This window comes from Oxyura jamaicensis, chromosome 21 (genome assembly GCF_011077185.1).
Source record: "Oxyura jamaicensis isolate SHBP4307 breed ruddy duck chromosome 21, BPBGC_Ojam_1.0, whole genome shotgun sequence".
Classification (NCBI taxonomy): Eukaryota; Metazoa; Chordata; class Aves; order Anseriformes; family Anatidae; genus Oxyura; species Oxyura jamaicensis.
The window spans coordinates 4,187,190-4,311,408 of NC_048913.1; the positions used below are offsets into that span (position 1 = coordinate 4,187,190).

The 124,219-nt window shown below is 47.7% G+C and overlaps 5 protein-coding genes and 2 long non-coding RNA genes across 16 annotated transcripts in view; 1 reads left to right on the plus strand and 6 right to left on the minus strand.

The window, feature by feature from the left end:
* Positions 1 to 12,452, minus strand: part of RERE (arginine-glutamic acid dipeptide repeats) — a 228,678-nt gene extending 216,226 nt beyond the window's left edge. For 3 of the 5 annotated variants that reach the window (XM_035344932.1, XM_035344929.1, XM_035344927.1), the window contains exon 1: positions 12,162 to 12,452. The gene's annotated coding sequence lies outside the window, so the exon portion shown is untranslated. The remainder of the gene's footprint in view (positions 1 to 12,161) is intronic. The other 2 variants (XM_035344930.1, XM_035344931.1) reach the window with 2 other exon arrangements.
* A 14,199-nt stretch (positions 12,453 to 26,651) lies between these two features.
* On the minus strand, positions 26,652 to 39,087 carry ENO1 (enolase 1). Of its 3 annotated transcripts, none has more exons than XM_035344602.1 (12): positions 38,971 to 39,087; positions 35,930 to 36,023; positions 34,841 to 34,936; positions 32,311 to 32,369; positions 31,377 to 31,446; positions 31,029 to 31,162; positions 30,651 to 30,873; positions 28,978 to 29,175; positions 28,591 to 28,792; positions 28,105 to 28,213; positions 27,625 to 27,683; positions 26,652 to 27,112 (listed from the first exon to the last, which is right to left on the minus strand). In XM_035344602.1, exons 2-12 carry the CDS (start codon positions 36,012 to 36,014, stop codon positions 27,043 to 27,045), a joined length of 1,305 nt encoding a protein of 434 aa, XP_035200493.1. In that variant the 5' UTR covers positions 36,015 to 36,023; positions 38,971 to 39,087; the 3' UTR covers positions 26,652 to 27,042. The 3 variants fall into 3 exon arrangements, with proteins under 3 accessions (XP_035200493.1, XP_035200492.1, XP_035200491.1); XM_035344601.1 differs by lacking the exon at positions 32,311 to 32,369 and adding an exon at positions 32,661 to 32,719 and having other exon boundaries at positions 38,978 to 39,002; XM_035344600.1 differs by having other exon boundaries at positions 38,978 to 39,001.
* A 7,115-nt stretch (positions 39,088 to 46,202) lies between these two features.
* On the plus strand, positions 46,203 to 54,495 carry CA6 (carbonic anhydrase 6). Its single transcript, XM_035344939.1, has 9 exons — positions 46,203 to 46,284; positions 47,648 to 47,830; positions 50,892 to 51,040; positions 51,165 to 51,260; positions 51,431 to 51,497; positions 51,752 to 51,975; positions 52,869 to 52,992; positions 53,245 to 53,343; positions 53,882 to 54,495. Exons 1-9 carry the CDS (start codon positions 46,203 to 46,205, stop codon positions 54,493 to 54,495), a joined length of 1,638 nt encoding a protein of 545 aa, XP_035200830.1.
* A 70-nt stretch (positions 54,496 to 54,565) lies between these two features.
* On the minus strand, positions 54,566 to 65,931 carry LOC118177032 (solute carrier family 2, facilitated glucose transporter member 5-like). The gene is made up of 12 exons (XM_035344386.1): positions 65,593 to 65,931; positions 63,951 to 64,049; positions 63,315 to 63,475; positions 62,703 to 62,827; positions 60,591 to 60,743; positions 60,378 to 60,503; positions 59,914 to 60,101; positions 59,424 to 59,534; positions 59,125 to 59,226; positions 58,638 to 58,713; positions 57,410 to 57,537; positions 54,566 to 56,789 (listed from the first exon to the last, which is right to left on the minus strand). Exons 1-12 carry the CDS (start codon positions 65,647 to 65,649, stop codon positions 56,553 to 56,555), a joined length of 1,563 nt encoding a protein of 520 aa, XP_035200277.1. The 5' UTR covers positions 65,650 to 65,931; the 3' UTR covers positions 54,566 to 56,552.
* Positions 65,932 to 68,698: 2,767 nt separating this feature from the next.
* On the minus strand, positions 68,699 to 85,003 carry GPR157 (G protein-coupled receptor 157). Its single transcript, XM_035344387.1, has 5 exons — positions 84,465 to 85,003; positions 78,616 to 78,829; positions 76,548 to 76,739; positions 75,813 to 76,076; positions 68,699 to 73,631 (listed from the first exon to the last, which is right to left on the minus strand). The coding sequence occupies exons 1-4, from the start codon at positions 84,839 to 84,841 to the stop codon at positions 75,855 to 75,857; spliced, it is 1,005 nt and encodes a 334-aa protein (XP_035200278.1). The 5' UTR covers positions 84,842 to 85,003; the 3' UTR covers positions 68,699 to 73,631; positions 75,813 to 75,854.
* A 1,452-nt stretch (positions 85,004 to 86,455) lies between these two features.
* On the minus strand, positions 86,456 to 100,314 carry LOC118177034. 4 transcript variants are annotated; one of them, XR_004755642.1, is made up of 7 exons: positions 97,353 to 100,314; positions 95,922 to 96,210; positions 93,987 to 94,226; positions 92,049 to 92,147; positions 91,259 to 91,464; positions 90,783 to 90,861; positions 86,456 to 89,850 (listed from the first exon to the last, which is right to left on the minus strand). It is a non-coding gene; the product is annotated as an uncharacterized LOC118177034 (long non-coding RNA). The 4 variants fall into 4 exon arrangements; XR_004755640.1 differs by lacking the exon at positions 91,259 to 91,464 and adding an exon at positions 91,157 to 91,222 and having other exon boundaries at positions 93,987 to 96,210; XR_004755639.1 differs by having other exon boundaries at positions 93,987 to 96,210.
* A 2,859-nt stretch (positions 100,315 to 103,173) lies between these two features.
* LOC118177035 lies at positions 103,174 to 117,044 on the minus strand. Its single transcript, XR_004755643.1, has 4 exons — positions 116,491 to 117,044; positions 116,146 to 116,301; positions 109,807 to 110,017; positions 103,174 to 104,381 (listed from the first exon to the last, which is right to left on the minus strand). It is a non-coding gene; the product is annotated as an uncharacterized LOC118177035 (long non-coding RNA).
* Positions 117,045 to 124,219: the final 7,175 nt, after the last annotated feature.

A 124,219-nucleotide genomic window follows, 5' to 3' on the forward strand; every position in this document is an offset into this window, starting at 1 on the left:
GCCCATCTCAGCTATCACTCCTCTTAAATGATTTGCTGCATTTCATTACCCAGTGCTACCCCCTGATGTCAGACATTTTGCACACCCTTATCTCTAAGCAGTTTCACACTAATGTGAAAACCTCCAATACAAGCTTCTGCAATGTTCAGTCCCCAGAGAAGCAGAGGTTTGTTTTGATACCAGTGGTTTTTTTTTAAAAAAGGAATATAATTGTACTGTGCTACAGAGACAGCACTTACAGCCCACCCTGACAGCCAATTTATCTACAGTCCAAATTCATAGGTAATCAAATCAGTAGAGCAAGCATATCAGCCACATGCCACGCTCCGCAAGCTCTTTCTGACAAACACTTTTAGCGTCTGCAGTCCTTTGAAACAGAAGACATTTTTCCCCGGCTCCAGGAATCAGACTGTGCTATGGATGACTGGCCCCTGAAGTCCTATTTTGGCAGGCAGGAACTGATGATCCTGAGAATTGTTAGCATCAAGGAACTGAGCGGGCAACAATCTCAAAGGGACGTGTAAGCGACACTACCCAGAGAGGTCTTCTCACAGAAACCCATTACTTTCTCAATTTCAAATACCTTTTATACGAAGGTGTTTGCCTGGGCACAGCTGCTGGAGGGGAGGAAGCAGTCCTTCCCCGAAGGCCTCTCGACAGCTGGTCCGTAAGATGTTCACGTGCCTCAGCTCGGTCCTGGGGCTCTTCCCAGCGCCATGTTTGTTGATCAACTCTCCTTGCCCTGCATAATTCTTACAGAGTAAAGCATTTCGGATGCAAAACACATGCAGGAGTCGGGGGTGTAGGACAAGGTTTTACTGGTACAGAGAGCCCCACGTGTCCAGACCCCACCACATGTTCAGGGTAAGTTCTGATGCTTTCAAGGAAACCTTTCTGTTAAAGCTTTTAAAAAGAAGTCCAGACCCAAAGCCTTCTACTGCTACATTTTCATCAGTAGAGAAGAAAGCAAAGAGCAGAATATCAAACATCAGGGGGCTCATGCAAGCTGATCAGTTAAATATTATTTTCCTCAATGACATAATTTGATATATTTAAGATTTTGTGATGATTTCTTAAGAGACAGATTTGAAATGGACCGCAGGGAGTAACAAAGGTACACAACGAGGACAAAGGCAACACACTGGCTTATCAATTATCTTCAACCCTTGCTGCCATTCAAATCCTTCCCTTTTTTTTTTTTTTTTTTAAAGCATGGCAAGAACGGAGCAGCTAAAAACAAGATTCCAAGGGAGATAATTTTAATGGGCAACTAGCCGTACTGAAATGCATCAACGAAGATGACTTTCAGTGGTCCTTCTCTCACTATTACACAACAAACTAGGAAGCTCTCAGAGCCTTCAGATCTTGTATGGGCGATACACAACGGCTGTAAAGCAACAATGCTAAATGGAATTGAAAGTTACAGGGAAAACCTAAAGTTTCATAAAGTCTTATGGAACAAACCAAACAGAGAGAAAGCAAATAAAAGCCAATAACCCCCCCCCCCCCCCAAAAAAATCACTGAAAGGTAAACACAGAAAAAAAATACAACTAAGACATAGCAGAAGCCAGGCACAGTAGAGTACAGAAAAAAATAAGCTTAAATGAAACCAAACAGCTCTTTAGTTACGGCATAAAGTTTAGACAGGAAAGCATCGGACCAAATACAAAAGGAAACTAAGGGCTCTGCTGCCACAGCCAAGTGGTACTTTTAAGGCATCTTTTCAAGTCTGGTGTCATTCCGTATTGTTGTAGTATGGAATGTGAACAGAACGAACATCATCTTCCTTTTCTTTCACTGGCTACAATCCCCACCTCTTCTCCTAGGCAGACTGGAAGGAAAGGCTACACGAGCTGAAAACCACACACCCTGCCACACAGAGAACAGGCCCGGCTGCACCTCAGACAGAAAGCTGCCCAGATCACAGAAGGATCTGTTTTCTGCAATGCAAGCATCTCGTCTTCTCCAGTCTCTTCTCTGGAGCCCTTCCCTCCGCTTCCCCTTGCCCAGGAAAAAGGGCTGGAGGATGAGAATTTCAGGCTTTTCCACACACCCACTGAACCACATACTGATTTTAAAGAACCACATTTAAATGAGATCGAGCTTGCCTTCCTACTAAACTCGTTTCGAAAAAACATTTTCATCAAAAGCAAACACGTAATAGGGAACAACCTCCTGGCTTTCCTTCGCTTACTAATGGGTGATTTCACCTCTTCCCATCTCAGCAAACTCATCCAACATTTATATCTCCACCTCTGTACACCTGAAAGCAAAATCCCAATTTCATTTGCTTGAAGGAGGTGGAGGGAATGTTACTCAAAACGTATTTCCAGTATTGATTCACAATGAGCAAAGAGTCAATTAGCAACAAGAGGGAGACTAAGGATAGGAGCTCCCCATTAGCAATACCTGAGAGACATCGTGCTCTTACAAAGCATCAAGGCCTGTATTTTCTGCTAAAAACCCAAATAAATAAGCCAGGGAGTAAGAAGTTACAGTAATCCATACAAAGCTTATTTTAAATGCCAACTGTATCAGGAGAAGATTTGTGGTATAAAACACTTCTGAGAGCCTCAGCTAGAAATTTTAAAACAATTAAAATCTGGCAGCTAGCAGAGCAGTCATTTATAAACCAGGGAGAATAACTTCCCTTCAAGAAGAGAGAACCAGGTGTTTTCTACAGCTGCTGTTATCAGGAGATCCTCCACTGCTTTGAAACAGACAAGTATCAGTAGGTAACAACAATGCACCACAATGCAACAAATGCAAGAAAATGTAACTCCCCACATATTTCATCATTTCAAAGCTTTCCAGTCCTAAAAAAACTACATACCATAAGCAGAAAGCTAAAGGTTTGCCACAGCACAGATTTGCTGGTTTCTGAAATATCAAGCCGAGCCTTTTTCTACAGCTCAGCATCTCTAAAACCTCCTGGTAACACTGACCGTGTATCAGCACACCTATTTCAGAAGCAGAAAATAAAAACAAGCGCTGTGAGTTGAGCTCAAGGTCATGCAACAAGTTAGTCGAAGCACCAGGAGCACAACCCAAATACTGCAACACCAACATCATCTCAATCCTTGCTGTGGATTAACAACGTGCAATCTTCCCAGCCTCTCTTGCTGTCTACTTGCCGCACGGTATATTTACCATCTCCAGGAATTAAATATGTGACCTTATTAAAATATCTGTGGAATTTAATACAGGAAACACATTAAATTTCCAACAGGATGTTACAAACAAGAGGCCTCATTCATTAACAAGCCCTCCCAGCCTTTCTTTCTCTTTCCAACACGTGTACTAGGGCCTCAGAAAAATCCCAGCATGGAAAAACGTGAATATAATTTATCAGGGCTCGGAAGGCTTCACTATACATACACAAAAGTAATTACCTTCCATATAATACTTCCTAAACTTGTACTTTGGGACAAAAAGCTATGCAATTAGTTATTTGATGAATAATTAGGAAAGCGAACAGGGCTCTCATGAATTGCAGTAAGCCTGCGTGGAGAGCAGCGACATACAATGCGAGTACAAGTGGAGCCAGTTCCATTTGTTTCGTATATTACAGACGTGGAAAGAGAGGCATGCCGTTAGACAATAAAATTCAACAATAAAAGACTAAAGTCTATTCAACACAAGGAGAAGCAGGAAATAAGAATCAAATGACTTTTTCCAAGCAGAAAAACGAGCAGATATGCCGCTCACAGAGCTGCACGTTACGACGCCAGACACTGAAGGTAGCAGTAGCAGCGTCTCAGACTCATGGAAGAGGAGTGTGTCCTCAAACACTCACACTAATGGCCAAAAAACACAAACAGCAGCTAAAATCCTGAAGTCCACAGCATGGAAAATGGCATAATTATGAAAGAATAAAAGCCATAAAAGCAAATATATCACAAACCATACCCATTTCTAACAGGCATTAGGCATCCAGCAAAACATCACCCCCTTCACCATGACACCTTACAAACAAAAGCTCCAAATCCATACTCCCTTTATTCAGACACAATGCTGTTTTATTTTCCCCTGTGGCTTAGGAGAACCACTTGCATTACCACCCTCCACCCACATTTCTTCCTTCAGTGGGTTATCCACATTGCGTCCTTTTCTCTCAATCCCTTTGATTTAGGGCTTAACCTCTGAACAATACCCTACTCCAGCTTTGGCCAGCCAACACGAGATCAGCCATAAACCGTCTCTGTCATCATCCGAAAGCCTTCCAGAGCTTCTGCACAGGGTTCAGTTGAATCAATCAGGGAATGTAAAATTTACCATGGAAACTGCTCTGAAGAACAAGAAGGGAGAAGATTACCTTGATTAACCACAGACACCAGGGTCAAATCACAGCAAGTTATCAAAAAAAAATTGGGTTTTACTTCACTAAACACTCGACCATTTGGATTTTGTTCCCAGTAACATCAAATAAACTTGTGTGTGATAATAAGTCTGTGGCTCGAGTCTTAAGAAAGAAAACATATCAGAAATTAAAAGCACAGCTCAAAACAGCCCTAAGGTAAGCTGTTTTATCCCCTGAAGGCACTTACTAGCCAGGCATTCGACTCTCAGAAATCTTTAGGAGTACAGGTATCTTTAAGTTCATCTTATTGGGTAAAGTTTTTCATCTTAAAGGTTCGTGTTAGAGGGCAAGCACCATAATTCAGTGGTCAAAGGCAGGTCTATTAAGCTTTGTGAAGTGAAAATGAATGACCTTGGAGACAAATTAGATTTCTGCATCTCGCTCCCAGTTTGTAAAAATGAGGATTAAGTGTTTAAGTTTCCTGCACCAACCTCATTAGAAGATCACTAATGGAGGCACTGCATCCATTTTTACGTAAGATGTATCATTCTGGCACAGAGATACGTACCAGAAGAGTTGGTTGATGGTATCTGAACTATTGTCAAGTGTGTTTTGTTCACCTTCAGAACCTGCCGTCTTCCCCCATTTTAAAATGAACTAATAATAAGGAGAGAGGCAAAGCCTTCTTTTGCAGAATCTTGTCAGATATTGAGCTTTAACCAGGTAAATTTTAAGCACCTTCACCCATCTAAGTTCTCCTATGAAGCAGGAGCTCATGCTAAAGTTCTGAATTACATTAAATTATGATCCCAGTGAAGCTGATGCACCAGAACAAGGAGTGAAGTACCTGCTTTAAAGCTACTGTAGACAGAAAATCAACAGAAGAATTATAAAGCAAAACAGGGAGAATTGCAAGAAACAGGTTAAGCCTTCGTTGTAGGTGAGAACCTTCCAAAGAACAGATGAGCACCATTATTTCAAACAAACAAGAAAACCCCACACACAGCAGAAAAGCTTAACAGAAAAGCAGTTCAGTTCAACTCCAAGTTCCCCAAGCTTTGAGCCACTCTTTAGTCAGCGGTGTGGGAAAGAGTCAACTGTGCATGTCTGTGCTGTCACCACAAAACATTTGCTCTGCAGAACCTTCCCACACGCCCACTGCTTTCACAACACCATGTATTCCAGTCCCTTGTGGTTGCTGGTGTTAGCAGGTTAATGTCACATATACATTGTTGTTTTTTTGAAGATTCAAAATTCCTAAATATTTAATAATTTTGACATCCTGCACAAATATTCTGATACATCAATATCCTATAACACATTGTTAATTAATTTGCCATCCCTCTTCAAACCAGGGAATAAACTGGTGGCCTAAAACACTGACCTGCTTACAGGGACCATCAGACTGGTTCAATTGCCTATTCCACCACACCAGTATTCCCAAGCCTAGCTCACCCTGTTTCATATTGCGACACAGCCACGTAGCTATCTGAAGTATTCAGGTTTAAAACAGGGTATATGGAGTCTTACAAGCTCCTGCTAGACCGCAGTGATTTCACAGGCAGCTCTGAAGTGACCGATCTCTGGCATCACAGGTCTGCCTCAATGCCTCCAGCAGCGACTCGAACACTACGAGGTTACCAGCCACAACACATCGCAGCTCTCCCGCAGCCTACGCACGTTTTGAACAGTTTCTCACTTAAAGGAACTTAAAATTTCTCCTCACTAGAGCTTCTATTGCCAAAACGACAATCATCTTTTGTTAGGATGCTACCCAAAACAAGATAATGTGGCAATTCACGCAGCACGTAGGTGGTTACGTGTGAGCAGTATGACACAGACTGCTGACTCAAGGCACAGACGAGGTCCCACGGGTCACAGCCACTCTGTGCTAAGTGCCCAGAGCCATTTACTGAAGGAAAGAAGTAAACAGGGCTGCCTGAAGTTACCTGTCCTTCAGAGGAAGATAAATGGCACCTCACAGATGCTGCCATTCGGAGCCAACACTTGCTGTAGAGCTGCTAACATTCATTAAGCTCCACTGCAACTTATTCTGTGCGAGCTCCTTAATGAGCCCTTACCGGGGTTTGGGCACAAATAGGTACAGGTTAAATGCAGGGTGCGAATGATCAGCTGTCCCCCAGGCAGAGATTCCCTCCACCCATTCCCCTACACACATTCGGACTGCCAGGACTCCCCGTACAGAAATCTGACTGTAAGGATCAAGAGCTCAATGCAGAATATCTGCTTAAGAATTTTATTAAATATCGCTTACAAGATATCCGAGATCAAACAGGATCTAGCAACTCTTCATTCTTCTGTCCCTTCAGTTGAATCAGGCTCACAATAAATCATTTGTTGGAGAGTTGGTGTAAAAACACACCCAGAGCCACATCAAACCAAACAAAAGCTTGCTTCTGAGATTTTAACAGTGATTTCTCACTAATAATTTCTGCTCCTTATCATTTCCATTATTTTTTAGCTTAATATAACATGAATGCTCCCCCATGTATCTCAATCAACATTTGTACAATGCCTGCTCCCAGACCAGCTGCTCACTAAGAACACTTCCATCTGCAGGAAAATGGGCCAAAGAGCCCAAGAACTCGGCTGTTTCCACCCCAAAATGTTTGACTATCAGGAAAGATGAGCATAAACGAGAAACTGCCATGGACAGAAATATTTATGAGCATGAGGTGACACAACTTCCTTGCTCTTTCTTTAACCTGGTCCCTTGGAGGAAAAAAAAAAAACTGCATAATCCCCTCATTTCCTCCCCCTCCTCAAGCCCTTGTCCTCTCATTCCGTGCAAGTAACTTTTGTACACGATGAATTTCAACCAAGCCTGCCATGACACTCATCCCAGCAATAACCAACATTCCATGTAGTTTTGTGCAAAGCAGCAAATTGATAGGGAAAAAAAATCCTCTATTTACATCCTCATTAAGGCATGGCCCAGACTGAACCTGGCATTTTAAGCTTCACTACTCAGCGCATGGCACATTGAGACCGTTTGTCCCTTCAGCCGTTACGAAGGACGGGGAGAGAGAAGAAGGAACTGGTGATGGAGGGGGCAAGCCTCAGGACTTACAAGCTCTGCCTCCTAAGAAGAATTGCTAGGACATCAGCATCATTAGTACAGCCGGTCAGGGAAATACGTTTACACTGCAACCTCGTTGCACACGCTAGAAAACACCACATCACAGCCCCAATTGTGAAAGAAATCTCACTACATAGTTGAAACAGGCCAAAACTGACTCAGTATTGGGGATAAATAACATCACAGTAACAGATTTTTTTAAATATATTCAAATACTTAAAGTAGCTAAAACCTCAGAATTAACAAGCCCTCATTTGCTTCCATTTACCTTGAATTTTCCAACAGTTAACTAACCTCTCATTCATGCTCTGTAGGAACAAAAACCACACACGTTCAAAGAATTACCTGGTTTTCAGTAACTCACTTGTAAAATTCACTTTTGAAACTAACAAATGCATGCACTACTTACATTGCTCTATATTCTCAGAGCTGCACTTTTATCAGAATTAAGGTGCCAGAAATCCATTATGCATACAATCCTTTACGCATACATTTCAGAGAAGCACCACCAGCTCTGATACGGTGCATTTCATGCACACATTTCTAAGAATCCCCCCCAAAAAGGGCCATCACTGTCCCCGTTAGGCACAGAGAGAAAACTGATGTTTGTACCCACGCTAGTTTCACTTTTCCCCAGGTCAGCCACTATTCTGGATGCTCAGTGAACTAACTACACAGACATTTGTATATAAAAAAAAAAAAACTATTGAAATGGGAATAGTCAGCTAATATTTCAATCTGTTTGTTTTTTCAGTCACTTACAGCAATTCTCTGCCTCAGTAGACTCTGAAATCAAAAGGAGCCAGCGCAGTATTCATATCTTGTTTGCTCCTTTGTTCATACATCAGGCCCTCTGAAAAGAGCAGTTGGGCACAGCTACCAGCGTTATAAAAGCTTGTGTAAAATGCTGCTGGCAGCCCAACATAAAGAGCACAATACTGCGTTGTGGCTCCTGCTCCCCAACGCCTCCCATCGCTCCACCAAGGGGCTAGATTTCCTTCCTAGCAACATCAGCTCCAAAGCTCGTGTAACCACAAGCAGATGAGCAGACCTCCTCGTGATGCCTTGTGCACCGGTGCCAGCCCCACAAACTTTCCTATTGCCCTGGTGCAACAGACCAACTCCACATTAGTGGGACACAAGGCTCGTTTCAAGCAGCTCTGAACACACACACACACTAAACAAACAGATCTCAGACCAACTCTTTGTGCTCTGTTTGAATTACAAGATAGTTTGGTGTTGATGTTTTGTTTTGATTTATACATGCCTTCTTTTAAGCCTATTGATTTAAATTTCAGCTGCCGTCAGATACCACTTACCCCTTTTAAGTCAAGAAAGATGATCTGTGTGGACTTCATGCAACTGAAACAATTACAATACATTTCCATAGCAAAACCAGAGTGAAAAATAGCTGAAACTTAAAAATAGCTAGCCTAACCAGGCCACCAGCCTAAGAAATAAATAAAGATGGACATCACAAAGTTAGGGAACTGTCTCTTTTTTAACATGTGTAGCTGCTCACTCATGTCAGTATAACATCCTAACTGTTTCCCAATCACACTTATTTCTTCTAAATTACAAGTTAACTACAAATCCAGCACCGCATTCACATGCCCACACCACGGAGCACAGCGTGTCACTGAAGCTTACAGTGTCCTTAAATATGGCAGGTAATGAAATCAAAGCTACCCTCAGGCAATCTTAATGTATGAACAGCTCTGCTGAGAAGATAACACAGGTTGTGCTGTGCTATTACACAGCCAGTAACACGGGCTTGCAAAATTCTGTATGCTCATGGCACAATTTTCCCCCTCCCGCTCCCAGAAGTAAAATAACTTCTTTATGGGCACACCAACCACCCAGCATGGCTAGGACAGAGAGACGCATTTTGTGGCTATGACAGTAAGCTTACAAATAGCTCGTTATTTAGAATACGAATTAGTAAAATAGCAACAGCAGAATATCATTTTTCTCACCTAAGCTGTAATCAGCATCAAGAATTACACAGAGCACAGCTCTTCACAACCGTGACTGTTGTTGATTATTAGCCCTGTGCTGCGGCAGCACAGAGCCTCTACCCACAACTCCGCCAGACAGACTTCTGCATGCATACAAAAAAACCACTACAGTAAAATGAACTCCCAGATTTACAGAAATCACCATTTTTTAACCCAGCTACATAATTACTGCTCAAGGCAGGTCTGTCTCTCCCAGCTCTACTCACCTTTTCTGCCCAAGAAACACATTCCATTTTGCATAGGGCTATCAAGGGCTTTGTCCAGACAGAGAGTTATCCCCCTCTCGGTCACTCCAGAGCATAAATCCACATGCCAAAGGAATCATAAAGCCAGAGAGGCAACACAAGTATGCCACCGGACCTCTCGGTGAGCTCCAGCCATAGCATCCACACAGACAATGACCTACAATCATGCTGAAGCCACAACCAAAGCTACGCGAGTGGTAGAACAATAAAAAAAAGTGCCCTCAATCCAGGGGCAATCAGCATGCTTTATTTGGGTAGGGAAGCAGAAGAAAGAAGCCGTTTACCCCAGCCAGACAGCAACACCTGATTAAGAGTCAGAAACAACTTAGAAGCTTCATGATTCAGTCAATGCTCCATTAAACTATGACAGTCACTGCTGCCTACTCTCAATACACTTTTTCCAAGGGATCTAACACACTGGCATCTATTCCTCATACCCACATGCTATTTCTTTCTGCATACCTCAATATCATCAGACAGCTGAAGTTACCAGGAAGCCAGGGGAGGCTTTACTGCACCTCAACAACACAATCTGTGGAGCGGCTCCAGCCCTCACGCAGCAGTCGCTTTTCACAGCTTCAGTACACACCGTAATTGGTTTTGTTTTTACAGATGCTGCTGTAAAAACAAAAACCATTAAACGATCATCAAGAAAGGAAACTATGTCTACATTGAAATCACCTTCCAGGCTCTGTATGCTTCCTTTTACTTTCATCATCCCAACACATTTCTCTAACGCCTTCTCCCTTGGCAGCAGTTTCCCTTTGCACGTGCCCCCAGACCAAACATCCCAGAGGCAACACACAAACCTCACAAGGAGGGATTTTTATCGCAGGCTAGCCGGGCTTTTCACTGGGGGTGGGGGGGGAAGGCAGAACATGAAATAAAGTTGAGAGGGGTTCAAAAGAGTGCGCTTCAGAGTCTCACCTCATGTGCTCCCTCTTTCTTTACACGTTCACTTACAGAGAAAGAAGCCGAGCCAGCGCTGGGAGGGGAGGAGGGAAGAACATACAGAATGTTTTGGCATCCTTTAGCTTCTAATTTACTATTTTGGCTTTCTGCGAGGTTACTGAAAGGCCACTCTGGAGAAGGAGGAAAGGTAGCAAATGCCTCCCATTCTCTGCCTTTCACTGCCCAAGGAAAAAGAAATCCTATTTGCGTGAGAGCAGAGTCCCAAACACGGCAGAGTATACGGCAAAGAACAATGAGCTCCCAAGCCTGGGCATTGTGTGCATCCACCTCCCTCTCTCCCCTCCAGACCTCATCAACCAACAAGCCAAATCTCCACAATCGCCACTCATCCAAACCAGGCCACCGAATCCAACCCCGGTTCCCAATTTTACAGGACAAGCTCAGGGAGGAATGCCCTAAGACGCATTTACCAGAAGTGCTTTTATTATCACAGAGACGCTGCCACCCCGCTCAGCCACCATGGATTTCTCAATTGTAAGGGAGCAGCGTACACAGAACAAATGTTTGCCTGGTAATACTAGAGCTACAAAAAAACATCATACACCACCCATTAATCTGGATATTTGGTGCACACCTTTCACAACACGCACTCCTTTTGACGCGGTGTTTGTTTTTATCTGGTTAAAAATTAGCATTTAAGAAGGGGCATACTACGGGAATTGTGTCACTTGAGGTTTGTTCCAAGAGAGCCATAATTCTTACTGAATTATAACATTAAGGACTGCTGGATGAGGCTTCTCGTTTCAGGTACACCCCTGCTCACGCAAAATAACACCTTTGATTTCAGTCACTGGTCAACAAAACTCAGGAGTAAACAGGCATCAGACCGTAGCCCGCTGACTGCATAAAAATATTCCGAGCTCCTCACCCCCAAGAACGTTGCCGCTTCCAGGAAAAACTCCGCATAAGAAGTCAGTAAATCAAAAATAACTGCAGCCAGCGTGCGAAAATAAGTCTGAGGGGAAAGCCGCTCCAACAATGAATCACATTGTTTTCTTCCCAGCGATTTCTTGAGCAGCCAGTTTCAGCGGCGAAACCTCGACCGCTGCCTGCCTCCCACCACTTCTCCGACCGCGAGCGTCTCCTTTCACACTTGAGAAATGAGAGAAATAAAGGGAAAACAGGCTTCCCAGGGCACCGAGGATGTCGTGACGGGGTCGGGGTGCGCGGTGCCCCCGCTCCGTGGCTCCGCACCTACCCCCCGAGGCAGTTTCCTTTGTGTACCCGGGCGGGCTCAGCGCTCCCTGCCCTCCTTCTGGAGCCAAAGCTCCCTCTCAGCGCCCTTCCTCCACTCGCTGGCAAACCAAAATACGGGCTCAGCGTACGGACGGAGAGCAATTAATAATTAAAATAAGGGCAAAAAGCGGCCGAGCGGAGCCTCTCCCCCTCACAGCCCCCGGCTTTACATCCCCACCATCCCCCCTCCCCGCTGCCCGGGGGCTCCCCTGTCGGCTTGTCGCGACATATCGCGGCCAAGCAGGGCGGGAAGGGCCTCGCCCCCCCTTCCCTCAGGCTCCCCCCGTACCTCGGCGGCGCTCACAGCATCCGCGGCGGCTCCGTTCTCGCAGCCGGGACAAAGCGGCGGCGGGGAGCGGCTCCCCTCAGGCTGCCTGGCGGCGGAGATCCCCTCGCGGTGCCTCAGCGGCGGCCCAGGGGCATGGCGGCGGCGGCGGGGAGGGGAAGGAGCGGGGCCGGGGGCTGTGGGGCGCAGCGGCCGGGCGCTGCCTCCTCCCTGCCCTCACACACACACACACACACGGAGCACGCAGCGAGCGGGCACCCAGCAACGCAGCCAGGCCGGAGCCGCCGCCTGCCAGTATCCGGCGCGCCGATTGGAGGAGGAGCCGCGCCCCGTGACCCGGCAGGAGGCCGGGACCAATGGGAGGAGCGGATGGAAGTGATTTAAAAGAAGAAGGGGAAGGCGGAGCTGGGGGGCCGGGCAGGGATGGGCAAGGCCCGTCACGCCTGAGGGGGGCACAAAAAGCGCCCGGCCTGGGGGTGCCCCGCTGCGACCCCCGGTCTTGGGGGGACACCCCCTGCCCATCTGGGGGCTGTGGGGCCCGGCCTCGCCGCAGCCACCCCCGGGGATGGCTCCAGATGATGCCACGGGGGAGCTGCCATTGGGTGTCCCCTCAGGGGGCAGCTGTGGGCAGAGGATTTGGGGGACCCCCCCTCCCCCCGTTCTGGAGCCCCCCAAGCCGTTCTGGAGCCCCCACCAGTTCTGAATTCCACCAAGCCGTTCTGGAGCCCCCCAGGCCACGGTGCCCTCCCACAGCCCCTCTGCCACATTTTGTTCTCATCAATATCAATAAATAAACATTTATCAGCATCACCACATAAACGCGTTTCGAGCCTTCTTCAGTAGGCACTAAAGCAACGTGGAGCAAAATTTTATGGCTCTGCCTTTGTCTGCGCTGAGGCTCCGGCACCTCAGAGCTCTCAGGCCACGGTGCTCACGTCGAGCCGCTGGGCTGGTGCAGAAAGTTGGGGTTTTGTGTAAGTGTAAGGCTAGATAAAAAGCTGAGGCTGCTGCTTATCGCTCGGTGTGGTGAGGATGTTGTCACAACAGCAGAATTCCCAATTACTGGGTGGCAATTAATAAAGCGCTAGGTCACTTAGGAGCTTTTCAAGCTCCTTCAGCTCTGAGCTATCACACTCAGTTACAAAAGATAGCGCGGAGGTACCTGTGCCATAAATAGAGCAAACTTGTTATTTAACCTTAACCTTAGCTTTCATCTGCAGAACGCGGGCCAGCAAAATAAATCACATGGCCGTAAAGAAAGTCACACATTCTTCCCGGGGATCTGAGAAATTTCGTGTGGAATTACATCTCCTTTTTGAAAAAGCACTAGGATCTGTCAGGACAGATTTTGCCCTCAATTACACTTGTGTAACCCCAACTGTTTGCTGTCTCTATAAACTGCCTTCATGGCTGATTCCAGCGGTATCACAGGAGATATGTTTGAGGCTGTTAACATTATTGCCTTTAGCAGAGGGAAGTGGGAACTGTTTTCACTGAAGGAAAGGCACACACAAGGAGATTTGAGGTCTGCACATCAGAGGAATTTAGTTCTTTACCCTGAGCATGCAGGACAAATTTATCCCTAGCATAACTTCGGGGACATTATCACCAGAGGTTGAGACACAGAGTTGATTGTGTTCTAATAACTAATTTAGATAAGCGTCTAAAAATGCACATCAGTTAAATGTCTGACACAGCCATTTTGGAGGCTATACTTTAGCCGTCCTTGATAGAGTCTGATTCCATCTCTCCTATTTTCTCTGCTAATTACAATTTCACGTTCCTCGGTCTCTGGATGTATGCCTTAAAAACTGTATAAATTGCCACAACACGGGCGTGCCTTCAGCTTTCTCCAGTCTCCATCTCTGTGATGGCAAAAATTCTCCACAGCAGCCCCCCTCTGTTTCTCCCTCGCCCCTTCCGCTAACCTCCGTGTCACCCCACAAGCATTAGAAGCGTTTACTCGCAACATTTTGATGCTATATTTTGTTGTTAACAAAAAATAAGTCAATTTGCAGGGGATTTCCTCTTACACCATGTAACTAGCATCTATGTACCTCCTGAAATCTGCACAGCCGGTTGAAGTGCAGAAGCAGGTGATTACTCACAGTCAGGGACAGCAGGCAGCCCCACATCCTCATACCACGCACAAGTGATCCAATTATAAGTTTGCTTCTTAACCATAGGATTGTTGCAGGAATAGCACTTGAAGCGTTTTCTTTGGCAGAGAGGCAGCCCTCCCTGCGGACAATAATAAACAAAGCCACAGACCTTGTCCTGTAATCTTCTACCAGCTAAAGTAGCACGAGGTTGAGTCAACACAGGCAAGATCAAGGAAGACCCAAAAGCTGCAGCGAGAGATTTATTGTCCCCCTATCTGGGGACTGCAGACTTTCATGGTTCACATCCTGCTGGAGGGAGATGGATGGTGAAATGACTGGGCATGTTCTACAAGTAAAATATTTTATATACATATGGATTGTCTACGTGAGATCCTAGCAGGTCTTTAGCAAGGCATTTTCTGACATCCTTGTGATGTTTTGCGTGTCTGTCCGACAGCCTTTCTGCGAGGTACAGGAGTGCTGATGCAGAGGAAGGCTAATTGGCTAAATCCACAAAGAGACTTAAATTCCAACGTGCTACAGAAGGTACCTACACAGAAAACGTTAATCCTCAAAATCCTGTTCCTTACCCGTGGACATTTCCAAAGATCTGATGCAGCAACATTTCTGCTGAGTACTCTGGATCCGAAACACTGCTTCTGCAGCCAACTGGAAACGTTTCTGTCTTGGCCGCAGGCAGGGTCACACCACAGCCCCATCACTATTCCCAAAATGATGGCAGGGCTGCATGTCCTCGCTGCACACACAGGGATCCATCCACGCAGCTGCCGCGTTGTGGAGGTCATTTAGCCAAAAGCACACTTCTAGGTGTGCCAGGAGAAGGCTGCAGTGTGCCTTGGGGTTGGCAGCAAACAAATAGTGTTGCTCCTGCCTCATCTGCTGCTTTCCCATCTTCCATGCTCCCACAGACCCGTCCCAGATCACTCTGCCAGCTCCCCTTGGGGCCTCTCAACGCAGAGTCCTGCTCCACCGGTCATGCCTTTGGCTTCCACTGAGGCAAAGGCATGGTAGAAACTACAGATGTTTAGCATTGTCATTCTTATGTTATGGAAAAAAAACATGCTGTGCTTTGTCTGTTACTTTTCCATGATCCTAAACAAACATCTTCTTCATTAGGAAAGAAAAATAAAAAAGAGCCAGTGGCAAAATACCTCTTCGCAAAGGGGCAGAAAGCAGGCACTGATTCAAAAGGAAAATCACTTTCAGACAAAATAGGTCATCAATGCGTGAAGAGTTAAAGTGTTTCATGACAACTTTGCTGCCAAATCCAGATAACATTCATGTGGGTGGAGAAAAGTATCTGTAGTGCAGCCAGCAAACCTTAGAAACACTCTGGAAGGGAATAAATACATTTACATAATAATGATGCGAAGCATTTCTGGATTTATTAGGGTGATGCAAGAGGAACTCTTGCTCTGGGTAAAGGAGGATTCCACAGACACTTTTGTCTCCTTTCAGATGCTGATCTGTTTCCTGCGTGTGCATAAAACTTTTCTGACACTTCCCTTTTGCTGTGAAGTTTACTGTCAGCGTATTACAGAGAGCCTGAACTTATCTGTTCAGCCAGTAGCCACTGAGGTTTATTACATGGATAATTGACTTCGTTCTGGCCCGGATTGTTTTTTCTTTGCAGTTTTAGATAACATTTCTTTCCTTCTCCCTGTGTTAGCCCTTACATCTGTTATATGTGGTATATTTAACTTTTTTCAAGTATCTCTTTACATGTGTGTTCTAACATGGCTCTTTTTTTTTTAATAACTATTACTTTGCCAACTGAATGAAACAAAGGTATATGAGAAAAAATCTCTGACTAGGAACAATCAAGTCAAAAAATACCAGTCCTGAGAAATCTGTCACCACCCTTTCAACCCAGCCAGTTAAAACAAGTGAGAGAGGAAGAGATTTTTTTTTTATTCCACAGTCATGAAATTACAAACCAGTCCTTGACCATGACAGATGAGTCAGGTTCTAACCTCAGCAATGCAGTAAAAACCCGGCTCTAATGAAACAGGCAAATGTCAATACAGCGATTAGCTTGGAAGATAATATTCTGAGAGGCTTTCACAGATGACCTAACTCCACTCGCAAAACAGGATTAGATTCTTTCTTTCCCTTTTGTAATATCTGAAAACCTGCCCTTTAAATGAAAACCATTTGCTTTGGGGCTTTTTCTGTTTTGTTTTGTTTACTGTAGAAATCTCAGGAATTTCTGATCCCATTTTCATTTATACTAGCAGAGAACTTTCAGGAAGCCTCGTAGTGCTCGAAGGGTGGATGGGTGGGAACCCCTTCCAAGCAGTCACCTCTACTTAAAGCTGCCTGCATGGGTTGCAATGAAAGCAGAAGCAACGTAAATGAGATTTAAATCAATCTGAGCACATTCCCACACATTTGAGCGCATATAAAATTCCAGGGGCTCAACAACATCTGTTAAAAAGAATCATTTTATTCATTAATCTGATAAAACTTTGTAGAAATGGGTTGTGACTGTCAGTGTTTGCAGTTGTTTCTGGGAGGGAGCGATACGTGCGCAGCCTGTGCCAGCTATCTTCTGTCCCCCGGGTACAAGCTCTTTGGGGCAGGAACTATAGCTCCGATTCAGAAAAAAAAAAAACCCGCTGAATATGGATGAACTGCTGAATCGGGGTCTGTGTCCTGCTCGGCCTTTGTTGGAGCACTTACTACTGTAACAACTGACAAAGTGTTTCCAAAATATTTGCCTGCTAGAAAAATAAAGAGCTGAAAACAAACCACTCAAATGCCGTGCTTCCCACTGAGCTCTCCTCGCGTGCCTTTGAAGCCGGCGCTCTGTACAGCGCCTTGCTGGCCAACCCAGGTCTGTTTCCTGAGGGTCTCTGCCCTCACTGATGCCCGAGCCAGAGGATGCGTTCGGAAAGGCTGGAGAAGCGAGTGGCCACACGCTGCTGGGGACCACAGGGAGGATGCTCTTGGTGCCTTCAGGGACACTGGAAGAGGAGGAAGCTGCTGGTCAGTTATCACAGGAGCAAATCCTTCCCCCGGCAGATCACAGCCTTGGTGGTGCACAGCACGTTCCCAGCCTGCACCCACCTTGGTGGCTTCTTTCTGATTCTTTACCGCCAGGCTCCTGAGCCTCCCCGAACACCTTTTCTATGATCGACAAAAAGCACTTTGTCAGTATCCCTGCACGTGGCTCAGTTGCTGTGTCTTTGCTGTGAAGTTTTGGAAGCGTTGATACCGCACACGACTCTGAAACGCCTGGTTTTAAATATTCTGAAACATCCCAGAAATGTTAAGTGTTATAAATTAGTTTCCTCGGGGAACAAAATATATATATATATTTCTTTTTATCTGTTAAAGCTTTTCCATTTCCCTGACTCAGACCATTTCCTGGTGGGTTCTGCATAATGAATATTAGCAGAGGTTGGCTTACCACAGTGTCTGGTGAGACTCATTTATCAAAGCCCAGGATGTGCGCCATGCAAAGGGGAAAAAATCCCATTGAAAACGAACAAAAAAAAATTCAGCCCTAACAATCTCTCCTCTCATTTTTGTATACTTGGGCATGTTCCAGTGCACGCAGCGAGAAGACAAAATGGCCATCTGCAGAACATGGGATGTATCTAACGAGAGATTTGTACACCTTGAAAGTCACCGGTGCCGGAGCTGCGGATGACTAATGGCAGCCTTTCCTCCGGAGCGGGATTAATCGCATCGCCCCTCGGGGCTTGTTGCTGTGTCCTCCTTACACCTGGGGACAGTTACAGGGCAATCTGTTCTGTGATTTACTGCTTTTACAAAACCTGGTAAATAAAGGAAATAAAACAAACGTACTCTTCACAACAAAAAGCTTTTAAAGAGCATCCTGCCCTGGAAGCGGTCCTTTCAAGCAGAATGCTGCAAAAAGGATCCTAAATAGGATCCACAAAAAGAAGAAAAAAAAAAAAAAAAAAAAAAAAAAGGATCCACAAATCAGGCCTGGGCATGTTTAGACCCACTTCTCCAGCCCTCTTCTTTCCACCAGGAAAGCTCCCGTTTGGCACAAGGTTAGCACAAGGGACCGCAAGCAAAGGGGGAACCCCGGGGAGCTGTGGTGCAGACACCTCTGTGCCTCTAAAAAACCGTCAGAGCCAGGGCAGGGAGGGAGAAAGGGCCCACAAAGCTGCTCGATGCCTTCACATCCCAAGGCTTTCTGTTTGTTCAAAGCTTTGCTCCGATATTTTTGAGCCATCCTCTCCCGCTGCTGTGGAACGCCTCATCCGTGCCCTCCCTGCATTTCCACTACCAATTCGCTGCCTCTCCTTCAGTGCAGAAAGTAGTAAATGGATTTACAAGCTTCTCTTCTTGTCCTCAGCCACTGACTTCACTTTAAACTGTTATAAATGGCCAAAGCGTGCGAGGCAGAGGGAGATGGATTGATTTCAGATTTGCATTTTCGCCCTTCCCTCTGCAGACACGCTCCTCCAGGAGGAGGCTCCGGCTCTCGCCTCCCCATTGTGGCTGCTCCTTCCCGGCGTTGCGGGGACGTTTGATGGCACATTTCAATGTGCTTTTCTAAAGGCAGAGAAAAAATACCGACGGAAACGGGAAGATTTCCATTTCAAGCACCATTCCCGCTTCCACCCCCTTTTTCCCCCTCAGCACTCGATGTCTTCAAAGCGCTGCACAAAATGGAGGAAGGAATCCTGCCCGGCTCACTGCACCGTGGTGCCCACCGGGACAGGCGAGCGGTGGAGAGGTGATAAACCCAAAATCCCAGCACAGGTCCACGAGGAACAGCACCCACATGGGACCGCAGCCCTGCCCTCCACACCCTCCTTTACCCTGTGCCACCGGACAAGAGGCTGCCACGTTTTGGTAATTAATAAAGAAATCACCTTCCTATGGCCACGCACCTCTCCTGCTCAGGCTGGAGATGGGTTCAGGCTGTAGGCACCTCGCACCACCTGCTCTCTGGGTTTTGATGTGACAGTGTACTTTTTAGCCCCTAATTCAGCTGTTCTCACTGCCAGTGGCTTTATAACCCAAAGAGAAGCTGCAACGTGCATCCTTCAGCCACTGCTTATTGCAGCAGACAGGAGCAAAACCTGACTACGGAGCACAAACCCCCCAGGCAAGGACTTATCTGAGGAACTGCAGCAAAAGGGACCGGGCTTTGCAGCCTCGGAGCTTTTCTTCCCCAGCTGGTGTTTGCAGAGCCGCTTCAATGAGACAAATAAAAGCTAAAATAGCGTGGCGGCAGGAGCACAGCCTGGAACCTGCCTCCACAGAGGCTCTGCTCAGTGAGCAGGATTCGTCACCTACCCACCAAGGCACTAGCTCAGGAGCTTCGGCATACACTGCTTTTTTTTTTTTTTTTCTTGGTATCTGTTTGGTGTTGCACAAACCTCACAATAATGCCAACCCTGCGCCATGTGCATTAGGCTCCTGACACAAAAATCCCCAGCACATTGTGCAGAGCCAAGGCAAGGCTGTGTTTGCACGTCCTCCAGGCACCTCCTCAGACACTGCCAGGTCACGGTGAGAAGGAAGGAAAAGGCAACACAAATCTCTCAACCCGCATTTTGGTTTAATACCCGCATAGCTAGCTGAAGAAGCAGTGTCAGTCCTCACTTTTCAGCACCTACTTAATGCGATATGTATTATTTAAGACCCTTCTGCAAAATTTCAGGGAGATAGGACAGGCACGTACCTTGAGGCACGGATGATGCCCACAGCCAGCAGCCGAGGCACGTCGGCACCTGGATGGAGGAAGCTCTCCGTGCCCTTTGCTTTGACCAATTCAGCTGCTGCAGGACCTTGGTGCCTTGCTGGGCAATGCTGCTCATGGGCACATTGCGAGCAGGAGTCAGCTGGGGGGGGTTGGATGACCTGTAGGCTTAAAACCCATCATAAAACACACACTAGGGAAAAGAGACCCAACAACGGGGGCGTGAGTGGGTTTTGTGGGCTGAGGGTGTCAGGCAACGCACACAAAATCCCCGTTCCCGTCTCCCTGCCCATGCACATCTTGTGCTGGGTCACCCTGAAACCGAGACATTCAGCAATGTGGAACATCAGCAAAGAAAATGTTTTGTCTGGCAGGAAGCGTTTGGTTTCCTTGTTAGTTTGTTTTGAAAGCTTTCTTCAGGAGTTTTCAAAAGCAACATGCCTTCAAAACAAACAAAGTTAGGGCAAGTGTTTTGGTCTCAAAAGGCTGAAACAAAACACACCAGCACGGAAATAATATTTTGAGCTCAAAGCGTTGATGCCAAGTTCGTAACCAGTTCCAGGTGGGCAGAGAGGAGCTCTGCCATCCGCCGCTGCCAGCAGGAGCTGAGCCACCCGCAGGGCAGCAGCGGGCAGGGAAGGAGCCCTTGCTCCCCAAAAGCCCCTCTCTGGGCCCTGTGGGGTGACACGGGGTGACACAGGGTGACACAGCCCTCGTGGGGCAAAGACACCACGCAGAGCCCTCGTCTGCTTGTGAAAGGCACCAGCCCAGGTGCTCCCGTGGGTGCTGTCATAGTGCCGGCTGCATCCCCATCACAGGACTCCTCGGCCTCTTTGGGTGGCGGGGATGTAACGAGGTGTGCCTCGTTTTCTCCCCCGTACCTTAAGCCTGTAAATGCCAACCCAGATGATTAAACGTGTTTCTAGACAGAGCTGAACCTGTGCAGTGGATTCGAGGCAGGAGATTTTCCCCACACGCACGCTACAAAAATGAGGCCGGCACGAGGAGGTGACCTGGGCCTGGTGCTTTCCTTCCTTGCGGTCCCCACGTGCTCAGAGCAGAGCACGGGCAGGACGACTCTTCGCATTTTGTTCTCACAGCCACCCCCAGCTCGCATCTACAAGGAAATCATTCTGCCCGGCGATACAAAGAGAGCAGTGACGAACGCTTCGGAGGGAGCGGTGGAACCGAGCCGGTGCCTGGCACGGTTCTGTAAACCCCGCTGTGAAAGGGAGCACGAGGCTGCAGCCCAAGCTGCCGCTGCAGGGCAGGCAGGGCTGGCCGGCTGCCCGCCGGGATCCTCTCCCCGCATCCACCACCCGCCCTGGGGAAGCCTGGCGGCGTGCAGGGTGAGCCGAACACCCTCCTGATGGGGAAAAAGTGGCTGCTGTGCTCCTGTCACCTGCTCCTGCTGCTCCTTCGTGCTGCGGCGGGGCTTCTCCCGAAGCCATCAGCTGGTGAGGATGCTGACACACGTCTCTGTGGCTGCAAGCTCCTGCATGTGGCCCAGAAAGATGTGGCAGGGCTGGCTGAGGTCCTTTAACAGGGACATCGGAGGGCACGGTGCAGGCAGCGCTTGCCACAGGCTCCCCCGGGATGCTCGGGCTGCAGCTGGACGTGTGGGACGAGACAGGGAGGGCATTGTGTGAGGGCCCGCCAGGTGCAAGCAGGAGGAAAAAAAAAGAAAAGAAAAAAGAAAAAAAACACATTCACCCATGCTAGAGGTGGTAAAATCACAGCGAGTCTCAGCATTTCACCGAGCCAAGCAGCTCCTGCGGGGAGCGAGATCGATGCACTGCTCAATTGCAGTTTTGTTTCTTTTTAAAATCAATTGTCTGGGAGGAAAATCTCCCTGACATTTTGGAACAGCTCAAAAAAGTGACTGGGATGAAGCAATCCAGAGCATCACCCCGGCCAGCACCATGTCCTTGGGCCCCGAGGAAATGCTTGAAGCTGTGACAGGGGAGGGTCAGGCTGGGTGTTAGGGAAAGGTTCCTCACCCAAGGGGTGGTCGGGCACCAGAACTGGATCCCCAGGGCAGCGGGCACAGCACCGAGCCTGCCACAGTTCAAGAATCCTTTGTACAACGCTCTCAGACACATGGTTTAATTTTTTGGCTGGTCAGTTGGGGATTTGGACTCAATGAGCCTTGTGGGGCCCTTCCGTATTCTGTGATTTTCTGTGCCATGGACATGCGTAAAGCCAGGTCTCTGCTGTCCCCACTGGGCAGGGGATCGGGCAGTCAGCACCCAGCAGCAGCTGCAGCAGAAGCGACGCCGTCATTTCTGGATGAATTTAGGTGCCGAGCAGGAGCAGGAAGGTCACAGCGCTGCTGGGCCTGACGCTGGTGCTGCGGCTGGCAGGTAGGGCCCTGCTCTGATGCTACAAAACTGGAAAATCAGTAACCAGAGGAGCAGAAACCATGCCTGGCTCTAACAGCTTCTATTTCTGAGTGTTGTGCTGGCTCCCCAGAGGGGCTAACGTCTAGGGAGAAAGCCAACCCTTAACGCATTTGGCCTCTCATCAATTAGAGCAGGATGGCTCCGTTCCCTCCTGTCCAAATGAGCTCTTTGAGATAGGGCCAGTACAGGAGCCAGAAGTCAAGATATTGGTGGGAGACGAACACTAAGAGCAGGCTGGGCTACAGGGCCAAGCAGCTACCTCCAGCAACCCAGAAATAGAGCCAGCAGGTAATGGGAGAGCTCTCCCTCTCCAGTCCTTTGCATCACTCCATTATGTATCCTGTTACCTGAATAGCTCCCCGAAGTGCCACCTGCCTCTCCTCTCTGCTCATCAGTCATCTCCTCTGCCTGCTTCTCGCTTCAGCTCTGCTTTTAAGGCTGCCTGCTATTCTCAGAATAGCCTCCCAATCCATGTTTGCTAAGCTGACACCTCCTTCTACTCCAAAGAGTGCCAGCCCTGCAAATTATTACAGTAATAAAGACACTGGCTGTGCTACATTTGCACTCCGGTATAAAGCACAGCCTTTCGAGCAGCAGCTCCGTGGGGACAGCGCAGAGAGGTGAGGAGCTGTGCAGCAGGACTCGAGCCCTGATTAAGGAGCAGACACAGCTCTCCGCCTCTCCAGCGCCGCGGGTTTAGGTTTTGATTTTCTGCAATCAAATCGTGTTCCCCGTTCGCTTATTCCCCTCACTCCAAACACACACAAAATTACTGATCGTTCCCGTTCCTCTAACGCACTTTACATTCTTATCTACAAGCCAGGGCCCCGCGTTTCAGCACTTACCTATTCCAGTCTCTTTTCTTCCTTTGCGAGGACCTCCTTTCAATGCTGCAGCCTCATTAGGTGGAGCCTGAATTGTCTGCAGCTGGCAGCACCTCGCTGATCTGGCCCAAATACTCTCTGTGATTTCACTTGAAAGCTTTATACAGCTCGGGTTTGATGGGACGGGGTGAGCACAGCCCCTGACACCACAGGACGGTGTCGCTGGTGCAGGCAGGCACGTACAACTCGACAGCATCTGACTGAACAGCTTCTGGCTTCAGAACCAGAGTGATTTTCTTCTAACCTTGCCATTTTACGTGCAATTTTTGTAAGACACACCATGTCTGTAACTGTACCATAGCAGCTCTCCATCACACACCGACAACAAGGTGTGAATGATAATGAATTATTACTACCTGGGCTTTGCTAACAGCATGGTTAACCAGCAGAAGGCTTCTTGTCAGAGCTGGGACCAACCAATTCACCTGAACAGAGGATTCCAGCTCAGCGAATTCCCTCTCCCCCCACCCCCCAATGTGTTACCGCACACCAGGACACCAGTCCCGCTGCCAGCCCCTACTGGTGCATGTCCCCGTGTCACAGCCAGGCAGGGCTTTGTCACCTTAGAGCAGCCGGTGAGCTGCTTTCCAGCTCCTTCCTGTCCTTCTGCTGCTTACTAAAAGAAAATCCCCAGGTGTGAACACAGACTTACCCGCCCAGGTATGGCAGGTTGAGAATTCAGCCTTCATTTTCTGAAGCACCAGGTGAAAACCAACCATGGCTCTTGCTTCCTGACACAATTCTGTTAAAAAAAAAAAAAAGCTTTCCAAACCATTTTGCATACATTACAGGCCTGCCTCTTTGACAGAAGAAAAATCCCTTGATAGGATTTGTGTGTAATTAGCTGGTTTATTCATTTAACAGGTCTAATTCAGAGATCAGCTATGTGTGAAAAGTGCACCAGGTTTCAAATCTGCACGGAGTGCAGCCAGCTTAGGCCAATGCCTCATGAAAGGACAAATTTGTGCAAGAGGAAGCATTTACCACGGGCTGAGCTGGGGCTGGTAAATTTGGTATTTATAGCAAAGCTCTTCTTAAGAAGGGCTTGACAGAGGAGATAAATCTCATAAGGAGTAGCAGTTGCCAGCTGCCCAACAAAGCAGGGATGTTTTCATTGCACCAGTTATTGTCTTTGCAGAGAGGTTTGTTCCAGCAGCCAGCTGTGCCTGCATTTGCTTTCAGACCCCATCTGCCGAGCTGGCTGCAGGGCCGGGGAGCCAAAGCCATGGCTGGGGGCTGAATTCACCTCACCCCAACGGGTGTTGGTCCATTTGGACGCTACAAAACACAGCGCTGGCTCGAAAGGAACACAGCCTGGGGCAGGGGAGTTCCACATAACTCCGGCATTGAACACCAGTGCACAAACAGAGCCAGGGGCCACCTTGCCCTGAGTCTGGATTTCACACAGAGGCTACTCCCATCAGAAACAGCCTGCAGCATAGATGACCTGTTCTTTTCCTCCCTCCATGGTTCCAGTTAGAGTACAGACACCAAGAACTCCCTGTCCCTGGGAGGGGTGTTTGGCAGTCTGGGTGATGCACTTTCCCCAGTCTTTTTATGAAATGAAGTTTTTTATGAGATGAAGTATTTTAGAAATGCCACCACAGCTGAGCCTTTCTAGTTCAAACACATCAATCAATGGAGACCACAGAAGCCAGACATCCCCGTGAACAGGGCCTTGTGTGCTGAAGCCTTTCACAGCTATTGCTCATGCTAGCATGAAGCAGCCCCAACACTTCCCAGCGGCTCACAGCCTCCATTCTGGCTTCACTCCTGGCAGGGCATGATCCCACCTCATCCTCTGATGCACACATTTATTTAGGGATGTGACTCAGTCCTCACACTACTTTGTTATAGCATTGTATTTTTTAAATAGGAAATTTTGAAGTTTTTTTTTTTGTCTAAAACTGTAGATTTTAGTAAAATTAAGTTTTTAAAGCACCCTGCTGCATTACTGGCTTTAAGTTCCTGCTTACTGATTTAAAACTAGCAGATACAAAATCGATTTACAATGCAAGGAACCACTGCAACACAGGCAGCAGCCACAGCGGGGCACTGCTGTGCTCCTCGCATTACAAATTTCCAGCCACGGGTGTTTTAATCTCCTGGAACTGAAAGACTAGCACAACAGCCACTGAAGTGAATCTGGAATTCATCTTTTTTCTCACGAAGCAGCCATTATAGGGGGAAAAAAAAAAAAACCGTAAGCAGTAGGAATTGGCTTAAACAACCCCTCCCTCAATTGTGCAGTAATTCGTTTCTCCCTGCTTAGCAAGCATCTAACATCACACCTCTGCTCCCCTTTACTCTCCTTTAGATGCTGCTGCTCTGACAGCGACCCCGCAGTGCTGGGGGCAAAAGCCCTGAGCACGCTCCTGCTGGTCCCCAGGCCAAGGGATCCTTCTTTCCTCACATTTAAGAGCATCAGCAGTGACCAGGAACAAGCTGCTTTGCACTTACCGCCTTCCATTCCTAGCAGACCTACAACCTGAACAGAATAAAGGCTTTTGGAAAAACTAATATTTGCTCATACGCCTTTTGTTTATGGCCATCTGTTCTCACGCAGCTGGAAAGCCCCTGAAGTCTCTTCTTCCCCCTCTGTGAAATACAGTACCTGGTTACTAACAGGGCAAAAATTAAGTGCAGCTATCAGAGCAACTTTCAATTACACCTTGTATTAGAGTGCTATTAGTGACAATAAAACAAATACAGCAGTTTTTAATTAAGGTTTTTAATTCAATATGGCATCCACTCATACCAGGGTTCCCTGCACTGTTACATAAAAGTCTCCATGAAAAATATCACAGCCTCCTAGAATCACCGTTACAACAGATTTCAGGGGCTTCCCCTGAATTTCCTCTTCCAAGCACAAGGTGTTGGAACAGTACTGTCCCACAGCTCCCACCCTGCTGCAGTACACCTTATAGCAGCAGATCAAGATGCAGGCTGCAAATTACTTTCAAGATGGTTAACTGTCAGCTTCTTGCTATACACACCAAGGCCACCACTGATTTTTCCCTCCTCAGTAATGCTATTAAGAGATGGAGTGTCTGCAACAGTCTTTGATAAACATTACTTACAGCACTTGCCCAGACACAGCTTACCTTTGCTAAATTGAGGTCTCGAACTTCTCTTTCCTTCAAGGATCATAACTGATCTCATAGTCCAAAAGCTGTCTCATCCCACTTTCACACAAAACATATCCTTGAAGGCCTCTTCTTGATTGCAGGCACATACTTACAGCTAATTATTTTTGTATTGGTCACAAAGCAATTTAGGTCCACCCCCAAACCACAGTGACAATTCTCTCTGCAGCCTGAAACAGGCAAGGCCTACACAGACACATGTACCCCTCTTCCTCACTCTCCCCCAAAGCAACTCAAAGCCACACTTTGTTGGGTTGTTTGATGCTTTTTATTTATCACATGTAAAAACACTACTATTTCTGTTTGTAGGTACCTCTTGCTGTCCAGCAAGTCAAACAGCTCCAAACATCAAAGACCAGAGAGGCAGAGAAGGGAATTGCTTACGCCCAGTGTCAACGGGTCACGGTTCCGGAGCATGTTTAACACAAAACCTCACTGGGATTGTTCTACGAAAGCAGATCGTTACAAGTAACAGATCAGAGCTGGTGGAAACACTAGGTGAAGGCGTCATCTAGGGAGGGAGAGGACCTGCAAACTGGTCTTTTTCCTTCAGCTGCCCTCATCTTTCTAATACAGGTAATTGTGATCTAAGTAGGTGACTAGTGCTTTAAACCAGAACGGGGTGTCTGATCCACGCAGCTTAGTTGATACGAGGGTTCCTGAAGTTTCTTCCAGCGAAGCGGGCCTTGCTGCCAAGCTCCTCTTCAATTCTGAAGACAAGGGAAGAAAATGCTGAGTGAGCACAACTGCATTGGCACAGCTGCTGACCTTACACCAAACCACCTGATCTAAGAGGCACTGAGGGTACCGGCAGGGTCACCAGTCAGCTTCCCCCAAGCAACTTGAGCAATCACACATTTAGCTGCGCTGGTCAGTAACCCTCATCTTATCTAACTTTGCTCAAACATTTGAAATGCTTGCCCAAGGCAACTGCACCACACAGTCAGAAGGACAACTTCACAGAGACAATGTCACTAACCACTGCGTGAGGCTCCTCTTTTCTGTCTCCATTATGACCATAACCAATTCAACTCAACATTCATCGCACTGCCAGCTCTGCAAGCAGGCCACTAGCCCAAAAGCATTTCTACTAGTGTCAGTTTGTCTTTAAGCTGCACAGTTCTGGAGATGCAGAACAGCAAGCTGTGCCCAGAATGTATTAGTGGAGCACCCATTTCTTGTCAGGCCTAGCCCTTATCCCTTTTCCCATCTCAAGTCTCACCTCAGCAGCTGGTTGTACTTGGCTAGGCGCTCAGATCGGCAGGGGGCACCAGTTTTGATCTGGAAGGAAAATCAGAAGGTTGGTCAGGAACTGTAGCAGAAGTGAGGCCACAAATGCAACCATAAAACTACTCTATTTGGAGTGATAAGCACAATTACAAGCTTGATTTCAGCACTAGGCTTTGAATACCCATACACTCAAACATGACAGTGCTCAGGAGCAATAAGGGAGGTTCACTTAGGAACAGCTTCCGTACCAAATCCACACCCAGTGGAGTTCACTTTCAGATTTTTAATTGATGGCTAAAGGTGAGTTTACACAAGATAACATGCTCCCATGTCACGCTCCCATTAGGCAGATCAGCTTCCTGTACGTAGGAGCAGGAAGTCTTCATGCCTTAAGTCACAGCAGACCCCACCTGCTATGCACCATGGCATTGTCTAATCAAGGAAGTTAACTACAGCAGGTACAGATACCAACCTGACCAGTGCAGAGACCAACCACCAGGTCAGCAATGAAGGTATCTTCTGTTTCTCCAGAGCGGTGACTCACCATCACACCCCAACCGCTGGACTGGGCAAGCTTGCAGCTGGAAGAGACAAAGTGTCACACCACCCTATTTGCATAGCGACCTTTGCTCTATAGATGCTGCCAAGTGCCAGGTATCCTCTGCTTTGACAAGACAGAACTGCCCTTTGGTATGTCGGAGCTAGGATCACGTGAAAACAGTGATAAAAAGCCATTTTTACACATGCTTAGGCAGTGTTCGATGCACCCATATGACTTCAAGGCCACGAAGGTACAGGTTTGCTTGCCAATAGCCTCTGAGTTAACTTTTAGTCCCCTCACAAATGTCCAATCAGATTTCTATTGCATTGTTCTCTATGTTCATCCCCAATTACACAGTACCACTCTGCACTAGAGGATCCCCCTCCATGATATGGCTAAGAAGGGAGAACAACTTACGCTTGTAGGGACTCTGTCACAGATCCAATCTGGTTGACCTTGAGGAGGAGGCAGTTGCAGGATTTCTCCTCCGCAGCCTTGGCAATACGCTTTGGGTTGGTCACAGTCAGATCGTCACCAACCACTTGGATGCCAACGCTGGCAGTGAACTTCTTCCAGGCAGCCCAGTCATCCTGGTCAAATGGGTCTTCGATGGACACCACTGGACAAGGATACAATTAGATTTAACACAATACCACCCTGAAAGGGTCAGGCATGCAGCACATTGCTAACCCTGCTTTCAAACGAGTATTACCCATCCCCAAGAACATTGCTGCAGCTCCTGGAAAGCTAGTTTGTTCTGCCTGTGATCTGCAGACATGGGAGGCTGCATGTTGAAGGACTTACCTGGGTAGTTCTTCACGAAGCCCTTGTACAGGTCAGCCAGCTGGTCAGGAGAAATGTATCTGCTGGGATCATCAGGGGATTTGAAGTCCAGGTCATACTTTCCATCACGGTAGAACTCTGAGGCAGCCACATCCATGCCAATGACAACCTTGTCAGAGTAGCCGGCCTTACCGATGGCAGTCTTCAACAGCTCCAGGGCTGAAATACAATTAGGCACCAGTGAGTTCCTGCTGAACACCTCAACAGAAAGCTATTCCTTTGCCAACAACAGTATATTCACTTGGCCAGGAATCTCCATTACGCCCTATAGAAAGCCCAAAGGCAACTCTCCAGGTTCTGCACTAATTGAGACAAGATACTACTATACTGTTTTTGTAATTGTAATACCTGAGACACCACTATGGCATGTTTGATCTCTTCAGGCAGGACTACAGCAAGCCAGCAAGCTTAAGACAAGATGATACTACAACTTCTTGATGCTTTAGGAACATAGGCAGGAAAGTGACCACACATTAATCCCTTTCAGCTCCAGATCAGGTGCTGACCATGACAGAAGTGAGCACCCAAATCCTGACATGCAATGGGACACAACCTGCTTCTGCACAGGGCACCCTCTCTTTGCATCTACCTGTTCTCCTCTTGTGCACTTATTTAGAGAAGAGTGAATTTAACTACTCAGTAGGAGTCTTGGGATACTACCCAATACACTACCCTGATTGGCAGAGTTTGAGCAAGGAAACTTGATATGTTCACAGCCAGGAAGACTCCCTCAAGCATCCTTGACTCCAAGCCAACCAGCCAGGCTATTTACAGTAGGAAGCTTACATTGCGTTTTTTTAAAGATGCTCATGTTGTACAAACTGCAAGAGCAGCTGCTACCAGCACAGATTCCTTGGACTGTAATGGTTACTCAAGGTCATCTCCATTGATGTCTAAGGGTACAGACCTAGACAAATCTGCACTTAACCGTGGGATACAGGGAACATCTATTTCCACTGCTGGCTCATTATCAGAACATGGTATTAGCCTCAGTATCAGAAAAGGCAGCTGCAGTTCAGAGGCCAACTTCAACAATACTGTAAGTAGCTGCTTTCAAGGATGCAAGCAACTTGAGCTTAGCACTAGACTGGCTTATTACCAGCTCCATTTCTGCACAAAGAGGCCAGAAAACAACCCTTCTGGGTACAGAGCATTTCTGTAGGAACAAGCATTTCACTTTCCACTAGTGAGACTGTGCCCCACCCCCCCCGCAGCCTTCTGAACAGGACTGTTGGGCTGTGGAGACAGCAAATGCCTCCGTGTCCCTGGTTGGCCCACACGCACTCCCACCCATCAGCAGGCACAGTTCAAACTGTTTCCCTCCTTTGTCAGCAGAAAAATAAGTCCACTAAACTTTGACCACTGACTTCTAGGAAGCCCATGATGCATACAGACCACCTCTTCAACTGGAAGGTGGTAAGATTCCCTCTGAGTGGTACAGAAGCAAAGTACTGATGAGGCACTGAAGTGAAAGCTATCCTGTCAAGCTGCATAAACTCATTTCCAGGAGAGTAGCTCCGTGGTCCTACATTGCACCACATCATGATAGGATCTTAGAAAGCTCGTCAGGACAGAAGCAGAGCAAAGGAATAGGTGATCATTTATACCTCCCACTCCACTAAGCTTATTTTTACCTTCTTTATTTTCAAGGATGTTGGGGGCAAAGCCACCCTCATCACCCACGTTGGTTGCATCCTTCCCATACTTCTCCTTGATGACATTCTTTAGATTGTGATAGACCTCTGCACCAATGCGCATCGCCTCCTTGAAACTGTCGGCACCCACAGGGAGGATCATGAACTCCTGCATAGCCAGCTTATTGCCAGCATGGGAGCCGCCGTTGATCACATTGAAAGCCTTGGAGTAACCAGAGAGAAAAGTTAGAGTGTTCCAGTGTAGGTGGACAACAGCAAGAGACACTCCGCTATCGAGAAAGCTTGATCCAAGACCAGAAGACACTGGGAAGCACCTGGCCAGATCAAGCCTTCAGCTAGCCTTTGCAGGACACTTACAGGAACAGGCAGGATGACTTCTGGGTTTCCAGCGAGGTCAGCAATGTGACGGTACAAGGGGACACCCTTCTCAGCAGCACCAGCTTTGCATACAGCCAGAGATACCCCCAAGATGGCATTGGCACCAAATTTAGCTGAAATAGGAAGAAGTTGTTTACAGAAATGCTGAATTTTCCTGAAGAGATTCAGCAGTACCAGCACTGCTATGGTCTTGGTTATCTAAGTACACAGGCTAAGCTGTGCACTGCACACTGTTTGCAGTACACAGTGTTTCTGATAAGGTAAACAAGGCTTCTGCAAAAACAACCTTTATCTCTTCATGCCTACCACAACACAGAGCCCACTTACATTTGTTCTCTGATCCATCCATGTCCAGCATCAGTTTGTCAATCTTTTCTTGCTCCACTACATTGACGTTCTGCAGAGAGAGAAGCAAAGCACTGATGCCCCACATGGCTCTAAGAACCCTCACCTACCCATTGCGTCTTTATTTCACTTGTGGGCACCAGGAATTGCTGAAGCACAACTACCCAAACAGCAGAGCAGACTACTTCTGGCCATTATCAAACAGCAACATCTTCTGGTCAGTTCCTCAAGGCTGACATAAGCTGGGCACACCAAAAGCTTTTTTTTGTTAAGACATCTGGACAGAGTTGTAAGGCTGCCATGGCCCTTAGCTCCCTGAATGCGGGGACAGTTACACTGCTCTCAGCCTGACATGGAAGAAAGCTCCAGTTTACGCCCTCTGTTCCTTCACTTCAAGCTTAAAGACAACCAGCATGCTCAGATCACAAACCCATTTATAACTCAGCACGGAGTGCTTGCAATCATAGCTAAGAATGTGCCATCACTTTAGGTATTATCCCCATCCTTTCTAGTGCTCAGTGTCCACAAAGGGCAGAGGAATCTCACTCAAGCCACTTTACTTAATATTTCCCTAAGATTTGCCCCAGATTATCCAGCCTGGAAAAAAAAACAGTCCCCCCCCATGATTCAGCCACCCTTTTAAGCATAAGGCAGCTTGCATCTTAGCTGCACTCCACTGAGGTTCCCAGGTGCACGCAGCAACAGTAGGCTGCGGGAAACTGTTTTGATTAAGTGTTAGATATGAAGTCATTAAGGGAAGCAATTACTGTAAGTCAGTTTGTTCTCATGCACTCCAGTACACAGGCTTGCATCCCACACGTAACACGGTTCCTGTAACTGTCTCTAGAGACAAACATCAGCTAGGATGCACTGGACTGGCATTAACTGATGTTAGCAGAAGACAGATCACTCCTACCTTGCTAATCAGTGCGGGTGCAATTGTTTTATTGACGTGCTCAACAGCTTTTGAGACACCTGTAAGGAACAAGCAAATCAGACACTGGTCAACCACACTTGTTACACAGGCATTATTAGTAGATGATCTCAGTAAGAATAAAATCTCAAAAATACCACCTCATGCTATTCAAACCCCAATACCCTGAGCTTACTGCTAGATCTGAACACTTGCAGACGCTGTCCCAACTGAGTGGAAGTTGCCTGAAATAAGCATCATCTAGGAATGCCTGCTGTGATGTTAGTTTGTAAGACCATGCACTGGAGAACGTGGTCCAAGTGACAAGGCTGCACTGAAAGCACATCCATTACCTGCGTACACAATGCTGTCGCCAGGAACTCGTTAACATATTTAACGGCTCTGGATACACCTGACAGAAGCGAAATGGACAAGAGAATCAAGGAAGAAGTGAAAGCTCACAGCCAAAGACAAAATCAGTCATGCAAGGAAAAGAAAAGGACACAAGTAGGGCAACAGACCTACGGGTTAGCAAGTGTCTGATAGTGAGCTCTAGACCAGAAACAAAAGGGTTCAAAGGGTAGAGAAAATTGTGCAGCAGCCAGCTAGGATGTGTTTGTTCTTTTCACCCTGGTTTCATGCTGCGAAGCTGTGGACCCAAACGTTTAGTGGCTGAGTAAGTAAAGGTTTTAGGATATGCTAATGCTATCTGCTCATAGCATGGATGAGTAGGGGGAAAGAAAAAGGTTTCCCTGAAAGTTAAACATGCAGCAGCTCCGGCATTTCACTATGCTGTCCTTCTGTAACCTTCTGTGTCCTTCTAAAGGATCACCTTAGGTATGTTTTTACACTTGATATAGTGCAAAAACCTACACATGGGGAAAATCCCATGAACACAGCACCCCCTTTTAATCTGTGTAGCCCACCACCAGGTAAACCAGGAGCTGCACTAAGAACTTGCTTCTTCCCCATCAGCAGAGGCCATCATTAGCCAGCTACCACCATTAGCCTCAGGAATGCTGACATCCCTGAAGAGCTTTTAAACATCTCCCAAGACCTAAGCTTCAGAACCTGGTGAACGCTAATTAAGTGCACCCTGAACCACATTAATTGCCTTTCAAATAGTCTAAGTCAGCAGTTTTAAATTACAAAAGGCCTTCCAGCTATCTGCAACTCATCCCATTCGGTGATTTTTCGTGACTCATGTTATTTCCTGGGTGATAAAAACCTTCAGCTGGAACAGCCTGTTGCAGAAGCTTAGACTACTGTCTGGTTAACTGTCTGTAGGATCAGACTTAGCAGGTCTAAGCACACAGACATATTTGACACTGAGGTAAGAACACTTTTACTCTTTTCAAGGAAGTGCCCAAAGTGGATAGCCTAAGATCTTCTGTTCTTTGGGATATTCAGTAATCTGAAGTTTAATTTGTATTGAATAACCACCATGAATTTTCTCAGACATGGCTCTACAAGTTCAGTTCAGCAGCTATCCACTCTGACCACTGTCTCAATAGGCAAAGTATTTCAGCTTCCTTTAATCTGACTGACAAAAGTTTGGAGTACTGACAAAATTGCTTCTCTCAGCTGAAAGGTGAATTGATTGCATACTTGGAAAGTGCCACCAGTGGTTTTACAGCAAGTAAAAAAGCTCTTGGACCTACTGTCCAAGCTCCCAGAGTAGTTTTAAGAATTGGTACTAGGGTGTTTACTAGTTAATGGCATGTGGCTATTCATTTTCTTCCATGCTTGTTTCCAAGCCAGTCTCACGACTACTGCCAAGTTGCCTTTCAGGTCTTAGAATCAGTCCACAGACAATTAAGATAGTATGCCACTAACACAAACTTACATATTAGGACCATCTGCAATGAAAGACAAAGATTCAAGTGCCTTTAACTACAGTGCAGCCTGAAATGAAAACATTTCAGTGACTGCTACTAGTGTAGAGTTGCATGTTACCTGTGATCAGCAGCTGGCATAAACCTCAAGCTCAGGACTTACCATGCTGTGAGCTGAGGAGTGTACAGTGTCACAGCAGATGCACTTAACAGTTCTTGGACAAATTAAGGCTATAAACATCCTGTGACTAGCTGCAGCATCACCAAGCCTTTTGGAACAGGTAGCTCAGATGCTCTTAGGACATCCTACTCACTGTACTCCCTCATACACCACATACAGGGCAGCAGAGAAGTGGAACAACAAAGCACGTTTCAGCACTGTACTGGGGCAGCATCAGCCAGCTGGCGTGCCTGAGCCCCACATACAATGTACAACGCAATGCTGGAAACAGTCCCTCAGTGTCCCTCGGAAAACCCAGCAGTGTGCTGCACCTCTACCACCACCACACAGCTTACATGTGGCTAGGGCACTACCTTTCCACTGTTTACTTTCATCCCTTATGTTTAATTGCTACACCTTGTACAGGCTACGGGAGGCAGCAAAGAAGCCCATTTCTCCTCTGAAGTAATCTAACTGACGTAGCTGTCTGCAGCAACACAGCCCTTGTAAGAAGCCAGGCACTGAATTTCAGGTTTACCTTTCCCCATGTAGCGTGTCTTGTCATTGTCACGAAGTTCCAGAGCTTCATAGATTCCAGTTGAGGCACCGCTGGGAACAGCGGCTCTGAACAGACCTGTTTAAACAGAAAAATTCTTCTAGCACATTTTAACCTGCAAAGCATTCCCCACTCACAAAACCCCAACCTACCACATACTTCCACCCCGAGAGATGGAAGAGGTAAGCTCTAAACAAAACCGCTGGTCACTCTGTGACCCTGAACAAGCTGTTTGCTCCATTAGTGTCACCAATACAGCACCAATACTCCCTACAGCAAGTTTTGACTCACTCACAGGAATATGCCTCTCTTCCAATCTGTATTTCAAGTGTAAGGTTGTGGAAAGCCATCCCGTTCTGAATTTGAAGAACAAATTGGTACACTGCCTGTGGTTCAAGATGCCAACTTCAATCTCCAGCCTTGCCCTTATCCCACAACAGCAAAGAGCTTAGTGGGGGCAATCTCATTAAATGACTGCATTAATCTTTTGAGGCAGAAAGATCAGCTATTTAGTTAGTGTATTACAGCTATTGTGTGTGCTCACTCCACCAAACCCCGCTGGTATGTGTTTGTACAATGCCTTTGTCAGATCCCATCAGATATGGGATGAACAACTAACAAAAACCAAATGAAAGTCCTACAATAATTAGAAATATACGATGTTATATGGGAAAACCCAATTAGACAAGTTGTTCAGTCATGCCTGATTACCTATGCAGAGAAGAAACCCTTACCCAGGATTCAGCTCTGCAGAAGACTTTCATTACACAAAGCAACTGCTTGAGAAATTAAACTTCCTCAAGTGCAGTCATACAGGGTTTTGTGATGACAGAAAAACTAAGTCCCTTAGCAGCTGCTTAAGAACAGGAACCAGGCCTTGTTAACCCCAAGTTTGCCAGTGCTGTCCTGAGCTCAAGCTGGGATAAGGGAAATAAGGCAGGTTGCACTGTCTGGATTAATACTTTTACAGTTTAGACTGCAAAAAGCAGCACACAAATAGTTCCATTGCAAAACTGCCTCTTCAGTTCTATCTGAAACAAAAAGCAAAACAATTTAAAGCTAAGGACTCACCTTTGTTGGTGTAGAGGTCTACCTCAACAGTGGGATTCCCACGGGAATCAAAGATTTCACGGGCATGGATCTTGAGAATCGACATCTTGAACACCTGAAAGAGTGCAGTATTAATTTATATTCTGCAGCATCATCTGTAGTTATGAGAACAGGTCAAAAACCTCACACTATTTCAAATAAGATAACTTTTAATACTTGGTTATTCTCACATTAGGAGGACAGGAATATTAACATGGGCAGGAAGAGCAATCAAAAAGCAGAACCCTTGTTTCCAGAGTCTGAAAGGAATGCCACTGCTTACCATATAAAAGCAGCCAAGTAATCCCAATACAGGAAATTTCTGCAGCTAGTTAGCATTCTTTTTGATACAAGACTCGAGGGCAAGAGTTCTTAGTATGCACAGCAGCTGTTCAGAGTCGAATGTAACCTATCTCAAAATAGCAACAGACGGCTGCAGCTCTAACTAAGCAGTAAGTTTGCCCTTTCTTGAGAAGAACACCTACAGGAATAGCCTTTCCTCTTAAAGAGAAGAGGAAAATCACCACAGTTCTTTGAATACTGCCCCCCCCCCCCCCATATTTTTACTTAATAAAAGCACAGTAAGGAATACCTTATGTAAGCTCAGCTACATTTTAAAAATCAAGTCAGACAAATGCCTGTAAGCCATGGACTAGCACCAAACTAGTCCATCCACAGAGAAGCAAGCTCAGCCTCAGAAGCAGAACCATCTGGAAGCTGACTTCTGGCAAGCCAGTGTGGGTGGAAACCCTGCATACGGGAATGGTCACGAATCACTCATTACTGAGAAGTTCCGATGAAAGGCTCTCAGAAACCCGGCTGCTTGCACAGAGGCAGCTTCCTACCCTCGTTCCTGCTGCACAGCAAAGTCCTCTCCCCACGATGAAGGGGCAGGAAGCCATTTGTTCACCCCCTTGGGTTCAAAAGTGCCCCTTCAAGCTGCCCTGCCTCTCAGCAGCAGATCACGTAACACAACTCACGTATTTTAGGTATCGTCTGCCTTACTTGTAAGGCCCATGGGCTGACAGATGATATGCCTGCCACAAGAAGCTGAACAAGCTAGTTCAATCTGGCCTCCATGCTACTGCTTTAATCAGGGAACACACATGCTCGCAATAAATCCCTGCAACTCCCCCGTTATCAGTCCCATCCACACAGACATCTTTGCACTTGCTCCAAGCAATGCCCAACATGAACAGCCTGCATTTATCTGAAGAGGGCTTTCACAGCTTTTTAGGCTGGCACTTACGCCTTACTTTCCTTTTAAGAGCCACAGATTTGCCACAAAACATGTGCTGCACTACTCTTTGAGAGCACAGGCAGCTCACTAGGAAGGCTTAGCGCAATGCAGTAATGTTTCCTCACCTTCACACAGGTGTCACTCCAGCAACACACACTGCTGGAGCTTCCATCAGTACCCCAGGTCTGACGCTACCCAAGTGTCCTTGACAAACGACCTCCCCAACAGCACCTCCCTTTTCTTTAGGGGGAGGCATTTCACAGCACTAGACTGTTCCAGAAATTCTTCACACTTTTTGACTCATTTTGCAAGCTCCCTTCTGTGCTCAAGGAACAGGTTTCCTACTGAGTTATTCCTAAACCTGATGGTGTTTAGCTCCTCATGGGCTGAGTGAGAAGTGTTCTGCCTCCCTCTCTGCAGACAACTCAGCTCTAAAGTGAGAGCTGCCCCTGCACAGGTCTGGCTGTGGAAATGTTAACTGCACACAAGCTTGAGAAGAGTTCATCAGTAGCACTGCCTGCCCCAGACCTTTGTACTTTATGATGGAGCAAGCCAAACACATGCAAACACCAAAGGGGTATTTTATGCACATCCTGCCTCAAACCTTGTTTTGTTCTACAGTCTGCTGGCAAGGTCAGTGTCTCCTTTTGGGTGAGGAGCCATGCACACCAGCTTCCTGCCCTTCCCAAGGGCACCCACGTTGTTACCTACTGCAAGGCTAAGCTACAGCCCAGGGCACCACTCCCAAATCTGAGACCTGCCTTTACTATCAACTCAGGTCCAAGAAATCCACTCCTACCTGATGCTGTGCTCCACACAGGAAATGCAGCACTAGCAATTCAAAAGCTGAACAAAAAGGAGGTATTTTGCAGCAACCTTTCTCTTAGTTAAGAGGGTTGGAATAGAGAATAAAAACCAGCAGTAGTTTGGCCAGAAATAACTACCCTGGTTACTTGAGAGGTCCTATTACCTAACTGCCATTTAGTTTTCATACGTGCCCTAAGACCTTAAGTCTCATATCACTGCTCTGAAAAAAATCTCAGAGCTTGACTTCATTCCATCATCTCCTAACATAGCACAGAAGCACGCCTAAATCCCATGCACGTGTGGACCACCAGAGGCACCTCCTGCTCACCCCCTCGGTGCTCCACGTGGTGGGAACTCACGCCCGTGCCCGGCAGCACGAAGCAAGGGCAGCACGGTGTGTGAAACAAGCCCGGGGCGTGCTGCGCCACTTTCTCTCTCCTTCTCCAGCAAGATGGAGGAGGCCTCGCACCGCCTCGCCTCCGCCCGGGGCTTGGCTGACCAACTCCGCCGCTTCCTGCCAGGCTCCCAAGCCCCAGCCCGGTGACTCAGCAGCGTGTAACGGCACAGCGGGGCACCCAGAGCCTCCCCTGCTTCCCCACACCATGCCAGTCGTCTAAAAAACCATTTTTCCCCCACTTCACTACCCCCCCACACCCCAAAGGTGCGCACTGAGCCATGGGGTGCTGCTCCCCGCCCACTCTCCCTCAATATTACCACAGTTTAACCCCCCGGGAGTCCGAGAACACCCATCTCTCGGCGCTGACCCCAAACACCCAACATTTCCCACCCGAAGCTGACAGACGCTGCCCGCTGCCGCCGCAGGGAAGGCCCAAACCCGGCCCAGCGGCCGCGTAACGATACAAACACCCACGTTAAACCCTGCCCAGGCCCCGCTGCGCTGCCCAGGCCCCCACATAACCGGGGACCCCCTGAGAGGGACCAGAATCCCGTGAGGCGCCACCGCAGCCGCACTCACCCCGCACCCGTTCCGTTCCGCCGCTGATTGGGAAAGGACCGTTGCTCCACCGCCCGCTTATATACCTCCCGTGCCACTGCTCCTCCCTCCCCTCTCCTCCCATTGGCCAGTTTTGCCGCCCACCCGTTCCCTATTGGGCGCCGCGCCGCCGCGCCGCTCGCCCATTGGCTGGCACCGCCTCGCGCCAGCGGCGGCGCCGGGCGCGTGCGCTACGTGCCGTGGACGGATGGAAAATCCCCCGGTGAGGGGGGCGGGGCCGCATGGAGCGAACCATTGGGGGCTGGAGGGGGGAGGGAGGCGCGGAGCAAACCACGCGGGGCTGCGGGGGGGAACGGGGCGAGCCCCAGTTTTGGGGCGAGACCCCGAGGTTTTGGTGTCCTCCTGTAGCAGAGCCTTGGAGGTCAGCCACGGGGCTTTTCTGTTTTTTGGGGGCGTGCAAGGAAAGGGTGTCCCTCCCATTCTTTGTAGCAAAGAGCAGCAAAAAGCAAAAAATAAGCAAAAAAAGCAAAAGCAGCAAAATGTAAAAAAAAAAAAAAAAAAAAAACGGCACAAAAAAAAAAACCAGCAAAAAGCAAAAAATGGAAAATTCAAAAAAAAGGGGGGGGGGACAAGAAGCAGCAAAGAGCAGCAAGCAGCAGCACGTGGTGCACACGGGGAGGGCTGGGCAGAAGGGAATTTTTATTAGGGTGCAATCAGTCACACGTACAATAAAATTTTATTGGGTTTTTAAAGAACGCCCTTCAGATTTCCGGGGGGAAGTGGCAGCAGGAGCACTGATGCCACCGGTACCACTCTTCAGGCACCAGCTCCGAACAAAAGCTTTTCATCCTGGCTCTGCACAAGGGAACTGATGCCCCAAGGCACGTGCTTGAAGACCACGTTGCATCTAAAATATAAATAATCAAAAAAAATCAGAGCTCAACAGCTGGCCACATTATTTTCCCAAATGGATGCTGCGATGCATGCTCCTGAAAAGCTCCAGTCCCTCCACGGGTGATCTGCAAAGACAAAAGCATCAGATTATTCACTGATAATTATTTAGGTTGCTGCGTTGTGGTGAGGTGTGAAACTTGATTTATAGGTAAATCTTTCTTTGGGGTGCCGATCCCCCAAACCCACGTGTCATTGCCTTTGTGTTCCGGGTCGTGGCAGCAGCTCCCGACCACCCTGAGGCCTTATCCTGCCTGCTGCTGGCTGCAGAGGGGAAAAATCCTTGCAAAAAAGCCCCTAAGTAGCTTTGTAAAAGTGCCTTGAAAATCACCCTGAGCCTTGTAGTAGAGCCAGAGCATGAGAAATCCTAAGGGCAAGGGAAGTTCAGCATTGCAATAGCGGGGCAAATGCCCGAGTGTGAAGCATGGTGGAGGCTCTCTGGGAGTAAAGACATATATATAGTAGAAGAGGTCGTGATTAGCCTGGGGCACGCAGAAAAGCAAACCATCCAGCACCTCCTGTGCACCCAAAGCCCTGCAAGAAGACCGAGCTCTGTCACTCATCCCGTGGCCAGGCTCTTTTTTCTTAGCACACGCAAAACCAGTGCAAATTGGGCAAATTGATCCCAGCAGTGTGCAAGCAACAAGCTTAGCGCGGCATCCCCTTTGTGCAGTAGCTGGAGGCAGCACTGGCCTGGCACCGTTCAGGTGTTGGTACAGCCTTCCCTGGGTCAGCAGATTTTTTCTACTTGTTCTGTGCCACTCGGAATCAAACAGAAGTCCGAGCTGGTGTGAAAAGTGCGCCTGCTCACTCGTGTGTCTTCTCATCCTCTCATTCTTTAAAGAAAAAGTTGAGCATCCCTGAGGCTATGAGATATCTGGCTGGCACGAGTTCCTGTGGGAGTCTGGGCTTGTTACCAGTTAATCAAATACTCAAATATAATTTTTGGCAGAGGGGCATGTGGCTAATGGGGCAGACGCTGGGAACAGAGAGTTTCAGGAAGCATAAAGCCACTGCAGCTGTAATCTAGTTTGACAGCCCAGAGAGCCACACAAACACATCGGTGCAGCACGCCGATGGAGCAGCTGGAGAAAAAAAAAAAAACACAGATATGGCTCTGACTTACGGGCACCCCCAGCCAGCAGCAGAAAGCAAAGCTCACCTTGCATTGCAAGGCCTGCTCGTGCCTTGTGCTTTGCAGTGATGGTAAAATTAAAAGTGTGCTCCATGCAGCTCATTTCATTGCTTGCAATAACTCTTGAGTGATGTGAAGCTGCTGGTTCAAACCGCCAAGGATGCCAGGGGAGCAGAGCCTCTGCAGATCAGGACTTGTTCACCAGGGTATTAAAACACCTAAAAACCACGGGGCAGAGCAAGCTGCTTTCCAGGGCGTGCGCTTTTGCTCTGTGCATGCATTTCCTTAAGGCTGCAGGGATTTCTCTTCCTTCCCCAGAGCACAGCTGAAGAGCAAGTGTCTGGTGCTGGCTGTGCACCACCCACCGCTGCTCTGTCCTGCAGCTCCTGCAAGCCAGCCTTTTCCACGGGTTCCTTATTTCCACGGGTTTCCTCCGAAAAGCAGTCCTGGGTACAAGTGGCCTCGTGGTGGAGGCTTCTGAACGTGGCAAAGGCTCCAGGGAAAGTCAGAGGCAGGAGACGTTCCCACTTCTCCCCGTGGGCTCTGCAGGTCCTGGTGGCTTTGAGGAACGGTCCTTGGAAAGGTAACGGCAGAGCCTGACTAACGCTGTCTCTGGGCACCTATTACAATTGCTGCATGCCTTTGTAGGGTGTTCTCTTCCAGGCAATCAAAACATCCTCTGATTTTCCAAGCTTCTCAGCCCCCTTTTGTCTTGCGGCTTCTGTGTGATTGAACACTGCAGATTTTAGGCATGGGAATAATGAAATGACTGGAGGTGACAGAGCTGATGGCTTTCTCAAAGCTTGTAGCTTCTTCCTCTTCTCCTAATTCTCCTGTCTGGTTAGTGTCCTGGAAACTATCTAAACTGTATGCCTTTAGATGTCCTCCAACCCCAGCTGGCCCCAGGCATGGTTCTGTGTACCTGGTGATCTCTGGAAGGGGGCTTGGAGACTGCAGTCCCAAGGAGGTGTCACGGCTGCTGAAGGTACAGGCAGTGTAAAACTGACTGCCCACGTCTGGGGAGGGGATGCTGTGGGCACCAGGTTGTGTGGAGCTGTGTAATGTGGTGTGGAGCTGTGTAACGTGGTGTGCATCCATCATCAGTCCCCACAAGTGCACAGGAGTGTGTCAGACATGTAACACTCTGAACAGATTATATTTAAAATACAACATCGCTGTACAACAACCATGATGACAACAACAAAAAGCATAGAATGGCTGGAACAGGGAAAATACACACTGCTTTTAACTGCTGTAGATGCCAACCTGCTTTAAAACCACCACATCCACTTCCAGGTGGTGGTAGAGGTTTATTTGGATGTGAACCAGTGGGTGAGGCAGGCTGCTGCTACCAGAGTGCCTTTCCCAACAGCAACCATGATCCGAGGGGAAACCAAAAGCTTTTAATGCAGCTGGATATTAATTGCCAAGCTCTCTGGCCATTGCTGCTCGCCCAAACCACAAAGTAACCCCCCTTCGTGGAGGCCTGTGGGCCTCACCCCCTCACTTGGACGCATTGCTAGCGGGGCAAGCGGTCAGTCAGCCATCCAGAAATTACGTTTGGTATTTAGGGGGGTTGAGAATAGAAACCAAAAATCAGGGGTGAAACGAATAATGACTCGTTTGTTTTCTTAACAAGTGAATAAGACTTATGCAAAGCACGAGGGTTATCAAGCAGGCTTCTCTTGCCGCAAAACAGGTATGGCACAGACAGTAGGGTTTTGTATTTCCTTCTTGTTGTCTTCCTGCCCTAAAAATCAACTTTGTTCTCGTGGGAAACACTTTCAGCTCCTACTCCTGCCCCCTGCGGTGCATGTGGTCCTGCTCTCGCTGAGCATCCCTGCACGACTGATCTCAATGATACGCATAGAAAACGCAGCAGCTACATCAAGGCTGCTTCTCTGCATGGGCTGGAAAGGAAGCTTAAGGCGATGAACTCATAGCTAGACACACAACTTACCCTCCTGGATCCTATACCCTGTGGTATATGGAGTAGCTGCAGCTGTAACTCCCACCAGAAACAAGCTCCCATGGGCTGGAAGCATTGGTTGTTGCTTGCAAAGAGCAGTTTGGGCAGCAGTGACCGTGCAGCTCCGAGTCCCTCTGCAGATGCACTCTGCCCTCCCACGTGTGCCTCTGTGCAGGCAGCACGCTGAGCAAGCCTGAAACATACTCACCGCTGTGACTAACCCTCTGCTGGAGACTTCATGCCCACAATTCCTCCCCGTTAACATGAAGCTGCGGAAAATCCCTCTCTTGGTCTGTTTCTTTCTTCCCTCTTGGAACAGAGGTTTGCCAGCTTCCATGTGCTGCTCCATGGGGGAGCCCCAACTCCCCGTTCCCACCTGTTGGTTCTCTCGTTTCCTCTATCTCCCCATTCACCTATCACAACAACAGCAATCCCAGTTAACCACTGGAGTCCCTTTACTCAGAGGACCTCATTACAGTCCCATTTCTCTGATTTCCCACCTGTATTTCATAACCCAAATCCACATCCATGCTGCTTTCCCTGCCATTCACATCTACCAACAAAGGCTTCCCATACCTTCAGAAAATCCCCACAAAACCATTTCCTTTAGCCACGAAACATCCCCAGACCAGCTCTGGCCCTGCTGTGCCCTCCCATATAGCTCCTCAGTCCCTGAACACAGCCATCCAACCCTGGGGAAGACGAGCACAGCCCTCAGCTGTGGCCTCACCATCAGAGACCAAATGAGCTGCAGCTTCCTGATGGCCCCACCACGGCTGGTGTCAAGGGTCCTGCACTCTGGCCTTAGGGTGGGCTCATCCCCTCCTTGGAGAGCTGGCCAGCTGATTTCCATGATTTGTTATTGCTTATGGATAGAATGATGTTTCCCCTTCTCACATATGCTGTTAGCATCACTACACTCATTCGCCTCGCTGAGCCATGCAGGGTTAATGATTAATGTTTCCATAGCCCTTTGAAGACGTGAAGGGGCTCTGTTTTTCTTGCTATGCAGGATAGGTTCTGCAGCAAACCCCACCGTATTGTGTTTGGCCGCTGGATGTCACAGCTGCTCAACGCACCGTGCAGCGGAAAGGAGGAAGGAAAAGTGCTTGCGCAGCGATGGGCAGCGGCTGCCTTGCCAGAGCTGCTCTGTGGAGAGTGCTTGTTTGTTAAGGGGCTCGGGGTCTTTGCGAGTGTCTACACCACACTAATATTGATTTCCAGAGAGGCCGAGCAGCAAACGTGTTTCCTCTGCATGATATAACACTGGGAAATCGGGAGCATAGCCAGTGTTTTTAAGGAAGGAGGTGCAGATACATATAAAATATTAATAACGCAGAGTCTCAGAAGATGAGCAGGCATTTGCACACACTGCCAAGCTGTCTTGTCACTGAATGGTTCCTCTTTATCCCACCCATAGCATCTTTGTGTGCCTTGCTGGAGGCCTGACACTGACTCCATCGGGCTGTGCCACAGGCCCTGGTGCGATGGAAACGCTCCTGCCAGCACCCTTCAGGCCCGTGCCCAGGTCACGTCCCTGCCTGCCTCCCACTAAAGGCAGAGGGAAGATCCAACACTGGGCACTGAAAAGGAAAAAAGTATTTCAAGATAACACAAAGACTACAGCTAAGAGTAATTTAGCAAGCAAAAGAAAATTTAGGCTGAATGAACTGCAGGTAGTGCCGAGAGCTGCTAGGCCATGAAATGGAGCCCTCTCTGCTGTCCAAGTGACAGACCCCACTTTGAGGAGCTCAGCTGGGGACCTCAAACAGGCCACCTCAAAGCCTGTTTCTGTCACAGAGCTTCAGCAGAAACAGCCAGCGTGCCTGGATGGATGCTGGAGGAAGGCGGGTTTCGCCAAGGACACCAAAATGCTGTATGAGAGGAAGGAGGCCTCGAGGGAGCATGTGGAGAAAAGGGGTCCTGGCTTTTCTGCCTCCGACTCCCGTGATGCCTAATCTGAGATAACAGAGATGTGGCATGGGGATGTGCTGAGCACCTGCAGCCCCTGCTGATGTCAAGTGAAATGTCCCGATTGCAGCGTGTTGCAAAGGCTCCATTAAAAATTAATTCACTGCCATCTCCATCTCGCTGGCACCAGCACGCTATCAGGAGGATTTTATTTCAACCCCTTAGCGCAGGCTGATGTGATTGAAGTGCATGCAGGCAAGGGACAAAGCCTCTCTGTGATGCCACCCATGTGGGCAGGGTGACAGGTGGTTGCAGGGGCCACCGTCGGTTCCTGACGCCAGTTCACACCCTCGTGTGCTGCTGTCTGGAATCTGGGTGTGCAAACAGCTCTAAATCCCCAAAATTTCTCCCTCAGCTGATTTCAAGGCTTATTTACCCAACTGGATCCACACGGATTATGGAGTGCATTGCAGGGCGTGTTTGGTTAGCTCAGTCCTGCCACAGTTCAGTGCAGCTGTCAGGATAAATGACTTCTTTGGGGGAAAGAAGGAGAAATATGCATTTGCTTAATTAACTCAATATTACAGCAGTTCCCAAACATTAAACACGCACTGCACAAAACAACAAACCAGGAAAGACCTTCTAAGGCTGGTATTTCTTGGCCAATTCATAGGTTGTGACACATTTTCAAAGAAATTAAGTGTCTGATGATGTACAGAGCAGCTACAGAAGCCCACGAGAGCCTTCAGACATCTGACACCTCTTAGCTCTGATGTGAATTCCTGTAAGTTTTCTAAAAATCAGGGCTTCAGGATCTTGCATCCTGCCTGTGTTTCTCAGCAGAATAACGAGCTTTTCAGAGCTCTGATTTTTCCAAAGGTTTCAAATCTCACACCTGATTCCAGGTTTTCAGAGATGAGGGAAGGTGTTGAAAGCAAAACACCTTGAAATCCTAGACCAGTGGGTGTGGAGCTTCTTGAAATCTGGCCTCAGAAGCCTGATTTTCAGAGCCAAGCGTCTACAATTCTGACTTCTAGTAAGACTGGGAAAGCCCAGCACTTTGGAAAAGTGGTCCCTAAACACTGTGTGCCTTGGCTCATTTGTGCATAGAGCAGAGCGCCCACACAAAATATCTCCATGGCATCACTAGCTGTTGCTTTGCATGGGTGAGGAGCAGGGCAGGATGGGTGCTGGGGAGACCAGACCAGGAGAAAATTGATATTTACACCTCCTGAGGGTTTGTAAAGAAATGTACTCTCTGCTTTGGTCCTGCAGGTGCACTGAGAGATGTGCGTCCCGGCTGCCCCACTGCGCCTGCTGCTGCTGCTGCAGCTGAGCTGCTCTCACACCGTGCACTGGACTTACAAAGGTAACAAAAATGAGGCTGCTTTGGGACTGCTGCTGCCTGCCAAGTTGCTGAGACGCTCACATTCCTTCCGTGCTGCAGGGGCAACACTCAGCTGGACACTGCTTTTGTTAGTGAGGGGTCTCCAGCGAGAAGCTAATTTATTCCCTTTTATTGATGACTGAGTATCTTGGAAATGGTTTTCCCCAATGCCACCCCTTTGTGCTCCCCTGTGCAGTGAGGACACATTGTCCGGGCTGTCAGACCCAAAAGGTTTGAACAATGGGGAAAATCTTTGCAATGTCTTAGAATAACAGCTGCCCTTTGGATGATCCTGAAAGGAAAAACTTTAAATATTGCTTGGCCATTATTTTATTGTCACATCCTATTTAGAACAGGTCACAAAAAAAGTGCTCATCTATGTATTTATAGATCTTGTGAAGCTTTATTTGATTTGTAATTGTTTCAGGAGCTTGTTTGCAGAACTTGCTGAAGTAAACGGCAGTCCTTTTGCACTCTTCAGTGGGCTTGGACTCAGGCTGAAGGAAAGGCTGTTGCTGAGTGGATACAATCCTGCAATTAGCCCACCAAGCTGTTCGCAGAGGTCCTTGCTGGATTTCCTTCTGCCTTGCCTAAGCCCTCCATATTTATTCAATGTCAGGAAACAAAATTTCTGTAAACTTTCATTGCTTAAATGAAATAAAAAGAATTGGCAAATGGTAACAAATCCCCAGCTGTGGCTGTGATTATTATAATTAGAAAATTAGGGAGCTGATGAAATAGCTTTGATCTACTTTCTTTTCAAAATACTCACCTCTCCTTCCAAACCACCTCTGCAGGGTTTGCACTCAGCAAGTGCAACAGTCACGTGCTGGTTATTCCTCAGCTCTAGCTTTGTTTGTCTCAGACAGACAAGTCTCCATCGATCAATATATTGTAATTTGGGGGAGGGGGGGTAAAAAGAAGAAAAGGTTTCCATAGTGACTGTCAGTCACAGCCATGACAAAGAGAGCATCAAAATTTCTACTTAACCTCAAAGTCGTAAATGTAGCACTATGGAGAGTACAAATAAATAGCCTTAATGGGTTCAAGCAGCAATTAGCAGTTTCAGCAGCACTCAGACCTCTGCAGGAAAGATTCAAATTGGGGTTAAGAGGTTTAAAGCCATTGGAAAAAGGACAGTATCCAGCATGCCAGGTGTCCTCTGCATTTGCTTCCTCCATAGACAGGCACAGGAGGTGAGTGCAGAGGGCTATTACTGCAATGCAGGTCTCATGTTTTGCAGCACAGTTGTACTGCAGACCAAATAATGTATATTTTCTGACTCCTGAGCTAGCAGCAGCTCCCGCCCCATCCCAATGACCTGGTTTGCTTCTCCTCCACACAGAGGGCGAGCTGGATGAAGAGCACTGGGGGCAGCACTTTGTTGCCTGCTCTGGCAAGCGCCAGTCTCCCATCGACATCCAGAGGAAGAAAGTGGTGCACAACCCCCAGCTGCTGCAGCTGGAGCTGAGTGGTTACGACGAGCCCTTGCAGGGGGACTTCACGATGACCAACAACGGCCATTCGGGTAAGGCTGGGGGGAGCCTGCTCATCTCCTGCCTAAAAAGAGGAGCTCGTTGCTGGCAAAGGAGCAGACATACAGTTCATACAGCCCCCTTCAACCCCATTTTGCAGGCTTCAGTGGTCCCTGACCCACGGCACAGTGCATGCACCATCCCTGATCATGCAGCATCGGGACCCCATGCGCTGCTGCCATGACCATGGGCGATGCTGGCAGCAAAGCCAAGCCTCACCTTTTTTCAAGGGCATTTGTTGGTAATGGTAGGTCTGGCCTGAAACCCCAGCCTTTTGTCCATGCCTCTTTGTTAGCACCCTGCACCATCCCCAGCGCATTCAGTGGGGGAAATACAAACCTGAGAGCATCCTACTTTTAAACTGTAAAGCAGGCTGTGGTCTGTCTTCTGGAGGGTTTGTCTGGGCAGCACAGCATGCACTCATTACCGGAGTACAAAGGAGACTTTATGAGCTCAGGTATGTATTTTCCCAGCACAGGCAGGGTACAGGAACACCTGCCACGTGTCCATCTTTGCTCTCTGCCATTATCACATACCCCCCCCACCAAGTTAAGGCCAGTGCCATCAGCGGGGGTGAATGAGCCAGCATTGCCTTAGGGGTAGAAAGTTTTTTTCTTCCCTGGCTGGGCAGTTGCCCTGAGAGGATGTCAAACTCATGCCATGGCAGGAATAGATTATTGGGTTTAGCTGATTGAAATGCTGTTCACAGACGATGCCCTTTTTATTTTCTGAACTTGACACACTTTGCTTTGCCATCTCACTTCATTCTGCTCTCCCGGTTGTGCTGCTTTCCCCAGTCACACAGGAAAGCTTTTCAGAAACCCATATGTAAACCAGAAAAATAAGAATTAAGATTCTTATAAGAAATTTCTTATAAGAAATAAGAAATAAGATATTTTCCCTGTTAGACACTGAAAAGGGATGAAAGGCAGCTAGAGCATGATAGATTGGCTCCTTTTTCAGCATATTTGGTAACTGCAGGACTGTAGGAGCAAGCGACATTTGAGGCATACTGACTCCTCTCTGCATTCACAAAATGTGTCTTTTGCCCCTGTGCAGTGAGAACCAGAAGTGATGGGACGGGAGAACCGTAGCTCAGCAGTGAGCTGGCAGCTGATGGTTGGTTAGCTGTAATCATACAAGGCAGAGGAGGGGCCCTCCTTACAGCCCTCAGGAAGCTGAAGCACAGCCCGAGTTAAACACCTTGCCTTTGGCTGCACAGCCTCAGAGCAAAGCTTCTCCTATAGGAGGTCCTGGATGCTCCTGCTGCAGTGTAATTCATTACCTAAATAATTCATCAGCTGGTGCTGCTGGGGTAATGCTTGTAGACTACAGATGAGCAGCGAGAGAAGAATTTCCCAATAACTGCTTCAGGGGGATGAGTATTTTCAAGGCATTTGGAACATGAGGAGCCTGGCCGCTCTCTAATCCCCCACGCTAGTCCTTTCTTCTCTCTGCAGCAGAGAGAAAGGAATATAGAGCAAGAACAAGGAACTGAAGCGATGAGAGACACGCTGTCTTCAGAGAGAGAGTGCTGTGATTGTATTTCTAAAAATCATCATGAATAAGCACTCCTGTTTGTCCCCCACACAAGCCTGACGTTCAGCTGGAAGCTGTCATATCAGTGCTGCCACCCCGACAGCCTGCACACCAATTCCTGCAGGTTTAGCTTTCACATCTCTGCATGTGTGCCTTTCCCGATTCTCTTGTCAACATCAAAACAGCGATGCTCTAACGCAGGGCATTTTAATAAAGCACAAAGGCAAAATGACAGCCTGCATTCACAGCTCCTGCGAAGGCAGGCACAGTTTCCCCACTGATTTCAGGGGGCTGGCACAGGGTTCCAATACCCCACGAGGAAAATCTCCCACTGTGCCACATCTAAAGGAGGTTATCCTATGTGAAAGGCACAGCAAAATAGATCAATCCACAGGAATCTCTGCTCAGGCTCTCAGGTGCTGAAGAACAAGTTTCTCACCTAAGAAACCAGCTGCGCTTTTGGCACCTGATGTGCAGCCTCCATTAATGCCTTACCTCAACCCCTTGGAGGTCAGAGGTAGGAGAAGACCCCGGCCCCAGGTGCTGCTGTTCCCCTGCACAACCCACATTGTGGGGCCACAAGGCAGGTCCAGCTCAGAGCAGTAACTCTCTCCCCCTTTACGTGGAGATGCAGGGCAAGAAGCAGAAGGAAGCTGGGCTGTTAGAGCAGCAAAGCAATTACAAAAAATGCCTTTCGGAAGATTTAACCTTCCCCTAGACTCAGAACACTCCTTGCTGGCTGTGTTTTGCAGAAGGTAGAAGCCATAATGAGGTACTTGAGGCAAATAATCCTAATTATGGAAGGCAGTCAGCAGGGATCTTACATAAAAAGTAAGGTAGGTGTTTATTTCCCACTGTAGACGCTTTGGAATATCACAAGGAAACACGTTCTCATCTTGTCTGGCTGTCAACACTTCACAAACAAAAGAAACTCTCTCCTCTAACCCAAGCTCTGACTAATGAATCACACACAGTGCTACCTTTAGCAATGGGAGTTGCTATTTTATTTTACAACATGCTCTGGGCTTTCACTAGGATGAAGCAATTCTCCATTTTAAGCCCTAAATTCAGCATATTTATTACCCTAATATATAATCTGTGGCAGTACACCAGCAGGAGGACCCGTGTTTCATAGCCCTGGTGTGAATGTGAGACAGGGCTCTGTCTCAGCCCCCCAGCACAAATGCAGCCATTTCAGATTTGCAGGGCTCTGGCCCAGCACGCCCATCCCTAACAGTCACAGAGCCCAGAATGTGTAAAATGATGGCAAAGGGTTAGGTGAGGCTAGTTGTTTTGTTATTTCTGACTGCCTCCTTCTCTCCTTGGAAATAACAAGATGAACAAATGCATGCAGAGCCCTGCAAGATGTGATGTGCGGTGCCAGGCACAAGCATTAAACCATTTTTATTGGTGCCTAAGGAAAAACCCAGAGCTGCCCAGCTGGGAAAAACGCTACAGACAGTGCTAGCACAATCAGCTCTGCACTCACTGCTGTCTCCAATCCTGTTTTTTCAGTCCAGATCGATTTGCCACCCACCCTGCGCATCGCCCGAGGGCTCCCAGGCCTCTACACGGCGGTACAGATGCATCTGCACTGGGGGGGCTTGGACCTAGAGACCAGTGGCTCTGAGCACACGCTGGACGGGATGAGATACGTCGCAGAGGTACCTGGAGGGAGGAAGGGGGATGGCAGCTCTGCCTTCAGCTGGAATTAAGTCCTTCAGGGTGTTGAGGGTGAGGAAGGCACTTGTCACCCCTTGCTCAGTGGCCCTGTCTCTCTCCTGGCAGCTGCACATTGTCCATTACAACTCTGCCGAGTACTTGAGCTTTGAAGAAGCCAAAGACAAGCCGAATGGACTGGCTGTGCTTGCATTCTTGTATGCGGTAGGTTTGACCCCTGAGCAAGGCCAGTGCGTGGTCAGTTTGTCCCACAGCCATGCTCTGGTCCCATCTAGGGCTGCACGTCCAGCCTCCAAGATACGAGGCTCAGTCAGTCCCCAGGCTGAAAAACAGGCAGGTCACCAACCTTTTTCAACTCTCTATGCTGTGTTTAGGAGGGGCACTTTGAAAATACGTACTACAGTGAATTCATTTCCAAACTGGCAAAGATCAAGTTTGCAGGTAAGTCGTGGGGATGCTTTTCTCCATCCTTGATCTTCGTAAAGCCTGTATGCATATGCACGTCCTGGGTCTGGGTTCAGCCTTTCTGCTGCTGCTCTGCTTGCAGCTACATGGCCAGGCATCCTCAGCCACTCACATCATGCTCTCCCTGCCTCTGCAGCCCCAGCAGCAGCCCCCATGGCAGGGTGTTGTGCAGGACACCCTTTCTCTTTGGTCACCGCAAGCTGTTAACACTGCCTCTGTTTCATTTTGAGGTCAATCGACAAAGCTTACTTCTCTGGATGTCCAAGCCATGCTGCCAGAAAACCTCTCGCACTTCTACAGGTATGAGGGCTCGCTCACCACCCCTCCCTGCTCCGAGAGCGTGACCTGGACCATCTTCGACTCCCCAGTTGTCCTGTCACACATGCAGGTACACATGTGGTGGCTGTTCACCAGCCATAGCAGCTTCTTTCCCTCATGCTGTCCTTCCACACCCGTTTCCTTTTCTATTCTCCAGTGATTTGGAGAACAGACCAACAGAACAGCTACCGGGGCATTTCTCAGACAGGAATTTGAGGACAGACTCCAGAGCAACAGCAGCTACTTGTGGCTGTAGGACCTGAGGTCTGGCGAGCGATTAGAAAGCTCTCTGCTCAGTTAAACCCAACCATACAGAAGCACCATATGAAGAAAAAGAGACCAGCCAGAGTCAGTAACACAAAAACTACCACAAAGAGAGGAAGAAGGAAAGAAAAAGGAAAAAAAAAAAAAAAAAAGAGAGATAAAAGCGCCATTCATAGCGTTAAAATCATTACAGAATAATTGGCAGATTTTTAGGAAAGTGGTTTGTGTTTTTTTTTTTTTTGCTGTTTGGCTGTGTGGCAGAGGGTTCAGACACGCTCCGTAACACTAGTAAAACGAGCTTACCGGTGAATCCTGCAGAGTAGTTCATCTTCCATAACGAAAAAGAACCACAGACTTTCCTTCCATGAGGACACAGTCAAGTGGAGATTACAGCAGTAGAGGATCACTGTGGGAAAGAGGATCACATTGGAAAAAAAAAAAAGAAAAAAAAAAAAAAAGAAAAAAAAAAAGTACTTTTTGGTGGGGAAGGCACTAGTGGGCGCTTGTGAGAAAGCAGCAAGCCACAGAGCAATTGCATCCGTGCATACCGTCAGGTCATTGTTAAAATAACTTCCTTCAGGCAAAATATCTTCACCATGACTTAGCTGATAAGAGCCTTCGACAGGCAGTTCCCTTCCCTTAATAATGCTCAGCAAGAGACCCTGCAGGGTGCCCCTGTCACAAGCTGCTGGGTTTAACCCCGAGCACTTCTAGGCCAAAGCACTGACCCTGCTGCCCCCCGTAACACCGCTGTGTTGCTCGCAGATCAGCATCCTGGAGAACACCTTGCTGGACTGGCACAACCAGACGCTGCGCAACGACTACCGGCACGCTCAGCCCCTGCATGGCCGGCTGGTGGAGGCCTCCTTCCGAGCCAAACCCACCCCAGGTAATAGGGGGCAGCAGGCAGGACCCCCAAACCTTCCCCAGGGGGCAGGAGGTCCGTGTCCTGCCAACTCGTCCTACTTCTCACAGAGCAGTGGTGGCTGTAGGTCGTGCACCAGCCCTCAGTGTTGGCATACCGAGATACACCACATTTTAAAACAAAGCTTTTCCCCAAACCTCCTACAAACCAGAAAGCAGGAGAGCTGCCGTGTGCAGGTCCTGGCCTTCGGTAAGTCCAGCTGTCTTATTGCTCTAGAACAATGCGAGACAGAAGAGCTCAGCCTCAGACTGGAACAGATCCAGACGCAGCTCCAGGACATGAAGAAAGAGTTGCTGAATGGAGTGAGCCACGTGGGTAAGAAACATGTCTATTCCCAGGTCCAGCTTACCTTTCAAGGATGAAGAGCCCATGCGTGCTGTTCTCCATGGCCTAAATCATTAACAGGTTTGGTGCTGATATATACAAGTAGAATTTTGTTCCATATCAAGGCCAATTGGAGAAGTTCCATGAGCTACAATATCATTACATCTAGCCCAAATCTAGTTACTCTCACAGCAACCGCAGCTTGGTCCAGCAACATGTAAGCACCTTTTTACAAACAGGGAGGATTTTAAGCTCACTGTTCCCCCAGGGTAAATAATTTTCTCCATTTTACAGAAGACAAGAACAAAGAAAGGAGGGGAAAAGTGGTTTTCCCAAAACAGTTTGGTGTGGGAGCTGAGCTTTTCATCATGTCAAGCCCCTCTGCTGTTGGAACAATGTGCCAGTAACTGTGGCTGGAGACAGCCAAGGCTGCTACAGCCCTGCCAGCTCCTGTGGGTACACTCTGTAGGGTTTGGGCTGATTTATAAACAAGTAAAAAACATAACAGCAGGCTTTTTGGTTATTTCAGGTATTAAATCCAGCACTTTCCCTGCTTTCTACTTCCCCATGGAAAACATTGAGAGCTTTGTGACTGTTCATCCCCTCCATGAGATGTCTCTCCAAGCATTCACCTTATGTTTCTGGACAAAAGCCCAGCACATTGGCAGTCAGACTGTTCTTTCCTACTCCACGCAGGAGAGGGATAATGAGCTAGTGCTGACCGTGGGCACAGATGTGGGGCTGTGGATAGGAGGCCACTTCATCAGCTTCCCCCTGTTCCACAAGGCACAGGACTGGCTGCACTTCTGCATGACGTGGGCCTCCCAGTCTGGAATGGCAAATTTATGGCTCAATGGAGCTGCCGGTAAAGCAAAGAGCATCCAGAAAGGGTACATGAGCCAGGCTGGAGGGACGCTTGTCCTTGGGAAAGACAGAGACACTCTTCTCGGGGCCTTCTCCAACGGATTTGCAGGGTGGATGACGCACGTGAACCTGTGGAGCCAAGTCCTCAGCCCTGCAGACATTCGGGCACTTGCACTGTGCAGAGCAGGACATCCCAAGGGAGATGTCATAGCATGGGGAGAAACCTCCATGACCCTCTTGGGAGGGGTGGTTCTGGAGTCTGACACCAGCTGTCAGTGACCCCCACCCCCCTTTTAAGAAAAAAAAAAAAAAAAAAGAAAAAGGAAAGAAAAGAATCCAAACCACTTACTAGGGAAAATGAGAAAGGAAGTTTGTTCCATTTATTTGTTTTAGGTTAACTCCTTGTTTCTCCTTTTGCTTGCTGTAGGTTCACTAGGCACCTTGCTTGGTTTTTCCAAGTAGGCATATAGGGGCAAAGCCTCCATCAATCAGTAGGACGGAGGCACAAAACAGAGAGCAGCTCAGCACAGTCCCATGCCTTGTATCTTCACATCCCTCCTAGGAGTTTGGTGTAGGGCCCCATACACAGACTTTCTTCTCATATGCCAAAGTGCCACTGTTTGGTTAGAGGAACCCCTTTCTCAGGTAGAACTATACTCACATCCTTCACCTCATCTCCATTTCTCACCATCTTCCCTGCATGCAGCCTTTATTCCCATTTTCACCATCAAATCACCACCCCTTCCACTGCAGATGCATCATTAAAGGGTACACAAAGGACAGCGCGGCTCCTACGCAGTCATTGTGCTTTGCTCAGTGACGTGTCCTTTTTGTAAATGGATGGCGAGACTGAGCGTGGAAGCAGCTTCTTTTTCAACACATACACATCACAAGACAAGACTGAGGGCATGCAGGACGCTCGTCTCCTGGGGTTAAAGATGCACATCACGTGAAGGACTATCACTAGCATCAACACCAAGTCCGTGCCAGGCTGTCAAACAATTCTGATTTTTTCCATACAGAGGGCAGCAACCTTGCACAATTGTGTGAATTTCCACATGTTAACTTAGGCAGCAATTAACCCTTAAACCCCTTAAATAAATACTTTAAGAAATCCTCCATTTTTATCAGCATGCAATTTGCTTTCTTCTGTGGGTCACCACCCAGACTCAGCTTTTTGCAAACTATTTTAGCCTTCAGGTGGAGCTGTGCCCTTAGGGAACACAACAGAAAGAAACCAGTAGTAGGACCAAGCTCTAAACCCTTTGAAGACTTCTTTAAGAAGGTTCAGGTACCCAAGAGATAAATTCTTTGGAAAACTAACTTTAGCTTCTCACAGCTTAAAGACAGATTTGGCCATGCTTGGAAGCAGACCCTGCCCTACAGTTATTGCACGGGCATCCGTCAGCCTGAGTCTGACCCCAGCAGCACAGCCCCGAGGTTCTCACTGAGCTCAGGACCATCTCTGGGGAGTGAACAAGGTGCATCTGGCTCATACAGAGCGCAGATCTGGGGGTTATTAAAGGATTAAGAGAGGGACTGCCACCCTTGGGCAACTGAAGTATAAACACCAGAGAGTGCAGTGAGCTATTTCCAAGGACTGGAGTGCCACTGGAACAAATGGTTATCAACCATCTGCGAATAAGCATCACACCACTGGAGGACTCCTAACCTCAAGAATAAGGCTCGGGAAGGACTCAACTGCAACAGCTGAGGACTGAGATGTGAGGGAGAGTCTGGTGAGCAGGGTGGGGGTGAGATTGAGTGATGTGTATTCCTACTTTTATGGCCCTTTGAAGCACACAAAAGGACAGTAGGGGGCAGAATAAACACTGCTATCAACCCATCTAACAAAGCATCTCAGCACAACTGCTTCTCTCCACTCAAAGAACACCAAGCACCGAAGAGCGGCCACCACTCATGCTGGACCCTCAGCTACGTGAAAGAGGAATACGTTGCACTCCTTGCATGCGACTGACCAAAGCCCAGCCCAGGTGCTGGTTTGTGTCACCTGTGTCAGGACGTGAGGGACATGCATCACACTGTGACATCAGTTCCTTGATGGCAGGAACTGAGCTGGCTGTGGGCATTGCCCTTTCCTTGCGACAAATAACCAGGAGTGGGGAATTTTCCTCAGCAGTGCTGGGCCGTGAAGCAGAGCGGTCCTGCTAATCACTCACAATGAGAACACTCTTAAGACACAACAATGGCTTATTTAGAAACTCTTGCTGTGGGAAGTGTGCAGAAAGTCTGGATGAAAGATCAGTATCAAGCCACGTTCTCCCACTGAGCAGATCCTGAAAAGTGCCTGGACCAGGCCAAATGTTGGTTTGTGTTCACAGATTGCTGCTGGAGATTTCTTTCTTCTTCTCTTCCTGCCCAGCTGGGATAGTGTGGATATCCATGAGCTCTTCTTTCTCTGTCTGAATCTCCACCTTGTTCCTCTTGGCCATGATCCTGTTGATTTCCATGAAGGTTTTGTTCTTCGTCTCAGGAACAACAAAGAAGATGTAAACCATGGTGACGAGGCATATGGCACAGAAAATGAGGAAGCTGTAGGCTCCCAGTCCAGCCTGGAGCAAGGAAAGAAGACTGAGCAAAGGCCAGGGCAATACCCCAGATGTATACATTACATGATTTGGACATGCTGAACCCTATATCATCTATGAAAGGCAGCCACAATGGTGTGCATGTACTTTAAGTTGAGCAACTGGAAGCTAGGGGTGGTTCTAGATTCTGTCTTCTGATATCACTACCATGGATTTAGTGGAAAAGGTCTGTTACACAAATCAAAATAAACTCACCAGCTCCCCCTGCACAGGCTAAAATTAATCAATTTATGGGTCGCCACTATTTGGGATCAGTTTGAACTGGTGACCTGGTGGTCAAAAGCTAAAGTTGGCTCCCTGAGACATCCACCCCACTATGGAAGATGGAGAATTTGCTGTCTTTTCTATGGTCCTGAATTGAGAATCAGATGTTCATATGGAAAAATAACTTTAAAGTATTGCACAACAGCTGTGATCAAAGAACTGCTAATTAACATCAGTTTGTTGCCCTTTATCTGTAACCCTGCCTGCAGATACTGGGAACCAACCTGGACATGTAGAGTTCCCAGGCTTAAAAAGGCTCTCTGTAGGAACATAGGGGTGAAGATATTGATTTTAAGCTGAAGGCCTGCCCCTGCTCTTACCTCCATGTAGAGGAACAAGAGCCCCACGGCGAAGTTGCACAGCCAGTGCACGGACCCACCGACCATGAAGGCAGCAGGCCGGGACGACTGCAGGAACATCTCGGTGATCATCACAAAGGGGATCGGGCCTGGAAGAGAGTTCTATATTTGTAAACCCCAAAGGCAATCTCTCACTCTGAATTCCTAGATTACATCGCTTGTTTCAGTAGCTTACTAAACAACTTGTGTTTAGAAACGTCTGATAAATCCAAGAGGGAAATGAAACAAAAACCAGGGCAACTGACTGACTTGCCTAAGCTCACACACAGCAATCAGCCTCTTCTCTCTCCTATGGCTTTAACCACGAAAAAATTGTCAAGACTGATAAACATGAAATGCATCTCCAGAGAGCATCCTACAAGCAGCATCTAAGCAAAGCAGTGCTTCTTAAAAAAAGAAAAAAATACAACATATGCAGGTGATGGGAAAACAGGTGCTGGTGGATCAAGCCACCAGGCTCGCTCACAGCACTGCCCCCTCTGTGAGGTGATGAAGCAGATACAGATAACGTTATCACAACAGGGGTCAGGCCACATTTCCAGCTGGCCTGGTGTTCTCCCTCCAGCAACATCCCTCCTGTGGGCGCTTCAGTCTGACTGACGGCACACATGGAGAAGAGAGGTTAAATGTAATTCCATCTGCTAGTGAAACCTCAACAGGAGTCTCAAAACTGCATTGCTGCATCCATCAAGGATCTGGCTGAGCTTTTCACACTGAACAGGCAACTCAACAGCTCCAAGAAGCTGCCAGGTTAGGCAACAGCCTTTCCAATATCCTCATCTCTCTGCAACACCAACTCCTGTCTGCAAAGTCATCTATAGTGCCACACGTGTACTTCGAGTTGTTCTAATTTGATTTGTTGCCCATAGATGCAAGCATGCAGAATCTCTGCCCAGCCACTAGGGCTCAGCACCTCAGCACAGCTTTGCTCCAGATCTAGTGGGTGCATCCCAGGTATGATGAGCACAATTGTGCCTTTGCTTTTCCTCTTGAAAGCTGGATGCTCCCCTGCTCATGGACAGGGCCTGCTGGAGCATAAATGTAGCTGACAGCCAGCAAGGTGCATGGCTGCACAAGGGAAATGCAATCTCCTTGGATCAGCCCCACAAAGCTTTTGATGTCAAGTTCAGCACAAAGCTTGGCTTTAAACAAATTGCAGAGGAGACTGGGCAAGATTGTGTGTACTTACTGGCTCCAATAGCGTGTCCAATGATGTAGAGAATGACACACACTATGCTTAGGTAAGACATCCAGGAAACAGTGTTCTGTAAAGAATTTAATCACAGGTTAGAGCTGGCTGTCACAACTAGAGCTGGCTGTAAGTCAGCAACACACTCAAGGCACTATTCACAGTGAGATTTGAAGGATTTTCTAAAGCAGTGTCCTCCTGTTCCTAGCTATGTCCAGGCAGACATACTTAGCCACATAGAACATAGTCTGTGTAGGATCTTTGCTTCCAACAAATGGGTGCAACGGGTATGAACACGATGTTCTGGGAGAGGTATCGAGCCAAGAAGGACTGTAGTTCTTGCTGGCTTTACGTTAGGCAGATCTTCAGGGACTGAGATACTCCGTACTGCCCCCCTCCCAGAGTGCAGAAACAAGTTCAAAACACACCAAGGGCCTGTTCCCCAGAAAGTCCCTGGCCAGGCCCACTGAGCCACCCAGACACACACCTGGAGGTTGAGGGCCAAGGTCAGCACTGCACAGGAGCCACAGCACAAGCCAAAGCCGGCGAGGAGAAGGATTCTCCTCCCTAAGGACTCCACGATGAAAACCTGAATGAGACAGAAGGGGGTGAGAGACCAGATCCCCGGGGCACAGCACTTCATTCCAGCAGATTCTATCAAGATGGTATTTAGCAAGGGACGGTGCAGAACAAGTACTGCACAAAGCATCTCGCGGTGTGACAACCTGGGTCACCCATTGTGAGAACGGACAAGTGAGTACTCAAATAGCTGCAGCAGACACTTACAGCGAGGCAAGTCATGACGACATTGATGGCACCTATCGACACGGTGACATACTGCACGTTATTGGTTTCCACACCTGCTGACTCGAAGATCCTGTCCGCGTAGTAGAAGACCTGCAGCAAAACCACAGCTGTGTTTATATGTGGCCAAAGGCGGAGCACAGGAATTCCAACTGGGCTGCTTCTACCTCCTGGAACTGGTGCACAGGAGCCCTTAAATTATTTCATTACTGAAGATGTTGGTGTTTAGCTCCAGGCACAAGAACCTTAGGCCAAAAATGTCCAAACCATCCTTGTAGGATGCTGGACTCTGGACCATGTATGTACTTGGTTTGGTACTGGCCAGGGTGAACTTCCCCATAACATCTTACAGAACCAATGTCCCTGATGAAGGGAGAATCGTGTCTCCCAGGTTCTAGCTCCTATGTCAGCTCTGCCCCATATCATCCATGCCCCATCCTGTTACTGCTCACCCCGCTGCCTTCCCACTCACCGCATTAACCCCCGAGAGCTGCTGGCCCATCATCATGACGACAATTGAGATGAGTTGCCATCGCAGGCCCCTGAAGGTGCAGAGGGTGAGTACAGACAGCTGTCCTTCTTCCTTTTCTGACTGGTCTTCTAGGCGCATTTCTTCTATCTCATCATCCACATCATCCCAGCCTCTCAGTCTCTGCAGAGCTAGTTGGGAGATGAAGGTGAGTTACGGACCACAGAAAGCTCTACTGCTTCCAAGCAAGACACAACACCATGCAAACCATGGGCAGTAGCAGTGCTCCCAGGATGGGAAGTCAGAGATTCATACAAGCAGAGAAAGAAGCAAGAATCCCATCCACCAGCAACATGTCAGTGAATAATTTCACACTCTCTTGCTTCATTGTTGGCTGCTGTCAGCCACATCCCACAGCCAGACCTATCCCCTTCCACCTTCCCTTCCAGTAAAGGATGGTGCTGTACCTTGTCGTGCTTGCTCTTCATTGCCCTTCTGTATCAGCAGATATCTGGGACTTTCAGGGAAAAAGGGCAATGTGAGGAGCTGAATTACTGATGGGATCCCAGTCAGCCCCAGCAGCACAGGCCAGCCTGCAACAAAGGTAACACGATGATGATGACTGGGAGAAATCTTTCCCCAGCAGAGCCCACAGAAAACTTCCCAAGCCAGGGTTTTACCTTCAACATTCCCAAGGATGCTGTTGAGACCAAGGATCTGAGCTATGAGGATCCCAATGGTGATGAAAAGCTGGGGCACTACCCCAATGGCACCTCTCAGATTTTTGGGGGCCATTTCTCCCAGGAACATGGGAACCACGTTGGAGGCCAGACCTGGTAGAGAGCAATGTTAGTCATGCAGCTGCCTGACCTCAGCACGCCGAGCAAAGTGTTTTTAGGAGCCTGAGAAGGCTGGCAGGAGCTTGCCTACAGAGCTGGCAGACAATATGGGGGCTCTCAGTGTCCATTCTTCACCTTCCTTGAAGCAGCTCCCTCTGCACACAGGGTGCAAAGGACTTCCATAGCAGACATGCAGAGAAACTGCATGTGCTGCTTCCCATTTGGAAACACAGTCAAAAGGTAAGGGAGGAATTTCCACTTCCTTTCAGAATGAAATCAGTACTCAAGCTGATGCAAGGGTAGAGGGATGGGACTCTCACTTGCTCCTAAAAATTCACTACTCCATTAATTGCTCTGTAACAGTTTACAAAGAGCATCTTACAGTTAGCATGTTAGAGTAAGTATTTCTATTCTACCAGCACACAGAGGACCGGTTGTTTTACAGAACACAGCATTGTTAGCTGCAGTAACCCCTGTGAGCTGCCAGTTCCCATACTTAGGTTGTAAATCTTGGCGTGCAAACCCCAAACTCCAGAAGTCAAATGACCAAACCACTCTTATCTTACATTTCTAACAAAGTTCCTAGCATTCACACACTGGGGCTACAAAGGAGATCAAGATGTTATCTGAAAGCCAAAATGCATAGAAAGAAATACTAACGCAGGCAGGAAACATTGTAAAACTGAATTCAGGAGGTGTAGTGTTTGATGTTGGCACTACAACCATCCCTTTAAATTCCCTATAAAAACCACGAACATGCTAGCAGTGGCTTGTAGTCCAGTGCATTCAATTAATGGTGGATTTCTAAGTGTTCAGACCTACGCTGACCAAGCCCTGCCACAGAGGGGCTCTGATGGTGCTCCCAGCACCAGAGCTGCAGCTTTTACTAGGATGAACTGTGCCCGGATCCTGACAGAGCCCGAAGCTGGCTTGGTCCAGCAGCTTCCCTCCCCATATACAGTCTGCACAGAGCAAGGCTACAAAACACAGGTTAGGACAGCCAGTCCTAACTCTTCTGTCAGCAATAAATAGCTGAAAGGAGGGATCCCTCTTTGCAGATCCCTCTGTAGCGGCTCGGAAAAGCAATGCCAAGAGCAGCTGTCAGGCTTACAAGAGTGAAAAGTCAAAACAAAACCAACCAGACCAGACATTTCCTGCCTTACCTCACTGGTTGCAATCGCGTGTTATAGATAGCATTGTTTTCCTGTACCAGTTTGTTTTCTCACTTTATCCACACAGGCTATCCGAACTCACTAATAAATCATGGAGCACGTCAGTCTCGCTAAGCCAAAGACAATTACTCGGGTCTGAATGTTGTCAGGACACTTATCAGCCTGTCTTGGCAGGAGCCCAGCACAGCAGCGCGTGGGGCACCGGCCCTTCGGCACTTCTTTGGTCCATGTTACTGCAGCTCCAGCACCTCACAGCCCTCAGGAGCCTTGCAGTAAAACCAGTGGTCCTGCACCCTTTACCCTCCCTCAGATATTTCCTTTCTCCTGCAGGAAGGACAACCAGTTCCAGGAATGGATCTGGCATTGTCTTCAATGACTTCGGCTTGGAAGGATTATTCTGGTTTTTATTATTATTTTATTTTATTTTTTTAAATAGTGCCAGCCTATCTGCTTTCAGATGTCTGGGAAAACAGATTATCAGCAGGTTTCCTGGCTGATGGTGCCCCAGAGCCAAGCAGACGCTGACTGCGGAGGGCAGCTGCAGCTACAGACACCTCCTCTGTGCAGCCCAAATCCCAGTCCCACTGCCCTTGCCTATTAGAGATCTCTGATACTTCTGCAACACGCAGATGAGAACCATTATTCAAGCAAGTACAGAACTGCTGTGCAACTGAATGGCTATAATGTGCTACCTGTGAAGCCATCTGTTGGGAAAAAAAACTTTACATAGCCAAGAATATCATATTTTTGCTCTCCTTTCACCGTCCAACCTCTCACTTACCAGCATAAATCCCCATGATAACACGTGAAAGGATGATTACTTCAAAGGTTTTTGCTATCTCTGAGGTTCCCATAAGGACTGCAGCAGCAATGGAGAAGAGGTTGTTTATCAGCAGGGTCCCCTTTCTGCAAAGTCATGGAGACAGAGACAGAATTCAGTTTATTTTTCTAAGGAAGCTGCTGGACCAGTATCAGACTCTCCCCTGGGTTATGCTGCCCAAAACTCAAAGGACTTGCCATCCAAAAGACTAGGCAAGGGGAAAATGGAGATTGTCTCATTTTTCCCGCAGGGAATGAAGAGCGAGCTCAGGAAACCTGAGCAGCCAGGGCTGGACCTGCACCCAGCTGCACCCAGCTCCCAGGGCTTTTCCCGTGGCTGTCCACCTGGCTCAGGTCCCAGCATGGCCTTGACCATCCCAAAACCATATCGGTTCTTCTACATGTGAGACACCACGTTCCCAAGCTGCTAATCACCAGCCCATCTGCTTTAGGACCAGAGTGGCGTGATGCAGCTGAGCTGATGAGCTCGGCGAGCTGGAGTGACCGGTGAGACGAGCCTTATCTGAACCCAGCGAGCTGCCCCAGGAGGACGTTCCCCAGCTCTGTCACGTACCGGCCGCAGTTGTTGACCAGAGGCCCCACCATGAGGGACCCGAAGAAGCCACCCAGAGGGTACATGGACACGGTGAGAGACCAGAGCAGCGTCTGGAAGCTCTTGTCCATAAAGACCCCATGCCTGTCTGTGTAAGTTTGGTTGTAGAAGTCTTGCATGTACTGGAACAAAACACAGAGCATATTTAGCAGTATGCAGAACGTCCATGTTGGAAAAGCACAGATCAATCAACGTCAAACAATCAATGTCATAAAACCTTAAACAAATGTTTAGATAAAACCAGAATGGCTGAGCTGGAGAACGAATGCAAGAGAGGGTTGCAGTGGAGAAGCCTGGATTAGATAAAAGTTAATGCAAGTTATCCTGCCTTATTAGATTTTAGACAAATTAACCTGCCTGACTGGATTTGTCTGCTTCCTAGAAGGGAAGGCATTCCTCATGCCCCATCACTGCTGGGCAAGGAGCCCTGCCAGCCACGTTGCAGCCTTAACACTCCCACTTCCAGGTGGTTCAAAGCTTTGAGAAGTGTGAGCACCTTAGGCATTGGGCACCTGCCCGCAAAACACCCGTAATCCAGTTCCTCTTCCACTTTGCTGTTTATAAACCTTCTGGTCATGGTCTGCAGTCTCAACCTACCGGGGCTGGAGAATTGATCACAGACACGTTGTAGCCGTACTGGAAAGATGATCCGAAGGCAGAGATCAGTGTTACCAGCGCAAGTGAAAGTGTCATTTTCTGCAGAGAGACAAGAGAACACACAGACAGCACCTCAGAACCAGGTTTGGCTTTCAGGCATAAATGTCCCTCTGTAAAAATACAGCAATACCTCCAGATCTGCCTTCTGTGTTTTTTGGCTTTGTGTTACCGTACAAAGAAAGCCCAATGGGTTGTTTTTGTTATAACTCACTTTGTTCTGCCTGATTTGCACGTTGTCATTACAGTAATTCACTCTACCGCTTTTTCCCAGCACTGATGGATCATTTGGACGATAAAGAATTTTGACGTTATCGTGCTTAAAATACCACCCCGCAGGGAAAAAAGAAATTGCATGCAATTATTCTTTTTTGCAACATGCAAATTGGTTAGTAAAACAAAGCAGGATGCTGGCATAGGAAAGCTTTAAAAAGATGGGGTTTCACATAAAGTGGCAAAAATCCCTTTCCTGGTCATTTGCTCTGCTTTCACAGGCTGGATCGCTCTGCCTCCCACGTTTCAGGATCAAGCTGATTATCCAGCCGCCACCAAAGCCAACGACAACTTGGCCAAGTAGCTTGGTGAGGGCTTGGCAGCCAAACAGAAGGGCAAAATCGCCACCCCGAGCAGAATCGCACACCAGCCACGTCTGTAGACACACAGTCCTCAGGGTTACAAGCCATGCGAGCTTTCTGCAGCAATTTAGTTGTAATTCCATCCTTGGGCTGGAGCTGGCCCTACGTTATTGACTAAGCTGTTTTTTTGTTTGTTTGTTTTATAGCTCACTATTGTGTCTCGTATCTGCTGCAGCAATAAAACTGCTTTTCGTTCAGACGCATACCATTTGCTGGCAACATTTGCAGGTTTTTAAGTGTCCCAGCACTCAGCCCAGCTCCTGCATGGGGGATCTGACATGGCCCTAACCATGACAGCTATGTCCAAATAGCAGCCGGTACCCCTTACAGCCCCCAAATTCTCCAGAAGCTCTAGCAGCTCCCTTGCAGAGATCTGCACATTAAGGGACTGCAGGAGACTGAAACTCAAGTCAGGATCAGGAGAAAGCTGAGGCTTCCAGGAACACTTTCTAGTACCAGACTGTTGACACTCTTGCAACGGCAATGAAAATCAGACTGCCTTGCTGTCATTAAACAAATCCCCAGAGCTCGGAAGAGCCGCTGGTGTTAATTATACGCATGCAGTACTTTTAGGAAAGCCCCTGGCACGCAGGAGCACCGTGTTGTACAAGAACCCACAAACACGCTGCTGTGGGAGGCTGCCCCATCCAGAAACACCCGCAGCCTGAAAGCAACTGGAAAGTAGGATAGAAAAGTTGCACACAGAAAGGGAATTTCACCCCGAAGTTGCACAGTAGGTCAGCTGCAAGGAGTGAGTCAGGGGAGCAATGCTACGCTGCAGAAAAACTGGGTTTGGGAACGTAGACATCCCTGCTCTCCCTCCGAGACCAGCTATGGATACATTAGCCCAACAGATCCCTTCGTCTCCTTCCACCACAAACCCTCACTTCTCCAAACCCGCTCTGCATCTCCAGGGGAGGCAGCAGTGGAAGCAGAGTCCGCTCACTTACCCCCTTCGAGCCTCCCTCCGAGTCGGAGCTCTCCTGCTTATCTTTGCTTGGCTCCATGTTGGGCTTTGAACCACAGATGCTGAGTACGGACTTTTATAGCCAAAACAGATGACACGGGGGATGGAAACGCCCTGCCTGGACAGAAAATCCCTCCCGTGACTTTCAAGGAAGTATCCAATCCACGGCCAGCAACAACAGCCCAAGCCCGAGCTGACTGCTGGGTTTCCAGTCCTGCGTGTCTCCTTTTTAGTCTCCTCTCCCCTCCCTCCTTCAAGTCTGTCACCGCTCTCAGGTGTTCCTGTGCCAGCTCCAGACTCAAAATAATGCCCAGCTACAGGGGAAACATCCTCATGCACCCAAGGAGGAGGAGCAGGCTTATCACCAAAGATGCTGAAGGAGCCGTTTGCTGCAGCGCAGGTATGCGGAACAGATGGGGCCGTGGCAGGAGAGCCGCTGCTGCTCCACACTGCAGCTCCAGCACAGTTGTAGCCACATCGCTGCCTGGTGACCACCACGTTCCAGAAAAAAATGAGTGTTCTGTGTGAGCACGGCCCCCAGAGAGGGCTTTTGCCATAGGACAGTGATAAACCTGGACTGCACAAGCCCTCCTGCAGCCACAATTGCACATCTACCCCTGAGCAGAAATACAGCACCTGGTCCCACCCCACCCAGCCCAGCACCCTCGGGGCACTCCTGCAGGTTGCAGGTTCTTCCTTCTAGGGTTTATTTCTGACCATGCACAGAACATGCTGTTTGTACAGCAAAGCATATTAGTTTTCTTTCTACACACAAGGCGTACACGCTGTCGGCTTAGCATTAACCACCTGCACGAGGAGGCTACTTCAAACAGCACAGGACTTAATTAATGATTAACTACAGTTTCTATAGTTGATCAGCAAAATGCAAAGTTCACAGATACCCCTGGCAGCCAGAGCAACTGGAATCAGACTGCATTGTTATTGGCCTGGCTGTCTTCAGCACCCAGCACCTTTTTTAAAAAAAATGCACCTCAAGTGGCTGCAGCCTCCCTCTTGTGCGGTGAAGTCATCGCACACAGAACCTACACTCAGCATTTTTTTTTTTCTCTTTTGTTCGTCCTGGAATGTCTTTTTGCACCCATTCCTAATTTTTCCCAGGAAGAAGTTTTGCAGGGCAAAGACAATTTGATAGAAATAGAACAGCAAGATGACAGCTGCTGATAGTTTTTGTTTTTTTCCACATCCTCCCCCCCAAACCTCAGGGGATCATCTTTTGTTTTTAAAATCCCTTTGTTACCATTTACTCTGAAATTCTTCCCAATTAATCTAAGTCATGGCCTCAAAGAAAGTAAATGCAGTAAGAGCTTAACACCCAGAAGCTAAGTGCTTCACAAGCAGTTCTATCTATCAGACGCCTTTAGTGGTGGTCATCCTGTAACGCTGACAGGTGAAATTCCGTAAGGTAATCCAGTTTATGAGCTACAATGCAAATAATATTTTTTAAAAAATCAGGGAGAAACAAGGATTGAAGGAGAGATGGGAAAAGATACCTTCAGCTACTGATTAATGCAGAGACCTGGGGGGAGAGCAGGAATGGATTCAGAGAGAAAAATGCTGCAGGTTCTCATTGAGCATCACAAGAACCTGCAGCTCGCAGCCACCTCCACCAGAGGAATCCCGGTCAGGACCAAAAACAGAACACCTTTAAAGGTGTGAACACCTTTAAGCGTGTGATTTTGAAAGTGCAAACACTGCTCAGTGATCCAGAGTGAGCACAATAAAGCACTGCAGGGAGTAACATCAGGGTTGGCCAGGGCTGGTAATTGCTTTGGCTCATTAGAGAACAAGATGAGAGAAAATGTTGAAGAATTCCACATTAAAACCTGGGTTTGTGGGCACCGTGAAAATGAGAAGAGAGCACAAATGCTTCTTCACATTACTGGATGGCACAGGAGGTCCATATGGGAAGGATGTCTGCCCTGACAGGCTCACACAGACGTCCTGTTTTTGCAGTTACACCAAGTTATGTGGCTGCCACCAGGTGTGCTGCCCTTCCTCGAGCCCAAAAGTTTTGTCTTCCAGGCACTTCACACCCAGCAAGGCAGCCAAGGCAATGCCCACACAGCGAGGGCAAAGAATGACGCCAGGCACTGACATCAGGAACGTTCAGTTTTACACAAACCTTAATTGATTCTAGTTAAAATCACACAGCCATTATAAAAACAGAACAACCCATTACCACTGAGCAGTGGCTGAATAGTACTGGCTGCTATTTACATATATTAATTCATATTTTTTGGTGGGGCAAGAGAAATCAAAGGCAGCTAAATACATAGAGCAGATTGCAGGTTCTTCCTTCTCAGGTTTATTTCTGACAGTGCACAGAATATGTCATTTTTACAGCAAATCATATTAGCTTTCTTTCCACACACGGTGTACCATGCTGCCGGCTAAGTATTAACCACCTACACGAGGAGGCTACTTCAAACAGCACAGGATTTAGTTAACAATTAACTACAATTCCTCAAGTTTATCAGCAAAACGCAAAGTTCACAGATACCTCTGGCAGCGAGAACAACTAGAATAAAACCACATTGTTATTGGTCTGTCTTCAGCACCCAGCTTAAAAAATGCATCTCTTGAGTCAGAGGTGTTCACGCGACCTGCATGCATGCCTCGAGTGGCCGCAGCCTCCCTCCAGTGCGGTGAAGTCATCCTACACTGAGCATTGTGTTGGGTTTTTAAGTCCTTGAATATCTTTCACTTTTTTATATGAGGTGTTGTAAAAGATGAGATGAATCAGAGCAGAAAGTGCTGGTCAGGAATGGTCCAGCTGCTCAGATGATGCTGGTCAGGTTCCCACTGTGTGCTTCCACAATTACTTGCTGCAGCTGCTTACGTGAACGCTACGATGCTGTTGGCACTAGGAATTCATCTGTGTAGCCATTTGCAGGGGCAGACACACTAACGAGGTGTCAGCTCAAACTGCAAGCACAGCTTGCAAAGCCTGTCACAAGAGAAATTGGTAAGAGAACCTGCCCTAAAAATAGGAAGGGGAACAGAGCCCTGCTGCTTCAGGGCAGTGTGACTTGGTCCCTAGACTTGCCATTTGTCCCTTCCTGGATCTGTTGTAAGCCAACAACCTCAAAAACACTGTTTGCTTGGATATTGTGACAAATTGGAACCTACAGGACCCACATAATCCTCTTAGTAGTTTTCTTATGGAAACTATTTCAGTGGCTCACATCCCGTGTCTCCCAAAAGCTTGCTCCTGCATCATGGCCCTACATATCCCTTGGGGTCTTAACTGACCAGAGATGCAAAACAGAGTATTCATTACCTCAAAAACTCTCATCCTGCCTCAGCATTCCCATCAAGGGATTGCAGCTAGCTGGCACCAACAGAGACACTTGGAGCTAACACAGCTTTTCACATGTTGCCTTCAAAAACCATTCAAAGTACCCCAAAATAAATGGGACAGGTTATAGCTCACTCACAGATCTTGGGTCAGAAGAGGGAAAAAGCTTCATACGTGACTCGTTCTGCCCCACGGGTGGGGAATCCTGAAGGACACGCTTCTCATGAAAAATTCCTGCTTTTTGAAGCCAGTATCATCCTTCTGGGAGCTCTTGGCAGGCAGGCAGCCACTCCAATATTCAGTAATCATAAGAAAGAAGACATCTGTCATGGTTTATAAACTCTTTCCCTGAGTTTGAATAAATAACCTTGTTATAGACAGAAATCAAACAGGACATGTATTTGCCATCAGAAATCCTTCATCAGAGAATAAATATTTGCTTATGACAGTAGAACACTTTGAATATTTGCCAATCACAGCAAGAGGCTGGCAACAGCCTCCCTAAGGTGGCAATTGGCCCTGAGCTTGGGAGATATCAATGAAGGAAGACAGGATTGTGAACAACCTTGTCCTTGAACTTTCGCAGTAATTGCAGGGGAATAACTACTGCCTCCAATTGTTCAGATCCCGTTGGACTTGAGCAAAGAGCAGAGCCAACTTCACAGGAATTTTACAGGCACTTTTCTCATTTCAGCTGCTGCACTGCACATATTAAGCTTCTTACGCCTGCTAGAGCACGGAGTGCATTTGCCTGGAGGCATTAACCCACCTCTGTTATCTTCTCTCCTCTGCACTTGTCCACTGCACGATGAGTTCCCATGCAAGTACGCAGAGAACTATTTACGATCAGCTCAATTGTCTGTGCTCAAAGCTGGATCCTACAGAGCCCTGCCATCTTTGGCAAGAGGGGGCAGGCATAATTCAGAGGTGAGGTTTTGTTCTGAGGAGAGTAAATCTGCTGGAGACAGATGCAGCTGAGAGCATCAGCAGCAGGCAGTGGAAAAGCTGTGGTTAGGTTAGGCACTGGCGGTGCTGCTGATGGCAATGCCCGCGGTAAGGAGCCTCATTAGCAGACACCCTGCAGCACAACACGTCCAGGGACTGATGCTGGCAGCCTTTTCACCTGCAACTTGGGAAGGAACTGCACGTGTAGCAAGGCTAAACCAATATGACATGCAGCCCTGAACTACAACTGGTGAGACCATAATTTAGGTAACAAGTGATTTGCCTGCAAAAGAGTTGTAAACAGGCACTGCTTTATCAGCTGCATCCATGGCATCCAGGCAATTAAGCAAGGGGCAGACATGGCAGCCTGAACACCTACCCAGAGTAGAGGGGGGTGCTGGATAAAATAGGCACATCTTGCAGATAAACAGTGACACACAAGCCCTGCAACTCAGAGGTAATCAAGACCCTGGTTTTGCTGCACAAATGCAATACTGGGTAGCATCCTTCTTCCTTTCCCACAGCTACTGTCAAAGATCATCTCAGGAGAGCCTCAGTCACACACACATCCCCTAAATAAGCACAGAGGAGCAAGCAGGTCTGTAAACTTACCGTATCACGCCCTGATAAGTTGCACTGTGAACTGTCTGCTCCTTTCTGCACTGGCATGGTTGTGTGATGCAGCAGATGCTTCGGGAAGTGTTGGAATGCTCGGCCATTAAAGCTCCATCTGCACTTTGTTCAGCAGAAGCACCTGACCATTCAAAATACCCACGCTGCCCTCTTGGACCTCAGTGGGTTCACTTTTCTATGCAGGACAGAAGTACTGACTATGCCAGCCAAGACCTGCCTTTTGCCAGCTCATGCCACCCTGCATCGATTTCTGTGGTTCCCTCTGGGTTTGCACAGGCTACAAGACTTGGGGAATTCAGCACAGCACAGGAGACATTTTTGCTACTTCTGAGTAGCAGAAGTGATTTGTACAATACAAATGTTTGGTTTGGCAGCATTAGAGCACTCAGGTCTCGTCTCCAGAACAGTTCTGTCTCTTGAGGAGGGGAGATAGTAGTGACACAGCCAGAAATTAGTTTTCCAAGCTCCTCTGCTTTCGGCAACAAGAGATTCATCCTCTGCTCGGAAGCAGATGGTTCATTAAACCCACAAGCTCCATGTTTCACAAACTAAAAAACTGCCTAAATCTACAGAACCCTGGCTCACTCCTGGTGCCAGGGATCACCTTACACAATTAGACTCAAGTCTCATGAAGAGAAGAAAAATAAAAGGGGGAATGGTATTTTGCAGTGACCAAGCCAGTACCAGCAGATGAATGTAACGGTGAAGGGTGAACTCACCAAGTTCTAACTCACTCCTGCCTCAGGAAACGGTGTGGGCAAGCACCCTGCAGCCACTACAGCCTTTTGCTCTTTATTCCCCTCATTTCAAAGCTTGCTTTCTCATTCTATCCAATCTGTCCCTGCATCCCATACCTGCCTCCTCCGCACAGCCCACTCTCCTCCACTCTGAGGGTTCATTGCTATCCAGTTAGTCTTAACATTTTGTTAAGAGCTTTTTGACCTCCCCTTCCAACCACCTCAAGTCACTTTCATCCTTCCTGCCTGGTTGCCCTTCAGCTCTTCCTGTTTAACAAGCTCTGCTCTTCGCAGCCCCAACACTTTTCTTTCTTTCCCTCCTCTGGCTCCCCTCCTACAGGCAGCCAGCACCCTCCCCACAGCTCTTTCCATCTTGATGTCCTTCGAACCTCTGTGAGCTTCAAAGACCCCCCAGGATGGTTGCTGGAAGCCAGCACACGGCTCCTGCCCTTCATTCTGCCACAACCCCAGGTCCATGCACCGGGGCACACTGAGCACAGGAGCTCCAAGGGACAAAGACACTGCAGTATATAGGATAAACTAAAAGACAACCCTTGACATACAAGATAACTTTTTTTCAAAGGCTTATAATGCAGACACAAGGCAGGGCATTGATGTAAACTCCCCTGGATAGAGCAACCAAAATACCTCAAGGGACTTTCAGTCACCTCTAACACTGCAGAACAAACACCTTTCCCTCTGCTTGCTCTCTGCAGCATCCAGGCTCATTTCCTTGCCTGCCGTGCAGCTGGCCTCCAGCAGAGAACATTTTAGGATCAACCACTTAAATTTGGGGCACAGTTATAAGCCACAGAAAAGCAGATATCTCACATGGGAAGCATTGTGCAACCAGTAACAGACACTGTTGCTCAATCAGTTCTGAATATAGCCATGGGCCAGCACCACTCCTTGCTCTGGGGCCCCGGCTGCTTCTAGCCCTGTAAAATGGCCAAAGTTTTAATCTGAGTAAAGTTCATCCACAGCTGTGAATGCATGGCACCTTACACAGCACTACTATTGTCAGTCTGCCCATTTTTTCCATAAAGACTTGAATTTTCTCTATTTGGGCAAGCCCTGGGAAAGCTCCAGCTCTGCCCAGCGTTAGTCCCACCTACCGGACAGCGTGGCCTCATCTGGAGAAAATTCAATTGGTAATCTCATGATTAGGTGACATTTGTAATCTCACACAGCTGAAGCACCACAGTCCATAAGGTCAACAGAACCTATGGGAAACAAGCCCCACACACTGTTCTTTTCACAGTTCATAGCAATAGGCCCGGGGGAACTGGACATAACAACACATACTGGTGAACAGGTTTGCTCAAACTGATCAGAAGTTTACATTTCTATATATATAAAATGATAGGAAGAGATACTCATCTACATATCAGTAGAAGAGATTTGTCTTCTGGCACATGCATTGGTCAGTCTTTACACTAGACACACAAGAAACCTGAAAGCTGAGGTCACAATATTTTCTCATCCAAATTCTTCAAGGCGCCAAGAGGCCCATCACAACATGCTTGAACAACATCTTGGTAAAGAAATGGAACTTTATTTTGTAGAAGTTGGAAAAAAATATTTTAAAAAAACACAAGCAAGTGAGGAGCTGTAAATAAATTAACACAGTATCTCCAACCAACAAACCGTCCCCTCCCTGGCCCTGATACAATGCTCCCGGGACAAACTCCCAGGACAGGAGCAGGTCGCGGGCTGTGCTTCGGCAGAGGCTGGCTGGAGGCCAGCACGAGGCCAGCACGTGCCAGGCACCCTCCTGTGGATGGTGAGGGCCATCCTTGCTGGAGACCGGGCTGGTGAGCGCAGGTGCCCCTCAGCACCAAGAGTCTGTGGAGTTGAGATCCCCAGGGGGCAATAAACATGCAGCCACCATGCACCCTGATGATGATGATGACCCCTGGCCACCAAGGAGGAATAAAACGTGAAGAGGAACCGTCACCACCAAACAAACGTGTCTGCATGCTGTTGTCCATATTCAAGTGAAGAACAGGAGCCAGACCAGTGCTCCCCGGGAGGCCTCACACCTCAGGACTGAAACCCATGCCCAGGACACTCCTATCCAGCATCTACTAAAATTTCCCTATCCCCCTATTTGTTGACCCCAGAACTCACAACAACATCTTTGCTCTGTCAGACAGAAAAGCAAAACCCCAAACAATTTTAAAATTTATGGTGGAAGGAGAGGAGAAGGAGGGAAGAAACCCGGGAGGCTGGAGCGCAGCCAAACAGTATCTTCCTGAAGATCCTGAGTGAAGGTCAGGACCACCGCAGCTGGGATCTGCATGCCCATCTTCATTTTCCTCGGCCACTCCAGCAGTGCTTCTCCCCAGCCTTTAGCTCCCTCTGTGGGACTCTTGGGCGATCCTGCACCTGCACAACATGAAGCACAGTTAAAACCCCGAGCCTTCCCCTCTTCCCGCACCAGGGCGCTCAGGTTTGCTCTGGGGCAGGACAAGAGGCCTGCTGCAGCCTGAGCCGGAGGGGGCATCACCCTGAAGAAACTGAAAATAGGCATGGAGGGAAATAGGCTCAGAATCCAACTTCTCCAGCCCATGCCTGACAGGGAAGATTTCAGACCTCCTCACAGACAGCTGATGCTGCAGGGACCACTGCGCTCATGTACTTCATGCCAGACACTGAAGGGGACCTGCCAGGAGCAGCCACGCATTTCTGCAGCCCACCACAGACCCTTCCTCTCCCATTATCCCATCCCTGCTTCTATTTAGGCTGTGATCAGCTGCAGCATTAGAAACTAAAGACACTTCTAGGAACTTCTCTGTTGGCTGCTTTTACTTCCCTGGCCTTGCCTACATGAAGGCTTCTGTCATCAGAGATTTTCCACTTGTATCAGCACAGGTGCTGTTGCCAATAGCTGATCTTCACGAACCAGCATGCTTCCCTGAACCCCGAGGAGAAGGGAATGTTATTCTGTCAAGCTGCACATTGTTCCAAAAGCATTTCTCAGCACTCTGCTGTTATGGAAAAAGGGAAATTGAGAACAAGGAGTCTTTTTTGATTTTGTTTGCTTTGCTTTCCCATGCTCCTTTAGCCAAGTTGGTGACAATTCTACTGTCTCTTCAGGGCTGGCTCTAAAAAAATGAACACAGCATAATTCTAAGTCTTGTAACATTTAAGATTTACTATCCTGCCTTTCTGCAAGAACACTTTTTAATATAGCTCCTCTTTCAAAGCCACATGGGGTTAACACGAGGTTGAGCTACCAAGGTTGCTACTTATCTGTTAGAAGTTTTAAAAGAAAAAAAAAAAAAGAAAAGAAAAACTTCTGAAAGCAGGCAAAACTTCTTGAAGTCATCTATACCAGAGATAAAAGATACTTGCATCTATCCTTCAAAGGCTCTGGGGATGCTAAAGAACTGAGCCCCTCTCCAGCCCCATGAAATGGGCTAATGAGCCCTTGAGGACTCCACCTTCCCAAGCCTACGCAGCTCTTGTACCAGAGGGCTCAGATGTATTAATATCTTAATAAAGTTATTTCCTGAAGTGAAGACTTAGCATTAAGAAGACTCGCCTCTGCCTAGTCCCATGAGGTCACTGTACCATGCAGTTTGTTCTGTGTGTTGTTAAAATTAAAGTAGTACGAGCAGGTTTGGAACAGCTGGGTGCCTGGAGCAGTGGGAACCTGACAGCTGCCCTCTCTCCCCGAGCAATTCCTGAGCCTTCTGCTCTTTCTGCAAAAGCTTGTTATACAGATTAAAAAGAATTGATTATTGATTTTTTAAAAATCTGCCTTTTTTTTTTCCCTTTAGGCTTTGTGGTCTGGGAGGACCAAACCAGAAGTACATGAGAGAGGTGTAAAGACCTGCAGTACATCCCCCTAGGCCTCCTCTCCAGGCTGCTGAGCCCCTGCTGCAGTCCACCAGAGCAGCTCGCTGCCTTCCAGGCTCAGCCCTTTCACTCAGCATGGCCTGCAGGCTACGCACAACTGCAGGAGGACATGGGGCTTCATACCCTTCCTCAAGAAACTGCAGTTCCCAGCATATTACGAGTTATATTTACCAAACCTGCCAGGACAGCTGTGCTTTTGCTACCTTTAAGTACACAAGAGCGCTGTCAGAATCTGCCTCAGGCAGAAGCACACACAGAGCCCCAGCCCCAAAATGATGCTGCGTGGATTAAATCCAAAACTCCTGCATGTTCTGCAATTATCACTCATCAGGTCAAGCCCAAGGAATCAAGACACAGACAAAATCAAGTGCATCATCCAGTGTCAAACCTTGCACCTGAAGCCACAAAGAACTGATGCCACGCTTTGGCTCCTGCAGATTTCCTACATAAACCTGCATGTGTCACTGACCCCCAGTCCCCAATTGTGATAACTGGCAGCACGGACTGCATCACGATACTAGGAACACTTGGGGCACCAAATGCATCTGAACTGGAGATGTACATGTCATCCCTGCAGTCAGACAGGGAACCCATGCAGCAGTAGCAGAACCCTACCCCGTAGGGGAACCCTTCCACCCCAGTCCTCCCCAAGTGCTGCTCCCCAGTTCTTGCACTGGGTCATGAAGCGGTGCACCGTCAGCTTACCCAGAGAGATGAAGTCAGTGCAGAGATGTGGGCAGCACAGGCTCAGGTGCTGGAGAGCAGAGGTTTTGTCCGCTCAGGGTCTGGCACGTCCTCGCTCTCAGCAGGGTCTGGGCGCTGCCGGTTGCTGCTCGACCTTGGCGAAGGCCAACCTGAGTCATCATAGCGGCAACAGCACAGAGAGGAGAGCAGCCGAGCCCGGACCACGCGTGTACAGAGGACAAACATAATGCAGTTGGCACCGCCTTGGAATGTGTTACCGATTCCCTGCAAGGGGACAAGAAAGGAATTAACCAGTGCTGTTTGTACCAACACCTTCCCACATCCAAAACAGCAAACGTCAGGTCAGACCAGCTGTAGTGCTGTCAGCAACTTCCACCTAAGCGAGGAAAACAAAAGAAAAACCAGTCTCACACCCCAAAACAGCACAGGCTGCTGTTGTGCCGCTCCTGCAGCCTGGTCTGGGTGTGAAGCAGGCTGACCCTGCTCCAGGACAGGCACCCAGCTTCTCCTACAAGCAGCTTGCCTGTAGCAAGCTCCCACTGCAGTTATTCTCAGCGTCCGCTAGATGATGCTGGAACAGCACTGCTGAGCATCCCAGGGAGCTGATGCTCTCGCAAGGCAAATGTGTTGTGCCAGCCTGAGCTGTATCCTGGCATAGAAAGTGATGTTGAGACCAACAAGGCTCTATCTCCCTTCCAGACCTTCCTTCTGATGCACTGCCTGGCCAATACTTACATGCAGGACAACCAGGACTGAGTTTTGCACTGCAGGGGAGTTGCAGAGCGTCAGAATGAATCGCACAGTGCTCCAGATGCGGAGGATGATGAAGATGACAGGGATGAGAATCAGCTTTTTATCTGCTATGGAAGTCCGGGGCTGAAGCGGTGTTCTTGAGAGAATGGGGCGATACTCTGAGAGCGCTGCATGCTTCCGTGGGGATGAAGGAGAGACAAAAACGTGAACAAAAAGCAACACACTCTGGACATTGAGGCTAACCCAGTTTTTGCATCCTGTGGGCAGTTGATGGACACGGTTACACAGCACTGGTCTTGAGCCACATTCTGCCCTTGCTAATGCAAACATTCCTGCTAAAGCCAAGGAGTTGCAAATAAAAGAGATCCAGCTCTTCTTAGAGCTTTATTATACCCTACATTGCTGGGTCAGACAAACAAATCACTGCTGCAGGAACCTGCTCTCACAGTGCCTGGCTGGGCACTTTTACAGATCCAGCAATCCCGTCAGCCTCCAGCAGTCCCTGTGAGGTATCTGGTGATTGATTTCTGACCATATACTGTTAGCAATGGGCTTCCATAGGTTTAACAAGCCAGTAAACCTCCCTAACATTACAGGTAGTAAAAAGTTTCTGGGATCTATACCCTGGATAAGGGCAGTTGGAGGTGCAAGGCCCCTGAGACCTTTCCATGCTGGAAGATGCTGGATGTACGCAGCATCCTGGATGGGGGAGAGCAGGTCACCACAACCCATGGAGCACCTGCAGGGACACATGATCATGAATACCAGGATGGCAATGTAGGTGAAGAGATTAAAACTCAGGACAGCTGACCTGCCAAATACTATTTCTCCTACTATCAGGGCTACTGAGCACACACAGCTTTCATGCAGTGTTCTCCTGGGCTCCAGTAATCCCAGGTGTGACTCCTCAGCTCTCATTCAGAAAGACCCTCATATGCCCACTACATGCCTCCCCAACAGCAGATACTTCCACAGTCTCAAACCATGCCAGAATCAACCCTGCAAAACCCAAAAGTACAGCCCAAACCCTGCCCTGGCTGGCTTTTGCTCTTCCTTGGAAATGTGAAGTCCCTAGAGGAGGGCTTCTCCAGCCCAGAAAGCCCCACGTGCTGCTGCTCAGACCCCACTACAAGCATCGAGTGGCTCTCAGCAGGACAGCAGAGCAGAGCAGCCACGTGTCCCTGGCAGAGCAGGAGGGGGATCAGCTTTCCAGGCAGTCACGTTGCTGTCTTCAACAGCTGCTGGAACATTGAGTCCCGTCTGCCTTGTGTCCGTAGTGGTGACAGGCACGAGCAAACCCTTCCCAGCTTCCCTTCCCTGGGTCCTCTGGGACTTGTACGGACTGTGCTGTTCTTCCAGTTCATCTGGGAAACTCTGCCCTCACCAGAGTTGTGTTTATGCACTACTACTACTGCCATAGCTTCAGCACAGCAAGCAGGTGTGCACTGGCAACGCTTTCCAGAAGGGCATTTATCTGGATTTTTTTTTTTCCTAATTCAGCTATTATGTTCTTTCTGCCAATCTCATAATTTAGATTTCATTTCTATTACGCAAGTATTGTCCAGTATGTCTGGATTCTTTGTGTTCACAATAAACAGCAGCAAAGAACCCTCTGAAGCCTGCAAGTACAAATAGGGACTCAGATGCAAGCTGTCATTAGCGATCCTAAAATGACTGTGGTTAGGTAAGTCAGACCAGAGGCTGAATTCAGGCTTGGTACAAGTGGAACTATATGGATGACTGATAAAAGCTGAATTTTTGTCCTTCACACACTGTTTCAGTTCCTACTGCAGGACTCACATTTCATCTCGTAACCCCTTAAAGTTTTCAAGAGGCTTTTACATTCTTCTGGTGCTAAGTCATTGTGCAATGATGCTACGGGCTGCTGACTCAGCAGTACTGCTTCTCCCAGCACTTGGACGTATTTCAGCAGTTTATGAAGCAATGCCTGCCTGTGTAGCTGCTAATACACAGCAAAATCTTCAGAGAGTGGGAGGATACAACCACACAGCAAGCCTGTAATGTGATCTGAAAGCAGCAAAGTACTCACCGCTCTGTTAATGTGCTTCTTGATGAGGATGTAGAGCACCGGCAGAGTCACATAGGCCAGGATCTCCCAAACTTTCCCCGTTAGCAGCATCCACAAGACGCGATCCTCTGCATCCAGGTTGACCCAGCACCAGCCCACAGAAACATTGGAGGCATCGTAGCCAATCTTCTTCAGAGCAACAGCCGCAACCGTAATGCAAAGGGGAACTCCCCAGCTGAGGAAAGAACAGAAGAAGCAAGGTTAAGCTGAGAACACACTCAGTTTAGTCCCCCAACACCCTGGGAGAAATGGGTGACAGATGAAGCGATCTTTCATCACACAGGATGCCAATTCCTCCTGCAGGATGCCAGCACTCCTGCACAAGGCCTAAGGGAAGCGGCTGTGACAGGCAGGCCTCTGACAGCACCCTGTGAGGAACACAAACCCATGCAGTCCCTGCTTCAATTCCTAGGGATCTGCTCTAGGAATCTGGGGTCTCAGGTCTGGAGGACATACAAAGGACAGACAGGTAACAATGTGCCAGCCTGAGCTCCAGAACTGGGACCTGGCCTGCACACCTAGCAGGAGAGATCCAGGGTTTGGCAGACCACCACAGCATGGTACAACGTGCCCATCCTGCAGGAGCCAGCTATTCGCGAGCAGGCTAGCCCATTCATAGCTTTCAAAACACAAGCGACCAAACCCCACACTGATTCCTACGTGATGCTTTGCACAGGTGACACAAAGAAATCCACAGTTTCATTGCATCATTTCTGTTTCTGTAGTTGATGGTGGTGCTAGTAGTAACGGTGTTTTTTTGTTGTTGTTGTTTTGATGGAGGTGTAGTCGATATTTTAGGAGCAAGAATCATTTGTGAAGGGCCAAGGGAAAGTTTCTTTCCAAGGAAAAGAACTAACGGTAACAGCATTATAACTGGGGAAGCAAAGAGGAGCCAGTTTCATATCATTTGGAGCTGTGTTTTGACTTCAGCTTCTGTCCTGCCAGCAGAGGCAGATATAGGGAAGCACCTAGCAGAAAAATAACCATGGTGACACACATGGACTAAGTCACTCAGCAGCTCAGGCTGCCCACAAAAAGCCATGAGCAAGAACCGAAAGATTCCCCCAACCCAGATGTAAAAACACCCAGCCCCTTCCCGTCAGCTGTAAATACCCAGGACTTCACAGAGCTGCCCCAGCCCACGATGTACAGCTCACACGTCACTCCGTGGCTGAAACACTGGAGCTGAACACATCACCTGCCCTTCCCACATTCACCCTCAGAAAATGTTTCTGAGGAAGCTTACAAGGGACAGTTCCTCTAAAAGTGACAAATGCCTCAGAGAGCTGAGATTGAGCTTCCAGCATGAACACCCTGCTCTCTGCAGACGCAAAGAAAAAGGCACTACTCTACTGGTCTCATCACCTTCCTGGTTTGTACTTATATTGCTGGTGGCCTGGAGGAGCTGCAGAGAACAGGGACAGGATCATGCTCCTAACATCAGTTACACGCACACAAAATGAATGTAAATAGAAGGGTATAAGAAATTCAGAGTCATCTTTTCAGCTTTTTTTTCCCCAGCTTTTTCACCTGGAACATCCTGTTGCCATCTTCTGTTCAGAATGGCTGGTGCTAACTCAAGCTGGTGGTGGTGTTTAAGGGCGGCTCTGCTGCAGGGAGTCCTCCTTGTACTGTTGTCAGAGCCTTCTGAACACATACCAGACATCAACACCACCATGAAAATTCCTACTGCGCCTCTCAAAACCCTCTCATTCTGGTAAAAATGGTGAAGTGGCCCAAGAACAAGGATTCTAGGCTCAGAGGTTCACATTTCAATATCTGGAAGAACTGACCGCGAAGGTATGGATAAGCACTCAAGGGAACTGGTCCTTCCTTAAAGAAACCATATTAAAGGACATAAGCACAAATGAGTCCAGCACCAGGACAAAGGAAATGTATTAAGAAACTAATTTGCCTAAATAATGATCTCCACAGTGACCTGAAACTGAAAGAGAACGATACGAGGAGATCAAACTGGGTCAAATTACTGGTTATAAATATAAAAGAACAGTGTGAGGACATACAGACACATAAATAGAGGCTACAGTATGAAGTAACAACTCACTAGCAAGGGACCAAAAAAAAGAAATCTTCAAGTCCCTAATCAATAAAAGATAGAATGGGGAAGGAAACTGCCACACATCAGGAGCTTAATTTAGGCTTCAATTTTCACTGAAGGAGTGTATTGCGATCAGAAGGTTATCACAACTAACATTAAGCACAAAGGATTACAAACCCAAAGTGAAATTGGAAAGAATCTAGAAAATAATCAGACATTTAAAGGAATTTCATCAGTTCCAGCTTATTTGAAAATGTTTTAGAAACGGGGAAAGGAGAACTGAGACTCATGATTAAATTATTTTTAAGAACCCCCAGAGAACAAATTACCAAGGAATGGGAAATACCAATGCTTCATACTTATCTAGAAGAGCCAGAAAATAATACATTATACACACCCAAAGCAAGTTTGAAGACTCGAATAAAAAGGATCCAAGATAGCATGAAGAGGCAGAATTTTTCCTTTGAGCCCCACAGTGTAATTACGTAGGTTGGGCCTCTCAGATCTAAATGCCATCAGTGCAGGAGATAAAAGGAGGCAATCCCATCCCTCAGGCAGATACAACTGCTCTTATTTCCCTAATAGAGCACCCAGTAATCTATTAATACAAATTTATCCAATCCAGCACATCACTCCAGATTAACACAAGCGCTGCATTTATATGAGGTAGGGTAAGGACTCACTCTGTGCTGGTTTTCTTGTCCTCAGTGTGCCTGAGGTCAGATTGCTTACCACCACATTTTGATTTACTCCGGACAGGTGCTTTCTTCCCCACTGGCTCCTGCAAGCAGGGAAGATTCGCAGCTGTTGGCCTGCACAGGTCAGACAAGCAGCCATCCTACAGCAACCTGCAGGTGCTTCCTGATGGGAACTGGAATTTTTACTCTTCAGGAGAAATATCAGGCTTCTGGAGATCCAAGCCAACTTGAAAGAGCTTCGAGCACATGCTGTAAGCAGAACTCCAGACCAAATCTACTCCCAGCTGAATTTCTGCATTTTCTTACCCAAACATTAACTGAGTCTGCAGTACCCAAGTACCAACCTGCTGGTACCATGCAGAGATTCCTCCCAGAGGATTTAAAAGCTGAGACACCGGCAGCCGGGCAGCTTCCCTTGGCTTGGCCTGACCTTGAGCCTTTTCTGAATGAGGAGACAAAGCCACAGCAATATCCAAGAGATCCCCGCACCTCATACGAAAAAGAAGAAGAAAGCCCAAGGTGGGTTCTGGCCCACTCCTTGCCCTGCATTTGGATCAGCTGCTCTCAGAGCAAAGAAGTTATTGCCCAACCAAACGATGCCTGACATTTAGAAACCCAGAACAAGTGAGGTAGCCTGGAAACTTACACTCCCAATGCCAGAACTTGCAGCTTACAAGTACTACAAATATTTTCAAAGCTTGCTGCAAGCTTGTTTTCAAAGCTCATCTGAGCTCAGCACACATTTAAAAACAAACCAGGGCCCGCAGTTGCCCAGTCTGGCTCTAAAAGAGGTGCATGTGTTACCGTGACTCAACTCGGTAAGGAACAAACCCGTTCATCAGGTTTCATCCCCTGCAACGTCCTGATTTCCCTAAAAAACAAAATTCCAGGTAGTAACTTCCAACACACACTTAGCCAGCTCTGCTCAGCTAAAGAGCAGAGTCTCTGGTTATGCTCAATGTTAAACGAGTATGCATTGCTACAAACGCTCGCCCCGGATGAGCAGCTGCTTGAGAGGGCTGGAAAACTCGTGCATGACCAAACCCCGTCCTGCCTTCCATCCCTGCCAGACGCGCATCTCAGCACAGCTCTTTGCATGGCGGTCACTGCATGACCATGTCAGCAACCTGGGAAGTGAAGATAAGAAAAAAAAAGCCCCAGGTTCTTGCCTACGTGTGTGGCACTACAAGATTTTTCTAGCCAAAAGCACAGCAGACAGCCTGAAGAACTCCAAAGCACTGAAAAGTGTGGGGGCAAGACCCTGCCAAGCACAATGTCCAGAATTTGTGCTTCTGATGGAGTTCTCAGGGAGCGACAGAAATGCAGGGAAGGAGGATGTGTCAGGAGGGGCTGAGCAGAGGACAGGTCCTCACTTGTTCTCCCTGCTTTGCACACAGGTTGTAAAGCAAGAAGACGCTTTGAGCACAAAATGGGAGTCACCACTTACGAAGCAGAACCTGGAAACAAGACTTAGATGAAAGCTATACATGCTGCCCTTGAAACAGGGCAGGCGGAGCTGAACAACACCTAGAGCAGAAGGTGGCATTTCATTTTGACTGTAGAGCCCTGAAAATAAGCCTAGCAAATTCACCCGGAGGAAGTTGAGTTTGAACACTCCCTTCCTCTCTCGCAGCACCACGGTGCTCTCGGGATTTGACTGCTGTGAAGGAGCGCACAGATTAGGGCCAGCAGCACTTTGCTGAGCCTCCCCGAGCTTCCTTCTGCACCCTGTATCTGATAAGGCTGAGCAGCATTAAACCAGGTGGAGATGTTTAAGTACAGACCAAGCTCACTGCGAGTAACTAGCAGACAGGGAAATTACAAGAGGGGCAGGTTAGCAGCTCTTTGATGCAGCCTGATGCAAACAGCATGCCCGTGAAGAAGTCAGGCTCCTTGTCTCTGTTCCCTCAGCCCCATGCAGCTCTTCACCAACAATTCCTCTTCTCCATGAGTTGCCCAGTGCAACATCAACCTCAATTGAAAGGAAAAAAAGAAAACAAGCTGCCTCCTGTCCCATTGCATCTCACTTCACCTCCTGCACCCGGTGCTGGTGCAGGCAGCCACATGTGCAGTCATCTGGGGCTTGCTCAGAGGCAGACCTGGCCATCAAGCAGCAATTAAAAGAGGTGGGGCAGGATTCCTGTCCTCCCTGATTCCCTCTTAACCTTAATGTCTTTCACTGCCCCATCTTTACTTAGCTCTAATTCAATCATCTCCCAAGTCACGCTGTTGACAATAAGAGGTGATGAATATTTCACTGAGAAGCAGACCAAATAAAACCCATTCCTCAGCTTGCCCTGATGCTTTTTTTTTTTTCCTTAAGAAATAATTCCTCATATAATTTAGTGCAAAAGCCTGGCAGCCCAGAGCACTAAGGGATCACTGTTTTGCTCGGCATGGAGGTAGCACATGATCACACAAGCTCAAATTGCATAATGAAGGCTTTTTACTAAACATGATGTGGAAAATCAGCTCACTAACCAGCAGCAGCAACCAAGACACTGAGCTACACTGTGGGCTGCTTTGTCTCGCTTTCAATCAAACATGCCAAAACAACCTTCATAGCACTTCTCCCGCAGCCTCCTTGCTTGTGGTCTGGGTTCCCCTAGGAGCGCTGGGTTACAGCAACCTGCTAAGGAAGGGGGAGGACAAACAGACCCGGGTGACACGGGAAATCCGGGAAACGGATCCCAAACGCAGGAGCTTGGGCAGCAGCAGGCAGGGAGTGCAAACACAAGTTTCAGGTTAGTATTGCTAGGATGTCAGAGCAGGCTGCGGAGGGGGAGAAGCCAGGATTTTGAGTCACCAGCACATTTTCTCTGCAACTTAAGCAACCCGTTTTAACTTTTCCGCATCTCTATTTCTTCCCAAGGGAGCGGCAGGAGGGGAACAAGCAGGGCTGGTTAGTCCCAAAGCAGCAAAACCCCTGGTGAAAAGGAACTCGAGAAGGGCACGGCATCCCCAAGGAGCAAGCGGATGACATGAGCGCAGCGTGCCCCACGGCGGGGCACCCATGGGCTCCATGCCTCGCCGGGGCGGCTGGCAGCACCCACCTCACTGCGTGGAAGCAGCAGAGCAAGCCGGCCCCCGTGGGCGAGCCCCTCACGATGGTGAGGTAGAGGTAGAGGGCAATGGCCATGGTCCAGAAGAAGGAGCTGGTGTTGGAGAAGGTGGACAGGGCGCCCTGCAGCACGCAGTCCCACGACGTCCTGTCAAAGTCCTGCAGCACCCCGTAGAAGTAGGAGAGGGCTGAGAGGAGGTCGGCCAAGGAGAGGTAGAGCAGGAGCTGCCTGGGACGCGTCCGCAGCTCCGGCCAAAGGGCATGGGTGCAGAGCAGGAGGCTGGAGCCCAGGCAGGACAGCAGGCAGGAGGCCAGCACCACCGCCCGCTCTGCCGCGTACAGCTCCGTGGGAGGCAGCGGCCGGGGCATCGCGGGGAGCCCAGGCGAGCACCCGGCCGGCAAAGGGTCGGAGGGGGAAGGAAGGGATGGGAAAAGAAGGGAAGGGAAGGGCCGGGAGCGGCGGAGCTCCCTCCGCAGCCCCGCTGCCGCCGCCCCGCCCCGGACACCCCGGCGGCGCCCCCCCAGCCCGCAGCCGGCTGTGCTCGCAGGGAGACGCGCACAGCTGCCGGCAGGGAAGGGGAAGGGCCGGCTCGATGCCCTTCGGTTTATTTTCTCTCTCTATATATATTTATTTTAAACTGTCGTCCCGAAGCCATGCTTGCTTCCTTTCCTCTGCAAGCAGAGCGCGCAGCTCGCCCGCAGCCCAGGCAGAGCCCCCCAAACTCAGCGGGAGCGCCCCGCCCCCCCCCGACCCCTTTTGGTTTCCCCATCTTTACCTTTTTCTTGCTCCGCAACACCCCCAGCTCACACCGTGCCTCGTGGACCTGCAAGGCAGACACCCCTAAGCAGGCACAAAAGGGGGTTCACTACCAAGTTAAGCACATTTCGTATTTCAGTCGTTAATAAACTGTGTCCTTGTTTGCTTTGCTGATACTTCCTTGGCTTCCCCGCAGGTAACTGGTATCTCTCAGCTTTGATTCTGACAGCGATGTGCTCAGTTTCCAGTGGAGTTTGTTGTTGGTTCAGGTGTCTCGTTCCCTAAAACAGCTTAATCCTTCTCCTGGCAGGAAAAACAGAGTATCCCAGCTGAGCTCAGATTTTAGCAAGGTTTATCTGACCCACAAAACCAGGTGCCTTATCCCCCACCTCGGCTTCTCCTAGGAGCCTGAAGCCATCCAACATACCCCCTCAAAAAACATTCCTAATAGAAATGTCTTCTATTTGCATAGTGCTTTTTGCTATGATGCTGTTTCAGTTTTACATCCCCATCTTCCAAATGGAGAACAGGTTCCTCAACATTTTAAATCATGTATTTTTGCCACCTTACACTAAGAACACACCGTTTTACAACCAAATTATTCAGGGTAACCAGTACTTAATGCTATTTTTTCCACTTTTACCATTTTACTGCAAATTATTCAGGGTAACCAGTACTTAATGCTATTTTTTCCACTTTTACCATTTTACTGCAAACCATTTCGAAGCTGCTTCTCCTGTGCTGTCCAGACCCATCCCTTCTGCCCCAGATCCACATCCAAGTACAAGCCACACCAGCGCTTTCCAAAAAGTTACTGGATGGAACTTCAGCATGTTTTAAAATTATATTTGCTAATTCTCCTGCAATATACAGGCATCCTTCTTGGTCACCTTGATGCATCTGTCATTTGCTCTGCGTTAAAAGTCACTGTTTTGAAACAAGATCTTTCTACGTACTTTTTTGACCTTTAACATTCAGTTAACTTCCATCAAGCAGGCTTCTACTTTTAGAAGTGCGTTTAGAAGAAGTTTATTGTGGAGCCTGATGCCCTCTGCATGTTCTTTATAGGAAAAGGAAGCTGCAGCAACTCGTGTTTCCCCTGCACACAATCTGACACTAATAGCACTAACTAATCATTATTCCAGGCCTGCTTTAGCTCCATCTGACCTCTCCAAAAAAAAAAAACAAAAAAACACACACACAAAAAAAAAAAAACAACACTTTTTTTTGGTCGAGGCTGCATTCCCAGTGCTCGCTCTTATGTTTTTGGCTTCTTCCTTGTTCCTTAGTTTCCCTTCCCCCACTTTTCTAACACAAAAGAAAGGAGACAGGCTCACCCACCTAGCACAAACATCCGGACAAACCACTTCATCTCCAGCCCCAGATCCTGAAAGTTGCTTTTTGGGAGGGTGTGTGTGTGCGTGACTGATGTAGCTCTACAATACAGCTTAATTCTGAAGCCTTGCAAGACAATTCATTTCCACAGGTTAAGGCCTGACTTAAACTCGTGTAGAATTGGATAGCAGGGAATACCTGACTTGCAACCCCAAGTTAGTAGAGCTGCAAATTTTGGTGTTGTCCAGTTTTACAGAGATATATTTTGCCCTTGGACAGGCACGGGATCTCTTCCTGCTTCCTGAAAACAGGAATATGGTTAATTTGCACACACAAGTCATCATTCAGCAGCAGGACATGCAGAGATAATGCTCCAAAACTGAGTAATAAAAGGCAGATAACTTTAAGATTTTCACTACCTTCTATTTTTTGACTTCTGCATGTGCAAGGCATCCATGCACCGCCAGCATCTCTGTGGCATTCCTGTAATCTCGGTGTTGTTACCTTTAATCCCAGGGCAGCGGTGCAGCTGTCTGCCTGTCAGTCTCAGGGAATCCGCAGCTGCCCAGAGAACAGAAAGGTTTGCAAACTGCCTAAAAATACACGACAATTCAAAGGAAGTGTTATGTGTAGCTCAGAGCAGGGAGAAGTCAAAGTCACAGGGTGGTGAAGTAACCTGCTACTTGGCAGAAGGACACAATTTCTTCTTTTTTTAAGCTACTTAGAAAGCTTTCTGACACACAGGCTGCCCCCTGCATCTTATCAAAGATCAGTCAAGCTGTAATGACAAATTCACTTCCACTAACCAACATGTAGTGTACTGACTCTGCAAAAAAGGCTTCAACAAAATTTTGGTTTTTGTTCTAACTTTGCCTTTGCAGCTGGCCAGGAAGCTGGGCTGAGGCACAGTCCTCTATTAACTGGTAACCTGGTTTATGCCTCAGGGTTTTTAAGTGATTACTAGGGGCTGAGACCCCCCAGCCCTTCGTGCATATCACAGCCATGATGCTGGCATAGTACTTCGTAACTCTTAATTTTGTGCCAGAGCAGTGAGACAGCTTTTGGCAGAAACAGGGAGATGTCATGGAAAAGGTACAAGTCCCGCTCTCATTCCTTCCTGCTCCTGCTCCTCTGGTGGGTTCAGAACCAGCTCTGGGTTCACCAAGGGGAGAGAAGAGTCTGAATCGCTCCACAACCCCTCGGACACCACCACATCACAGCTCCAGCGCGGCAGGAGACTGACACCAGGAATAGCCATGCTTTTCCAACATCCAGCCAACAAAATCCAAACTCCTTTCCCCACGTTTGCATTCATTAAAGAGTGCTGGCTGCTGACACCCAGGCAGCCCCGCCACCCACAAGAGGTCACTGCTGGGCCAGGCAGGGAAGTTTTCCTATTGCCGCTGCCCCGATCTGACAGCTGCTCCCCATAGCTGCAGCTCTGGGGCTCCAGCCCCACCTGCACCCCAAAAGCAGCCCTGCAGCTGGGATAGGAGGTAGCAAAGAGGAGCGTGCGTGGAACTGCTGAAACAAGGCACACCTGTTACCCACCCACATCGTGCTGTACTGGGTCTAACCAGCAACCCAATGGCTTTCCTTTCACCAGGGAGAGATGCTTAGTCATTTCTAGCACTATTTCCACTTGCATTAAAAATGCGTAGTCAGGCTGCAGAGACTGCACAAGAATTTGAGCCAACAACCCACAAAAAAAGCCACCAGCAGCAAGGAGAATGTGATGCAGACAGAATGCAATTAGTTACACTGCTGGAATCCAGCCAGCACAATCAATGAGTTATGTTCCCAGTGTTGGGATAGATTTTTTTTTTTTTTTAATTTCAAATTTAAATTAGATTAATATGGGATGTTCCTTCACGCTGTGGTTGCACGGATTAAAATAAAGGCATTAATATTATACATTCACAGAGAAACAGTATGCTGCAAACAATACTACATTTAAGATCTGGTCTAAGAAAAATGTAGGGACTGCATCTCTTACAGTTAGTAACAGGAAAATAGGCCAAGTAACTGTATTTTGGGGGTGCAGCCTTTACACTGCCCTTCGCAACAGAAAGCTCTGCCTACATCCTGCAGTTTTAATGCAGATGAGACAGGAACATAAAAGCTAATAATGAGACCCCTCGAGCAAGAGAAGTCATGAAGTTTGCTGGCTTCCCTGGTCACTGAGCCAGAAACCTCACGTTTTCACACAAGTTGTTTGAAACAGATGAAGTGAAAAGCAGCTGAGACAATTCTCCTTACTGGAAAGGATGTAACAGAGCCCAAGAGATTAGTTCTTTCATCGATATGACGACCCTTAACCTCTAATGTCCAGAATCCAAAGATCACCCTGAAAATGTGCAGTAAAACACCATGCCATACTCCTCACCCTCCCTCACTGAGTACAGACAAAATGTCTGGATTTAAATAATTCACCAATTCTCTCTCCACGTGCAGATTCTGACTGCTCAGGTCCCAGCAGACTTGTGCACTAATACGATTTGCCCAACCATGACCACATCCCCACCGGTGTCACTTGGCGTTGTGTTGTTTGCATCATATGGTTCCTTCCCAGGCAGCAAAGAGCACATTTAACCAAACGCTTTGAAATACAAGGCCCACATTTTCTGACAATCACTGCTACCCATCCGGGTTTTAGCACTGCCACACCAAGGTTATATACAGAACATAGCAACAGACAGGAATTCAAGCCCACTGACTTTATTAACACAAGTGAAGTTGCTCAGGAATTATATAGTGAGACAGGTCGAGGCCCATGTATTTGACCCAGCCACATTCCAGCCACTCATTGCATCACTCCCACTCAGCCAACACCCAGCTCAGACAATAAGGAGCAGTGACACTTTGGGACAGGGCACCTGAGCAGGATACTGAGAGGAACTCTCTGCAGCAATCTTCATGGCAATCCTTCAGTACTTGTATTTTTTTTAAGCTGTTCTTATTACCTGTAATGAGTTAAGCTAAAAAGCAGAACAACTGCACCCTGTTATTCTCCCAAAAATTGTAGGGCTGATGGCTACCTTTGCTCTATGAAGAATAAACCTAAAAATGAAAACCCATCAAAAATAGTAGTTTATCAGGAAAGCTGATGTACTAGCTCAAAACACGACAAATACCCTGCAAAGGCTTGAGATGAGGTTTCAGAAGACTTGCAACAGAAGGATACTCTGCTCCCTTCTGGCCATCCATTATCTTCTGAGTGCAGAGCTTTGCCAGACAGTTCATAGATTTCCATAACTCCCTGCAACCGGTGCACTTATGTTTGTGTCTGGAAAAAAAAAGAAGGCATACAGAAGTGTAGGCAAAGTCAGCGTTGTAAAGGGGTTGTAGTTGTGATGCCCCTGGATCATGACACCCAGGCAAGTCAGTGAGGGCCACAGAGCATAAAGCAAAGCCAACCTAATTTAATCAAAACTAATGAAAGCTTATCCTCTACACGAATACTGGAATTTTAAAACAAGGTTTGGGTGAGGTCTTTCCCTCTTCTAAGGTGGATGTGCTCTTACATTCCCTTCTACAGAACTGATCAGATATCCTAGACTCGCTTTTTCCCCCCCTCATAAATCCTCCTTCTCTCCCTCCTACTCATAGGATGCAAGATCAAATGTCTCATTGCATCATTAAAACCTAATTAACTCTTCCCCAGAAAGATCAGCTACATTTTTGGGCTCCTGAATGCATGTACTTGCAACACAGCTGCCGATCAACAGCCAGGAGAAAGTGCCGACAGGTGAGTTCTCCCCATGCTGGGCTTAAAGCCAGCTTGTCATTACTCAGATGAGTTCTTCCCACAAGCAGGCTCTTCTCCTAGTACCTAATGTTGTATTTCTGCAGCATTACTAATGACAGTTGGAATTTTATTAAAAATATATATATGCATGTGGAAAGGACAAAGGAAGAACAAAGCAACTTGCAATATGTTCATCTTCTTTTCTTCATCTCATCTCTTATGTAGTCACCACATCAAGCATCCCGCAGCGTTCTTCATGTTAGCTCTTTGCTTCATCAGGCAACCCAAGCTCCAATGAACACAGTACATCTGGGCAGCATCCCAGCCTGGATCCCCATCCACCTCTCAAGCCAGGGAGATATGAAGCAGGCCCAACAATGTGTAGCACTTCTAGGGCAGTATACTTGCTGATTGCTTCCTTAACTATTGCTCACAACAACCAGCTAAGACACTGCCAAAGAAACACTCACAGCTGGCATCACACAAGGAGAGAAGTTAGGGTGGGCTGTTCGGTCTCCTCCTTTCTTCTCATTCACAGAAGGCAAGAGTCTGGGGACAGACAAGGAGTCAATGAAGTAACTGAAGCAGCACTAAAGAAAACAGCTCTCTGGGGAGAAGAGGCTCCAAACCATGAATTGATAGATACCCTGTTCTTTAACCCCAGTCTCGATTAAAACCTCTAAGCATTACAAATATTAACAAGCTTACATGTCTGCATTCCTTATCTCAAACAGTTCCCAAGTTTCACACAACACTGTTCAGGCAAGACAATGGACCACTAGAGTGCTTCCAGACACTTAATAGTTTAGGGACACAGGACTGTTTAAACTCTAGGTGGGTTCACCTGAATTCACAGCTCTGCTCTTAGGTCACAGATGGTGTTAGAAGAACTCACTGGAAACACAACCATCTGCAAAACAAAAGAAAAAAGGGGAACAATACTCACTCGTATTAAAGCCATTTGACTTTCCTATTATAGATGTGGAACAGCCTGAGATGCACCAGACGTGGTGTTATCTAGCATTCCTGCAGTCCTCAGTTCCTGGAAACATGTGAACATGTTGGAAGGCAGCCTTCAGGGCAAAGCAATTCTCAACTCTTGCATCATAGCCTCAGAAGCAGGTTATTACTCCTAGGGTCTCTTGTGCAACACTGCAATATAAAGGTAAAGCATGCTGCATGACTAGAAGCTCACTCACTTTCATCAGCCTCTAACACATACACATTCCAAGACATCTAAGCCTTCCCTTCATCCTAATGCATGTGGTTAGGAACACCAGAAATTCAAACAAGATAGCTTTGTGTTTGGATAGCAAAATAGAGCACCAAGACACTAAATTCTGTCTTGTTCTCATTTCATCTTCCAACAGCTATCACAAAGGTGCCATCTTGCAAAGGAAGGCAAGAGCATCAGCTGAACGGCAAGGATCAGAAATGCCTCCAAGTGAGAACCAGCTGGTAAAACCCTGAACTCCTGGCTATTACTGAGACTTCAGAATGGCTAGCATTTGCAGCACACGGTCTTCCAGGAAGGCATACAGTTACTCAGGACAGACCTGTTGGGTTTATTGTAAGAGTTGCTGGATGAAGTTCAGTGGCTTCTGTTGTACAGTAGAGCAGTGGAGGTGACGGAGAGCTCAACCCCTCTGTACGCTATCAAAGGTGACTGACAAAGGTGAAATGAAGTGCAGTAACTGCACACCAATCAAACACCACGGCAGAGAACAGATACCCACCAGGCACTGTGATAACAGAACAAGGGCTCCGTTCCCTGTTTCCCAGGAGATGGCAACGATTAATTAACAAATCACTTCTTGACTGTAAACCTTTTAACCCTGAGGAAAAAAAAAAACCAAACAATTCTAAAACATCAAAATCAAGAGCTGACAGCAGTCCCTACCTTCTTGCCCTGAAAACGCATCTGTCCTACTCTGGAACTAGCTATCTTGTTTAAACAATAACCTAATAGTCCCTCCAACATTTCCCACCAGGATCAGAACAAACCAGACTACCTCAAAGGCAATTACCAGGTCAGGGACAAGCACAGCTACAGGAGACCAAAGCAATCAGGTGCAGAAGAGGAAGATACTACATCTCATCCTCCTCCGGGGAGGAACAAGACTGCAGAATTACCTGATCTGGGGACTGTAGAACTTTTTCGAGCCACTAAAAATTAAGCACAACAGGGCCAGTGAAAGATGCTTTGGGGCCAGCATTTTAGACACAAATGTCTCAGGTCTAACCCATTGAGTCCTGCTCCTGGCACACAGAGATCTCAGCCTGGGGTTGTCCTGCTATCACCAGCTTCTCCTAAGGGGTTTTTCCCTTTAGAGAAGATAACAGAAGACCTGTTTCAGTTCACAATGATCTCACTGTCACCATACGGGTGACAAAGCAGCAGGAAACGAGTTTGGTGGATCACATAACAGTAAGTGGAGTTAGCCCACACAGAAAGCACTGCTATAAAAACAAGCTGATGGGTGGGGAGGCCAGAAATTCTCTCCTGTTACGGAAATACTGCATTCCAAGAAAGGTAAAGAGTCCTGTCAGGTAAGATCTGCAGAAATCATTGTCATCACTGAACTATGTGATACCAGAAGCTGCGTTTCACCAGGTACATTTATTTCAAGTTCACTCCCTGCCTTGTCATCCTCCTTTTGTCAGGGGGAGTTTTAAGCAGCAACTGACCCACTCACAAGCCTTGAGCTAGTACTTGAAGAATTACACAAGGTTTCTCTGAAGTTTGAAACCTCTCCTGCTGGAAGCCTGATGCAAGCAGATCCTATCACTGGGGGATTCAAGTGCTTCCTGTTTTAAGGCAAAGCACAGCTGAAGCTTCGTCTGTGAAATTGGTGGGCGAAACCCAGAAACAGGGAAAAAAAAATATATCAAAGATTAAATGACAGTTTCCAAACTTCAGAAAGATTTAGGTTAGAAGATACTTCTGGATACCAGCCAGTTCAGCTGCCTATTTAAAGAAAGACTAAGTTAAAACTAGATCAGGATGCTCACTTTTGTGCAGGTTCTTCTTATCAACCTTGCCCATTTCTACGCCACAGAATCACAAGTTATGTCTAGCTGAGAAACTCTGCTTACTAGGGTGAAGTGGCATGGCAGAGAAAAATCTGACAGCCGTATATAAAGCACTGTAGCAGAACAAGAACAATTTATCTCCTTTCTCCCAAAGCTGTTGGGCTTTCTTATTCTGAACATTCAGGTAGGGGAGGAAATATATTCTCCATTGCTTCTCCAAGTAGTTTTCCTGACTTGTAAGCTAAAGGTTTCCCTTTTAAAGATAACACATTTGATAAATTGACTGATTAGTGTCCGACAATATGCAGATTTTGGGTTAGTCTCAAATTTTCAGAACTACTGCTGATTATTTATCTCCTACTGCAACGCCTGAGGTACGCCAACAAGTTGGCCAGAAAATGCTTCTAGACTGAGTCTCTGCAACACTTATTTAGCATTATCATACATTTCCTGGCACTTCCTTCTCCTCCCATCCTCAAACTCCCCATAGGAAGCTAATCCCAAGTACAAGACTAACTGCTTAACAGCTACCATTTACTTTTTTTTAAAAAAAAAAAAAAAAAACAAAAAAAAAAACACACACAGCAAAAACTTTCCTTATGAAATGCATTGATAGGACCCTAGGTAGGAGAGAGATTTACCGCCTCCTTGCAGTTCTGCAGCTGGCAGTGGCACCCACGGTCCATCTGAGCTCCCAAGTGACCCCAGCTTCCTGATGCCAGGTCTGGTACACTGCAGGCATGGTGTGCACGGGTCCCAGGGAGGTGCAAGCACCTGTTTCATAATTACGACTCGCTGCAAACTCCAACAGTTCCGGCTTTCTGATATAGCTGCGACTCCACCCCACCTCCTGCCACCACTCCTGCAGGCCAGCCTCGCTGCTAATAAAGACATGGGACAATACCTCTGCAGTGAGTCACGAGCTGTCTGAAAGAAAGCAGAACTAAGGGGAAAAGAAGAGGCAAACACTACCAGCTCCTTTCTGTAAAACACAATAGGACAGGCAAAAATTGCACAAGATAGGTAAGCAGCAGATAAAGTGACAAGAATAAAGTAGTCCGAGCCTGCTGCATGCCTGACCCTCCTAATTGCAGCTCAGAGGAACAGTTTTTGGGGTTGCAGGCTTGGCCTTACTGCAGATGACAAGTGGAAAACAGTAGCTTTGTAGCCCCAGGATCACGTTGCAGACAGAAGCCAGATCTGCTCTCAGCATCTCCTTTCCACAAACCTCTCTGCACTCCAAGAAGTGAAAAAACTCTCACATATAGCAGGGAAAATTGAGGCAGCAGTCCAGGTTATTACATTACCAAGACCTACAGGACAGCTGTGTCTGTCAGCCAGAATCACCTCATCCATCAAGAAATACAGACACAAATGCTGTAAAACATGGTGCAGTTAAGAATACTCTGAAGAAAATCTAGTAGTAACCGTCTCCTCCCACACCTCAAGAAACATGACATTTAAAATCTACCACATCTCACCCAAACGAATCTTTATTTTTAGTGCTCGCTGGGCCTGGCTAATCCCACTGGCTCATATTAAACCTTCACATCAAAACAAGATAAAGCTGTGGAATTAACATATACCTCACTTACTGAATTTCTCTACATACTGTGCAGTGGAACCCCTCTCATCCCTATCCACACACAATACCCTAGACTTGTGCCTTCCTTCACAACAGAGGCCAATAACTCATTCTTTGCTTAAAGACAGACCTTCTAGCAGCCTTCTGGTATGTAAAGGGGACCTACAAGAAAGTTGGAGAGGGACCCTTTATCAAGGAGTGTAGTGATGGGGCAAGGGGTAACAGTTTTAATTTCAAAACAGGTATGTTTATATTAAATATTAGGAAGAAATTATTCACTCAGAGGGTGGTGAGGCACTGGAACAGGTTACCCAGAGGAGGTGAGGGTGCCCCATCCCTGGCAGTGCCCAAGGCCAGGCAGGACGGGGCTTTGAGGAACCTCATTTGGTGGGAGGGGTCCCTGCCCATGGCAGGGGGTTGGGACTGGATGGGCTTTAAGGTCCCTTCCAAGCCAAACCACTCTGTGATTCATTGCAGCTTTGCTTTGATTTCACTTTTTACATGAAGCAAAAAAACTCACTGATTTCTGCCTTCTAGTATATCCTGTTCTCCCCCCCGCAAAGAACGTCATGAAGCTTTCATTACCTTTTTTCCCTACCTCATCTTTCCCAAAGAAGCTCAGAGATGAGTAACAGCCACATCTTAGCTTTGACGGCAAGCTCTCCAAAACAGTCCAGCCTCACTGGTCAGAAAAGCAGCTAGCAATTGTTACCAGAAGAGCAGATCCACCTTTATGTTTCACTCATTAAACTTTCTGCATATTATCTGTCTGCTTTCCTTTACACAATGCTCCCCCCAAAGCTTATCTAACTTAAACAAAACCCTTATAAATTGAACCTCATCACCCAAAGGCTTATGCAGAAGCACTGTTAACAGCAGAAGTGTTCTGTTAAACCTGCTCTGCAGTCATTTGTCAAACGCAATTAACATCGGTTCTCCCTGTCTAGCATCTTCGAGAAGGGCTTTAAGAAGTTGTCATTCTGGAGCTTACCCAAACAGTTCACAGCTCTGCTAGCAGCTGTGTCAGCTCCCACGTCTACATGAGCCGCATTAATCTCTGTGGAGACATGCCACAGAAGGTGTTCAATGGTAACTTGGACAAAATAACTCTGTCCAACACTGCTGTAGCTCCTGGAAGCGAGGATACTCCTTTCCCTAACTGGCTCCACTCTGCAGCAGCTCAGCACAGCAGGCTGTTCAGGGGTCTTGCTGATTCAGTACCGCAGGAGAAGCCTGGGCAGAGTCCAGCGCACCGCAGCTCTCAGGACTGTACACCACACCTAAGCACGCATGAGTCATTAACCAAGCAGTGCACAAACATTAGCCATAGATCATAAACCTGGAGTCAACAGCCATCTGCAGCCCCATGTCTACCCCAGTGTTGCCACTCAAAAAAGCCTGTGGCTTTACAGCCCAGATAGGCCTGGGAAAGATGAGGTTACTGAACCCAGTAACTTCCTGACCTGCCCCTCCTCTGCAATTCAAGCTGCTGGGACAGAGGGGACACTGCCAGCATGATTCATAGCAGATTTTACTGTCGCAGCAGTTCTGCCTTTCTTGCTTGTTAAGCTCCTCCTCTATCAGGATTTTGATGGATCTTTAAAGAAACTCCTTCTGGACTTGCCTTTTCACTTTCTTCAGGTCTAGGCAGAGATTTGTGCATCTTTGCCTCAGGGCAAGAGGCTGAGTATCAGAACAGGGTCTGCTGCCCACACTGCTTCTCACCTTGCCCCAGCCACATTAGGGAAATTCAGATTTTGGTGAGCACGGCCAGTCAGCTTCTCACCACAACAGCAAGAGGACTCCAGAAGAGTCCCGTGCACTGGCTGCCATTGCCATCATCCTCTGTGCAGAGGGGTGCTCCCCCTGCACCACCAAAGCATGGGGAGTGGAGAGGAGGCAGATGTGAATCTCAGGATTATTTTCAGTACATTATCTGGCCCTCCCATCTGCACAAGCAGATGAGATGCACGCTGACACCAAGGCTGGAGAAAGGGCAGTTAACCTCAGCATGCTCCCCAGGAGCACATCCCCCCACCCCACATTTTCTCCACCCAGGGCTTAAAGGTACTGAAGCAGTGCCAGACACTGCTCCTGCATCGAGCTTCGTTCTCAGGTGGCTTCTGAGATAAATATAGCCTGCATTTAGCAGTACTTGGCATAGACTGTCTGGAATTAACACAGTTGCACTAAAGACCATCATCCCTTGTAAGACACACGTCAATCATGAATGCACTGCAATGTTCTGTACAAGGTATGAGTCTTGCATCTCAGCTGCTTCCCTTGTAAAGGAAGTAACACCAGCCACATATCACTAACAGAGAACACCTACAGAAAGGCTCCAGTGAAAGATTCAGACTCAGTTTTCAGCAATATATTGTTATTGCTGTTCTGCAGCAAAATTGTGTACAATAATTCTTACCAAAGCCTCCTCTTGTTATCTGGGTAAAGGATTCTTGTTTCAGGCTTCAGATGGACTGGGCTCAGATTTGATGTCTGGTCACTGCTCCTACAATACATTCGAATGCAAATAGAAAAAAAGCACATAAACTAAAGGCTGGGATTAGAGCCCCACAGTTGTGTAAGCCCCTTCAGCTGAGTCTCTCTGGAAACAAACAATGGCTTGTGTGTTATTAATTTGTTTCCAGTAAGAGATGGTCTGTACCAGTCACTGGAAGATTACTGGTATTCTACCTTCCAAATGCAAGAAAACACTGATGAGCCTATATAATGGACTAGCAAGTTTCTTCATATACTCAGAAAGATCCCCAGTCATACAAGGAATCCTACTGAGAAGTCTTCTCCACCCAGCTGTAGGGAGCAGATAGAAGTAACTTGTTTTAATATAAAGGAGGGTTGAGATTTCACCAGGAAAGCAGTTTTATTTCTCATTTAACCAATGCCAGAGTGTGAGAGCAAAGATAAGATTTTTCAAAATCTATACTAAAAACAAATCCTCTAGTTCCCCCGTGCTTCAAAACAAGGAATTATATGCTGTTTTTCTGGCCTGCCCTGTTGACATCCCATTCTCTTCTCATTGACAGTATGATCCTGTCACTTACATTACAAGCTTGTCCATCCTCCATGATACAAAAGAGTTCAAAACAGAACAGAGTACTAGAGAACACAACTGGTCAGTTAGCAGCAATAGACAGTTTATTAGCTACTGTTTCCACATGAGTTTTATCAGAATAGGTAAAGAGAGATTTTCATAGTTTCAAACTCGCTACCTAAAACCTATCTGTAGTTCTGTCTTTATATCGGTATTTTTGTCAGACTATGTGGAGAATGGTAAAAAGTCCCACAAACCCACAAAACTAGTTCTAGAGAACCTCCATCTGGAGTCAAAAGGACAAAGCAATAAGCATCCCTAGCATTTCTCCACCAAAGTCAGTGCAGTTTCCCAGGCAGCGAGGTTAAAACCTCATGTTACTGTTCCAACATCATTCATCCCTCAATTGTTTTTTTCCTTGGTGCTTCAGCTTTCTGAAGCTACTTGAAGTAAGTGAATGAGCCTTCTCTTGCTGACAAGCCACTGAAATGACTGGAGTGAAGCGTGGTCACTAGAGTTATCTGTGCTCAGCATCCTTGGGTCAGGTGCAGAGGCAGCAAGTGGCAAAGAGAAAAGGTGCCTCCTACTATTTAAGAGTCCTTTGCCTCTGCCCCATTTGGGATTTAGGCTGAGTAGGTCAAATCACAAAGCCAACACAGTTTCACAGTACATGTGGCTTTGCTAGGTCTGAAGCAGAGCCCTAGATTCCCCCCTCCCAAGATATACTACAAGCTCCTCAAGAAACAGGAGGGCTGCATGGATTATGTCTCACCAACATCCCCACCAGTACTGCCAGTGTCAGAGGGTTACAAGGACCAATCTGAAGCTCCCTGCAGTTGCCTGCCTGTGTATGTCAGTCTGCAAGCAAACTAACTTTGCTGGGATGATTCATCTTTAATGTTACTGGTTGCCAATGTAAGAAGCAGAGCAGTCACTACCGAAGAACAGCAATCATAACCAAATATTACATGTTTACTTTCAGGTCCTGCAAAATAAACCTCATCTCTAGTCTACTTAGGAAAAAAAATTAAAAAGCACCTAACATAGATGTTTTGAAGCCAATAATCATTCTCAGTAACGCTCTCCCTCAGTAAGTGGAAACTCCAAAACACTGTCATTTACAGCATAAAATATCAAAACAGACTGTAAGTACATATGAGGGGCTAAGTCACAAATTAATAAATTTTATATAATAGATGGAAAAGGTAAGCATGATCCTGTCTTCAAAATACAGAGGAAAACTTCATTTACATCCGCCCCACCTAAGATGCCCCTGACAGGCAGAAGGGGAAAACACCAAACCCTGGAGCCCAAGTCTGGGCTGGTGCAGACAGGGTACCTTGAATTAGCTCTAATGGACTGGTACTGGCTTACCTCTGATCTGAAATGACTCCGTGTCTTCTTCAACTCTTACCTGAGCTAGCACTTTCAGACATGCATTCACCTCCCGTGTAACATAATCGCTACCTGGATACTGGACAACACCCTGGCAGTTTGCACAGACACCTGAAACCTCACGGTAAGTAGGTGAGGGATGCACAGGGCACCCAGGCACAGGTACAGCCCAGCTTCACTTTGTCGGTGTTCAGGCAGCGTGAACAGGGAGGAACAAAATTAGACAGCAGAATGGAGCTTTCTTCCCCCACATATTTATCCTTTCCGTTACAAAATGAACGGAGACAACCTTTTGAGCCAGGTAACAGCACTGGAAATAGGACAGAGAGGACAGTTTGTGCTGAGTGGAAGGGACACAGCTGCCAGCAGCCTGCAGACAGCAAAAATCACTTGCATAAAGCACTCATCTTTCTTGTTCCCCCGTGTAAGTGCTGGGCAAACCACAGGCAGCTCAAGCAGCTGGTCCCACACCAACTCAGCTACCTTGCCACCTGAATGCAGAGGCCAGGAAACTCCCCAGACCCCCTGCTTGCTCATGCCCAGTCCCCTGCTTGCCACGGAGCATCCCCAGCTTCCCCTCCACAGCCGCAGCACGCAGGCAGCGTGAGCACACGGCTGCTTTTTGGGGTGCTGGACCTTCCTGTGGGATCCCTCAGACCCCAGGCACTCACCAGCATCCCCGGTTCCAACCTGCATGCCTGCAGGAAGGAAGGGGGCTAGGGAAGGGGAAATGGGAGAAGTTACAGGGAACACCCCCACACCCCGATAACAGAGCAGCGAGGGCATTTCCTCAAAGTGCTCCTGAGTGGCCCGAGGACCTCCAGACACTAAATTCAGATTATTTTTTCCCAGACCAGCACCACCACCTCCCCGCCATCCCACACAGCCACAGGCAGGCTGCACACAGCAGCAGGCAGCCAGCACCGGAGGACAGACACACAGAAACATTGCACAAACACACACACACGGGACTGAGCTCACCTGAGGAAAGGAGACGGTCAGGAGGGCCGAGATGTAGCAGGGCACTGCTCTCCGGGCCTGCTGCGAGCTTTGGGGGCAGATCCGTGATCTGGGATCCTACGATCACACAGCTAGAGGCAGGCTCAGGCCTGGACAAGCCCAGACAAGCCCCAAGGAAGCCTCTCCCCGAGCCTGCCCAGCCTCAGCAGCCCCACACGCTGCAGCCGGGCTCCATGGGACCAGGTGGGGCTTGGATCCCCCATCGCAGCATCGTCCCTCACCGCCAACAGGGATCGCACCCGTCGGCAGCGCTGCGAGGGCTGCATTTCATCTCTCTCTGGCGAAAGCCCAAGTGAGGAAGAACACAGGATTTCTCCGGGATGCTCCCTGGCAAAGGAATGTCACCCACAACTTCAGTCACATCGGAGGCTCCGGTAATCAGGGAAAAAATATTGAGGTGCGTGCTGCGGCAATGATACCAGAAAGTCAGGTCCAAAGCACGCAAACCCAGCCGTCGGGGTCCAGAGGTTTTCCATGTGCCAGCCCACCCACCCCAAAATGTGTCCCCTCACCCCCAGCACCGATTTGGGCACCAGCAGGGAGGCTGTGGAAGGAGGCCCCGGCACCTCACTCCCTCTCCAGAGAAGCCCGTACTGTGCACACACCTAATTAATAACGAGCCCTTCAGAGACAACCGCAGCAGCCTCCTCCCCTCTCACATAATGCAGATTTTTTTTTTTAATCTCTCCTTCATATCAGTGGGTGATCACATTTACTTTTCTGTATTAGTGAAGCTGCAGGGCCAGATCCTGATTTCAGGGCAACACAATCCCAGGAAGGCAGCAGGGCTGCTGCGAGCAACTCCGTCACTTATTCCCACCTTACTCAAACTACCAAGGTGAGCACTCTCAAATAAGAGACAGCTGAACAGCCTCTTTTCCTTAGAAGGTGAGAGAGGAGAGCTCTTTGCAGCCCAGGAAATAACATCGTTTTTCCACCCACCACCCCTCACAACCACAGCCTTATCCTTCTGCAGAGGGAGATCTTCAGCGTGATTTTCCAGGGAGGCTAATAAATCTCCATGCAGCACATAATAGCTTTACCAAGATGTATATAACTATATATTGAAAAGAACACTACCTTGTTGATTTTATCCTACTAAACACTGCCCAGAGGCACTCATATTCTCCCACTTCCTGATACTCAGAGCGATACAGAGGTGGGCTCGTTTAGTACAATTTAGCAATATTTAGAGTCTCCAGCCAAAGATCCCCCCCCCCCAGCCACATCCTATAAAAATAGTTCAACTCCCTCAGCTGTTACTCACTGAGACAGAGCTACTGGAAACAAAAATCAAATTAGAAAGAGCTCAGTCACTAGAAATACAGTTTATAATATGATATACAGTATAAAAAATAGGTATAAGTGGAAATTGTAATTAGAGGGTCTGGAGAAATTTACCTTCAACATACATTCTAGGTCAAAGAAAATGACAGGAGCAAGAAGGATGTTTTATGAGTCTATAAACACTATCAAGATGAAGGAGGGAATTGTTCAGCTTTCAAAGAGAAAAGCCAGGCCACAAAGAACAGATCTAATAAGTCAAAGCACTGGGGTGACAAGACAGACTTGGAAAGGGAGATGAGCAGGGGGAAAAACCATTTCATGACCACAAAAAAGTCTTAAAAGGCCACACAATTATTGTGCTCACTATAACATTAGTGGAGCTTCTCAGTTTGGAGAAGTGTTTTGAACACTAAAATCATACAACTGTTTTAGATTTAACATGATCTAGGGGAATTTCAGTGTCTGACCCAGCTGGGATATAACTTTGATATCCAAGTGATGCCTACAGAGATCACTCATGATGCAGATTTGATTGTAATTAGATCTAACGACAAATGGAGCAATTATCTCTGAGATGCGTCATGCAGCCATTTGAAGTCTGAGCTTTTGTCAGGAAATTCAAAATTTGCTGTAGTTTTGAAGGAGCTGTATACATGACTGTAGTTGCTCAAAAAAAAAAAAAAAATGCAAAGGCTTTGAGTTCTCAGAAGCATTCAGAGAAACAGTGAGCAGTTTAGTTTAGCAAGCTAAACTAAAACTTTGTCAAGCTTAACTGAGATGCTACTTCCCCAACACTAGAGAACACAATGCTGCCCAGCCTCCTTGTCTGTAGCTGTAAGTTAGGTAAAAAGATGGGACTCTTTCTGTTCCCTGCTCTCAGAACAGAAGCAGGAATGAATTTAGAAAACAGGCTCCAGCTTGGACATTTACTACAGTCACTTAGATTCATCAGAGTCCTCTTGGCTGGAGTGACAAGGATGGGAAAACACTTCTGTTCTGGGAACAGGAAAAAGGATGAATGCAGAAGGAAAAGGAGGCTTTTGCCTGGATTACCAGAGATAACCAGTGTCTCATTTTTATCAAGGCTATGGTTTGGCAAAGCATGAAAAATCTGCCATTACTTGCTGGCATATTCACGAAGAACAATTGACTGTGTCCCCAGCTTAGGAAGTGCTACAAACTCCTAAGCTTCCACCAGATATCAAGGGCCCCCACTCAACAAGAGAGTTCAGGCAGGCCTGGTTTTGGTCACCCAACCAACCGAAAATTTAAAGAAGGGAGCAATAACTAGGAAGATGAAAAGTGGTCTGAGGGAACTGTGCTGCATAGAGACAGCCTGGATGAATTTCTACCCTTGTGTGCATGAAGTGACTTTTCCCCATTTATTCTGTGCTCTGGATCCCCCCCATCCCTTCAGAGCAGCCATACACCCCTGCAGCACAACACCCAGCTGCTCGCCTGACTCGGGACAATCCCCAGCATGCAGGCTGTAGCTCGAGAGGAGCATCCCCAGGTGCACATCTGTGGCTGTGCCAGCTCCACGCTGCACATCAATTCCTTTGGGTTGGCCTTATGGTATCACCACAGGTTAGGGCAGGCCTGGAAATTCTCTCTAAACATGAGGTTTGAGCCAAATGCTTAAGATTTGGCAAGCACAGGTGGGTATTCCTCTGACATACCCCAGGGAGATTAACGGCTGTAAATACACACCTATTCACAACTACTACAGGGACAAGGGAATTCTGGGCACTGCCCAGACAGTTGAGACTTGATAGTTGAATGGAAAAATTAAACTGAACAACCTCATTAAAGGGCACATATCTAGAAGCCAACAATCCAAGGCTTCCCACAGGAATGCTGGCAGCATGACTGAACAGTTTTTGAAGACAGACTGGCACCCTGCCACACAAGGGGCAACTGCTGCCTCTACACCATGTGAGCCGTCACCACTTCAGAACCATGATTACACCTAAAGTTCATTAAGGATGGGTCTCGCTGATGAAAGCTCTCTGGAGCACAGGAACAGCAGCTAACAGCTGAGCTATTCTTGCTGCAGTTTCAGCCCTGCTTACTCTTGTTGAGAGGTCAGGGCTCTACTGACACTTGGGGAGCACTTGAGCACATCCCGCTGACAGTGCCCTTATTGCCAAGCCAAGCTGCCTTCAGATATAACTTGATTACAGCACAGGACCCTCTTCCCAGTGAGAAGCCTTGGATGCTGCTGCAGCCACTGGCTGAAGGCCAACTCCAGAGATCCAGCTTAAACTAAACAGAAGATTTAACAGGACATTAGGGACTGAAATTCAGTCCCTAGCTAATGGTGGCTTATTTCATCTTCAAATCAAGGTGATTCACCTTTCTGGCATTCTGGTTCAGCCCAGCAAGTTATTAGAGTAACTGAATTGCTGCTTAGTGGTCAGATTACTTCAGTGGATCCCTTCCATCCTCAGACTCCAGGGAACTACGATCTGAACATGGATTTGTTTAAACTTATGTTTTGCCTTCAGTTATCCTTAATCACTGTATCATACGTTAATTAAAAACTTGTACTGTGTACAGACATTGGCAGTAGGTTTTTTGTGCCAGGTGAGAAAAATATACAGGTACAGGGAAGTTACTTACCCCTCCGCTGAGTGCCAGCTTGTTGATCTCCATCCTACATCCAAGACATCATAGTGCACCATATTACCACTTCACCTACCAAGGGTAAAACAATATCATCAGATAGTGTGGAGGATTGCAGCAATTTCATTGTATCCTTTAAAGTACAAACCACTCCCCATCTACTCCCACCACCAGTACCACTATGGAGGCAGATTCACAGACACTGATGCAAATTGTCTGTCACAAGTCACTTATATGTGATTTCTCTCTCCTTAAATAAACATCACTAACATATAGGTGGCAAATTCCTTGAGAAAGAGGTAAAAGAATCCAGACTTTCCCCAGATTATGTGTTTCCAGGTCTCCTTTACAAGAGCAGGTGAACAGAGCAGGCGAGTGCAGCTGTCCACTTGTGCCAAGCAGAGAAACCAGCTTCCTTAATGCAGCAGAGGCCTGGGAATGGACATAAATACTCTATATACAGCACCATTTATTGTATTCACAGCTGTATTTGTTATATAAAGAGTTTGTGCCTACTCAACAAGCCCTTTGGCCTCATCTCATGAGCACTTCCCAAAGGCTAAGTGAAACATGGCTAAGCATAGCCAGAGGTCTTCATACAAACCTGACAAACCTCTATAACCTGTTTTACATCTTCCTTTGGGGAAATAGCTTGGTTGGAGCCTAAGTCAGGAACCTTCAGCAGCAAGTAAGCGTGGAAAGCATCTAACTACAGTCATATGTTTGAACAAGTTCCCTCAGCTCAGCTCGCCACGCTTCAGAGCTGCATTAGCTGCCTGTATGCACAAGCTCCAAGCCTGCATTCTCAGGAGTTACCAATGAGTGTCAGCTCAGTGAGGGAGTGCTAGCGTGACTCAGGTGCCTCTTATTTGCCATAGTCTGCAAGCACAAAAGCACATTTCATCTACCATCTGAACCTGAAATGAGACAACTAAACTATAAGCATGCCATTACTTCACTCTGGGAGTGATCTCACTACTAAAGTTACTACCTGTAGCAGCTAGATGGATAAGGAGACTAAGACACATTAACCACCTGGAACTTGAATATAAGCCAAAGCAGCTCTCAGGCTGCCAGATGAATACAAGCTGTCATGGACTCACTGACTTGAAAACTCAGAAGCCCAGCTCTCCTCAGCTCCTTTGCAGATAACTTCTCTGAAAACTGTCTTCTAGTAGGGCTGCCACAGATGTACATGCCTGTATATGCATACTTTGTAGAGGCTAATTATAGCTAATGAGATGGGGACAAAGTCCCTTCAGGTGCATAGGCATAAATCCAGAGTGAAGCGACCGGCATCAGTGAGCATGCTGCCACTCAGCAAGCGTGCTGCAGGTGTAGCCTCACCACTACCCTTGAAACACTGCAAATGTGAAGTCTGCTTTAAGCTGAGGAAACATTTAGTAACCCTTTCAATCTACAAAGAGCATCTGTTGGGGATGTTAGGGGTCTGTTCAAAGTGAGGCTGTCTGCTACACCGCAGCACAAAGCTAAGCTAGCATGGCAGAAAAAGCATGGGGTAGCACAATGATCGATTCTACTTAGACCATCCAATTTCCTGCAAGCTTAAAGAAACCTTTCCCATAAGCCATCACATAAACTCCCCATCCCCATACCTTTTTGCAGAATGACAGCTAAAAAAGAAAAAAAAACAAAACTAATAACAACAACAACAAAAAAAAAAACTACAGAAACTAGATTCAGGATTAGAAAGATGTGGGTCCTTCCTGTGGCTGCAAAATTGCTAATTCAGATTTACAAGATGAATAACTGCATGGAAGCAGCAATAGTTTGGCAACCCAATCACCACTTACATGTGCAGAGATAGAAAAGAGGATAAAGTAGGTGACCAGAGACTGCATTTTTGCAAGGGTTTGGAGATAAAGCAAGGCTGGTAGAACTTGGTGCTGTTTAAGGAACACTTAGGAGTCTCCAGAGGGAATCACACATGCACCTACAGCCTGGATACTTTCCTATGTCCTGTGCATAAAAACATTCTTTTTTTGCCATTAATTGAAGAATGGAGTGGAAAACAAACCAGATTAAAAGCTTGGAGAGCTAACAGTGAGTCTGACATAAGTAGCAAACACCTCAGTCAGCTGGTTACTGAGTAGAGCAGGGCAGCCCCTAAAGGAGTCAGTGCTCTGCTTTAACCCCTTCAAGCACTCAGATCATTCTTGCTTTTCTGTCACCCTGAGAGCATCACATCCAGCCACAGTTTTGCTTTAAGTTCATGTTCCAGGTTCCTGCAAGCTTTAGTTGTATACCAACAGACAAAATCATGCTAGTAACCGTCGAGTTCTCTGTACTTTCAGGGCTAGTAAGTATTTTCTTAAAAGAAAAGGTTATGCAGAAAACGAACACAACTTTCAGCTACTGCCCTGGAACAAAGCCATCATGAAACAACTTAAGTCTTCAGAGCAGAGGAAAGAAGTCACATAGAACAAATACACCTGCCAACTCTGGGTTTTCTTTTGCCTCACATTTAAGGAGAAAGTAACAAAACAAGCTGCTGGAGCTCTGGCAAGAAGAACAGAAAAGTCATGATGAGGCAGGAGCCTGCAGAGCTCAGCGAGCCTTCCCAACCCCTGCGCGGCTGGCGGGGTGTCCTGGCTGGCAGCACTCTGGCTGTGCTCACGGTTCCACAATTGCCAGAGGCGCTGGGTTTGAAGAGGCGAGGAGTCAATGAAAGTGGTAGAGGGAAATATATCTATAGATACCTCAGTATTCATTTGTGCAGACATATTGTGCCTAAGAGGGGAAAAACATAATATTTGAGATCTGTTTTTGAAAGACCACCTCGCAGATGGTCTAATACCAACCACCACTGCATACCACGTGCCAATTAGCCTTCCCCATCAGCGTGCAGCAGCTCAGGTCTATTCCAGCCACACACTGCCTCATTATATAGCTAAAAACCTGTTTAGACATCACCAGGAGCATCATCTCCCAGAAGCTCCTGGTCTCCAAGGATGCTGGTAAACTCTCTCCCTGCACATTTTGTGCGTAATTAGGCCTCACGACAGCCTGTGAACATTTCCCTTTTTTTTGCAGAAACAGGAAATGGAGGCAGAGCGATTAGCAGAAGGAACTGTACTAATTCAAGCACAGAGCAGGGGTTGAAGTTCCGGGCCACTGAGCATTCCCAGTGACAACTGAAGCATCTGATCTCTCAAGCTCCCCATCCACCCTGGCAGTCTTGTTGGCCTTGCTCAGACATGCACCCATTGCAAGATCAGCATTTTCCTCTAAGATTCTTTCTCTCCCTCATAAACTAAAGCAAGGACACACACACACTCCAGCTCGCCATATGCTGCGCATGGCAAGGCACGCAGAAATAAGTGCCAGGTGCAGGTACACCTCAACACATTAACATAGTTTGCATCTTCCCTGTTAGAAAGGACTTGTACCAGATGGACTGAGACACTGAAGCTCCCAGCCAGGCAAAAGACCAGTGTTGAAGCACTTGGACATATTCTACTTTTCTTCAAAGTAAAATCCTGTCCCTGCAGATTCAGAAGACAAAGCTACAGAGGATGCATCCACATTACTCCTCTAAGCAGACACCTCTTCGAACAGCCTCTAATCTCCTCCTGGACCATCTCTCCTCCCCAGTGTTGCACCCACGCACGAGGGCAGGGCCTGGATGGCTCAGGGATCCTGCACAATAGTTGACGAAGCAAATGAAGAGCAGCAAGCCAGGGTCCCAGCAATAGAATAAAAAAAATGCAGGATGCCAGAAGGCAGACTTCTGTCCTAAGATCATGAGAGCAGAGTTGCAAGAAACTTAAGTTATTCGGCCAGCTCCCTTGCACAGGGTTAGAGCTAACTGCAGGCTGCTGAGTTCATTCGTGTTTCCACCACTTTCTCAGCGTATGCATCGATAATTGACTTACCTCCCTCAGAAAAGGGGGAGAGTAGGGTCTCCATCAATCTCCTGCATGCCTTTTCCCCTTAAAGAGATGGAAGATGCTTCCAAATTCACTCATTCAATTAGTCTTTCCAAAGGCACAGACCAAGCCTTAGCTTTTGCTCTGTCAAACATCCTACAGGGACTGAATTAAGAGCAGTAGCTGAGGTGAAGGACAGAGCTTGCTGGTAGGATTAGCCGGAGCAATTACAGGTAGCAAATCCCTGCTATTCAAAGGCTTTATCGTTAAGCAGCAAGAGAAATGCCTTTCTCGGTGAGTGATTTTTTTTTTTTTTTTTAATTAGACGAAGGCTGGCAGAGCACAGAGCAGCTGAAGGCTGCGTGCCTGCGACTCGGCGTGCTGCTGCCTCCCTCTGCCGGGGGACGGGCAGCCAGCAGCCCCCGAGGTGTCACCGCGTCCTGGGGACACGGCGTCCTGCTCTCCTCCAGCAGTGTCCTCCAGCAGGGCCCCTGCAGGCACCAGGGGATGGGTGCAGAGACAAGAGTCCTTCAGGTGCAGCAGGGAGAAGCTCACCACTTCTTTCCTACCAGTTCACAGGTAGAGAGAAAGGGTCACTTTCCTCAGTTTGAATAGAGGGCTTTTTGCCATCAATTTTTATTTTCTCCCCCTTTTTAAGATAACCAGATTGCAGGTATTAATTATTTTCTTGCATGCCTCAGAACTGTAGAGCCAATGAAGCTTCCAGCCAGGAAGGGTCCAGTTCAGGTGCCTGGCACGCACAGCTGCTTAAGGAGGGAAGCCCACGCAGCAGCAGCAAGCATCTCCCTTCGCACACAGGGAACAAACAGCACAGTGAAAACAGACAGCTCTTCAGCCTCACCACACTTCCTCTATCGCTGCTGCAGCCCTGTGATTCCTCTTGACACAATTACCACGGAAGAAATGCTTTTCCTAATCAATCCTGCTCCAAATTCCCCTCCCATTCCTGCCGAGTGAAAAGCAGCTCCGAACCCATCGAGACAGCACTGCACACAGCAGTCATTGAGACCAGAACTGCAGCAAAGCTTTGGAAAGCATGCAAGAAGAGGTCTCCCCATCCCTCCTGGCCGCTACTGCAGCCCCTCAGGACATAAAGAGCCCTGCTTTAAATCAAGCTGCACAGGCACACGAATGCCAATGCCGTGTTCAACGTTGAAGAGGCTGTTTTTAGATATTGTGCCATGCAAGTTGTTTAGACAACAAACACACCGACGCTGCCAGTAACCGGGCTCTGCATTAATAGCTTTGTTACCAGAAGCACTCATCACATGTAAAGCTGAGTAAGTGTCTTAAAATAAAGAGCCTGAAAATAAACATCAGCTAAGCGTTAATATTGTGAATGCTACCTACCAGCAGAAATGCATTCATCTCGTGACGTGTTCAATTTGAGTGTTGTACAGGAACGGTCAAAATTAGCCAAATTTACCACTGCAAGTTTTCTCACAGCTAAAGTCTCCTCCAAGCTTTGCTTTTCCCATGACAAAGAGTTTACTCGTGTTTCCAGAAACTCCACACAAGGTCATCTAAGCAAATGTCCCCCCACCTCTACCATATTATAAGCGTAGTATAAGGAGTTAAGCCCTTACCGCACTCTCTTGCAACCCCTTCCAGAGCAAGGTGGCCAAACGCTGCTCGGCTAGCAGGTTGTGCTGCCAAGGGGTCCAGGGTGGAAGCAGCACCATAGGACATCTCACATCACCTTCAGGAGCACTCCAGAGCCCCCAGCAGACTGCAGCCAGCCAACAGAGCATTGGGGTCTTCTTCCACCCTTGGGTTGCTGCTCCGGGTGCAGTTCTCCTAAGAGGGGCAGAACAGATCATCTGGTAGCATGGCCTGCAGGCTCCCACCTCCCCTGCAGCAGCCATATATTTGTTGGGGTGGGGGTTCCAAAAAAAGCCTATTACCAATTGAAGAGATTCAATCCCTAGCAGATAAGACGCATGAATTGCCATTTATCCTGCTGCTTGTCTCGGTGCAGTCCAGACACCCTGCGCATGCTGCAGCAACACTAGTCCAAATATCACCTGCACTGCATCAGCAGTTATCCGTTCCCCTGCTCCACACTCATTCTCCATCAGCACTGCTGCTACGTAACGTGCCACATCCGTCACTTCAGTCCCCAGAACCTTGTAACATCCTGGCTCAGGCAGTTGCAGAGCAGATGCTGCAGTGGTGGCTCGTCACCCAAGCTCAGTTCATCTACTGGAGCCTTGCTGCTTCCTCATCCCGGCTGTTACCCAAATTGTGAAAATAAAGCCCCCGGGACATGCCTACAGGCAGGACCATCCCTCGTTGCAATTGAAGGACATCCAGGGAAAGGACACTGCATCCTGCTCAGACACAGGGCAACGGACTTGGCCAACTCAATTGCTAAATGACTGTGAGGGGAGCAGAGGACAGGGGTTGGCTGTCACAGTGCTGGCAGCAGCATCTTTCAGTCCCCCCCCCCCTCCCTTCCCTGCAATGTCCTTCGCTGAAGAGTTCTCAGATAGGGCTTTTGCTGCAGTGCATCAAAGAGCGGGTGACTTGCCAGCAAACCACCAAGTGCTCCCTGCTCTCTGCTTTTCCCCCAGCTACCCAGGGCCCTGGAGCTGATATTGGGTAATTGGAGACTGCCAGACTGCCTCGCCTGTCCATAGGACCGAGCCTCCAAGGAGGAGCTGGTCTCATTTGCACCACCCCTCCTTTAAACTCCTTTAAACCAGGTGTACACAAGGATCTGCTCGGTTTTACCCTTGGTATGCCGTAACCTCATTTGCGCAGCTTCTCTGCAGAGCACTTTTGAGGGATGCTGACTTTACTGGCTCTATAAGAAGGCCTCAAAGCTAGGAGCACATCCTGATATTCAGCCCCAGGTCCATCCCCTCACGGCTGTGACCTGCTGTTCTAACTTACAGGCTTGTCCACAGCCCAGGTTAATCCAGGGAGAGGTCTCAGTGCCCAGCCTCCTCCTGCCCTCCAGCTCAAGGACATTTGCTCCAAGCCCCTCTTTGCCCAGAGCCACCCAAATGTTGCTCTGAAGCACAGCAAGCCCTCTCAAAAACCTCCAGAAACTGCACAAGGGAGACACGGGCTCTTGCTGCATGCCCTGCTGCTGACAGCACTGCTGCAGTAGCACAGCAGTGACTTCTACCAAAAAAAAAAAAAAAGTGTGTTCATCACTATGAGTAAAGTTGCACTCAGGCATCCCCTGGGAACAGGGATGTGTGAGGAAGCATTTCTGAGCCTGGGAGCTCCACAGGAGCCACAGCAGCACTTTGGGGATGACCCCAACCAGCAACTTTCCCCCTGTTCTGACAGTGACCTTCAAAGCTGAAGATGTCTCTCCAGTTAATCCCCCTGTTTAATCAAAGTGCATTTAATCAGCTGAGTCTCCATCTTTTAACAAAGGTATTGACAAGTTATGACTGGTGCTAAATTACAATCCATGTATTTTAGGCCTCAAATTTTTCACCAACAATTCAAGGTCAACAGCTCATTCAAGGCCAAATCCATGCTTCTCTTGAATATAATATGCTCTCAACTGGGTTTTATGGGGCAGGGACCTTATATTTATTTATTTATTTTTTCCCACAGGATTCAACACAAACACTGCTGAGCCAAATGAAGGGCATCTTCAGTAAGTCCAACCTTCCTCAATTTTGATCTTTAAACAAGAACAGAGTACTTTCTGTTCATCACACGTAAGCTTTTAAGATGAGGTAAGCTTTGCCCTCAGTTTATAAACAGTTACGTGCAGCAGAATATTGATGCAAATTAAAACCCATTTAGGTTTGCCAAATTTCAGTTCTTGCTCACTCAGCAGCAGGGACTCTTCCTTCTCAAAAGATCAGTTGTCTGAAAAGCAGGGGAAAGGCACAAGGAGGGCAGCCGAATGGCAAGCCTGCTGCAGCTCTGATCTCGTAGTGTAATTAGAAATTCTAAGGGTTTAGCTGGAAAAACTGCATCTTAAGGACATTTATGCCCAGGCACAGAAGTAGAGGAAAAACCATTAAGATTCCTGGCACATGGGAATTCTTGTGTTCACATGTCAGATGGGGATGGGCAGAAAGCAATTTACAGCAGCTGGTAAGGCTTTTTAATACACTGGTGCATCACATTGCACAACAGAGACAGCCAACACTTCCCCTCCGCCCCCTGCATTCCCCATCGCTCCGGGTTCTGCAGTGCAAGAGCCAACTGGAAGAATCTGCAGAGGTTTTGCAAGCAGCAGTCTCTCTCCCTTGCCCCACTCCAAGACTTTCACGTCAGTGGGAAAAATGGGCAGAAGTGCTAAGTTCTTGATACAGTTATTCGGGAAGGACAAGTGTATCTCCCATATTCCCCACTGAAACCAGCATTACCAGTGGCTCTCCAGTTGGGGTCCAGCAGCGGTTTTTAAATCCCCCTTTGTAAAATACAGCGGGCCCTTCCTCACAACACTTCTGTTTCTTCACTGCAACCCAGACCTCTTGGAAGGAATTAATTTACAGCAAGTTTGCTGCAGTGCCACATAATACCCGGGAAGTATATTATTAATTAGGGGGCCTGGGGGAAGTAGCACACACAGCTTAGAAGCAACATTTGTAATATGCTACATTTGACTTAACGGCACCACCAAGAGCAAGAGTTAAACTGTAGACGTTTCCAATTATTTAAAGGATGTGTGATTTCTGCAATGGGGTACCACTCAGAATCCATGACCTTCTCCTCCAAAAATACCTGCTGTCATTTGACTCAGTCTTTAACTATTGTGATGCCAGCCACTGCAAATAGATAATGGGGGATCGCTATCCACAAGCAAACCACCATTTAGGTCCCACTCATTAAGCACGTAGTAGAGCAGAGCTATCTGATGCTCCAGTAGCAGGTCTGGCCTTAACCACAAAGAATTTGGTATGACAGATCTTTATGCAAGCTCATGAGCCCTAAGAACAGGCACTGGGAATAATCTGCCTTACATTTTAAATGCCAGTACTTTCTCAAAACACTTTATGCTCCTATTAAGACACCTCTAGCAGTGGCAAATACCCTAGGCAGCCCAAAATGTGAAAACGCACTCCAGCATCAATATGGCAGTCAAAAAAACAGAGCTGCTTTCCAGAAGAGAGACCAGCGTTAAAGGAGGAAACCAATCAAAGCAGTCTTCAACTAGCTGCAGCTGAGTTTAGATTTCCAGAAGCACAATCTAGACACTGAGTCAGGCTTTTCACTACATTGACTTGTTATAGTCATTCTTTTTAGATATCTATCCTGTGCTATGCCTATAGCAACCCTAGGGTGGTCTAGGGTGGTGCTCAAGGTGCTGTGAACTCCAGCTAAGACTTACCATGTACTGAGGTTCTCTCCCCAGGCATGTAAAGCAAAAGCTGCTGGAGCAGCATAGGATGTAACAGGACAGAGCATCAAGCACATCCCCCTTCCTTTCCCCTCCTCTTGGTTCATCTTTTGCAAATTCTCCTCCCATCGCTCAGCACTGAAGGGTTCTTTGCCCTTAACTTGCTTTTGGCAGTACGCAATCAGTTACACTTCACCTGAATAGAAGCACCAGTAGGATGGCACTTCAGAACAGGGACTCCTACTTGAAAGGCACAAGCCTCAATTTGGCTCATTTTTGTCCTCTGATCATTCTTATTTTCTATATCTGGTACAGTTATCGTGCTAAGTTTGCAAGGAATCAATGCAAGCCCTTCCAATAGGCTCTTGTGCTGACTTCCAGAAAGCCCAACTCCAGAGAATTTAGCTGCGTGACCGCAGTTCCCATGCTTTGTCACTTGTACCAGCTTTGGTAAATCCTATTCTGTTCAATTTCAAAGCACTTCATTGGTTTTTTAAGTAGCCATTTTAAAGGCAGAGAATGATCTGATTTTACACCATATGCCCTCTCAGCGCCCATATTTTGGAACACCCCATCACTCATTATCCCTTGGCAATTTACACCAAGCCTGATGTTAGCTCAGTTATTTTGATTTTGGTCCCATTCCACCAATTTGAGTGGTCCTGTATAAATGCCAAACTTATGCATAAGTACTTCACAAATGAAGTGAAGTCTCTTTGCTCATTAATGTGATGACATAAGGAAAACAGAAGTAACAGCCTTAGCAGGGTGCAAAAAGTCCCTGCATCGCAGCCATTTGAGGCTTTCAGCTGCTTTAGCGCTTGATTTACATCATGCAAAGTTAAAGGCTTGGTCCTTACGTCATCTGTGACTCTTCTTGGGTCTTCAGGACCGAGACCAGAGAGCTCTGGCGGAAGATCTGCAGGTTTCATTGAATATAAAAAAGCCTCTGCAGCTGAGGGTGGCGAGGGGCTCGCCTCTACCACCAGCTTGCGTTGCGTGACCTTGAGAGATCAAGCTCTGGTCCCAGCTTCCCTCCTCTGCGACGAGGGCAACGCTCACCTTTCCTACCAATCTGGCTGACTTTTCCCAGTCCTTGTGCAAGCACAAGATAAAAAAACCCACCCCAGTTATAGATCTAATCAACATAAACATACACTACTACTCAAACAAAACAGCAGACACCAGTAATTGCCTCTGCCCCAGCGGGGACAAGAACACCCCTCCTGTTGTCAGGAGACATCACTAAAAAAAAAGAGGGGAAGTCAAATATTTGGCCATTCCAGACCCAACTGTCATCCAACAGCAGCAAGGATCTGACTCGGTCTGAGCAGCTTCCCCCAACGTGGGGCACGAGCTGAAATCCAGACCTACAGGGACTTCAGCCCCGCTGACTTCACTGCTATTTCAACAGATTCAGCAATTGCACAAACTGCAGATTTTCCCCCTTGCCCCATTCATTCATTCAGCTACCAAGCCTGCGGAGAGGGCAGGAAGGCACTTTTTGGTTAAAAACGTGTGTTTTTTATACAAGGAAAACCCAAGTTGCCACCAAACATTTGCATCCAGGTGAATTTTTGTGCTTCACGGCTGCACGATCACGCCCCGCACCGCTATCAAGCGGCGTTAGGGCCTCCAAAAACTAAAAATAAAAAATAAAAACACAAGTTGTGCTCGGGTAGGGAGAGTAAAGGCTGCGCTGAGCCTCCCCAGACGGATTCCGGGAGGCCGTGGGAAGGCGATAGTGCCCGCGGGCTCGGGGGCGCGCATCCCGGGGGCGTGCAGAGGGAACCTGGGGGGAGGCTGCGGGGAGGCGAGGCCCGAGCTCGGACACCCCCAAACCCCCCCCCAGGAGGTCGGGGGAGGCCCCGTTGAGGCCGCGGTCGAGGCCGGGCTCCGCAGGAGGCTAAAAGCGGAGAGCGCAGCGCTCTTAAAGCCGCAGGGTTTCATTTCTCCGCCGGCCTCCCCGGGAGGCTCTCCAAAGGTCTGGCGGGTAGGGGTGATGTTGGGGTGCTGGGGGGGTTTGGGTAGCGCTGAACGGGGTGACGGTGCTGGAGGGGGGCTGCAGAAGTTTCCCTTGCCGAGGCACTGCACCAGCAGCAGGTCGGCGCGTCCTGATGCGCTCCTGCAAAGGCTCTGCAGCTCAGCACAGGGCTCGGACTGCAGCACAACTGCACCAGCCCGGCGGCACGAGAGCCCAGCACCTGCCTGGAACAGCTTTCAGAAGAGAGGATGCCAAAACGCAGCTCCCCACGAGTCATTTCAGGGGAGTCGGTTTGCCTTTTTTGCCCCCCCCCACCCCCCTCGTTATCATTTTAAAAAAACAGATCGAAAAAGACTTGGTTCTGATTCAGCTTCCCTCATGCAGGTCCCAGGGAGAATTAAAAAGGCAGAAAGGACACAGACTGGATGAAGTTTAATTAGCAAATCACCCACCATAAGTTGGACTTCTTTTCATCTTTTATCAATTATAAAAGACAGCCCTGCAGGGGGGGAAGGATCACAGCCTCCCCTTAAATGCCTCCTTCCTAAAAAAAACATGCAGTGAACAAGCTTCCATTAAAGCAGGCTAGGAAACCCTCCCTCCCTCAGAAGTTGCCTCTCTTACCCCAAATCCACTCTGCAGAGCTCTGCTTGCTCAGAGATGAAGTGCTGCCTGGAGCAGCAAAAGTTGCAGACTGCTTCTCCTGCGCGGGAGGCAGGACCTGGCATAAGTAGTGTCAGACGGGTCCTTGCGCTGAAGTGATGCCGGGGGAGCCCAGAGCTGCTCAGACAGGCAGGGGAAAAAAAAAGGGGGGGGGGATGGGGAGTTCAAAAATCTTAAATCCCTGACACTGCAAGAACCCTGATCCTATAGGATTGTGTCTAAAAAGCAAGCACTCGCTCTCAGCGCAGCCTTGTTTCCCGACAAGGTGGAGGCTGAGCCGTTTGATTGCCTGCTGGGTTTTCTCACCTGGTGATGTTGCTCTTAGCAAGGGAAGAAATGAAAAGCAAGTCAGACATCTGCAGAAGCCTCTTTAACAGGCTCTGCTCCCACCTAAGCCAGCCTAAATTTGGGGGGCAGGCTGGAACTTGCTCAGGAGTCAGCATGCCTGCTCAGGCAAATACACGCCAGGGAGATGCAGGGAGAACACACCTGAACGGGGATCAGTAAGGACAGGAGATGTCAAAACACAGGGAGAAATCTCATTCTCTGTGGTATTGCGTTGGAAAAAAAAGCGCACACCTTACACAAACATTAAACTAGTCTAATTTTATTCCTGAGACACAGGACAGTACAAAGCCTGATCCAAAGACCTACCGCTAACTTCAGCAAAGCCACGCTGCCTTCAGCCAGCTCAGGCCCAGGACAGGTTTTTGCCCTGTGTACAGGAGGCATTTAATTCCTGCCTCTTACAGCTTTGACAGATTGAAGTTCCTCCCTCAACTACTCCCATGATGAAGCCAGCAGAGGGGTACATCCAATGCAGCTCTGCAGACCCCTGCTTCACAGCAGATCCAGCCTTCATTGCAGAGACTCAATGAGTCGCAGAGAACACGCATTGCTCCATTCTCCTCTGTGGCTTGGATGGGAAAGTCAGCCCTGTAGCTCAAAAGAAACAGTGTCCAGAGAAGAGACTTCACCTTGCATCCTGGAGGTACCAGTTATAGTGATTTCTGGTTTTGCTATTCCACGCTCAAGTGTTAAGCGAGACGGAGAAACTCCAAGCTCAAGGTTATTGCAGGATATTGCTGGGGGACACAACTAAACCAGGCGGCATTTATAATACGTGGGCACGAGCCCTACAGCAGGCTGGCCCTGGAACCAACAGTTGCAGACTGATAGTTTTGAAACATGTTAATTTTTCATCCACACACTCCAATGTACCATAGCAAAACGCCAAGTGTACATCAGGGTCAAACTAAATATATTGTTGCCTTTTGATACCACCCTTGAAAGCTTTTGGATCAAGTTTTCTGATATGCTGATTATCTGCATCCAAAAGAGTCCTGGCACTGACCGAAAAGCCTTTCCCTTCCTTTTCGCCATCACTGTTCTTCCATTTGAAGATTAGTTTTTGACTGGGCCACTTACACTTGCCTATCAGTTGCATAACCCAAAAGCATAGGGTACCTGTTCTTTGCCAGGTGAGACGTACTGCATGCAGATGGAAATTTGCATCCAGCACACTAAGAGTCATTGAGCCCTAGGATTTGGGGGACTGGGTCCCACTCCACTTCTTATACCAGTAGCATAAAGCAACACACTCAGTTCTACTGGGTTTACAGCAGAAGGGCAGAGAGACAGAGCTGGGTACTCAGCTTGGTATTTGTAGTTACTTTTGCCTTGCTACCAGTATTTACTACTGCATGGCAGAGTTGGCATTAACAGGGAGGAGATCCTGAGTGTAAAGAAGCCCAGGGAAGGCCTTCAGAAACACCCAAGAGAAAGCTAAAACCAGCAGCAAGAGCCTCCCCTGACTGTCTGACTCTTTTACTGAAATTTTACATGGCACTGCCAAGGCTTTGAAAGTATTGATTTACTGAAGCATTTCACAATACTTCAAGGCCACTCACTCTGCAAGCCAGAAACACATAGTTAATCTGTAGTGGATCAGATGAGAGAAAGCACAGCTTTAATGAAATAAAGCTCCACTTGCAATATGCCAAGGAATGCACCAAACAGCATACATCATCCCAAACCCTGCACCAATTTTCTGCTGCAACACAGCCCATTAATAGAACTGTGGCTGTGCATTTTGGTGCATTTCGCTTTGTTATGGGAGGACAAAGATGTCATAACCAAAAAGGATTTTGCTGTTAAACTTTATCAATCTTAATCTAATCTTAATGTTGCATTCAGATAAGATCATAAGGGTATCTTTTAGACTTTGCTTTCCCACACAGCTTTCAGATACTCGGAGACAACCTTTGGCTTTCCTCAGCCATATTCCTGCAGCTCAGCTGTTCTGAGTGCAGCAGTGCTGGGCTGATCAGCGTTTTGACATGCAGTGCAGCACAGCTCCCCTGCCGTACTGTGCTATCAGATGCTTCCTGGGCCACTACTTGTATTAGACCATAAAAGCAGTTCATAGATAGCAGGGTTTTCTTGCCTTGATTAAACTGCTTCCAAAGCCTCCTGGACAGGAGATATATCCCTACTGCTATGGCTAGGCCTGTGTCACTCAACAAGAAATCCATACAAGAGGGGACACTGGTGTAAGTGTTGGGCTGTGCTAAGCTCTGCCTAGACTAGGAAGCCTCCATGCAGTTAGAGGTTTCCTCTCATAAGAGATGTGCTATTTATATACTACTCCTTTTGTAATTTTTTTTTTTTTTAATTTGAAACAATTTTGAATAGTAATTAACCAGGAAACTGATTACCAGCACAATTATATCCATTACTGATTTCAGAATGTCAATGTGTAAGTCTTTATCAACCATTCAATATTTACTTCAGTTACCTTAACTATTAAACCCTAACCAAGTACATTTGGGGGATCTTTGGCAGCCCAGCGATTACAGTGCTCTCTATGTGCCAGTCATCTGTGAGTGTTTTACATCACAAGCCACGAAGTGTCATTTCTCTGCCACTCAGCCCTGACAAGTCTGGAGAACACCAGCAGACAGCGGACACAGCATTGCCACAGCACAGCCAGGTCTTCAGAGGTTCGGAGTTTCAGAAAGCACCCCAGAAGCTCTCAGGGACAGTAGACACATCATGCTTCTTTCTGAAGTATATTCACCCATTAGGATACAGACCCCAAACCACTGGGGCTCTGAATCACAATAAAAGATGTTTACTCTTACCACCTAGCACAGCAAGGAGGGAATCATTCCATCACTAAACTTCCTTTGTTCATTTTAGCAGACAGACTTTAGTCCATCTTCACCTTTGATGCCTGCAACAATGGGAATCTGTAGTTACTGTAAGATTTTTTTTGGCTCAGATAACATATTAAAAGGCAGTCCTTTAGTTAAAGCACAAACACATCCTCGGGAGCCACAGAGGAAGTTGTCTACTACTGAAAGCTCTAAGTGAAACTGCCTCACTTCCTCTGCCCTCATGCACAAGAGGAAGTTAATACTCGCCTACGTTACAAAGAAATATATATATTTATATGTTTAGGCTATAAATTCAGATCCCCATTTCCCTCCTCATTCAGCTCAAGACCAAACATGGGACTGAAGGCAGCTTGTCCCAGCGCAGGGATTCCTGGGGAAGCTGCCAGCACTTTTTCATCTGATGGCCAAGGCAACGAGCATCACTTCGTCAGAACAAAAGGCAGCAAGTAAGCACAGCCTGATTGATTGATCAGCTCGGTTCCAACTCACTTGAGAGCATTTGGTGGAGATGAGCTCTCCCCATCCCCACCCCTGACTCCTTTCCTCTTGCCATGGCTGCTGCGGAGCACTCCTGTTGCAGTTGCATCCTGGCTGCTGAGGGATGCAGACCGCATCTTCGCTGCAGCAGTGCTGCATCGCTGCCGGAGAACTCACCAGTCTCTGTGACAGAGACTTACAGAGGGGCATTAAATCATGTTTTATCCGCACGACTGCTCGGGGACAGCAGCAGCAAGGTAATTGCATTAGCTAGTAATGCCATTTACTCAAGCCTCACAGCAAGTCAGCAGTGTTAAGGCACTTCCCTGCCCCACTCCAGCAGCACACCTGTGAGCCATGCACTGGACATGATTTCTACGGCTTAAAAGCCACAGTTAAAAAAGGAAAGCAGACAAGCAATAGAAACAGGAGCTTTTAGGAGGCAGTATTACTCTAATTCTCTTTCACCTTGGAGTGTCTCAGTTTTATTTGATTATAAGCTCTTTAGGAGCCAAGCTCTTTAGGCAGGACACCAGAGCAGTGAGGTCTTTGGGAACATCACCTGCCCTCACTGCAACAGGGCTCCTGGGAGCAGCACTAGAGCAGCCCTACAGCCTCTCAGCATAGCTTTGATTAATAATCAAACGTTACCATCCAAACTTCTTCTTAAAGCAGAATTTGGGGATTTCTCTTTCTCAAGGATATCCAAGGCTTTAAGTCAGCATGTTTTATCTCACGCCAACTCCAAGAGCAAGTGCAGCTCCAGAACTCGTGAAGCACTGACCTGCCCCTGCAGCCATAACAAGCCTCTTTTTTCTTACTCTTTCCCACACCAGTTAGGGAACTGCTGTTATGATTTTTACCTTAAATCTGGTTTTCCAGAAGTCAGTTTCATTTTATTTTCTAATAAGAACCCCAGCTGCTATACAGCTGTTCTTTATTGCTTCACAGCAGCAGTTAACTGCCTTTCTCAAAAGCATAGGAGCTCGATGGTCCAGAACTTCGGAGCTTTCCTGAAGCTTAGCACCCCCAGCCCAAAGGGGGACAAGGCTGCACCAGGCCCTGCAGCAGCATGACCAAGCAGGGCTCCTGGCTTGGGAAGAAGAACTGATGGAGGATAAAACATCTACAGAAATTACTCAATCATTTATAGCCATGTCAGTAGGTCACTAGCAGTAGGCATCTTTGCCAAAGTTAATCAATGGGGCAAATTTCAAGTCTATTTCTAGATGACAGCACCACAAGCTTGTTGTGATGAAGGATGCTTTAGCTTTACAAAGCAGTACCCACACCACGCTAGACCAGGTTTGCTTCTCTGCATCTCAAAACTGGCCTGTGAATGCAACTCCAAAAGGCAAAACCCCAGTATATCAAACTCCCATTTTAAATAATTTTCCTCACTCCTAAATAAAAAGCCACTTTCAAATGCTACACCAAAACATAGCTTTTACCTACAGTGCAGAGGTATGAAACGCTCAACTGAAAGGCCACTCCTTTCAGCTTAATGCTTCCTCCTCCACACCTCCTTCCCTAGAGAACTTTTATTTGCTTGTACAACATCCGGCTCCTTAATACTCCATCCCTTGCTAACAACCTTTTATTTCTTTATTGGCATCACATGTCTCAGCTGTCACACTGGACCTACTTCCCTTCAAGGAGCATGCAGCTGAGCACATCTGAAAAGGCACTGACAAAAGCACACTTTTTCTGACAAAAGTACATTCTGATCCAAACCATCTTCCTGATAAAATCTTCCTTGCCCCAAATTATGTTAGAGATGTTAGAGCTGCTTAATGAAACAGCTGAGATATTTTTAACGTGGTCAAAAAACCTATTTTATCTTGCCCTCCAGTTCAGAAATAGCTTCACCATTTTTTTTCAGAGACTTCAAAAAAAAAAAAGGAAAAAAAAGAAAAAAGGCTGTATAAAGCAGACTTCCCACATACAATTTCAGCTTCAATACTTAAAGTTTGGCATCATGTAACTAGTTAGAGGCAGGGTCTCTCAACAGAGGATGTTAAACAACTGTCACTACTCCCAACTTCCATCTCTATCTATAATAATAACAGGCTCAAGTGACCAAGGCCTCAGCTGTTCGTCTCATTCAGTATGCAGCAGGGAGATCTGCACTTCAATCACATCTGCCAGAGTACGTAGCAACCCCTCTTTATTCTTCCAGGGCAGAAAGGAGACTGTAAAGGGGACTCCCATTTGCCTCTTCCCACCGTCTGCTATACCCAGGCTCAGATTAGCTTCTGCAAGCTAAGCAAGCTTTGTCGTCAGGTCATTGATGGGTTAAACACACAGCTATGGGATGTAGCACTGATTCCCCTTAAGCTTCTTGCTAAATGCTCTGTGTAGTAACATTGCACAGAGTGGTAAGGGGAAATCTCTGGAGCTGGATTATTTTGTCCAGCTGGCTCTTCCAGATGAGTTACCCCCTCACCAAGTTTAATTTGTTCAATTTCACCACTTGAGTTATGCCTGTGATCCACCTTCTGCTGGGTTTCAGAAATAGGGCCACTGCTAGAGTCATTCAGGCTCTACCCAGTCCAAAGCTGCATCAGTGACGTGGTGGGAATCATAAAGCAATATGCAACGTGAAGCAGGGCAGACTGCTGCCTCCCTCACCCACAGTTTGGACCTGCATCTTGCAGACAAACCTAGGTTCTAACGCTGTCACTCTGACACCTTTGCAATACTATAAAGGGTCTTTATGGGATTGGGCATGCAAGAGGAAGGGTGGATGAACCTCCAGAACAGGATGATAAAGAAGGCTATGGCATCAAGAAGTTATAATGCAAACATAATTCAGTGTTGTATCACAAATACAAGGCAAGGTTTGTCTCACATGTAACACAATTGCCAGATAGTTGGCCTGAGCAGCAACATATTCAAGATCTGTTCTCAGATCTGCCAATGTGACTCTATTTTCCCACCTGTAAATTAGTTGTGGTAAAGAGTGTGTACTTGCATAAAATAATTTGAGACCTTTGAGTGAAAAAGGCAACAGGAAAATTTATGTGCTTAGTGGAGCCAGCTAGGGAAATGATCCCTATGACATTGTTCACCCACGTGAATCTGAACACAACAGCTGAGCTCTCTGTTGTGTGCCCCATGGGTTGGGGGCATTTCACGGAATCATTAATCATAGAATCATTAAGGCTGGGAAAGACCTCCAAGATCGAGTCTGCAGAGTTTTGCTCCTGTTCACCTGCCTCTCCTTCCCAAAACCTGATGTGTCCAAAAGCACTGCCATGCTGAGCTGCAGTATGTCCCAGGAGGTCCACAACAGACTTTGTTCAGAAAACATGGGACTAGAGGTGTGGGTGCACTTGTGGTTAGAAGGTGGGACACTGAAGTCACGAGCATTTCAGGGCACAAAGGAATGCAAAGTCTGTAGGTAAACATGTGACCGGCAGTGTGTCCAGGTGGCCAAGAAGGCCAACAGCATCCTGGATGGTATCAGGAATGGTGCAGCCAGCAGGACCAGGGAGGTGATCATCTCCCTGTGCTCTGCTCTGGTGAGGCTGCACCTCGAGTGCTGTGTTCAGCTTTGGGCCCCTCACTACAAGAAGGACATCGAGGCCCTGGAGCGTGTCCAGAGAAGGGCAACAAAGCTGGTGAAAGGCCTGGGACACAAGTCCTGCGAGGAGTGGCTGAGGGAACTGGGGGTGTTTGGTCTGGAGGAGGCTCAGGGAGACCTCATTGCTCTCTGCAACTACCTGAAAGGTAGGTGTGGAGAGCTGGGGGTGGGCCTTCTCACAGGTAACTAGTGATAGGACTAGAGGGAATGGCCCCAGGTTGTGCCAGGAGAGGTTTAGGTTATAAATTAGGAGACATTTCTTCTCAGAAAGAGCAGTCAAGCACTGGGACGGGTTGCCCAGGGAGGTGGTGGAGTCCCCATGGTGCTTAGGGACACGGTGATGATAGTGGTAGCAGGAGTATGATTGGACCAGATGATCTTGGAGGTCTTTTCCAACCTTAGTGATTCTGGGATTCTGTGCTATGAAATCCAGATACACGTAGGCACGTATTTGTATGTAACTAGACCGGCCAGCACAACTGGAGAAAACAAGGGAGTTTTCTTTTGGTTCCTGAAGCTCCTGCCCTCAGTAAAATCCCTAGTCTCAGGGTGCATCAGGAACCTCTCCAGGGACCTCCTGCACCCCCAAATCCTCTCTAGGCCCCCAAACCCTCCCTACACCCCAACCCCTCTCGGCGCCACGATTTCCCTCCCTCCCTCGCGATACAACGCGGCGAAAGCGTCCGCCAACCACAAGCTCCGGGGGCGGCTCCGAGGCGGGGCGTCGTGCCGGGCCCGCCCGCAGCCGCTTTGCCGCCGCCGCCGCGCCCCGTTCGCCGCCCGGGGGGGGGGG

Excerpts from the sequence above, each read along its gene's own strand:
- ENO1 (XM_035344602.1), bottom strand. The coding sequence starts at position 36,014 with ATGTCGATTCTCAAGATCCATGCCCGTGAAATCTTTGATTCCCGTGGG. Across the intron at positions 32,370-34,840 it reads GACACGCTACATGGGGAAAG|GTGTCTCAAAAGCTGTTGAG; the intron begins GTAAACCTGAAA and ends TGTTCCTTACAG. Across the intron at positions 27,684-28,104 it reads TTGGTCTCTGCACTGGTCAG|ATCAAAACTGGTGCCCCCTG; the intron begins GTTGGTATCTGT and ends TTTTCCTTCCAG.
- GPR157 (XM_035344387.1), bottom strand. The coding sequence starts at position 84,841 with ATGCCCCGGCCGCTGCCTCCCACGGAGCTGTACGCGGCAGAGCGGGCG. Across the intron at positions 78,830-84,464 it reads TGCTGCTTCCACGCAGTGAG|CTGGGGAGTTCCCCTTTGCA; the intron begins GTGGGTGCTGCC and ends TTCTTTCCTCAG. Across the intron at positions 76,077-76,547 it reads CAGTCCTGGTTGTCCTGCAT|GGAATCGGTAACACATTCCA; the intron begins GTAAGTATTGGC and ends GTCCCCTTGCAG.
- CA6 (XM_035344939.1), top strand. The coding sequence starts at position 46,203 with ATGTGCGTCCCGGCTGCCCCACTGCGCCTGCTGCTGCTGCTGCAGCTG. Across the intron at positions 51,498-51,751 it reads GGCAAAGATCAAGTTTGCAG|GTCAATCGACAAAGCTTACT; the intron begins GTAAGTCGTGGG and ends TTTCATTTTGAG. Across the intron at positions 53,344-53,881 it reads GAATGGAGTGAGCCACGTGG|GTATTAAATCCAGCACTTTC; the intron begins GTAAGAAACATG and ends TGGTTATTTCAG.
- LOC118177032 (XM_035344386.1), bottom strand. The coding sequence starts at position 65,649 with ATGGAGCCAAGCAAAGATAAGCAGGAGAGCTCCGACTCGGAGGGAGGC. Across the intron at positions 64,050-65,592 it reads CGGAGGGAGGCTCGAAGGGG|AAAATGACACTTTCACTTGC; the intron begins GTAAGTGAGCGG and ends GTCTCTCTGCAG. Across the intron at positions 60,744-62,702 it reads TATCATGGGGATTTATGCTG|GTCTGGCCTCCAACGTGGTT; the intron begins GTAAGTGAGAGG and ends GCTCTCTACCAG.